At 37.8% G+C, this 128668-nt stretch overlaps 10 protein-coding genes and 1 long non-coding RNA gene across 16 annotated transcripts; 7 read left to right on the forward strand and 4 right to left on the reverse strand.

Moving 5' to 3' along the window:
• Positions 1 to 11649: 11649 nt before the first annotated feature.
• LOC116267330 (proline--tRNA ligase, chloroplastic/mitochondrial) lies at positions 11650 to 18332 on the forward strand. The gene is made up of 11 exons (XM_031649016.2): positions 11650 to 12082; positions 12180 to 12236; positions 13330 to 13440; positions 13583 to 13669; positions 14738 to 14851; positions 14939 to 15145; positions 15767 to 15904; positions 16330 to 16491; positions 17029 to 17228; positions 17789 to 17872; positions 17968 to 18332. Exons 1-11 carry the CDS (start codon positions 11729 to 11731, stop codon positions 18107 to 18109), a joined length of 1656 nt encoding a protein of 551 aa, XP_031504876.1. The 5' UTR covers positions 11650 to 11728; the 3' UTR covers positions 18110 to 18332.
• Positions 18333 to 25569: 7237 nt separating this feature from the next.
• Positions 25570 to 28018, forward strand: LOC116266601 (peroxidase 43). Its single transcript, XM_031647872.2, has 4 exons — positions 25570 to 25905; positions 26119 to 26298; positions 26407 to 26572; positions 27372 to 28018. The coding sequence occupies exons 1-4, from the start codon at positions 25702 to 25704 to the stop codon at positions 27791 to 27793; spliced, it is 972 nt and encodes a 323-aa protein (XP_031503732.1). The 5' UTR covers positions 25570 to 25701; the 3' UTR covers positions 27794 to 28018.
• Positions 28019 to 46195: 18177 nt separating this feature from the next.
• Positions 46196 to 55340, forward strand: LOC116267306 (lysine--tRNA ligase). 2 transcript variants are annotated; one of them, XM_031648981.1, is made up of 17 exons: positions 46196 to 46447; positions 46553 to 46628; positions 49063 to 49131; positions 49395 to 49560; positions 49647 to 49740; positions 51258 to 51343; positions 52155 to 52270; positions 52362 to 52439; positions 52782 to 52907; positions 52994 to 53276; positions 53373 to 53469; positions 53568 to 53724; positions 54137 to 54280; positions 54361 to 54429; positions 54508 to 54651; positions 54748 to 54799; positions 54999 to 55340. In XM_031648981.1, exons 1-17 carry the CDS (start codon positions 46344 to 46346, stop codon positions 55016 to 55018), a joined length of 1881 nt encoding a protein of 626 aa, XP_031504841.1. In that variant the 5' UTR covers positions 46196 to 46343; the 3' UTR covers positions 55019 to 55340. The 2 variants fall into 2 exon arrangements, with proteins under 2 accessions (XP_031504841.1, XP_031504843.1); XM_031648983.2 differs by having other exon boundaries at positions 55057 to 55340.
• A 1432-nt stretch (positions 55341 to 56772) lies between these two features.
• On the reverse strand, positions 56773 to 65142 carry LOC116266811 (O-fucosyltransferase 38). The gene is made up of 12 exons (XM_031648201.2): positions 64799 to 65142; positions 64389 to 64467; positions 64088 to 64155; positions 62760 to 62848; positions 62492 to 62669; positions 61218 to 61346; positions 60957 to 61090; positions 60655 to 60868; positions 60344 to 60528; positions 59680 to 59775; positions 59339 to 59475; positions 56773 to 57106 (listed from the first exon to the last, which is right to left on the reverse strand). Exons 1-11 carry the CDS (start codon positions 65003 to 65005, stop codon positions 59340 to 59342), a joined length of 1515 nt encoding a protein of 504 aa, XP_031504061.1. The 5' UTR covers positions 65006 to 65142; the 3' UTR covers positions 56773 to 57106; position 59339.
• Positions 65143 to 65328: 186 nt separating this feature from the next.
• LOC116266814 (uncharacterized) lies at positions 65329 to 68940 on the forward strand. Its single transcript, XR_004175435.2, has 4 exons — positions 65329 to 65666; positions 66583 to 66659; positions 67740 to 68716; positions 68816 to 68940. It is a non-coding gene; the product is annotated as an uncharacterized LOC116266814 (long non-coding RNA).
• Positions 66656 to 70741, reverse strand: LOC116266812 (elicitor-responsive protein 1-like). Its single transcript, XM_050081211.1, has 4 exons — positions 70627 to 70741; positions 69206 to 69271; positions 68933 to 69068; positions 66656 to 68048 (listed from the first exon to the last, which is right to left on the reverse strand). Exons 1-4 carry the CDS (start codon positions 70697 to 70699, stop codon positions 67691 to 67693), a joined length of 633 nt encoding a protein of 210 aa, XP_049937168.1. The 5' UTR covers positions 70700 to 70741; the 3' UTR covers positions 66656 to 67690.
• A 2570-nt stretch (positions 70742 to 73311) lies between these two features.
• LOC116266862 (pentatricopeptide repeat-containing protein At5g14770, mitochondrial) lies at positions 73312 to 82572 on the reverse strand. Its single transcript, XM_031648300.2, has 4 exons — positions 78526 to 82572; positions 78333 to 78429; positions 78079 to 78235; positions 73312 to 73810 (listed from the first exon to the last, which is right to left on the reverse strand). Exon 1 carries the CDS (start codon positions 82188 to 82190, stop codon positions 78906 to 78908), a length of 3285 nt encoding a protein of 1094 aa, XP_031504160.1. The 5' UTR covers positions 82191 to 82572; the 3' UTR covers positions 73312 to 73810; positions 78079 to 78235; positions 78333 to 78429; positions 78526 to 78905.
• A 2417-nt stretch (positions 82573 to 84989) lies between these two features.
• LOC116267023 (G-patch domain-containing protein C1486.03) lies at positions 84990 to 87743 on the reverse strand. Its single transcript, XM_031648568.2, has 4 exons — positions 87606 to 87743; positions 86966 to 87019; positions 86031 to 86153; positions 84990 to 85515 (listed from the first exon to the last, which is right to left on the reverse strand). The coding sequence occupies exons 1-4, from the start codon at positions 87666 to 87668 to the stop codon at positions 85384 to 85386; spliced, it is 372 nt and encodes a 123-aa protein (XP_031504428.1). The 5' UTR covers positions 87669 to 87743; the 3' UTR covers positions 84990 to 85383.
• A 1931-nt stretch (positions 87744 to 89674) lies between these two features.
• Positions 89675 to 96288, forward strand: LOC116266631 (uncharacterized). 2 transcript variants are annotated; one of them, XM_031647930.2, is made up of 5 exons: positions 89675 to 89999; positions 93508 to 93650; positions 94203 to 94387; positions 95732 to 95845; positions 95931 to 96288. In XM_031647930.2, the coding sequence occupies exons 1-5, from the start codon at positions 89763 to 89765 to the stop codon at positions 96068 to 96070; spliced, it is 819 nt and encodes a 272-aa protein (XP_031503790.1). In that variant the 5' UTR covers positions 89675 to 89762; the 3' UTR covers positions 96071 to 96288. The 2 variants fall into 2 exon arrangements, with proteins under 2 accessions (XP_031503790.1, XP_031503791.1); XM_031647931.2 differs by having other exon boundaries at positions 95732 to 95850; positions 95931 to 96069.
• Positions 96289 to 100550: 4262 nt separating this feature from the next.
• LOC116267307 (endoglucanase 25-like) lies at positions 100551 to 110105 on the forward strand. The gene is made up of 6 exons (XM_031648984.2): positions 100551 to 101727; positions 103348 to 103655; positions 103838 to 104296; positions 104997 to 105132; positions 105260 to 105432; positions 109418 to 110105. Exons 1-6 carry the CDS (start codon positions 101349 to 101351, stop codon positions 109820 to 109822), a joined length of 1860 nt encoding a protein of 619 aa, XP_031504844.1. The 5' UTR covers positions 100551 to 101348; the 3' UTR covers positions 109823 to 110105.
• Positions 110106 to 111024: 919 nt separating this feature from the next.
• On the forward strand, positions 111025 to 121606 carry LOC116266956 (NAC domain-containing protein 78-like). 4 transcript variants are annotated; one of them, XR_007575178.1, is made up of 9 exons: positions 111025 to 111157; positions 114051 to 114137; positions 114395 to 114943; positions 115077 to 115351; positions 118287 to 118685; positions 118775 to 119170; positions 119288 to 119396; positions 120372 to 120726; positions 120902 to 121039. XR_007575178.1 is itself a non-coding variant. In XM_050081242.1 (8 exons), the coding sequence occupies exons 3-8, from the start codon at positions 114787 to 114789 to the stop codon at positions 121327 to 121329; spliced, it is 1764 nt and encodes a 587-aa protein (XP_049937199.1). In that variant the 5' UTR covers positions 111027 to 111157; positions 114051 to 114137; positions 114395 to 114786; the 3' UTR covers positions 121330 to 121606. The 4 variants fall into 4 exon arrangements, 3 of the variants coding, with proteins under 3 accessions (XP_049937199.1, XP_049937201.1, XP_049937200.1); XM_050081242.1 differs by lacking the exon at positions 120372 to 120726 and having other exon boundaries at positions 111027 to 111157; positions 120902 to 121606; XM_050081244.1 differs by lacking the exon at positions 120372 to 120726 and having other exon boundaries at positions 111028 to 111157; positions 114812 to 114943; positions 120902 to 121606.
• The last annotated feature ends 7062 nt before the right edge of the window (positions 121607 to 128668 follow it).

Below are 128668 nucleotides of genomic sequence, written 5' to 3' on the forward strand. Positions count from 1 at the left end.
TTTTTTCTTCCCCTTTTTCTGCTGGTTTTGTTTGTTATATGGTCAAACAAGTGGAACACAACTTTGTTTTGAACAGAAATTTTGTTAACTCGTTAAACTGTCAAGTGCATACCTTCAATCAGGTTGCTGAGAAGAGGTTCCAAAGTCCATTTTCTGCCATGATCTTGATAGTTTTTGGACACTTCACCAAGTTGTTTGGGTCATGTTTGCTTTTTCAGCTACCATTCAATCAGAATGGCACCAGGCCTGGAGCCAATTTTCTCACATAAAGATAAATTGTTCTTTGATAGCTCTAGCAACAATGACACTGCTGCAAGCTGTTCCCGTGGAATTGACGAGTCTTACTGCTAATGGGATTGCATGTGTTTGAGAAATCAATTCCTGCAACATGAAGAAAGTTTGTGAGCAAGCAAAAATGTTAGCAAGCAATACAACTTTCAACAATTGAAGATGAAAAGTTTCCAACAGAGAGAGCTTAGTAAGATCAGACCTTTTCTTTGTCTTCCTTTGCTAGTAACCGTAATGTCTCCAGTGCCTCCAGTAAAGGTTATCTGGAAGAATTTCCAAGTTCTTGAAAGATTTCCTTGGCAAGCTGGGAATGATGATGTAGTCTGACACTACCATGTCAAATTTTCAACTGTCTTTCTTTCTAAATGGGCCTGAAAGCAAACACGGTTGTTAAATATCCACAAAATCTTTAGTTTTATTCTTCCTCTTTTTGAATAAAAAAGAGAATGCGGGCTTTGTTCGTTATATGGTCAAATAAGTGGAACACAACTTTGTTTTGAACAGAAATTTTGTTACCTCGTTAAACTGTCAGTTATATAGAACAAACTTTATGGCATTATCTCTCTTCTGTCAGTTTGTTTTTGTCATATCTTGAGATTTCACATTGAGAAACAGAAGCATGGTTCAGATAATACATAACAGCACTTTGAAAAAGTAATATAATGAGAAAGTTCTTTTTGTACAACCACCTTTTCAACTTCTACTTGAGCAGGAGTGCACGAACTGATGGTGGAATCCATGTCTGCCCATTTTCTTAAACGTATAGATAGATGTATTGCTGAAATGGAGACTAGGAAGCCAAAAGTGAGATCCCAAGTTCAGTGTAAGCATTCTTTGTTACTGGAATTGACTTGAGTGACTCAAACATCTCAAAATAAGCAGGCTATTGGTATCATACTGTTTATTCCTTTGTCAGAAATGCTCTTGATTTTTTAACTTCATACAGGAAGAAACCAGAGTTGAGAATGGTCAGCTTTCCTACTGTTCTCAGGAAGAAAAAAAAATGAGATCCTTTTTGTTGTATCAAACATGAGATGCAAAATAGAAAGCAGCATTTAGATTTTAGAGATAAAAAGTAGACCCTATCAGCATTATTTCTTTTATACAGTTCTTTAATGTCAATCAGAAGTGCCAGTGTTAAGCAGATGCCATTGACTTTGATCTAACTGGATCCAGTCTAAATTCATAGTCACATGCCATCCAGATCCACACATCCTTATGTACTGCATTTCAACATATTTTCTGTTAGCTGAACATATTTTAATGAGAATTATGGCACGACTTATTTCTGACGGAAGTGACTGATGCGCCCTGCCCTTGTAGCTGCTCAAATCTCACCAAGATGCAGTCGCTTCCCAAGATCTTTTGGGGACTAACACGCCGAATGAGGTTAAAAGAATAGGGAATACAAAATTCGATCCCAAGTCGGACACAACCCCGACTGAATATATCTCTTAGGACTGACATACAAGTGGAATGTCCCTCCCAAATTTTCAACCTAGTACAATCAAGAGTGGAGATGTGAGACATTACAAGCGTTCTCGATACGATTTTGAACTCTCCCTCACTCAACAGTCATTCATCCATGCCAAGCCATTCATGCAATCCCTAGAACAAGCAATCCACACCCTTCGCCCTAGGTAAGTCCAGCAGCTTGGGAATGTGTCATCGGTTAAACGAGCTTTAGAGGATTCCCTACAACTGCAAACACGAAGGTTGGCTGGAAATAGAATGCACCCTCCCACGCAACTATAGGGGGGTTCAGATATACCTTGCTGGAGCCAGTCCAGCACTCACCGAGGAAGAAGGCCAATACAATCCTCAGTATTCAGCACTTCTCCACAGGCTCAGATCTTGCGCACAGCAAGATGGTGATCTCCAGCTGAGTCCTCCTCTCCGAATCACCTCAGCTCGCAAGGAAATACAGTAGATCACAGTCGCATGAAATCAGAAGTACAGGAAACTAGTAAGTTATGCACTTCACCATATTACAGTAGCAACCTTTGTTTTGAGTGAACTAGGGGGTAGCAGACGCTGGATAGACGCCAGCGCTCGTCCCTTCAATGATCAGCTCCACAGCAGCTCACGTCTTCCTGCTGACCAGTCTCTCATCGCTTGTTCAGTTCTGTGACAGCAGCTTACAGAAGCACAGCAATCACGGTAGGCAATGGCACAATGATAACGAGAGAACTCAAAAGGATTAGGAGCATCCCAAGGATCGATTGAACCCCTGTTAAGTGATGAATTAGGGGAAAACAGGTGCCCCGTTCAGCGCCGGCATAGCGCTCTTCAGAAATGCAGGTCCAGCTCAGGAACAAGTTGCAACGGCGGCGGCTTTCATCATTGGATCTGATGCTGCAAATGAACCAGCCAATAAAGCAGATGTATATTTTGCAATTAATCACGATTCAAGGTCATGGAGAATGCACCAGATCTCTGGTTTCAGCCAAATCTAAGATAGAAATTGAGGAAACTGGCGAGAATCCCTCTCGCAGGTGTGAAGCCAGCTTCCAGAACAGTGCTCTTTCAAAAAATCATATCTCCTCGTCCAGATCTCCTAAAATCATGAAAATTGGTCTGGAGGAAGCTGAAATATGGAGGGATAGACGCTCCAAAACCCAGATCCAAAGTCACTTCCAACAGCTAACTCGTTGAACTGAAAGTTGCACCTATTTCTGCCTGAAACAGCTTGTCTCAGATGCTCAAGCTCAGATCAGAAGTTGATCTCCTTCAAAAATTCATATCTTCACATCCAAAGCTTCTAAAATAGTGAAAATTGGTATGAATGAAGCTGAAGTACTCGAGGATTAGACGTCCCAAAAACCAGCTCCAAATTCGTTTCCAGTTGCTGACTCATTAAGCCAAAAGATGTGCCTGATTCTGCCTGAAATAGCTTGTCGCAGGGCTCAAGCAACGTCTGGAGACAGTCACCTTCAAAAATTCGCCAAAATTCAACCGTAGCTCGGATTGAGCTGAAATTTGGACCAGTGATAGCTAAGATTTTGATGAACGAATGCCAAAAAATTCAGCTTCAAAGCAGCTTCCAAAAGGTGAGTCATTGAGAATTGAAATCAGCCTAGTTTCTGATGTCGCTCAGAACTGCGCCGTCCTGATTCCGATCAGCTCGGATGAGCTATCCAAAACAGCTCGGATTCTTCTCAAACTTCATCAGAATGTTCCTCCATTAGTTATGAAGACAACTGAGCTACTCTCAAATTCAGATCTTGCTCGGATCGTCGGGAATTCACAGATTAACAGAAATTTCTGTCACTGCGCTTGTACAGAATTCATCCTCTGTTCTTCGTCTTCAATCATCCAATTCCTCAACAGATTTCACTTTGTTGCTCGTCGCAAGTAATCCACAGCAATTAGATACAGAATGCGGCAGAAGAACTGATCTCAACAAGAATTAAAGTCAATCTAAGTCGTTCGTTAGGCGATCCGCCTGAAACTGTGCTCGCCCAATCTCATCAGCACTTCATTTCTTCTTCAGATCCTTCGATCTCAGTCAGATCAGACCGATCTATTCCTCTCGTTAGATGAGTTAAACTCAAATCGATCAGAACATCAGCATCCTCTCCACTTCTGATCGGGTAATAGGAAGATCTCGCGGTAGAATCTCCACGGAGTTAGGAATTCTTACCAGCTGAAGATGTTCCTCTGGCTGTCATGAAGCAGATCTGAGAGGCTCTCGGTGATCGGAATTGGGGTAAAATTTTAGCCGTCATTTCTTTGATGGGAAACATTTTTCGTCCGTGAAGGAGGGAGAACATGCGACGAAGGCATCTACTCTTGTATTTAAAAACTTATCTACGATGTTGACATGCCACCTCTTTGAATTCTCCAAATTAATCCAACAATCCAAGACGTTCTGCTTCTTGAGCAATTCCCATGTGGTACTTCAACATAATGGGCACTCTTGTTTGAATATGCATCTTATTTCCATTCTCATCTCATTTATTCTCAAACGACCACGAAGTCAACCCTAAATAGGACCATCATGTTCAAGCCCAAAATCTATAAAGAAGTTTGGATTAAGCTTCAATCCACTCTTCTTTGTGTCCACGTCCAGCATATGTGAGCCCTCCTCCAAGATCTCTGGATAGAATTGCCGATCCCATGTGCTAAAGAGCGAGTTAGTCACCTACAATCTCTTAGCGTCCAAGCTCGACCGGATCATTTGTGGCCCACCTCTAAGTCTGTTTCCCTGAGAAAAGCAAGAAAAGGTAAGAACAACAATGACTTAAACACACACTTTTACTTCTAGAACATCAAACTGAGACTCCACCCTATCTTTAGATACTGCAACTATCTGGCTTCATGTACTCCCTCCAAAATGAGTTCAGAAAAATGGAATCACGATTGCACACAATAGTGTGTGGCATCCATGCAACTTCCCAATGTAGTCTTGGTATACCTCAGCCACCATAGGCCCATGATAATGCTTGGGCAACGGAGCAAAGCGACTATACTTGGTTAAACAATCCACGACTACAAGCATGGCTTCCTTGTATTCCGACTTAGGCAAGGCGTCTATAAAATCCATCGAGACATCTACCCAATGCCTAGTCGGTATAGCTAAGTGATTCAATAATCCGGGAGGCTTGACTGTCTCATATTTCTTCCTTTGTTCTCTCTTTGACAGACTTGGCACTGTCTTACCATCTCACGTATATCCGATTTGAAGCCTTCCCACCAGAATTATGCCTTGATGCGGCTGGAGGTCTTGGCCACACCCTCATGGCCCGCAGCTGCCGAAGTATGGAAGTGTGCAAAGTTCATGCCTCAAGGGTGATCCCTTAGGTATAACAACTCGTTTTTTGTGCTGCAATAACTCGCCCTTCAAGCTGTACTGGGGTATAGATCTTGGGTTTTGGTGCAAGGAAACTATCTATAATCTCAAACTTTCGTCCTCATTTTGTGCAGCTAAAATCTGACTCCATATATTGGAAGTGCAGCTAAAATCCGACTCCATACATCGGTCTCCAAGACTGAAAATGTCGTCAACTGCTCGTTTAGGCGTGACAGCGAATCAACTGCTGTATTTTCAGGCCCACGCTTATATTCAATGCTAAAATCATAGCCAAGTAGCTTGGCTAGCCACCTTTGCTGCGTAGGAGTTGAAACCCGTTGCTTTAGCATGTAGCATAGGCTATTGTGATTGGTTCTCATTGTGAATTTCCTACTGATCAAGTAAGGACGTCATTTCTCTAATGCCAACACTATCACCAATAACTCATATTCATATGTTGACAGAGGCTTGGCTCTGCAAGTAAGGGCCTTAGACATGAAGGCTATGGGATGGCCGGACTGACGAAGGACAGCACTAACACCTGTGTCGCTAGCGTCGGTTTCTACGACAAATTCCTTGGTGAAATCTGGAAGGGCTAATACTGGAGCTGATAGCATGGCTGTCTTCAGCTGATCAAATGCCTTTCATGACTGCTCCGTCCATGAAAACGAGTCTTTCTTCCGTCCATGAAAACGAGCCTTTCTTCAACATACGGGTCAGAGGTGAGGCAATCAGGCCATAACCTTGAATAAATTGCCTATGGTAACCCATTAGGCCTAGGAAGCCTCGAAGTCCTCTCGGGTCTTTAGGCAATGGCCATTTCTTCATCGCTTGAAGTTTTTTGGGATCAGCTTTTTCCCTCCTCATACACAATATGACCCAAATAGCCGATAGAGGTCTACCCAAAGTTGCATTTAGACCTCTTAGCATATAATGTATGGTCCCTCAAAATCTGCAAGACCTGCCTTAAGTGTGATGTGTGCTCCTCAATGCTCTTACTGTAAACAAGGATGTCGTCAAAAAACACTAAGACAAAATCCCATAGGTGCTGCCGGAAAATATCATTCATACACCGCTGAAAAGTAACTAGTGCATTCATGAGGACAAACGGCATCACTAGGAACTCATAGTGTCCATCATGAGTCCTAAACGCCGTCTTCGGTACATCCATTTCCTCCATCCTTATTTGATGATATCTGTCGTGTAATCAAGTTTGGAGAAGATGGATGACCCCATTAACTCATCTAGAAATTCGTTTATAACCGGGATGGGATGTCCGTCTTTGACAGTTGCTTCCGATAATCAATGCAAAAGAAGAAGGATGGGAGAGGAAAACGGGCCGTTACTTGACCTAATTATCCCACTCTCCAATATTTCTTTCACCAACCTTTCTATTTCCTTCTGGGCAAATCCATATCTATATGGTCTGACATTGACGGGCTTCGACCTATTTGACAAGTTGATTTGGTGATCAAGGGACCGCCTTGGAGGCAACCCTTTCGGTTCCCCAAAGATATCAGCATAGTCATTCAAAACCTGCTGAATTTTTGTGGGAATGACTTCTTCAGACTTCTCAACTGCTGGCACTTCAATGGCCATAGCGACCAGCCACCATGCTGGTTGTTGGGCAGTAAGCGCTTTTAGAGCTGCCTTGGGTTCAATGTTAGAACTAACGGCTGATAAGGTAATGCGGTCAGTGCCACCCTCCTTACCACCTTAGGAAAGCTCGTACAGAGGTTTGCAAAGTCCCACTCAATCACCCCCAAGGTCTCAAGCCATTGCACGTCGAGAACGATGTCAACACCTCCAATGGGTAGCACAAAAAGCTCCACCTTGAATTGAACGGAACCCTTTGCATCACTAACTTGATGTCCTTGCATAACCCCGTGCACATGAAAGTCTTGATCTGTCACCAACCTTACTGGAAAGGGGTTTTGGGGATTGATTGAACATCCCAATTTTTTAGCTGCTTCTAGGGTCATGAAATTGTGTGTATCTCCGAGTCAAGGAGAACCAACATTCTTTGCTTGTTCACGTACCCTACCATTCGCATAGCCTTGGGCTTAGTAGGATCGGTTAAGGAATGGCAAGACTTGTCCTCTTCCACTGGTAGGTCTAGACGGCTGTTCGTTTTCTTCATCCTCATCCTTAAACACAAACATCTTCAAGGTTTTGCATTTGTGTCCTTTCTACCATTTATCATCACAATAGAAACACATGCCTTTCTTAATTCGGTCCTCCCTTTCTTGCTGGGTGATATAGTGAGTTTGTGGGGTGAAAGGCTTGGGCGGCCGTTTAATTGCCTTTGATCATCTTCCATGTTGTCCAAATCATGTATATAGGCCTCGGGAATCTGGTTTGGTCTTTCACGTTGGTTTCGATTATTAGCCGTGGTTTGTCTTGCATCATTCCATCTCATTTCAACTTGACCTTCCAGTTGAGGTTGTGGTTGGTTCAACAATCTTCCGAGTACTTCCAAAACATTCTGATTTTCTGTGTCTACTTGCTCCTTACGTGCATCATAAGAAGTGCTCGGAGGAGTTTGAGCCACCTTTCCCCTTAGTCTCACGGGCTAGGACACTTTGGGTCGTCTTTTTACCTGTTCTACCCGACGGTTAAGTTGCTGGCTGATGCTATCTACGTTTGTCATGAGGTTTATTAGACGGTCTAACTTAGTGTCCATTCCAGCCATTTTATTTTCCAGTTGGATAATCCGATCATCATTGACACCTACAACCTGATTTTTTACCAAGACCAGGTTTTGGGTGGCATCCAAAAACCACCCAAGCGTATTACAACCTTGCAAACACGCAGATACAACTTACAAAAACACCAATAGTGTTGCATAATCAACAAATATGAATCGTTGCTCTGGTGCCTATAGTTCCAATAAGTTCTCTTACTAGCAAAATGTAGCTAGCAACTACAAGAAACATATAAATATAAGACTACCTCAGTACATCAAGACCACGAACTCTAGGTGATGCCAGTGAGATCTGCCACCATGATTTTTTTTTCTGGACTAGCACTCTATTGGTTTTCCGCAGTATTATGTTTTCCATATTCATCATCAGCAGCCAGAAGAGGAAAGCAAAGATTTATGCCAAGAAGAGAAGAAGCAGAATAGGAAAATCCCTTCACTTGCTCAATCATATCACCAGGATCTTGCAACTCTCAATGTTATTCCATCAACAGGACTAACCTATTACCCAAGAACAATAAAGTGATAAACAGTAACTGAGCACTTAGTACACACCCCAAAAAAGGCAAACAGAAAAGAAATTCTCTTCAGGCAAAGTTCAAACAAGAGATGCTTCATGATGGTTTAGAAACTAACTTTCTATAAAATTTGAAACCAAACCGATCAAAAGCACTATTAGACAATTCAACTTGGCAAAGTATAATACTCAGATCAATAAAAAATCTGAACTATCTTAAACTAAAAACCAGACTATCAAAACCAGCAACACCTTAAGAACATAAATACATACATAAGTTCAGTGAACAAGTGATGAAAAAATAATTCAGCTAACTAACTTGGTTCACGCCTTAAAAAATACAATCAATAAGCATATGCTCTAACTTCGGACAATCCTAGTGAAGACCAACAAACACATTAAATCAATACCAAGGTTTAACAACTCCAACATTCACAGTTCTTCTGAACCATACCTCGGTATAGCTAGGACATGTGCAACTTAGCTACATGGTTTTAAACAGAATCAAATGCTCAATGAAAAGGACACGACAGTTAACAATCAAATAAGAACTACTATAATTAAGATTCAAACAAGCATGGAACCACAACACTACTTTAACCCATGTCCCTACTATGCTAGAGTATACACAATAAGTACTCTGACCAACTTATGCACTTCATAAAATGGACTCAAACTAAGCATGACCATAAATAAATATTGAACATGGGTCTCAAAGTCTAAGGACTCTAAACCAGGTTGACATTCAACAATAGGACCAAACCTCAACTAAAATAGTATTGCCTCGTATACTCACCAATTAGGAATACAGCAAAAGACGTCAAGTTTTCTTTTCAAAGAATTGAACTTTGAAATGGCTTATTCTTTTCAAAAATTTTCACCATAGGCTTTTAGTGCATGTTGTGTGCAAAAGACATAACCTTCTTTTACCTAAAGTATTCGATGAAGTATTAGGATTTGGAATCGCACCGATGCTATCAAATCTCATGAAGGGATTTTTTTCCATTTTCAAGGTATGAGAATAAAGAAATTGTTCTCAGCTTCATAGGAAACCAAAGAAAAGGAGCGGATATTAACCTTGAATCATTCGCCCACAAAGGATCTACAATCAATGCTAGAGACTTCAGCCTTCATGTCCTTGATCCCTTGGAAGGCACTTTTTTTTTCTTGCTTTCTTTTGTCATTGATTTTCTTTTTTATTTTCTTGCTTTTTTTTCTTTTTTTTTTGCTTGCCTTCTAGAAAAATTTACCATGGTAAATTTACCACGTTAAATTCTTCCATGCCATCAAACTGACCCTTAACGGTCAAAAAAAAAATCTGCATTTTGTTACGCTGGAAATTTTTTAAAAATAAATATATTTCCTCAACTACAGGATTAAGAAGGATGTTCGTATTCGAATATTTCATTGATTTAATGTGTTTACAAAACCTTTATCCAATAAATTAGGATCCATATCCCATGTGAAATAAGCAGGTCCAAAGAACTGCAAGGTTTCAAAGTGACCCGGTTTTGATTAGGAAATTTCATGTGAAACCAATCACTGAGCTGAATAAACAGGTCCAATTAACCATCCGTTTTGAATCAAGAAACCAGATCTAGAACAGAAAATCTCATATAAAACCAAGCATTCAGGTTATGGTTTTTGAAGAATATGGGTTTAGTTTGATTTTTTGTTTGTGCGGGCGGATTTTCCTCTGTATTCTGGGTCTGGGCTCCTTCTATTTGGGTTTGGGACTGGTCCTTTTTAGATTCTGTCTGGATCTGGGTCTGATCCTTCTTCAGTTGTTTTTGTACATCTCTCACAAAGGACATAAGTTTAGTAATTTGTGTTTTTAATACTTCCACTTTCGCTTTGAGGTTAAGGACCTCATTCTTCAGTACCTGCAAGTTGGAGTCTTGTTAGTATAAATCTGTGTTCATAGAGAGACTTGGGTTTTGTCCCGCAACTCTATGTTTCGGCAAGTGGATGTGTATCTTTGTGTTCAGATATTATTTCTGATAGACTTGGCTTAATGCCCCAACTCCTCATAAATCCTTATATGATTTTCGGATATGATATGGATTTCTCCATTCCATTATCCTTGTATTTGTTTCTTTTATCCATCATCCAGCTGTGGGTTCCTGTACAATACATTTGCATAACTATTCTCAGCAGGTTAGTAGTTCAATGGAGAAGTCAAATAATTTAATTTCATTAACTAACCTTCTAATCTCTTTTTTGACAATGGAATTTTCTAATTTCGATTTAATCCAGTGTTTTACCTGTGTGTTATCTGTTCTCACAATGGATTTTGTGAAGACAACATATATCTCAGAATGTAGTAATGCATAATAAATTAAAATTAGCTCTTTGCGGTTTATTTCCCACTTGGTTTGATTCTCTTTGAAACTTCTTGAATGATGCCTGCTTAAATATATGTGTGTTTCGTTTTCATATGTATATTTTAATACTGATCCGTAGCTTTTGCTTATTTCATGTTTGGTCTGGGAAATCTAATTTTGGATGGTTTTTGCATATCTCTTGTATTCTAATTATATGTTTTCTATCTTTTTCATCCCAATAATATTGTGTCTTTTCTTAGTTTTTTCGTAAAGGTATACAATGTTTTGATAATTTTGGAATATATAATGTTTTCATAAATTCTCTAAGCATATAACTGAGTGGAATGTGATGGTACTGCTTTTGCTAATCCTCATTTATCACTTTATATATTAATTATTCATGTGTCATGTTTTGATGAGTTTTGACCCGAGGAGCCTCCTATTGGATTCTTATTAACATTGTATGAACAATATGAAATTTTGCATACTTTTTGGGTAAGTGGGACCCAAAACTCTTCTTCTATCTGCACGCACATGCTTCAATTTACATGTACGGTACAAGAGTCGAACTATAATACATCCCAAGTTTGCCCATTTCTTTTTTTTTTCTTTTTTATTTTAAAGGGTGAGTGGTTCATTCTACCGTCCTTAAGAGATATCACTGCCCCCCTCCCCAGGTTTTCACATAGCATGGTTCGGGCCTTTTTACGGACTATAAGTAAAACGCACTGGTGACAGTGACCACTTAAAGACTCGAACCGGAGTCCTTATAAGAGTCGGACCACTTTGCCATTACGCTACCTTGCCCCTTTAATCTATGCCCTTTGAAATTAAATTATATAAAATGTTGTTGCTGTTCGATTTAAGATGGATTAATTTCTGTATTTTCAAACCTTCAATAAGCCCAGCCCAAGGCAAGTGGGTGCACACGTGCATTTCTCGGTTAATTGAGCTCTCAAAGGCTTATTCCTAAGCCCATAAGGCCAGGATGGTCCGAGCCATAAGTCGCCAGGTCTGGTCACACCTGGAGGCGCCAGAAAGAACAATCGCTACATATCGAGCAGAGTAGCAGAAGGGGAAGGGTGGTGAAAAGGGGGTGTGTGGCCATGGTGGCTCTCCGATTCCCTCCGTTCTCTCTCCTTGTCTTCTCCCCTAAGACCGTCATCTCTTCCTCTTCTTCGTCCCTTGCTTTCTTCCGCAGAGCTCGCCGTCCTTCTCCTTCGAGATTCCAATTATGCTTCTCTTCCCTGTCCACACAGTCGGAGCAGCAGAGCCGGCAGGAAGTGGGGAAGGACGATGGCGGCACTCTCCCGAAGGAGGGGGTCATTACACCTCGTTCTCAGGATTTCAACATGTGGTACCTGGACGTCATTTACAACGCTGAGCTTGCCGACTACGGGCCGGTCCGGGGCACCATGGTCATCCGGCCGTACGGCTACGCCATGTGGGAGGCCATCCAGGTGAGAGTCTGAAGTTCTTTTGAGCCACTGGTCTTGCTTGGTTGGTGAAAGGGGCTTATTGGTAGTGCTTATTTGGTGTGGTCGGGCTGTGTCTCAGGATTACTTGAACGTGAAATTCAAGGAGACAGGGCATAGCAATATGTATTTTCCGCAGGTAACTGTTATTCGCTTCTCTTGCAAGGACTTTCTAGTTTTGTAAAGATGGGTCATTGCGTATTTTTTAGTTGCTGCCCTTATGCTTTCTTGGTTTATGCTTGACTTTTGGGAAGGTAAGTTGCTGCTTTCCTGAGTGGTCTGATTAATGCTCATAGTTCACGGGGTAATTATGATCTCATGAGGAAATTGGGCAGTTCTTTCGTGTTGCATCTATCTTTTGTGAGTCCTTGCTCGTCACAGGTCCTGTGAGTTGCGTTCTCCTTTACACTGTTAGCGCATACCTTATAAATGGTCATAAATGAACAAGAAGCAGGTCTTTGGAGGATTGCCCATTGGAAGTTTTCTCTTAGATTTTGTTTTTCAGGTTCATGTGCAGTGTGTTTAGCTATATAGATGTTGGTCTGATGTGATCGATTATCTATATGTAGATGCTGAGAATAGATGCAACCGGTACCTAGCCAACAGGATCTAGTTGTGGGATCTTTTTCCCCAGCAACTTGCATGCCCATCTCAGCATTTTGTTTTTGAGAACTGGGCTGTTTGTTGATTCAAGTGGCTTTTAATGTATTTGTGGGTTTCCCTATTTTGTTGAGTGACAGACAGTTCTTATATGAGTTTCTTGTAATCTTTGACTTTTTAGATATTTGTCTTTTTAATCATATAGATATATGCCTTAGTTCTGCTGAGAGTCATCTACCAAGATGAACTGCTGTCAAGCTCATCCCTTAATGATTTATGTTCAAAAGTGTGTTCTATAGACTAGACATTGAGATTTTGACTTTATGTTTGCCTACTTAAATGCATAAATGTATGTATGCACATGATTATTTAAATTGATGCTCATCTGTAAGAATTTTGTGGCGTAGAATATAAGTATGGTCAAGAGATCCTTGTCTTTCTGTTTCTGCACCTGTTCTGTATTGAAAATTTAAAACTTCCTGATAGGATATTTCCTTATTGAAAATTAAAATAATGACCAGACGTTTTCAGAGTTAAGCTTTTATTTATTTTTCTAAACTTAAGATGCTGTAGATCCTCTTTTCTTGCTTCGACATTTCATATCTAATACTTCATTCATAACCTCCAACCAGCTTATACCTTATTCTTTTATCGAGAAAGAGGCGGCCCATGTTGAAGGTTTTAGCCCAGAATTAGCACTGGTAACAATTGGTGGTGGAAAAGAACTTGAGGAAAAGCTCGTGGTAAGTTTTATTTATTGACTTGATTTATGAAGCCATTAGCTTTTGAATTTCAGATTGCACATATGCAATTTAGATTCTCTTCGTATGTAGCCTAAACATTTCATTTGGTTTCTTTGAAATGCACATTTGAGGTTATGGACAGGTTCGACCAACTAGTGAAACTATTGTGAACCATATGTTCACCCAGTGGATTCATAGTTATCGGGATCTTCCTCTCATGGTTAATCAAGTAAGTTCCGTCTCTGTTTAGGTATGTGTATGATGGATACACTTCCAACTATCTCATCCCCTTTGTGTGTGTGCCTATATTCTTTGCACATGCAAAAGCACAAACTTGTATACAAACAGACATTACTATGCAATCATGGTGATCCTAGAATTGCACATAAATCACACACAGATAAACACACACACAAAAGAAGAAAAAAAAAAGAATAAACAACATTCATGCTGTCTCCATTAAGTTTTTCTAGTTTGCAAAGTTTCCTGTAGATTCCTTGCATGTATATACACATGTATCAATATTTAAAAACTTGCCAAGTCAACTCATTCACTCAGCTTGACTTGACCCCTTGACAGGTCAATCCAATAAGGGGGCTTGGTTTTATCCAAAACTCAGAAAGGCTTTCTCTAAGTTTGGTGACAGATGCTATCATGACTTTAATGGTTTTGTTTGGTTGTTACTTTTCATTGATATGTTGAATCGTTGATAGGTGTGACTCAATTATGTTAAAGCATGCAACTATAGACTATAGATCAGCTTAATGGTCTGGTTTATTGTTATTAAATGAGTAAAAATATCTTAGTCATGGCCTTGATGTTAATTTCACTTATTTTTTAATTATACAAGAGATCAAATCGTTCTACAACCCTTTTTTTATGTTTAAATGACAAGTTATATCGTCTTTTTTTCAAAAAAAATATCTAAGTACACCTGGCTCAAGCCACCAAGCTGACCTATCAAGTCATGATCGGGTCCTTACTGGGATTTAAAGCATTGGTTTGTATAGCTGCGTGGAAATCGGAATACTAAATCCAAACTTCTATGAATCCTAGCCACTCAGAGCATTCAATGTGGATATTGAAAAGTCTTCCTTTTAATGTGGTTGGCAGGATCTAGTATTCCTGCACATCTTTATGTTCTTTGTCTTTATACTTTATACCTGCACTATCTTGGATTTTGCTGTTTTTTTTCTATGATTTCTGCCTCTTACGTTAATGAGGGGTTTTCTTTTTTCTTACCTTGTATACAAAAATGTCTGATTAGGCTGTTGTGTGTTGGATAATGCATTGGTAGTGGGCAAATGTCACAAGGTGGGAAATGCGCACAAGACCATTTGTGAGGACTCTTGAATTTCTCTGGCAGGAGGGGCATACAGCTCATGCAACAGAAATTGAAGCAGAGAAAGAGGTATCTATTTAGTAAACAGGATGATTCAGACCAGTGAACACATAATATATCATGTTCAAATAAGATTTTGATATTCCTCTGCTGCAGGCATTGCAAATGATTGATATTTATACAAAATTTGCTTATGAAGAAGCTGCAATGCCTGTCATTACAGGACGAAAGTCCAGACTTGAAACATTTGCAGGTGCTTCCCGAACCTACACAATTGAAGCAATGATGGGTGATCGAAAGGCTCTGCAGGCTGGAACAAGTCACAATCTTGGACAGAATTTTTCCCATGCCTTTGGCACTCAGGTGATAAGAATTTCATGAAACTTTTGCTATTCCAAGATATATGAAGGATTGGCACCAACTAATTTCTGTGATTGGCAATCCCTCCAATTTGACAGTTGACTATCATAGTTAATACCTTGATATACAATCTATGGCCATAACATGGGTGTGTCTTACGTCAAAAGGAGGAATGAAAGAGATAAACAAGGCATAGCACCTAAAGATCAATGCACATGGTTAGATCTATCTGGGAAGACATAGAACCAAAGAAGAGCATTTGGAAAAATCTTATAAACCCTTTGAAGTGCACGCATGCACCTGTATTCATCAAGCAAGATTTTCTCTAAACTTTTAGATCACAAGAATGTTGGATTAGCAAAATGCCTGTGGCAGTTCAGGAAAGGAGCATAGTTCATCAAACTGCTAACTTTGACCAAGTGTCAAATTACTATGGACGTTTGAGAGTACATGTTTACATATCAATTGCCTATACACTAACCACATCAATTACCTCTGCAAGATCAGTGACACCTTTCTTATGTTTATTTTCTGTAGAGCACATGTGCTAACTTGGTGGTTATTCTAGCTTAATTGAAACTAAAATCTGTTCCTTTTGATAAATTGAAATTTTGTTATGTGCAGTTCATGGATGAAAATGGACAAAGACAATATGTATCGCAGACATCGTGGGCAATTAGCACTCGTTTCATTGGTGGTATTATCATGACTCATGGAGATGATGCTGGCTTGATGCTGCCTCCTCGTATAGCACCAATACAGGTGATCGCAACTTCTTCTGTGCTTCATGTTCATGATTTGTCATGCCTATTGTTGGTTAAGCTTGTGCATGGATAACCTCTTCGTTTAAAATTTGTGTAGTAGCTTTCATATAGGCATGTAAATTATGGAACATGAGCTGCTATGGCACTTAATTTTGCTTGACACGCCCGGGTAAATTATGCACTTGACCTGATTTTGATTTAACCTATTGTGACCAAAAGTACTGTTTGAAGGCTCATTCCAAACTTAATCAACGACATTGGGTGGAGCAGAATGTTTCTCATTTTGATCAGATAAAGGGGACAAAGTTGCGAAAATTTTCTTTTTCAAATTTTGTCCCATTCTATATGTATTTTACTTGCAAGGATTATCCTTAGATGATGCTTATGTCTTTCTCCTGGACTAATGCAAATTCTGATTGTTAGGTGATAATTGTTCCCATTTGGAAAAAAAGTGATGAAAAGGCAGGTGTTCTTAGTGCTGCAACACATGTGGAGGAGGCACTTAAATCAGCTGGTGTGAAAGTTAAGGTTGACAGTTCAGAGCAGAAGACCCCTGGATGGAAATTCAACTTCTGGGAGATGAAAGTATGTACACAATTTTTCTTCTTTGTTCCAGAAAACTCTATCCTTAAGAAGATACAAATTGTGCCGCTTAACATGATTTCATTATATTAACTTGTGTAATGTAGGTCCTGAAAGAACAAGCTTTTTTATTTATGTATCTATGTATACAGAGCAGAAGCAAATTCTCCATCGCTAGGGAACAGACAGCTAGAGATATTAACAATTATTTTCTCGTACTTCTATCGGAAAAAATAGAAATATGCTAAGGTAAAAGTAAAACAATTACTATGCTGCTATCATGCGATGCCATGATTTGATGGCTTATGTCTTTTCATCGCACATGAAAATCACAAGAACTCAAATATCTGTTGTTCCTGGTGCAAACCTACGGTTGGTAAAAGTTGTTGCACTGAAGTTGCATAAGTTTCCTTATTGAATATCAAATACTTTTTGAGGTTTTTGATGGCTGAAAAGTAGATTGGCCAAGGCTTTTGATAGTTTTTGTGTCAATATCTGTGTACTGCTTATAATGCTCAGTGAATACATGTTACTAACCAGGGAGTACCATTAAGGATTGAGATTGGGCCTCGTGATGTTTCAAATGGAAGTGTAGTCGTCTCTAGAAGAGACATCCCAGGAAAACAAGGAAAAGTTTTTGGAATATCAATGGAACCTTCAACTTTGGTCCCATATATCAGGGACAGGCTGCAAGATGTTCAAGCATCTCTTCTTGAAAGGGCTATTACATTCCGTGACAGGTGTGTGATCTATATTTGCTTTGTTTAAATATTAAATTCTTGTTATCCTGCATCATCATGACATTAAGATCTGTCAGAATGGTAGCCTTCATGCGTACGATGCCTTTGCTGGCAGCCTAAACAAAGATTAACAGTGAAGCTAAAATTGTTGCTTTCACTTGTAAGAACTATGGCTGGGTCTCCTTTCAGAAGGAGAATATATATTATACTATTAAATTGTTGTGTTTATTGGTACATTTGGTCGAAAAGTAAGCTGTAAGAACCATGGCTAAATCCATTTCCTCATTTACAAGTGCCCAGTCTGTCCCTCGACCCATAAATCCTCCTCAGGGCTCATTCATTTATTTCCTTCTTTTCTTTTCTTTTCACAACTAAACTGTGGCTTAATTCATCAGTGGATTCAAGCAGAAGACACCTTCTATAAAATAGCATGGCCTTACTGGCGTATGTGTTAGTATTTGAAGTTGATTTAACTGCAGCCTCGTTTCCAGTTTTTGTGTTTCACTTTCAAGTGATCTTGGTGTTGTTTACTTAATTTGAACTTCTGAATTTATATGCAGCAATATTGTTGACGTGAGTTCCTATGATGAGCTTAAGGCAGCGATTGCTGAGGGCAGATGGGCAAGGGGTCCTTGGTCGGCCAGGTTAAAATTTTTCTCCGTATGCTTTTCTTTTCCATGTTATATTTGTAGTTTTATGATTATTCACCATAAGTTACTTTCTTCTTTGTTGAAAACAGCGATGCTGAAGAATTACGGATAAAGGAAGAAACAGGTGCAACTATCAGGTGCTTTCCTTTTGAGCAGCCAGAAGGGCTGAAAACGTGTTTCATGACGGGAAACCCTGCAAATGAGGTGGCTATATTTGCAAAATCATATTAGAGAGCCCTTGTGCCATGCTATTGTATTGTTCCTATGATGCCATTGCATCTGCATTTTTGTTATTTATGTTAAATGCCTCCAATAATTTGTAAGATAATTTTTCCTTCTGCTCTTTCAAGAATTGTAAACTTGTGGGCTTGACGTCTAAAGAATTTGTTTTACTGCTATACCCAGTTGAGTCCTTGGTCATAATGCTGATGTAGTGCTTACAATTCAACAGCAACTTGTGAAATCTTCAGCTGTGTCAGCGTGGTTTGTGTGAGATGAAGACAAGATATTTATGTTCAATAGTATCCAATAAAACTTAAAGGTCATGTAAGGATTATGAAATTCCAAGTTCATGATGGCAGTTCACAACAGGTGGTGGATTGTGCGGCTCATCTAACATCTCTCGTCTTCGTGCACCGTGAGGGAGAGAGAGACAGAGAGAAGATATTTAACCTGCGACAGCAACTGTGAGCGTGTGTGAGGGTTACTTTGGCAACGTGAGGAGAGAAATGGAGAATGTCTGCAAGAAGGAGATTATAGGGAGAGATTCCATGAGAGTTTGCAATGAGCGAGATGAATGCGGAGGAGCAGGAAGGAGAAATCTCCCATTTACACCATCCGATTTTGTTGATTCGCCGGTGCTATCGGATGGTCATGGTGAGGGGATGGACAGTTTTGTGTGGGAGAAACGAAAATTTGTACAACATTACCTCTTAGCCAAAAAAAAAATCTGGCTCCATCACTTTGGAGAAGGAGGGAGGGGGGGAATCACCCATTCTGGGGAGGAATCACCCATTCTTCCATCGTGCATTGCATTATAAACGAATAAAAAATAAAAAATAGGATGACCTTGTTAGGCATTTCCTTGATACTAAAGTATGTTAGAGTCACGGTTTATATATGTAAGGAGCTGAAATCCTTTGGTCATCTGTCATCCTTGATACATTACATCAGGACTGTGTGTGAGAAGCTGGTGATATCTATATTGTGTGTATGGTTGTGTGTAGCATAATTTTTTTTTTCTGTTAAACGTTGTTTTACATTTCAAATTTTGTTTTGGTTTTTTTAGTGCTTCAAAAAAACAAGGTTTTGTTTTGAAAAGAGAGAAAAAGACTTGCCATTCATGACGCCTTTACCGAAGGTAACTAATTCAAAGGCTATATTTTTCTTATTGCATTTCATTTTTACTTAAACATCTTTTTTACCTTAAATGTGGTGTAGTGGTTATAAATAATCTTGAAGATTGATATTTCAAAGACTTTTTAGATAAGAAAATTTTGAAAGATCATTTAAGAGATTAAGCCATTTCGATTTGAGTCTTTTGAATCAAGAATTTTTGCAAGTATCATTTGGAGATCTTTGAAAACAAAAGTAGGTATTTGAAGATTTCTTTTGGAAAAAATTTAGTGTTTCCTTACGAACTTAAATATGCTTAAGATTTTGTTCTAATTCGGTTATTGCCTAGCAAGAGCTTCATCTTATTTTACTTAAGTTCTCTTAGAGAAGTATTTGTGATCATTCGTAAATTACACAAGTGAATATGAATGCATAAATGTATTAATTCTATATGCTTGAAAAATAATTATTCATTCCTACCATAACATTCATCTAAAAACATTTATACAATTACATACATCTAGATTTCTTATGATTGTTTGCATTTGGTCATAAATATTCTTGCAAAAAAAGAAAATTTTTTGAAAGTGAAACGAAGTTGTAGACCATTAAGCATTATTTCTACATTGGGTTATTACTTGAGTTTTCCTCTTAATGAAGTCGATAAATAAAAATTAAAATGTTAAGAAAATAGATATTTGGATGAATAAAAGAAAGAAAAAGAAAGTGAATACAAAAATGATTTTAGAGAAAATGATATATGTATATGTGCATATACATAAATGCACTTGCATATATGATCATTCATAAAGACGATTTTAAGCCAAGAGAGAGAGAGAGAGAGAGAGAAAAAAAGAAAAAGAAAGAGATTTTCAAAAGAAGAAGAAGAAAAAGATATTTGAACTTTCAAATTTTCAAATGAAAAACTCTAGAAATTCTTCAAGGGTTAGTAGATACTTAAGAGAGAATATTTAAGGGGTATTTATAGAGAATTTTGAGGTCAAAACTCAAAATTGATTTTTTTTTTAATTTAATAAGACTTTCATGCCAACTTTAATTTTTTTGAATTATTTTTAATTTTTTAATAGGCATTGACCAAAGAAGATTGACACTTAGCCTTGCCAATACCCCTTTGGAGATGTTGGCAAGGCTAGTGCCCACCCAACATGCCAAAACCACCCTTTGGGGGTAGGTGTTTACATGTGCACGGCCCTAGTGTTATCGTGCGCTCGGCCAAGGCATGCTGATGGGGGCAAAATGCCTCTTTATTGGCAGAGAATAGGTGGCTTTTGCCTTCAGGTCTCCCAAGTTGGGTCCCAACTAAAATTAAGTTAATATATTAAAAAATATATTTTGAAAGGTAAAATGGTCTCTTCGTAAAAAATGGATGTAACTTCGTTTTGGATTGTTCCGGGCTCGTTTTGGGTGATTTTGGGCTTCTTTGATTGCGAAAGCATTCCGATCGACGCCCAAGGCTCGGATCAAGGGTTAGATAGATGTTTTGAGTTTAAAACATATCCTTTAAAGTCTCAATGCAAGATTGAGATGCAAAACAAATGGAAGGTTTGTGCGCGCATGGGTGACGCTAAATAGGATTGGACATTGTTATTTTGATTTCAACTGGGGATTTTCAGTTGATATTCTTGATTTGAATCCAAACTTTGATTTTGGATCTAATTTGTATTCGAGAGCGGCTTTATGGATCCATTTTCCAAATTTGAACTCGATTTCATCTATTGGGCTCGATTATGGGCTTTGGCTTCGTATATTGGATCAATGTTTGAATTTTGCATCTAGGACTTGGATTTGGGTCCAAATCTTGATCTAAAGTTAGATTTTGGATCTACACCTTGAATTTGGACCGAGATATGGATCTAAATGTTTGTTTTGGATCGACAGCTGAAATTTGAATTTAGACATGTATCTAAAGGTCTGTTTTGGATCTAGGATCAAGGATTGGATTTGGATATCGATCTAGAAGTCTGTCTTGGGTCTAGGGTCGAGATTTGAATTTAGATATAGTTCTAGAAGTCTGTCTTGGGTCTAGGATCTCGATTTGAATTTGGATATGGATCCAGAAGTCTGTTTTGGGGTGAGCTTGAGCCCAAGTTTTGAAATTAGATCCAATCGCTGTAAAAATTGTTGAAATAACTGAATGAAATCTTGTTCGAATAAATGGAATACATTCTTTTAGAAAAATTTATGGTGATAATAAACGTTTTTTTCATTAAGATGATATTTTCATTAAAAAAAGGAAAATAACCTAGTAGAAAATCCCAATAAATTTGATGCGTTTTCATTTATGGTCCTCCATTCAAGTTCAGCTTTCATTCATTCAAGAATCAACTTGTCACCAAACCAACCCTGCATATCAAATCTCTATCATCACATTTCCATGAAATATGAGCTATCAAAACATAAAGAAGAAAATCAAATAGGTCGCAGGAATAAATGACAGCAGCACCTATGTATGTTTGTGTAAATGCCTAAGTATGCGTGCATTTATTTCTTTTATCTTCTGTGGCGGAAAATCAATGAGCTTCGTGGACGTTTCAGGATTGTCCGCTTAAGACGCCATTGGTGAACATGTCCACCATGTTATCTATGCCGCCAACTGTGGTGAATCTTGATTTTTGTTTTGCATTCGAAACTGAAACAGGGATGGCAATATATCCAATTTAAATATGATATCAAAAAAATGAGATATAAAAAAATTAATATCTGATTAGTAATTTAGGATCGGATTGAAATTTAAAGAATGACATATGCAGATATAAATAAATATCTGATTAGATTTGAATTCAGATTTAAATCGAATTTAGTTTTAAATAAATATCTTATATCTAATACTCTTACATTTCAAAAATGATTTCGAATGAATCGAATTCAATCCAAAATTCGGATTCATGTATGAATGTAAAATTCTTGATTGTGAAATTGGATTTCGAATCCGGATATGACTTTTCTTCATTTGTATTTAAATCCAAGTTCAAACATAAGTATATGAATATCGAAAAAGTGAATACAGTTAAGAGTGTATCTGATTCAAATTCGTTCTATTGATATCCCTATCCACACCAACATTAGCAACTTTGCGAGTGAGTGGAGCTGCATAAAGTTTTTTATTTTATTTTATTTTTTTATTTTGAGGATGAGTGGTTCATTCAACCGCCTCCTAAAAGAAGCCACTCCCCCTTTCCTTGGTTATGGTATAGAGGTAGAGCGCACTGGGACGTGACAGTGACCACTCCAAGATTGTGTTTCATGTCTCTAAGGTCTTGCGCTGCGTCGAAGCCCGGGTGATGAACCATTCAGCCTGACTGACCGCCCTCATCTTTGGCCAACCAATGAAGTAGTCATGCTGCCCTTAATTCAAAAGAAAAAAAGAAAGGTACCTCCCTCTTACTAACTAAGAAAAGTCTCCTCGTTTTCTTGGCCTTGTCACAAGGAATTAAGGATGAAAATATAAGTGGAGCACACAAGGTCACTGATCTTGTTTCTTGTTTCGGATCTGTTTAGTTGGATCTGGTAAAAACTTGAACCTGATTAATAAAGTTTAGATCATTCAACATGCAATTTCATAAGTAAATCCAAATCTGAACGTGACGTTTGACTGGATCGGATAGAGATTTAAGCTGATTAATTACAAATAAAAGTTATATCTTATGCTAGTCACATCCAAATTTAATTTTAAAAGTGGGGTTCAAATTGAGTCTGAATCTAAAATCAATCGCATAGGATCCATTTAAACAGAATTTGGTAAAAGGTGGATCCGTCTTGATTGCCAAGCCTAAAAGGCACCAAAAAGAAAAAAAAAAATACATTTAATAAGATTAAGCAGAAGCTATGTGCAATACTGTCTACACCCGTTCACTTGTGATAATTGCTTCAAATCAGTGTTGTTAATAGGGCTGCGGAATCAACTCAGGTTTGACTCGAGCTCACTCGAAAAAACTTCCCTTATGCTCAACTCGTTTATAAATTGACTTCGAGCTTACAAATATACTCGAAACAATAAATGAGTCAAGTTCGAGTTTCAGGAACTCAACTCGTTTATACTCTATTCGACTTGCAAACCAGTCCTTTATATAATATTGCCAAAACTAATTTCACAAGTTATATATTTTAACCATTACACGAGTTAATGCCTAAACTAGTTAAATGAGTTAAATGAGTCGAGTTCGATATTGATTTTGTGTAGTCAAGTTGAGCTCGAGCTTGCTATAAGGAGCTCGAGTCGAGTTCGAGCCGATCTCAGCTCAAGCTCGACTTGGCTCGTGTGTAGCACTAGTTGTTAATACTGTGACCCATCTCGGCCGATACGGTTTTTTTTTTCATTTCACAAATCACTTTAAATTATTTTAAATGAATTCTTAATTAGAAAAACAAAAAATAGGGCACCATATACTGACAACAACAACAAGTATCGTATCAGCCGATACACCATACCGATTATCAAACCGATACGTTTCCGATACGGGTATTCATAAAATTGCTTCAAATAGTAGTAATAAGGAGCCTACCATCACACATTGCCACACAGGGACACTTTTAATTGTATGACCTAACGTGTGGTGTACCTGTGATGGAGTCCTTGACATGGTGGCAATGGCGGCCTCCAAGAAATCACCACAAATGCTCTTGAGTTTGATGACAGAGAACAGCAGACAGAGATCAAGTTCTTCGCATACCATGGTGCCATTTGCATCAACGAGAGCGTTAATAGGGCAGTAGAACGGAAAAAGGTGAACGAAATGGTGATCATTGCTGAGAAATTCTCAGGTGGCAGAGAAAGACAGTCGGGGCTTGACTTAAGATTTACAGTCTCGTGAAATTGGTTTATTTTTCATCTTTCTGGTAAAATGGCTGTGCTTGTGCGTGCCAACTCCCATCATAAAAGCAAATGAAGCACAGTTGGTAAAGAAAGGTCAATATGTCTGCTTTCTTCACATGTTGCATTTGATTGACATGACATCCCATTAATGCCACAGCCATTTGCTGCCACAAACATTTTGCAGACAGATCAGATCCAGCTGAGAACAAGTTCATGATTAAGTTACAGTTCTCACACCAAATGCTCTTCCACAGCTATGCTGGTCCTAATTCCAAATCTTATATATATATATATATATATTTGTATGAAACCACTCCCAATAATTAGAGAAAAAACTTATTTTTTAACAAGTTTCCTGTAGCAATTGCAAGATTTGGGAGTAGGGTATGTTTTCCTTTAGGTCGACACAGGTCAGAATCTTATCAGGCCTAAATGGTCTCATCCACAACTATTTTTTATCAAAATGTGGGTCCGTATCTAACTAGCAGGGACTTAGACTTCTTAAAATAATATAACAAAGAAAAAGGGAGGATCAAAAGCAGATTTGGATCAATTAATGCTATCAATATTCTTTAGATAACAATATGATTGTTTAAGCCAACACTCAGCAATACCTTTTCATTTTCAAACAAGCTCAAGTAAATAATGAAGCCCACAGAATGGCAGCTCAGTAGGTGCATGAATGGGCGCAGTAAATTAGATTTATTCTAACTAGGTAAATTTCGGCAGAGTCAGATAATGAGTGAACCATTGACTTCTGTACTCTAGCATCTGTGTGAACCGTGCAGGATTCTTCAGTAGAAGTTAATGTTGTTTAAGGAAAATTACTGCTCTTTAAGAAGCAGACAACTAGAATGCAGGACTCACCGGTGCCCGATCAGATGAATTTCTGCAGTACTCAGAAGTTAGAAGTGCAGCTGAAATAAAGTAGAATTAGCTTACGCCATTAAATTGACAAATTTAGCAGCTTAAGCTTTCCTTTTTCCAAAACTTCACATGGCCACGTCCTCCATTATCTTTAATATCATCAGATTCACAACTTAACCAGCAGCACAGCAGCGCTTGCCATGGGAAATACGCCAACAGCATGATCAATGACAACCACCATTTCACTGTCAGGCTAAAAATAACAAAACATTTAATGCTGGAAATCATGGCTAACATAGCCCATTACTTGATTACCCTTTACAATAAGGTTGTGTGATGCAGATTTTACTGTCCGTGAAGTGTAAAACTATCATAATTGATGAAAATATGGCATTCCAATGTCACAAAGATATCATTGGCAGAATTGGGCGTTAGCGTTTATGACATGGAACTTTATAAATCAGGCTGAGGGATTGGAGACTAGCATTTATCTCCTCTTAGATGATCAAATTTACAGTTATTCTTCGACAAAGGACCAGTAATGCCATCTTGCTGTTGGCAATCAATGAGGGGAAAAAAGAAAAAAGGCTAAATCCTTGGTGTCCTTATCAAAATAATACAACAAATAAATTGGTGACAACAAAACCAAACCATTATTCAAATTTTCACGAAGGCAACTAGAATAATATTTCTCTCAAAAAGATAATATCTCTGCACTACCTATTAAGATCTTTATAAGAGCTGCACCCAGTTGATCTACTTGGGCACCTCTCTAAACCTCTCTTTAATGGCTGCAGAGGCTATAATTCTCTTCTTCTCTCTCAGTTTACTGCTATGTGATTCATGGGGTGCACTTCAGGTTGGCTTCTATGCCTCAACCTGCCCTTCTGCAGAGTCCATTGTGGCTTCCACCGTTCAGTCTTCTGTCAATGCCGACAAGACCATAGCCGCTTCCCTTCTCCGCCTACACTTCCATGACTGCTTCGTTCAGGTAACAGCACAATTCCCCTGTCATCTTGTGGATCTTCTCTTCCAAGTCCTAACGCTCTGCCTGAGAGGCACCAGTATGTTGCCAATCTGTTCCTATCTAGTGAAATTGTAGGGAGAAAAACCAAAATTTCATGAGGCTGTTCCTTTGTCAAGCGCATTGTCTGCTACGTTCTGCAATTTGATCAACTGGAAACGCTTTGCGCTTCTTTGACAGGGATGTGATGGCTCAATTCTCATTGATGGGCCGACTGCAGAGAAAAGGAGCGGCCCGCATGCCGGTGTAAGAGGGTATGAATTAATTGAGGGTGTGAAATCTCAGCTGGAGCAGATGTGCCCTGGTGTTGTCTCCTGCTCAGACATAGTGGCAATGGCAGCAAGGGACGCAATTGCATTGGTAAAAATCTCAATTTTTAAGTTGGTATTTCATGTCCTAGCAGACTATTTTATCTGAAGCCATAAAAGAGAAAGACTGGGGAAACTGAAGTCAAATTCTTTGCTGCAGAGTGGAGGACCACGTTACGACGTTGAGACAGGAAGAAGAGATGGCCGCGTTTCTGCGATTTCTGATGCAAGCATCATGCCGGACGTCGATGATTCGATTGATGTACTTAAATCAAAGTTCGCATCGAAGGGACTCTCTGCAGCAGACTTGGTTCTTCTGAGTGGAGGTAAAAAGAAGCTCTACCTTCATTGACTTTGATAGTCCTGAGTCGCAGTGCTGTGGCAATGACGCTGAAACTGCAATTCAGTGTTTGACTCTTTATTTTTTCAGTGTGAATGGTTAAATCATGTTCCTTTAACTGCATTGAAAGGTATTTTAGCGTCTTAGATGCCGCCAGGTTTTTCTTTTAATCTGCAATCTCAACAACTGCTGACTTTAGTACAAAGAAAACTGCTCTGCCAACATGAAAATGTTGAATATTTTCTTCAGATTGGATGAATTTTGGGAATTGAATGAATTTTTAAACTTACCAATCACCACCGAAAAAGAACTTCAATCATCAGACAGAAACAGAAGTTAAAGAAGGCCCTGTTCTCCCTTTACAGGGGCCTCTGCAGGAAATGCAGTTTGTGAATTCAGAGTAAGTATTTCTGATCCTATCACTGTACAAAGCAATAGGCCCCAGCAGTTAGGATCAACTCCAGACACTCAGTGAATATGAACCTGACCACCCAAAAAGGAAACTTCAATCATCAGACAGAACAGAACTCAAAAGAAGACCCCTTTACAGCAACTGCTGGACCTGTAATTTGTGAATCCAGAGAAGTCTGCAGCATCTACCACAGTAAAAAGCAATCTGCCTCCAGCATTAAAAGTGAAAAAAATTGCAGAAACCCATCCTTAATTGTCTCAAAATTGTAAGACAGACAGGGTTTCCTTGTTTTTGGTCCTCCCCACAAAGAACTTCCTTTCAAAGATACTTCATTCAAGTCTCTAATTTTTGTTCTATGTTTGCAAATTGGCAGGAGGACATACCATAGGCACGACTGCATGTTTCTTCATGACTAAGCGCCTCTACTCATTCACGCCGGACGGGGGCCCCGACCCGTCGATCGAACCGTCTTTCCTGCCGGAACTCCAAGCGACGTGCCCGCAAAACGGCGACGTCAACGTCCGGCTGGCCATAGACCGCGGAAGCCAGACCGCATTCGACGAGAGCATTCTTAACAACATAAGGTCGGGATTCGCGGTTCTCGCATCGGATGCACAACTATATCAAGATCAGACCACACAAAGCGTTGTCGATTCATATGTAGATTCGTTCGGCAGCGGCTTCGGACCGTCGTTCAATCAAGACTTCGCCGACGCAATGGTCAGGCTCGGCCGGCTCGGCGTGAAAACCGGGGGTGAGGGCGAAATCAGGAGAGTCTGTGCCCAGTTCAATTGATGCCTGCTACTGCACGTACAGTTTGCTCATTGTTTCGGATACTTGTAATGTTGCGAGGGGTGTCCCCGATAAATGACATTCTTCGAGCACCGTTATGTCATTAGTCGTATGTAAAGGGGGTCACGAATAAGTGCTGTTCACATTAATTGGGAGAAGTCATCCCGTGTACATGCATCCTATTGTTTGTGTGACTGTGTAACGTGAATATTCTACATTTCTTTCTAAGGTCGCCACCACTTATATATATATATATATGTTGAAATCCTCCAACCGTTTGCATGTGCATGTGAGAGGCCCAAGCATGAAATCTAGCTTTTTAGAATCACTCATTTCTCTAATCAAAACAATCATATCATCAGACCCATGATGATGAATGGTTAATAAAAAAATAAGAAAAAAAAAGATATGCATTTCCATAATCTATTAGTTCATACCTTGTTAAGGTTATAATCTATTAGTGTTTTTTAAACTTAACTCATATTTTGTACCAAAATGTATGAGATAATCACAAAGTGTTGCTATTACCAAACACCTCTTAAAAGTATTTCCGGCTGCACATGTTTTGGGTTTTAACAATGAGCCTCCCAATATTTTCTCTAACAACACCTGAGCGAGGGCTTCAGACTAGTCGAATCATTTTCAAGCATGTGAAAAACTTTACAAAATATGCGTTATAGTTTTGAGCTGAAAGGTGCATTGTTCGAAGAGAAAGTGCTACTTTCATTTTATTCAGTTCCTCATAGTGCTTTTCGCGGTGAGCTGCCAGACTGTTAAAAGTAAGCCCTTATTTGGCAAATGTCGCAGAAATGAGCTTCATATTGACAAACATAAAAACTAGGATGCCCCTTTTTAAGGTCATGATCAAATGGTTGCTACCAAAGTAGAAATTTCACTACTACATACATGTAACCACAGTTTTGGTGGGAAATCAAAAAGAATCCAACAAAATGATTCCTCTCTCCTCATCAATACCAATTTATATTTAATGAGGTTTACAGGTAATAGACAGAGTCACACAGGTACATGAGAATAACGAATGGATGAGCTCTTGCACTCTCTGCATTTCTTTTGACGTGTGAAAGAAAAACAAAGGCTTCAATGCAAGTCCTCATCGTCGCCAAGACCATCTTTATGGCCTGTATGATACACATGGGTCCCTATAGTTTTATTTATATTGAATAGCATATGTTGAGCTCCCCCCATGTGACCTTCATATAAGAATCATAAAGGATGATGATAGCAAAAGGGGAAAATATGAAGTGTCCGGCCAAACGTCGTTCATTTGTATTTCCATTAACTTATTTTTCAATGAGAACTTAGACAAGTCCTTACCCCTTTGGAAGTAACTTGGGTGTGTTAAATTCTTCAAGCAACAGTAGTACATAGAGGACAACCTATCATTTTCTAAAGATTGGACGCAAAACAGATCAAATAAATATTGGCACATGGCTAGCAAACTCTAGATATATGAGAAAGAGAGAGAGAAACGGTTGGGTATGAAATACTTATACGTTAGATCTATTGGAAATGATTTGACCACTATTTTTTTTTCTACATTATATATACATATATATATATATATATATATATATATTGAATGATGATTCTAGTCACGAAGCCATGTAACTAGAAGTGAACACAAGGAGCTCGAGAATAGTTTGACAGAAGCAGTTCGAGCTCGACTCGGCAGTTACGTGTTGAGCTCAAGCTCGACTCGATTAAAGCTCTACAAACTCGTATGAATAAAATTGATATTCATTGTTACTTGTTGAGTTCGAACTCGACTAGATTAAGGTTCGACAAACTCGTTTGAATAGAATTGATATTCATCGTTACGTGTTGAGCTCGAGCTCGACTCGATTAAGGCTCGACAAACTCGTAAACTCGTTTGAATATATCAACTTGGTTTAAGGCTCGACAAACTCGATTAAGGCTCGAGCTCGACTCGGCAGTTACGTGTTGAACTCGAACTCAACTCAATTGTTTCAACGAGTCGACTCATGAACTCGATTTCGACTCGTTAAGCAAATGACTCGGCTCAAACTCGTTCCAAGCCGATCTTTAACGAGTCGAGCTCGAAGCTCAACTTGTTATTCACCCCTACATGTAACCAAGGGCACATCCATCTAAAGCAGATGGATTATTGAAAGGAAAACAAAGAGAAAATGATGTACATTAATATTAGTTGACAATTTGTTGTATTGTTTTTTGCTTAACAGTCTATCATGATGAATCGGACCCTGATTAGATGCAGTCGCTATTCAAGTCATATTTTACTATGCAAGTGTGTCTAATGGCTGACTTTAGGAGTCATTTGGAGATACTAACAATATGTCATTTGTTGGGATTGATGTAAATGGAAATGACTAACAATTTTGATTTCGAATTCTTTGGCTACATCAAAGGAATCTGGATTCTTATCAAATTTGACATGAAGTTTCAATCGAATCCAAGTACGAGTCTAATGCCAATTGGGATTTGATATAGATCTGACACGATTAAATGTAAATCTCAAATCTTATGCTAGACAGGTCCAAATTCGATTCTGAAAAGTATGATCCCAGTCTTAAACTGAATATGTTTGCAAGGCCCTGATTAAGCCGAATTTGGAAATTATTGGATCCAACCCGAACTTTACTTGTCTAACCATATAGGTGCCAGCTCGAGCTTTCATATAGAGTTTGTCTTATAAGGCTCTATGTTTAGGTTAAACATGAGATGTTCTCAAGGGAAAGGTTTCTTCATTATCTAAAGAAAAAGATATTGTCAAATATATTAATCTTGCTTTACTATTAAAGGTGATTAGGCTCTAAAATCATTTTCCTTCATTCTGTTGAATCCGAAGTTTCCAAATTCCGCTTAATCGCGGCCAGTGTAAGACAGATTCATTCTCCAAACAGCATAAATGCAAACAGTGGCAGGACCAGAACTTTTTAGCTGTTGAGCATCAACTTAAAAAGTTTTGGACCCTTCAAATCATAGTCATAAAAACTTTCTCAAGTTTTAAACAACAAGGTTTTTCTTATGTATAACACACAAAACTTTGAAAAATGGAAAAAATAGTAAATTTTTAAAAATTTTAAAAAATAAAATGAGGAGAAAATTAAAATAAGTGAGAAACAAATAACACAAACGTAAAAAAAAAGTAGATTTGGAACAAATAAAAGTTAGAAAAAAAAAAAACTGTTTGGCATTAAAAAAAACATAAAAATTCACCGGTGGTTCATGAAGCACCTGGCTGACCAGTAATCTCATGTTGAGAAACCAGCAAGAGCTTCCATGGCTCTGGAAGCAAATCCAATTGCGAGTTATACATCATGAGCACTGAAAAGCGAGTGCACTTGCACTCACTTTGCTTTGGCTTTTGCACAGATCTTCTAATCTTTTCATAAGACCAACAGTTTTTCCATCATTCAATTCACAACAAATTGAATGAAACCTAAAAATGAATAAATTGGAAAAAACGAATTTTTTTTTTTCGCCTTTTTGTGTTTTCTAGGTTTAACATCTTTTTTAAAAAATGTGTTTTTTTAAGTTTTAAATGTCAATTTTATTTATCACATTTTTTCTCATTTTGTTTTAAACAAAACACGTTCTTGGGGGCTATGCTTCAAATACATAGCAAAGTGATGAAAGGACATCAATATATAAATAAACAAATGATTTGGGGACAACCAATATTATTCCGTTCTGCTCGAGCCAAAGCAGTCCTTTGGAAGCTTTGCAAAGCGAGAAATTTCTCGCCAAGGGACACTCTAAATTTAAACCTCAAATTTTAATTGGCATTCCTATGTAAAAAACAAACTGAAAAATAATAAAGTTTTTATATGTAAATAAAGTAAATTTTGTGTGCTGACCACTACAACTACAGGATATCAAACTTCCAGTAAAGTGCATGATTAGAAGCTCATGGTGCGGACAAATCCATCGGCTTAAAGATTAAATAATTCAGTATTGTAGTGGAACAGTTATATGCAGTAATTAGAAGTCCAACATCAACCATCATGTTGAATTCTAATTAAGAATTGAACTTATAATATGGGAAACAAACTAGGGTGCATTGATTTTTGCCGTTTCACGTTGTTATCATCATTATTAGAGTGAACCTATAAGCTTTTAAAATAAAAGCTAGGATAAAATAAGGGCTTGTCATTATCCATAATTTGAAATAGGGACCTTTTCTTTTCTGATTTTCGTGATACGCCCCAGTTTTACGTGGTTGACAACTTTTAAAAGGCGGATAGATCATTTTGATATCAAAACATAGGAAAGATTTTGGGTTTCAATATTTATTCTTAAAATAGAAGCATGTTTTTCATTTTTTTACCTAATAAAAGACAATGTTGTTTCTTTTTTCTTTATTGCTAGCAACCGTTATTTTTTTCATAGTAATAAATATCCCGTTAGTTTCTAATATTTCGTCGAGGTCACCAAATTTAATGGACCTCCTGTTTGATTATTGTTTTTTTTTTAATTTTAAGGATGAATGGTTCATTCTATTGCCCCTAAAAGAGGCCACTTCCCTCATTGTGTCCGTTATTCTTGGTTTTCAAGGAGCATGTTTCGGGATCTTTTACTGTCTAAAGGTAAAACGCACCGAGACATGACAGTGACCACTCCAAGATTCGAACTTCAGCCTTTAGAAGAAGTAGACCACCTTGCTGCCGAGTATACTGCCGCCCCTCTCTAGAACATCTAAATACCGAAATGTTCTACCATGTGATATCTTGGGGCATGCATCACAGCCCCAAGGGGCTTGGCTGGGCCACTAGATTGCAGGTGATAGATCATTGGTTCGAAACTTTGAGTGGTGCACTAGAAAATTAAAATATTTTTTGGACCTGAGACAAGGGCGGAGATTTCGTGGAGTTTCCACATTTCACTGATCTCACTACAAAACCTTATTATAAGAACTAGTCACTGCTCAAGACCAATTGAAAATTTGTTAACTATATCTTTAATGTCACATGAAAAAACAGCCATATTTGCAGGAGACATACGCTTTAAAGGCCCAGGGATTGTGGAAATATTTGGCACTAGAAAATGCCCATGTAGAAGATAAATTTAAATTTTTGTGAAAAGGCGCATGTGCACACGGTTAATTTGTTTCTCACCAAATTATTTTTAAAATCATATCTATAAGATTAAATTGTAAAAAAATAATAATTAATTTTAATGGGTTTGGTCTTTTTATCCAAGTAGTATGTTTTTTTACCAACTTCCTCTCTCTCTCTCTCTCTCTCTATATATATATATATATATATATAGTTAGAACAATTAATTATTTTTTTAACATAAAAAGTGTTTGGACAAGTGCTACTGCATTTTTCCTATCTTTAACAAAATTTCAAAATTAAAATGTATGATATGATAGAATTTTCGAAGAATACAACTAAGGTTGATTGAGACTGTGACAGAAAAATTGTACTTTATTTTGGTTTACCTATGTTTTGGGGCCATGGCTACGAAAGAACTTGCAGGAGAGAAATTATGCATTAATATACAGCCTTTGTTGCTTCTCAATCGATGTGAATGACAGAGAGGCGAGCAACTGCATGACCTTCCTCATTCATCTTCATTCGCTCATTCATCTTCATTCGCTATTAGGTGAGGAGAAGCGAATTGAAGTCTTTCTTCATTTCTTTTTCCTCTCAATTGAAGTTTGAGAAGAACCCACCAGCTACTTCTTGCCGTCTTCTTTATACCGTCTTTGAATGAAAAAGTTATTTGTAAATGCTTGTGCTTTTCACCTCTTACCATCTGTACTTTGCACTTTTATTGTTTGCCAACTCTTTTATTTCTTGATATTGAGTTCCTGCACCGTGTGCACACTGTAAAAGCAAGAGACATTTTGGTAATTTTTTAAAAAGAAATGTCTATCCTAGTCTTTTTACTTTCTCCATTTCCATTTTGACCTTCACAAAAAGTTTTTTTTTTTCTATGTGAACTGGGGTATCTTCATCTTAATCATATTGGCGCACGAAAATTTAAATTTAGATCAGTATGATACATATAACTCGGTTTGCTATTTCTTTTTCAAACTTCCAGTCTTTAGTGATCAGCCGCTTATCAGTCATTATGTCGAGCCAATGCATCAACGCTTCTCTTTTATATATATATATATATATATATATATATATATATATATATATATATATATATATATATATATATATATATATATATATATATATGTGTGTGTGTGTGTGTGTGTGTGGTGAACTCAGGAAATTTTTTTTACATTGAAAAAATCAAATTTTTTTAGTTTGGCCTGACCGGTCGCTAACTCGGTTTGCTATTTCTTTTTCAAACTTCCAGTCTTTAGTGATCAGCCGCTTATCAGTCATTATGTCGAGCCAATGCATCAACGCTTCTCTTTTATATATATATATATATATATATATATATATATATATATATATATATATATATATATATATATATATATATATGTGTGTGTGTGTGTGTGTGTGTGTGTGTGTGTGTGGTGAACTCAGGAAATTTTATTTTTTTTTACATTGAAAAAATCAAATTTTTTTAGTTTGGCCTGACCGGTCGCTCCTCTTGGCCTGACCTTGACGCAGCCCGCAAATCGTCTTGGCCCGACCCTAAAAAAAATCCTGACTCCGCCCCTGTGTATACTAGAGCCCCTGTGTATACTAGAAGATAATTGAAATAGTAGAGGACAAGGTGGTTTTTTTTGTCATTGTGGGGGATGTGAATAGGTCGGACATATTTGATTAGCATTACAATTTTGAATCTGTTCAGTTGGATTTGGAACGAATCTGGATTCAGTGACTATCTAGATACTGCTATCTAATAAACATCTGACCCGGTTACAACTTACATCTAAGTAGGGATCCTATACTAATCGGATTTTGAATTCAGTTTTTTCCTTCCTTTTTCTTTTTGAAATTAAAAGGCCAGAATCTGATTACTTGGGATCTAAAAAGTTGAATCCAGCAGTAAACTTTGGACCCAACCCAAATCTGAACCGTTTACATATCTTATACACGAAGCCATATGCAAAGTACTGCTCGACATTACAACGCAATCGAACACCGTAGCTTGAATTGTTTAAAATGATTCGGCCACTGGAACACAATCGGATAGCTTTATCGAACTCAAATTCAGATTCGTATTTGCATGTAAAAATATAAAACTGGATTGGATGTTTTACGTGTAACTGGATCAGATACTCAATAATTTCAATTCTTGTTCAACATATTTAGTAACAAAATTTTTATACCAAAATGAAGTTAAATTACACTAGGCTTCAATTCCCTCGAGAGTTGTGCAACTGGATTCAGATACTCTCTAATTTCGATTGTTATTTAACAGATTTGGTAACAAAAAAATTTGTACCAAAATCAAGTTAAATTAGTACCAGGCTTCAATTTCTTGGAGGTGTGTAGCCTAACTGGTTGGCCTGAGTTGCACATAGTCGATTCGTTCTCAGTTCAATTTCCATGGGTGGTATTTATCTGGATTGCAAATGGTGGCATGTGTGACATTTGAATTGAAGATATACGACAAGACCATCTAAGTCCCAAAGCAGTTTTCGGCCCTAGGGACAGGGGAAATGAGGGGGGCTTCAGTCTCTCACCCGGGTGGTGGATTCCCTCTTGCTAACTCGATATTACTAGGCTTCAATTTTCTTAATGTAGTGTAAGCATTGAATTCGACCCCCATTCTCTTTTTGAATGCTTGCTTCCTAGGTCCAAGGCTGTATTTTGAGCCTCGGCACAGAAATGTGTACCAACAACTTGATACTATGATCTATCTCATAAAACGCAAGTGCATAGCAACTACAGGAATCCAAATGAAAAAACGAGATCTATCATTGCACGCTCTACTTGACCATATACTGTTTGCTCCTCAAGGCAATCATGTTCAAATTCCAATCAGATGTATACCAACTTCATAAACAACTGATTCCAGCCCATCCCCGACACATAATCTGCTGGAACTAGCTAATCCTTAAACTGGTACAAGATCTACCAATGATTGAATAGATTTCATATTTTCTTGATACTCTCTGACAAGAAAAGTTAAAATTCTTAGTGTGCATCAGTGATCCAAGTCTAGTTCCATACTCTAATTGGACTTCAGATTTCATAAACTACTTGCATGCACCTACTGGTGATCCGGACGAGATTTTGATTGGAGCTCGCTTTTTATTTATACATAACTTCATAATATTTGACTCATAAATGTTTTATTTATACATATTTAACTAAAGGAAAGAAACATATATAGTTTAATATAATGAAGTGTGCCTGGACCTCAAGCACAACACCGTTGGCATTGCTGGTGCCTGTGATGGTGTTGAGCCCAGGCCCAGTCTACTTGGCCCCTTCAAACACTAGTAACTGGATTGAGGTGACATCAAAGAGTGTTATATCTATTTTCCCCAACAAACCATATATCAAATAACTATGCAGCTAACGACAACCTTCAGCATCAACATAGCAGTCCAAACAAACTCATTTTATGAGAATGCACCTAAACTGCTAAGAATCAAAATCACTAGCTGCTAGCAAAATGTTGAGTTGTCAACACCAATATTGCAGTAGCACCAATATTGCAGTAATATGTCAAAACTATATGCCAGATAATGCAAAAAACATGAGACACCCATATAGGTAGGAAAACACCCAATAATTGGGTAAAAAATCACGAACAAGAGCAAAAGAGATATATATATATTTCAAAGAGGCAATACAATAACATTAATATGTGTTGTTCTTCTTGCAAAGAATAGCATAAATCATTCTAAAAGAATGAATCCATAAGAAGAAAACTAAAAGAAAAGATATTACCATGTGTTCTTTTTTTCTTTTTGTTTTCTTCATTTCCTTTCTTTTCTTGTGTACCCACACAACAGCACAAACCCCAGTTGTGTTCTTCTTCCTCTTTCTTTTCTCTCTTCCTTCACTGTTAACACGCACTCATGCTGCCCCTCCTGTTGGTTTCATGAGAGTTCAAGAAGGGAACTCTCGTTTCCTCTTTCTTTCTTTTCAAAAACAGTAAAGTAGAGCACCATTAGGTGCCCTTCCTCTTTCTCTGTAGGTCCCCCTTTGAGGCTAGACCCAACCCAACAAACTCTTCCTCAAAAGTCATATTCAATAATAAGCATGTCATCTACATATAACAATAAGATAATCACGTAACTTGATGAGAACTCTTTGATGTAGACACAATGATCTACGACTGACCTGCAATACTTTTGCTTTATCATAAATACATCAAATTTCTTGTACCACTGCCTATGTGTTTGTTTAAGTCTATACAAGTCCTTCTTTAACTTGCAAACCATGTGCTTCTTCTTGACAACTACAAAACCATTTGGTTGTGCCATGTAGATTTTTTTTCTTCTGAGTTTTCATGAAGAAATGTAGTTTTACATTTAATTGTTATAACTCCAAGTCTAAATATACTACCAAACCAAGTATTACTCTGATATATGACATTTTAACCACATAAGAAAAAAATTCATTAAAATCAATACCTCATTCCTGCTTAAAAACTTTCACTACTAACCAGGCTTTGTAACTCAACTTGCCTTGCTCTTTATTTTTAAGGATGTAGATCTACTTGTTTTGTAATACTTTTTTACCTTCTGGTTGCTCTACCAAATGAAAAGTGTGATTTTTATGTAGAGAAATCATCTTTTCTTGCATAGCATGAATCAATTCGTATCTATGTACATCATCTAACACATATACATAGGATTCTTGTTCTCCACTATTTGTAAACATAATATATTCATTAACAAAATATCTAGTAGATGAAATACGTGTTCTTTTACCTCTCTCAAATTGCTCTTCAATTGGTTTTGCATGAAAAGGAAAGATTCCCTCCAACTCATGCTTATAATAATTCTATATACTCATTTGAAAGTTCTTCAGTACATAGGTTGGCTCATAAACACCACTAACATTCACATCTGCTAGTTTGCTAGTTTGTCTCTCATGATTTGTCTCTCATGATATCTTCAATCGTCCGATATTCTCTAAAAACAACATCATGATTCCTATAGATTTTATCATTATTTATCTCACAACCTGTAACTAAATTCATTACTTAACCAAGAAATATTAAAGGAATAACTTTATCATTTAGTTTGGTTCGATGTTTTTTAGGTATGTGCATGAAAGTCTTGCACCAAAAGACTCTTAGGTATACTTTATCTCTTTGTTTGACCAAACTCTCTGTGGAATATCTTTACCTACAAACACTAAAGGAGAGATTTATTTATCATATAAATTGCAATGTGCATTGCCTCTCCCTAAAAATACGTAAACAACTTCGAACTAAATAGCAACCTTTTAATTCTTTCAACTATAGTTTTGTTTATCCTTTCTGCAACTGAATTCTACTGTGAAATATAGAGAACTATCTTTTCATGTCTAATGTCATCCTTAAAAATATATTATCATAGAGAATAAATTATATACTGCACCAGCATTATCTATATGCAGTTTTTTCATATTCTTACATATCTCAGCTTAACCGTTGTATAAAGAGTTGTGAAGATATTACTTACTTCACTTTTATTTTTCATTGTAAAGGCCATTACCTTCATAAATGCATCATCAATAAATGTGACAAAATAAGATGTTATACCTTTAGATATCACATTTATTGGTTCATATACATCTGAATAAACTAAACATAATATAACTTTAGCTTTTGCATGACAATTTTTTTTTTTAAAAAAAAGAATTATATGCAACTTACCAAGTAAGCAATGACCACAATGAGACAATTGTGCATGAACTGACTGATAAAAAATTCTTCTTAGCAAGCAAATCGATTCATTTTTAACTCATGTGGCCTACCTTCTTGTGTCATAAATCTAACCCAGTACTATTAGTAATTGCATTTGCCTCAATGCTTCTGATTCGAGACTTCATAACATACAAACAACCAAATCTCTTACCTCTAGCTAACACTAAAAACTCACTTGTCAATTTCTAACCAACTTGACTAAAAGAAGTACAAAATTCATCTTCACTTAGTTTTTGTTTAGAAATTAGATTCATTCTAAGATTTAAAACATGCCACACATCTCCCAAAATCAATGTGCATTTTGTACTTGTCTTAATCCAAACATCTCCTGTCCCAATAATTTTCGAAGTGGCAAGATTATATGTTCTGTAGAATGAAAACAAATCTTTGCATAGTGTGGCCTAATAAGATACCATTGTATTAAATATCTATATAGAATCACCGTTCTCAACTATAAGACAATCATTTTTTTCAGATAAGAATAATATGATCTCATCATCTGAATCAACTGAAGTGTATTTTTTTGTTTCTCATTTTCTTGACTCTTATTTTTTCACTTTTTTTTTTCATTTTCTGCAATCAATCTTTTTTATGACCTAAAATACCACAATAAAAATGTTTACCTGTCATCTTGTCATCTTGAGCTTTAATTTGCACTAAATTTTGATATGTCATGTCATTTATTACGGTTCTTCTGACTACCTCCATTTCTCATCACTAGCACTCATGTGTTAGTGGTACCAATAGACTTTCTTCTTGTTTCTTCATTTAAAATACTGCTAGTTACATGTTTCGTTGTTAGCATACCATTTGGAGTGGAGTTGCTCAAGAAAAAAACTGAGTCTCCGAACTATTTGGAAAAGAACTGAGCAATAAGAGTATTTGCAACTCATCATCTAATATCATTTCCATGACTAACAACTTATTAATTATGTTCTGCACTTTTCAGATGTTCCTACACAAGGCTCTCCACTCTAAATTTGAGATTTATTGATATCATGATCATTTAGTTGTTTTTCTCTCGTAAAGATCATGCAACTTCTACCACAATGACTTTGTGTTCGCCTCTATAGATACCAAATGAAAAACAATGTCATCTAACCATTGTCTGATGGTGTCGATGGTTTTCATGTTTAATAGCTTTCATTTATTGTAACGCTCGGCTCGGGTCAGGGCCTAGACCCGGACCCGAACTCCTCGTGCGACGGGAGCCCAACACCGCCCTCTTCTCCCTCGTTTCTCATTCTCCCTCGCCTTTCCCCTCTTTTCACTCGTCTTTCCCCTAGAGGTCTCTCGTGCCAGCGCAGAGAAGAAGAAGGAGACGGAGGTGGTGCAGCGGCGACGAGGACGGCGGCAGCTCGTGGGTAAGCTCTTTCTCTCGCCTTCTCTGTTTGCCTCTTCCCTCCCTGTCCCTCCTGCGCAGCCTCCTCTCCTCTCCGCCAGTGCCCTCCCTCTGCTCATACGATTCCTCTTTCCTTTCCTTCTCTGCTCGAGCTCCTTCCCCGTCCCTTCTGTCTCCTCCTCGCCATCTCCCCCATTTCCCCCTCTCTTGCTTTCCCTCTTGGCACCCTCTCGCCTCCCTTGTGCTCTCTCTTCTCTGCACGTTTCCTTCTGTCAGCACCTGCCCTCTCTCTCCTCTCATGCGCTCTCACCCTCACTGCTTTCTTTTTCCTTTTTTTTGTATGGCAGACCCCTCCCTTGAGGCCCCTTTTCACTGATTTTGATTATATTGTGGGTTTGATCAATTTGCAGCTAGGGGAAACGTATTCTTCCCCTCATAGCAGCGACTAGGTGGTGTTGGTGGTGGAGTCTTGGCACGATTTTTGCCGTTTGAGGATCGATTGAGCGCTTGGGGTGGCTGTCGAAGACGTTGCAGCAGTTTGGACTTTTGATTTGGGGTGAGCTAGACCTAATCAAACTCAAACTATTGAATGTTATCTTTAAAAGCATATATAATTATTGTTTGAGCATGATAGAGCTTAGAATTGATTATTTGGAACACATGTTAGTGATTTCGTTTTTGGGGAAAAGCTTAAGATTATGTTGGAAAGCGAAAATTCATATATTAGATGATCAATTAAGCATAATGGATTAATTTTGAAGCATTAGGGGAAGCATGGTAGAGATTGTGAGGTTGTGGGGAAGATTTAGAACCGTCTTAGAGTGCACGTAGCGCATGCTTTTGTGTACGGGTGTGTCGTGAAGTTAATTGGGGAAATTTATGTATTTGGATGTGACTTTGGGGTTGATGTCTTAATTAAAGAACGTTATTGAGGAAGGTGTTTGTGATGGATTGATTGATGGTTGTGGGTTTTGATATTTTGTGGCAATGTCAAGATGTAAGGAGGAGGCCTAATGGAGAGCTTGTTGGACGAAACTACTCGTCGACACCCTCTTGGGCGATGACACGTGCCTCAATGATTCTGTTTGTATTTGTTTGAATTGTTTAGGTATCTAGTAGGAATCTTACCTTTGGTTTATGTCTACAGGTGTACCGGGCACGTCCCATCGGCCTTGAGCTACCGGATTGGAAGCTCAAGGCAGTTTGAAGAGTCTTGTGGACACACCACAGGTATGGCGACATTCCAGGCAAATCCCTGCCTGGGCAAGTGAATGAATGTGTGTTTATTGGATCATGGGATCCTAGGATTTGTGATGTGAAGTGATTGAGTGTTCCGTGAATGAATGTGTGTATGCATGTGCATGAATTGATATATGATATGAATTGTTTTGAAAGGCTTATAGTAATTGTTTTGATAATGTTATGACATGTGCATGCTAGAATTGATAACTGTTTAGGACAGAAGAGGCAGGGTATCGAGTCGAGTGTCTCCTCGACCCCAATTGTGCATTAAAAAGCATCCTAAAATGATAACTGCATATGACAACTACAAGCCCACCACAGATTGAGACTACTCTCTGTGGTTTGGCTAAGTTTTCAAAGATGTGATTGCTATAATGATGAATGTGAATGTTGTGTTTATTGAATACACATTGCCACGGGCAATGATGCAAATGATTGCACAGATGGTAGTTGTACCCACATTGTTATGACGGCTAGCCAAAACTGTTGTTGTTATGTGTAACCCTCGTGTTGAGGCAATTGGAGGTGTGGGTTCACTCGTGAAGTGAACCAACCCCATGAGTTAGCCAGTTAATTGTATTTGTGCAAGTATAAGTATAAGAATGAAAGAATAAGAGATGAGAGGCCAGTGGGATGTGACCATGTGTTTGGGAGTTGTCCCGCTTTCGCTACTGGTCTCGTCTGTTCGGAGCGCATGTGGTGCAAGGCTCCAGGGTACTATTGTGTGATGTGCTTGGAGCGTGGGCTCCCGCCTTCCCAACCTGGGTGTCCTAGGGAAGGCTGAGTATCTCTCCTTGGAATTCACACATCCATGGATGAGTGCTCTACCGCTGCAGCGGATAGATGGATCCATACTGTTCTGGGCCACCACGGGGGTTGTCTCTCGGCTGTAGGCCACCCACGGTGTGCACGTGCCTGTGTTTGCACCCACAGGAACTGTAAATTCACTGATAGTATTGAAACTGAAATGTATATGATGGAAATGTACAGAATTGATGTGCATGTGACTGTTGTGCTTATGAATGCAAGTGACATGTTTGAGGATGTTTGCATGTGATTGAAATTATGTTATTGTAGCCATTAAGGGGCCTCTACATGTCGTGTCCTGACACGACATAATGATAGATTGTTCTGATGTTTGATTGTATAATTGAGCCCTACCTAAGAGGGTTTGGACTTTTTCTGGCTTGTTGTCATACCGCAAAGGCTAAACCTTCAGTTGTTTCTTTTTTTAGGTTTTGGCAGGCCCGGGGCAGCAGGCTGGCAGATGGCTACACTCACATCCTACTGGGAAGGTTTTGGGTTTGGTTTTTGTAGTGTCGGCGCGTCGGGTTTTGGTTTTACTGATGCCTTGTTTTTTTTATTAGGCATCGATGTTGTAATTTTGGGATATTTTTTGTCAAATGTACCGTTGAACTGAAATGCTATATAATGGAAAGTTTGCCCCATTGTTTTGAATTGTTTGGCTCATTTCTTTTCGAACTATTGTGTAGTCACACCTCGATGTTGGATGTTAGAAAAAAAAATGTTTTGAGTGTCAAAAGGTCGGGGTGTGACATTTATCATTTCTCATATTTGTTGGTATCTTGTTCTTAATGGGTGCATACAAATCTTTACAATGGAGCAAATCCTCTATTTTTGCTTTCTATATAGTCCAATTGTTTCCATTTAAAGAGATCATCATAGTGAGGGTCGACTCTATCTTTCAATAATAATGAACACTACAAACCTAGCTCTCTGATACAAATTTGTGGTTTTTGTTTTACCCAACAAACCATATATCAAACAATTACGCAGCTTACGACAACATTTAGCATTAACATAGCAGTCCAAACACAAGCTGGTTTTATAAAAGATATTGTACTAAACGACTCAAAATCAAAATCACTAGCTGCTAGCAAAAGGTTGACTTTCCAACACCAATATTGTAATAATATATCAAAAATATATGACGGAAAATGTAAAAAACCGGAGACACAATATACGTGGAAAAAAACCCAATAATGATACGTGGAAAAAACTCCAATAATAAAGTAAAAAACCACATGCAAGATTTATATATATATATATATAATATAATATAATAGCATTAATATGTATTGTTCTTCTTCCAAAAAATAGCACAAATCATCTGAAATGAATGAAACCATAAGAGAAAACTTCAAAAAAAGAAATCACCGTGCGTTCTTCTCTTCTTCTTCTTCTTTTGTTCACTTTTTTTCTCTGCACATGTACCTACAGCACAAGCCCACAACTCGGTTCTTCTTTTTCTTTCTTTCTCTCTTCCTTCATCATTGGCATACACTCACATTGTCCCTCCTGCTGGTTTCATGAGAGTTCAAGAAGGGAACTCTAGTTCCTTCTTTCTTTCTCAAAAGCAGTGGAGTATGGCACTGTCTGGTGCCCTTCCTCTTTTCTTTGCCCGCTCATTCAAATGATCTGCCCACTCACTCATGTGAGAGTTGTCAGATCCTGTTTTGAGGCTGAATCGACCCAACAAAGAGAACATTCATGAGGTCAATGGAATCGTCTCACGCAGCAACCTTATTGAAACCAATGTAGACCTGATGAGGCCCATACAAGAGGTTGATGGACTAGACCCCGGTGACACATGGATATGGAGGCTGATGCCAAACATAAGTTTTTGTCATTCTTGCATTGCCATGAGAATAAAAGGTGACTCATAAATCATATGGTGACTGTCATATTAAGTGTTGGTAGGGTTTATTAAATATGTGAATTTAGTAAATATAAAATGCACTAGCATATATAAATGCATGAAGTAATTTTACACATTTTATGAATCATCCATATATATATATATGACGGAAAACATGAGAATTGATTTAAGACAAAAAATAATGACAAGGCATAACCAAACAACAATAAAAAAATAAGTGCAAATAACATAAAAAAACAGAAATATGATATGAACAAAAAACAAGAGGAGGAGGAGGGAGAGAAAAAGTGAGCTAGTGCAGAAGACATCCTATGGGCAATGCGAAGGACGAGGTGGACATCTACCTTCATGACACATCCAATTGAAGGGACACTCGGTGATGTGTCCTCAGGAGGGGCAGAGTCAGAAATTTTTCATGAGAGGGGTCAAATTAAAGTTTATAAATTTTGACAAGAGACAAAATATTATTTTTCAAAATTTTTATATAGGACAAGTAAAATTTTCTAAAATTTATATGCAATTTAAAAAAAAAATGAAGTGGGGGGAGGGTCCATGCACCTCCTGGAGATTGTTACACTTTTCTAAAACCACCACCAAAAGCAATGAACGAAGACCACCATGTAAAATGCCAACGGCTACTAACCGAAGGTAAAGGTGAAAAGAGAAGAAGCTACCTCGGTCAAAAGGGAGGGTATGGGGGGAAGGAAGGCGCTACCTCGGTCAAAAGGGAGACAAAAGAAATGGCAGTCAACAAATAGGTGGTGCGAGAAAAAAAAAAAAAGAGAATGGAGGGAAGGAAAATAAGTAGTTAGATTTTAAGGAGATCGAATGTTAGGGATTAAGTTGAAAAAAAAAACAAACAAACTGTATTTTTAAGAAACAGAAATGGTCCTTAAAGGAAAAACCAATCAGTCACTTAATCAAGACCTCTTGCTTGAAGGGTGCTTTTGTCTCTTGAATCAAAAGTTTTTTTTTTCCAATTTAATCTCTACCATAGATTTTCCTATATATATATATATATATATATATATATATATATATATATATATATATATATATATATATATATATATATATATATATATATATATATGTATGAAATGACTAGTAACTACCTGTTTTTGTGTATACATATCTCCAGAACATAACAAATACATAAAGGCACTAAGGTTTTCTGCATTGATGTTTTTGTGAGCTAGGAAATTGTGAACTCCAGGTGCAAAGAGTTTGGATTCTAGTTCAATATCAGACCTTGTCTGAATTCAATCTATTGGATTTAATGAATATCCAATCGGATCTTGTCTGAATCCAATCTATTGGATTTATTGAATATCCAGTCTATTAGATTTAGTTCATACATAAGATTGATCTGGACAATGGCATAACTAAAAAAAATTGGTTGGAGAGGCAATCATTTATAAATACTCATCTGGAGGGGCACCTATATATGTATAAAAGTGAATATTAAATTTGCCAATGTACAAATAATGAAAATTTAAGAAGCTAGTGTGGGCAACTGCCCAGACCAGCCCACATGTGGGTCCGCCACTAGATCTGGACCCCAAGACTGTTAAACTTCGAGTTAATTAGATCTGGATTTGCTTTCAGTTTGTCTATCAAAGTCCGAACAGGTATTAATCCAAATATGTGAAACCGAGTTAGGTCCGTTGACATAGAAATTGATGGGCTTCGGGCTTCATGGAAGCCTGATCTCTTATAGTCGGCCTTTTATTAGGGGGCGTTTGAATTGCGTGGATGGAACCAGATAATAAAATCAATATTGCAAGTTAATTTTTTCTATGTTAAATATCTATACATTTTGAAAATCAGTTCTTACCATATCATAATGCATTTCAGAATTGGGTTTGAATTTCAAAATCAGATTTGTTTAAAGCAAATTTATATTGACAATTTAAAATTTCATATTCAGATTGCATTTGAACTGTGAATTTAAAATTTCTGTTCAAATATGGTATGAACTTTTCTCATTTACTGTCGAATCCCGATATGTTATCCGATAAACCGGATATAGTAAAATTATAAATCCGGTACCAATCGGATCCATTGACATACCAGTCCCCCTCTCAAACGCCTACAAGACAAGATTGGACCAAATTGGACCCGGGAACATCTTGAGGACTGGATCACGACCCGGATCGAGACCCCGCACTCCCTCAGTGGAGTAGAGATTGCTTAGGACGTGAAGATGGTCGACGTCCCCCGAAGACCAGTTAAGGAGCGAACATCACCCGTCCATCAAGCTCTTAGTCGATCGACGACCGTCGGATTCTAAGCCCCTCAGAAACCCTCAACTGACAAACAGCGTACTTATTCAGTTCAGTGGCGCGCCAACCCTAACGCCTTCAGATTCCCGCTCTCTCTCTCTCTCTCTCTCTCTCTCTCTCTCTCTCTCTAGCAGCAGGGGGAAGAAGGGAAGCGAAGAGAAAGAAGGAGCCCTAGAATCTTCGATCGAGCTTAGCCTGCGATCACCGATGGCGGACGAGGTGGAGGCGACGGCGGCAACGGTGGCCGAGCTGTCGATGAATTCTGCTCCGTCATCGGAATGCCCGTCCGCAGCGGACTCTAAGAGCAAAAAGTACGCTCGATGGCCACGGGATTATGGTTTTCTTTATTTGCATTGTTTGTTTCTTTCCGCCTCTTCTCTTACCCTGATTTTCCATTTTTCTTGAATTTCGTGTAGTGCTCTGAAGCGAGAAGCTAAGATGAAGCAGAAGGAGGAAGAGAAGAGGCTCAAAGAAGAAGAGAAAAAGAAGAAGGCAAGTTCCTGTGGTTCTCTGTGACGTCTTTCCTTGTCATTTTTCCTTGCTGATAGTGAAAGTAGAGTTCCTCTGGGGATCAATTTCGTTTCCTTGTCCATTCGTCTATCTGTTCTTCGTATGAGAATTATGAATGATTTTCTATTTTGTGGGATAACCAAGACCCGGACCGATAGGATAAGACCAGAAATGGTACATTTGTCGATAAAGCGTAAATTAAGAAAAGGAGGTAGATATATCCATTTGATATTCCCATCCATAAAGTCGCGCGGTTTCTCGGTTGTTGTCAATGAAGCTGTACTAGTAATGGCACCAAAACACCTCCACGCTGTTAAAACACAACAATCTGTGGCCATGGCTTAGCAAATAACTGGTTTTCCGAGGTCACCCTGACATTCTCTGCCATCATGGGCTTAGAATTTTCCTGCCACCAAATTATTGGATAGTGGAACGCCTGCAACCACCATCTCCCTGCATTTCCATTGTGGTCTTGCCACCGGCAACGGCACCACAGTAGTTTCTCTATGTAACCATTTCTTCATTCCAGATGAAGTTTGTCAAACATTAATACCTTGATACCTTTCATGGAAAGTCGTGAACATCTGTAGACAGCCGCTTTTGGATGGATCTGTCTTGAATCTTGAAGAATGGGGATCACCTTCTTCAGAATCTGTTTGTCACTTTTGGTGCTGGCTGAGAACTTGATGTGTTCTCCTAAGTTCCCATATTCATCTAGTTACTGGTTGCTTGATGAAGATCGTTGTGGTTTGTCTGCTATTTCAGTCTCATCCTTTTCACTGGTGTGGTTTTTATAACCACCGCATCATTACCTTTTTCCTACCAAATTGCTTGGTAACATTACTATATACGGCTCTAGCAAGCTTACATTCCATGAGGATACGATTACCTGGTCCATGCTCCCTCTTACAAAGGAAAATTTAAACTCTTGTTTTTCTTTCTTAGCGGAGTGATCAAGTCATCATCAACTGAAAACCTTAATGTATCTGCAGCTATAAGACTTTGGGGTTCGCTAGAATAATTTTGTCACTCCACATACATCTCATTCGTATTTCACTTTCTCCAATGCTGACCCCCTTGGTGGACATTAACTGGCAGTCATATCCTTCTTTGTTATCATTGCTTATGATAAGATCCAAACCCCTTTTTTTTTGTGCAATAACATGTTATTGTTAGTTACACTAGTACCCGAGGGCTCATGAAGACCATTACCAACTTTGACTGGTTTAAGTCAACCATTCACCTCTCCTTATATATAAAGGCTAGTCCACCCATCCAAGCATCCAACAGTCAATCTACTTTATGAATGAAGACATTTTCTGGACCGCAGAGTAGTGAGCACCAAACATGATGTAGTAAAGCTTTTGGATAGATATTGGTCTCTAATAAGGTTCGAGTCATCTGACCAAGAATCAGTATAGGAGGTAGACATCATCCTTTTTCTCTCTCTTTTTTTTTTCGTGGTGTGGGTTGTGGGGTGGGGGGGCTTGGTGAGGAGGATGATGGAGTTTCAAAATTTTGAAAAAAGGGCGGAAGGGCCTTTTTAAGGAAATTTTATATGGTACCTCTGGCAGTTGGACTTCACTTGTGCGAAGGATTAGATGACTCAGTAACCATATTCTCAACTAATTTGGCTGAAAGATTCAAGTTAAGATCTCTCAGTTTCCTTCATGAGGATTGAGGTCTAAAATAATATCACTTTGGAAGATGCATGACTGTCCCAAACATTAATTATTTATTTCATGCTTTTCAGCTAATTTTGTGAAATTTTTCTGTTGACGTTTTTAATTTCAAAGAAGGGAAAATAAAAAATTAGAGAAAAAATAAAGTTTGAAAATATAATTTTAAAAGTTTTAAAATGCAGCAGTGCAGCAGTGCCCCAGTCGTACCCGTGTCGCCGTACCCACATACCGACATGGGTACCTGGGCAAAACTGGCTTACACGTGTCACATAGATGAAAAGTTCTTTTTTCTTAGGAAAATATTGGAAGTTCAAAAATTACAAAATAATGAAATAAATTCTGAAGTTATTTTCCCATTATTTTGTTACAAAAAAAACATTGCTAACGACTCAAAGTCATTTCTAAAAATGTCAAAAGTAACAGAAAATGGAGAATAAAGATCTCAAACACATTTAAAATGTGTTGTGCTGGTACTGCTAACACAGATTGACAAGTCCGTGAATAGTACTTAAGTTGTTTCATATGTTTCTGATATTTTAAAGGTGTATAGTGCTTAGTGTTACTTTTTTTTCTCTGTTACTGACATTCCTTTTGCATTTTGTGTTACTATTCCAACATGGTTCAAATGTATGAAAGGTTTATGAGCAATATGTTTGCCATGGAAAAATGTCTCCCACATCCAACACTATGTTATGTTTACACTTCTTAGTTGCATCTGTTATATTCTTATGCAGGCTGCCGCTGCAGCAAGTTCACAGGCTCAAAAACCGCATGCTACAGATGATGATGACCTGGATCCAACGGTCTATTCCCAACTTTCTCTACTGTCATTGTTGTATCTGAAATTCATTAAGTCTCTCTTATTCATCTTCCTTATGCATAACTTTGATAGTCATTTGATGGGTCCTAAAAATAACAGGATTAGTCTCTGTATGTGTGTGTGTGTGTCCATACACACATATCTAAATCCATAGTAGATAGTAAATACAATGCATATGTATGTCTATGAGCATGTTTTCTTATATCAGCATAGTCAATATCTTTTCTTTTCTATTTGTTGTTGCAGCAATACTATGAAAACAGGTTGAAAGCCCTAGAAGCTTTAAAGACATCTGGAGTCAATCCGTATCCTCATAAGTTCCATGTATCTCTGTCCATAAATGCATATGTTAAGAAGTATGAAGGGTTAAACAATGGCGAGCACCAGGAAGACATTACTGAATCTCTATCTGGTACCTGAGTTTGATTTTCTGGCTAGTTACTCCTTATATGTGCTATGCGACTTTTATTTTTGTAACGTTTAAGTTTCATCTATTAGGGAGAATTTTAAACAAGCGAACTTCTTCATCAAAATTGTATTTCTATGATCTGCATGGTGGAGGGGTCAAAGTACAAGTCATGGCCGATGCCAGGTACTTGAGTCATATTTCGCTTTCACTATCAAACGTCTGTCATATGTCATGCTTCAGTTGCTTGTTGTCTGTGTTTTTGATTGGTCATTGCCAAGTTAGTAACTCAGGAGCATACTAATTTTCATCATTTGCTTTTGCCATATTTTCTTCCCTTTTATGAAGACAATTCTTTTGTGCCAAATAAAGAAAGAGGGGATAACTAAAGTTATACTTACATCTTCTACTCGAAGGGATAAATGGATCTCCAAAATGTTGATGTGATGCAATTGTGCCCAGTGGAGGACCAAGGAAATTAAAGATAAGACTTGTAAGCACTCCATCTATGACCAAATATATTCAGAGTCTCAGACCACTATAGCACCAAGTTTCAGTGACTAGTCACCTTTGTCAATCACAGATCAATTGATCATCAGTGTGTATCGAGTTCTTTTGAGAGAGGATCTTCACTTTCAGTTTCAGCATGATACTTTTGAGATAAAGGATTGTTGATAGGTTAACACTGCTTCAGGTCCTGGCCTTTTCTGCCCTGGGAATAGAAGTGCTATAGATTATCAAGTAATGATGAGAAATCTTCAAAGGGAAATTGTATGCACATGCACAAACAAGAAACAAAATCATATGCAATTATGCATAGTCTGAGAATTTTCAAGTTATCATGGTTGGGAAGCTTGCATCTGTCATAATTCCAAGTTGCTTGAGAAAGTTGTGGAAGAAGGTAACATGAACCACCAGCTAGTTGCTGGAGCATTTTCCATTGCTTGAGATGCATCAGCTGGAGGGATTTCATTTTCTCTCCCTGTCTAGTTCTATTAGGGATAAATGCTAACCTGGGTGAAGCTGGTTTAAGTATCTGACTTGACCTAAATTAGAAGTCAAAAGGGCCATCATTGATCTAAATTAACACTTTTCTTTAGGTTAACGTTCTATACTTGTGGTTCTTGTTTGCATATGGGCCATTTAAGTATTTTATTCTGTCTTTTTTGTTTCAGTAGTTTACCTCATTGGCCATCATGTTATCATCACCCATACACTCTAGGTTTCTTTCTACTAAGTTGTTGGTATTGGTTGGAAGAATAACCTAATTCCAAAAACTTTGTGTTGTTTGGTAGCCATTTATAGCTGGTGTGTGTGGCCTCTTAAGTCTTTGTTTACTTCATCTAAATAGATTTTTTTTGTCACAGGAAATTGACAATAGCAAAAACATTAATATGCTGGGTTTGGCGCCTAGTTGTTCTTATGGTTTTCTTGGTAACCAGTAGAGTCAACTTATGGAAGTGAGAAGATAAAATTAAAGAAAAAATAAACTTGGAAGGCACGTCTTTCCTCATTACTCTTCTATACTGAAAATTCTGAATTCTTTTTGTATCGTCATAATGTTATTGACAGACTTATCAAGTCAAAGTCATTTTAAGCATTTGGTTGTCCAGTTATAGCAGAAACCAACTACTTTTATGCTTGGCTGTCTATCATTTAGTCCAATTGAAATAAATTCTGATTCAGCTTAATAATTTTGACAGGCACTCAGAGCTGGAAGAATCTGAGTTTTCTAAATATCATGCTTCCGTAAAGCGTGGAGACATTGTCGGGATAACTGGTTTTCCAGGTTGGTGATATTCCTTTCAAGTTTCAATTAAGATTTCCAGTTAATGGGTATAAGATTTTCTCTGTAATCGACTGCAGATTTTGCTTTTAAAGCCAGCTGCTTGTTTTCCACTCTTCTAGGCACTGACTAAGGTGGTACCATAGTTTTGCTCTTATAATGTGGTTCCAAAAGAGGAAAAAAATGGTGCAGGAATCCTTTTCAGTGATAGGATTTAGGGTTTAGACTCTCTCTGCTTTTTTTCCCCCTTCTTCTAGGTGCTTTTACCTGCAAAAGAGGTAAATAAAACATTGTAAAGTTTTTCCTTTCCTTTTTTTAGTAATTCTTAAGAAACTTAAAAAAATAAACTTGACATTGTTTAATAAAAAAGTAAGCTTATATTTTTCCGCTCGTTTAGTTCTTACTCTGTTTTGGCTGGTATTGTTCAGGCAAGTGAATGCTGAACACGGAGATATGAATGCTGGAGTGTGGAGGGTTCTACTGCCTTCTTGTTATCTTCTAATGTCAATATGATTTGCTCACTACTAGCAGTTGCTAAATTATGAAATACTATGCAACTGAGTTTGAGAATTTCTCTTAAATGCTTCTATGCATGCTTATAATTTGTTTAGAAGTAAGGCTAAAACATAGCCTGGCACATTTCTGGTCTATGTACATTTGTTGGTCATTTTAAGAGATTTGCTTGCAGTAACGAGCAAACTTTGTAACTGTTTGGAGATGCATAGCTATGTAGTTTCTTGTGAATAGACTCCCATGCCTTTTAATTTTTTATTTACTAGGTTAAGATGTTTCACACATTTACTGGTATCTACAGGCAAAAGTCAACGTGGTGAGCTCAGTATTTTTCCTAAGAAATTCACTGTCCTCTCTCCCAGCCTCTGCATGATGCCAAGAAATAAAGCTGCTCCCGGAAAGGATCATCAGTCCAAAGTAATTATATGGACAACTGCTAAGTGATGTGTGCTAAATGGCTTCTTGCTTATTTCCTTATTGAAACCATTCTTTCTGCCCCTTTTTTCAGAAGAGTGATGGGCAGGCAACTGATGCATGGACCCCTGGAAATCCTAGGAATCCTGAAGCATATGTTGTAAAGGATCAGGTACTCTATTGCTGATCCCACAAGAATAAAAAATAAACCTTGCTTATGTGTCATAGTCTTAAGGTGGTACTCTATGGTACCCTTGATGGTGTTGATTTACTGGTTTTGTTTTTTCAATTTGAGAGTTTGTCAATTGTAAGAAAGGAACAAGGAATTTCAATATATTTTGTCTACCTGGTTTGGAGAAAATTTTAGATATAGTGATTAGGATTCATCTGGACTTTCTTATGATTTATTGTGCAAACTTTTAGATGATATTCATTCCTCTATCTTCTCTCACATAAGAAACTGAAAAGAAAGAGAGATCAATTGTTTTTGACAATTTGTTGTACTGAATGACAGGAAACACGATATCGTCAGAGGTACCTTGATCTAATGTTGAATAAGGAGGTTAGGCAGATATTCCAGACTAGAAGTCATATCATCTCTTACATCAGAAAATATCTTGATGACCTTGAATTTTTGGAGGTATGTTGGAATTCTTACTGCACATATGCATCTTCATTTCCTTTTCATCTCTCTTTATGATTAAGATGTATATGCTAAAATGTCAGGTTGAAACACCTATGATGAACATGATTGCTGGTGGAGCTGCTGCTAAGCCGTTTGTTACTCACCACAATGAATTGAATATGAAGCTGTTTATGCGTATTGCCCCAGAGCTTTATCTTAAACAGTTAATTGTTGGAGGACTTGATCGTGTCTATGAAATTGGAAAGCAATTCAGAAATGAAGGAATAGATTTGACTCATAATCCAGAATTTACCACGTGTGAGTTTTACATGGCGTATGCAGACTATCAAGATCTGATGGAGTTAACTGAGCAAATGCTGTCTGGTAACTCCTATTCTGGGAATGTCTGATCGCACTGATTTTTATAACGTATTGTATTTTATATTTGCTGTTTTCATTCGTTGGGTTTATCTATCACAGGAATGATCAAGAAAATAACAGGGGGTTACAAAATCAAATACCATTCAAATGGTTACGACAATGAACCTATAGAGATAGATTTTTCTCCCCCTTTCAGGTAAGCTTTGTAGATTCTTGAATTTGCAGAATTTGATTACCTGCAAGCACTTGTTAGTTTTGGGGATACTCATTTCTTTTTGTCTCTGTAAACTTCAGAAGGATTGATATGATTGAAGGACTGGAAGCAGAGGCCAACCTTAACATTCCGAAGGACCTCACCAGTGAAGCAGCTAATAGATATCTAGTTGATGCTTGTGAAAAGTTTGGTGTGAAATGTCCGCCTCCACAAACAACAGCTAGACTATTGGACAAGGTATTTTTCCATTTTGGCTGATGCTTGTATGTACTAAAAAAAACTGAATTGAGCTCCTTGCAAAAGTTCATGAGAATCATACAGCTTGTTATGGCTATTTGTCATAGCATATTTTTATATTCAGGGTTATGCTTCACCAACCTGGTGGTTCTTTTTATGAGTGAGGAGCAGGAGAATTTATCCTAGGAAGCAGAAAACTATTAAACATTCACGAAATATTAACAGGAGATCATGTACAAGGAATATATCCATATTTATATATCCTTTATGTTTCTATATATATATATATATATATATATATAGAGAGAGAGAGAGAGAGAGATACACATACACATACACAGAGAATGGAGAGAGACACTGTTTAGATATTTCACCATACTGAACTTTTTATCTATATGGTTTCTCTAATCAGCTTGTTGGCCATTTCTTGGAAGAACAATGTGTGAATCCTACGTTCATAATCAACCATCCAGAGATAATGAGTCCTTTGGCAAAGTGGCACCGGTCAAAACCGGGCTTGACTGAACGTTTCGAACTTTTTGTCAACAAGCATGAGGTATGTGCATATTGTTCTATCTTTACGGGTTTCACTTTCCTATTTTCCACCAGTGTTGATGTTAATCTTCACTATGTTAGGTGTGCAATGCATACACCGAGTTGAATGATCCTGTTGTGCAGCGTGATCGCTTTGCCCAACAGCTCAAGGTATTGGGTTTGATTTTATGGGTTTCTGATAACAATTTTTTTTTCTGGAAGATTCTCATAATTTTCCTGTGGCTCTAGGATCGGCAATCCGGTGATGATGAGGCAATGGCTTTTGATGAGGCATTTTGCACTGCTTTGGATCATGGGCTGCCACCAACTGCTGGGTGGGGATTAGGGATTGACCGGGTTGCTATGCTTTTAACAGATTCTCTAAACATCAAGGTCCATCTTCAACCTATCTGGTGGATTAGACATGTAGGTACCTGAATGGTTTCTGGTTCACATCTGACTCCATTAGTATTATTTGTTTTTTCACAGGAGGTCATCTTTTTCCCAGCCATGAGGCCGCAGGATGAGTCAGATGCAAAATGTAATTCTCAAATCCTTTTTCTCCTTCTATATGCATAATATCTCTCCTTGTGTGCAGTACAATTTTCAAATATTATCATTTTTTTTCTGATACATTCTTCAAAGTATGAACTTCCCCTTCTAACGTATGTATTACTCCCTATGTGCTTGTTCATTATGGGCAACATCTTTGTGTGTTGTGTTCTCGCATGATATACCAGTATTTCAAGGACAAGGTTAAAAGTTGTAGGTCGTGAACGTGTTACTTGGTCGCTGCAGGATTGGGTGCAACAGTTGGTCTCTTGCGATTTCACTACAGTTGAATGCCTGTGATCGGCCAACAAATTCTTCTTCAGCTCTAATTGGAGAAGGTGATAGGAAAATTTTGTATCAAGCATGTTAAGAAAATTAGACTTGATTCTTCAAACTGAAAATGGTGCACACTTTATTCATTAAACTGATGTATTGATTGTCTGCGCATTTGGGGGGTAGTTTGGCAACTTTGTCAGGACTGGTGCTTCTTATATGATGTGTAATATTCGGTCTTGTTTTGTTTGGTAAAAGTTGATGCCCAGATGTCTCTCCACCGAAAGATGTTCGTATATGATGATATTTTGCAATTGTAGACAGCGAAATGGCGTGCAACAACTAAAAGAAAACGGAGGTTGGACATGTTTCTCGATATGCATTCACCAGCTCGCTTGTTGTTCCATCTCTTTTTCTTTAATGAAGAGAGGAGCCGAAAGTATTTTAGATCAGTCCCATTATGACCTACAAGGTAGATTTTTTCGGTTAAACTGTTCTGATTATCCTCAAGTTTCGTCCTAAGCTGCCTGCTTGCGTAATCATTTTTGAAGACATTTATGAGCTGAGCATTCCAATAATTTAAAATCACCAAGCATTACAGTGATTTAATAGTTACTGGTATTTACTTTATTCAAGCTACTGAAAGATAAATTGGTCTGAACAATGGTCTCAGGGTGGTGTGCGTCACACTTTAGTGGACTTTTAGCCTTAAACAAAGTTGAAAATTAAGTTGATTTGGTTCGGATGTTTGCGCAATATAATGGATAATTAAAACCAAATGGTTCAGATGGTTTCATAACAATTATGTTCATGTAAATATACAATGTAATATGAGAGTAATCCCATATGGTGCTGTATAAAAGGTGTATAGAAGAGGGAGAAGAGCCAACTACATATAGAAAAAGATGTAAATTTCTTTGATATCTCCAAACCGGCTAGTCCAATTGATAGTCTTCTTAAATCCTCCGTACTGTTTGATGCATGGTGTGTTTAATCACATCTAATCAATGTAATGCATCGGGCAGTTATGATTTGGATGAAACTCAAGATGGCTAGACAATTTTAGCAAATATTATATATGAAAAATTGATAAAAAAACAACCAATAGGTCAAAGACAAAAACCAATTTTTTTTTGTAAAAAATTATTTTAAAGAAAATATAAACGTCCTAATATATGAATAAAAACTATTTTGATATCAAATATGTTTTAAAACAAGTTTTTATGAGATGTTGATTTTTCTATTATCAAAATGTTGGTGCAATGAGAGCCATTCATTTTTTATTATGAAAACCTAAAAAAATCAACTTAATATATATTTTGCATCAACTTATTTGGTAAGTTATATTAAAAAAACACTTTAAATATCATATTTAAAAGGTTTGGATGTTGTCCCTGACCTTTTGGTTTGGTTTATATACTATAATTGGTAGGTGCTACATGCTTAGATGTAGAATGAATAACATACAATCTCAGCCCGTAATTTTTTTTCAAAGTGATGGCATAAAAAGGTCATGAGACATTTTGGTCGTCTAATATTAGTTTAAGTCTTTTTTACCTCTAAAAAGTCCATGACTGAAATTGTTTTTTTATCTACATTACGTCTAAGTATATAGCACCTACGAATCTTTCTCTTCCCCTCTCCCTCTCCCTCTCCTTTTCTATATAAATAAATAATGGTAAAACCTAATTGAAAACATGCTACTTACTATATAAGCTGCTTCAGTAAGCAAGTGCAACAATGTTATCTGAAAATGTACAACAAAAACGGCTTCCTCTGAACTTCACATTTCTGTAACTTGATGCAGTTAGTTAATGAATAGTTATAAGACTATTCACATATTTTGACTTCCAAGTAATGAATACAAAACTTCCAAGAATAACTTGCTAGATCCCCATAAAAGACAGGTTTTCAATTACAATCGACGTGCATATTTCTCTTCTCAGGCATCAAGAATCAAAAAACCCACTTATAGACCACGATATGCTGTGATTCGGAACTAATCCTACTGCATTCACCAATTCTGCATCCAAAATATTTACCATGTAAAAGTAAGTTCAGGAGAACTAGGAAGACAACATCTCATTTGAAGATCCTACTCAAGACCAAGCACCAAGAGAAGCCAAATGTTTAGGCAAAAAGAGGCATGACAAAGAAAAGCAAACCTAATAACCAGGAGCCATAAAACTGATAAGCTATTATATCTTGGAAAAACGACAGTAGCTACAGAAAGAAACCTCAATAAATGTGATGAAAAACTATTTAAATATGTAAAAAAAATTAGACTAACAAATCTGCACAAAAGGCAAAAAATTTACAAGACAAACGAAGAAGCAAATGAAGCACATAAAATTCTTTGAGCTCTATCAGATTACTGGAGTTTTCGCCCGTAACTACCTTCTTGCAAGGTCTACTAACTTGTAAATAAGTCTTTTCAGCTCCAGATCATTAGGATTGCCTCCCCTTTGCCATGGTTTATTCACCATGACTGTTGGCATTTCGGATTGGTAGTTGGCTTCAAATAAAAACTCCAAAACTTTTCTGTAGTTTTTGTGTAGTTCTTCAAATTCTTGTCTAACTTCCACTTGTACTAGTTGACATCATTTTCTATTTTATGTATTCCATTTGCTGAATTTCTTTTCCAGTGTTAGTAATCAGATTATCTAGTTCTTCAATATCTAACATAAATAGTGGTCCACTATTTGAATTTTTGGGACATTTTAGTGTGTGGTACCTTTTCTTTTTCAGTAATTAATTTCCGCTTCTCCTAAGGTTTCTATCAATTCCTTTTTGTTTATCCTCTTCAGGTTTTTTTTCTGACAGTTTCCTGTGCGCACCCTATGTTTGTAAATCCATGTATGTTCTTTGGATGATCATATCATTTGCTCTATTTGGCAGTAATAACTAAAATAGTGGCTTGTGGTGATTGAGTATGTTTAGACCACCTATATGAAGAGGAGACAAAAACATATATGGAAGAAGAAAAGGGTAGATAGACCACCTATATGAAGAGGAGACAAAAACAAATATGGAAGAAGAAAAGGGTAGACAAAATATGAAGAGTGGCAAACTTATGGAAAGTGAAGATGAAAATCATTTAAATGAACTGCATAAGGGAGTCGTGATATTATTCATAAAATGGAAGGCTAATAGTGAAAAGAAATACCATAACATTCCAAGGCAGGGCATATACTATAGTTTACAACCAAAAATACTACATATACATGTGAAACAATATGTCTGAAATATCAATATAGTCAAAACAAGACAAATTTGAAAAGCAAATATCTCTCAATACATCTCCCAATAAGATCTAAAACTTTTAATTCCAGCTTTATGAAGGGTCAAGTGAAGACCTTTGATTTACACGAACTCAAGCACAACTGAAGTCCATCATTCCTCCAGAAGAGAAGCAAATAGTCGACAATCAAGTTTGCTTAAGCCCCAGGTCTCTTCAAAAGGTCTCACCTTACATTATTGAGTTACCTTTGTATCACGCATAAATGATGTACTTTGTTTCATATCTTGTCCTCATGTCATTTTCCTATGTGAAGAGAAAAATAGTCAACTTTTATGTTCTCATATTTTTATTTTCTCTTCCAAGCATGCCAAAGGTCTTGCTATAAATCCAGTCACCTTTGTAATAGTTTATGCTTCATTATAAATGGAATGCAGGAAAGGCTACTTTCTACAAATTGAAAAAATAAAACGGATTGCAAAGGAAATAACGAATCTTAATTACCCCACTTGAGTTTAACTGGTTTCTAGATCTTTTACCGATAAACCTTCTGTAAGTACATGAGTTTAAGTATAAATCGCCAACCTCTGGAGAGACACCGAATCATACTAAAAAAAAACAGGATAAAATAACTTGCACGAACAGGTGCAGTTATTTGAGCTTTTTGTTGAACTATACCGTACCAGATCCAACGGTTTCGCAGCTAATAAAAGTTGAAGCTATGTCATTCATTTTAATTACATATAATAAACAATAAGTGAACGTATCTTCACAATTTGGTTTCCTTTCCAGCCAGATTCCACTAGTTTACATGAACCAGCATGATAATTGCTCATCAGATACTGGATAAGAACAGAGGCTTTAGCAAAAAGACATATTTAAGCAGACCTTGGAAGGAAAAAGGATCAATTATCATCAGTTGGCATGAACCTAGATACATGCAACCCAAGGAGAACCTTAAGCATAAGCCGATTCAAAGTTCAAACACCCAGTATGGGATTAAAGTTTTGTGTTCACCTTAAGCCATGTGTGTGTGACCCGTCTTACAGATGCATTCAGGAAAAGGATTCTCATAAAATGATTCCTCAGTGCGAAGCCGTGCTCGACCTTTAACTCCAGGCAAGGGGCCTTTTCTTTCTCTGGGTGTACCAAGTCTGTGGACAACATATGAATTCATTTGATCATTGACTTAAATCACTTCAAAAAGGAAAAATCTCATGGAACTCCAGACGACATAGAAAAGCCTCTTTGGCAAATGCATCATAAAATGTCCGAAATTGCAGAAATTGCTCTAAATTAGAAAAAAAAAAGGCTCACATTGACCTTCCTTCACATAGGGAACTGCAGAACTGCATTACCTAGATTTATGCATCTGACTCACAAGTGATGAAAAGAAGGGTCCTTCTTTGAGCTCTCCAGCTTCTGTCTTATCAAAAAGCTCTACCAGTCCTTTCCTGCAGGCATAGAGAAAAGTAATGGAATAGTTCAGCATTTTCTCATGTCATGCAAATAAAAGAGCAGATGAATGTTGTGGACACTTTTTTCTGCACATGTCAGGATCAATCCGCCAGGAAAAAACATTTAGTCACGAAAATTAGGTAAGATATCACAACATGTCTATTCTTGTGTTACAAGTGCTCATGACAAAAAGTTGACATGCCACATCTCAAAATGGATAAAGCGGTCTTTACTCAAGAACATCCGTCACATAACCTTTGAACAAGATGCATGCTCCACTTTCTAACAAGAGAGAGAGAGGTTGGGGATGGTTGATGGTTTTCATTTCCGTACACCACTTGCCCATAAAAAAGACAAGTAGAGCAAGCATAAGGCCAAAAGAGAATCAAGCATTACCATTATGATAAAAAGATTGGATTATGAAGCATGATTCTCTATGCAGGACCCAGGGAGCATCAGTTGTTAAATTTGAAACCTAACCACATCAATATATTACTTAGATTGGGACAACCACATAAATGTTATGGACGGCAGTTTCTCAGCAAGATATATAAGGAAATGTACCTGTCAGGACTAATTGTCATGCGATGGCCTAAAAACCTGCGATGACCCTCAACTGCTCTTGCCATGTTTCCTGAATATGAAGGTACAAACACATCGCTTTCAACAGATACAATGTAATCTATAGCTGCAGTCTGAGATGCATGACTTGCAAATACTTCCAGTTCTTCAGGCATTGCCACTGTTTCCTGTCAAATTTATTCTTCGAAGTCACCCACTCAACATTCAGCATACATATGGCATGAAATATCATAAACATAAAATATTACCATATCCTTTAGTCATGAATTCAATCACAACATTATGGAACCAACCTTGAAATATAGGTTTGGGAAGTAAGATTTTAACTCCGCAAGGTGTCTATCTCCACCATATATCTCACCAGCAGCAATGTATATCAAAGTAGATGAAGGATACCCCAGAGCTCGCAGGAAAATCCCAACCTCCTTGGGGGTAAGTGGACAGTTGCCTCCAATTCTCTGCTCTGTTGAGTTTATCTGCTTCGTTTTCCAATGGTTAGTATTCTGCCTACAAAAAAAACAGAGCCACACTCTTAGAATTTAACTATGAGTCCAAACCAATAATCAAGTAAGCATGACTGTGTGTCATTTCTCACCTCATTATTGACAGTTCTTTAGCTTCATTATCAGTTAAGCCATAAGTACAACCAGTAAAAGACAGCATGTCCTTTTCATATCGCAGGTGAAGGGCAATATATTTCCCATGCGACCTCAAGCGTTCCACCAGCTTCTGTTCTGTCATTGTCATGCATTCAGAGCATAATTAATAAGCTGAGACCTCTTAGATAAAGCCTGGCAAAAAAATTGTTTTTGCCCAAGGATCACAATAGGAAATACAAAGCACAGAGTAACCAGACCATTCCTATTTCCTCAATGGGACGAGAGAAGCGGAGGGCATAATACATTGCACGGCAGCGCAACCTTTGAATATCAAGTGGCACGTCATTGTTTGAAAGCCGTGAATCAGATTTTGGGACATGAATGACCTGTAATTTTAACAGCATTAATGGAACTTGTGTAGAAACCAAGAAAATCATGATTACAGTTTTCACAGGAAAAAAAAAAAAAAAAAAAAAGAAAACAAGGATATCTGAGCTCATATGGAAACTGGAAGTATTAACTAAAATATATGCCACTAGTGATTACTCATCAAGTATGCTTCATCAGTATCTGTTTTATTTCCAGGAATCAGAATAACTATAGCTTGACAAGTGACAACGGCATCATGTTAAAGCTTACACATAGACAGAGGATATTCCATGAACACCAAACTACCAATTGTAGAATATGAAAAGAAAATGAAATGCCAAAGCAAAGATATAAGTATTTGGAGTTGTGGACATTTTCTGTGAATGGATGCATTTTCTTTGAGATAATGACAAGACACGGAAGAAGACGAAGAGTCAAAGACAACATGCAGTAGCCATCAGCATTGATGACTTGGAAGCCGTCTACAGTCATACCTCTCAACATTAACAATTGTAATTGTCTCCAGAACTATGTAGGAACATGTACACAAACACACAAATGAGGCATCTGGTGTATAAGTTCTTCTTTCATAGCTTTACAGAAATCAAAATTTTCCTATATGATTTGATAAAAGTAAATCTTAGAACTTCAGATAGATCTTAATCTCTTTATAAAGAAAAGAGAGAGAGGTTAGTTGTCTCCAAGGGACATATTACAAACAGCCTCCAGGATTCACTAGATTTCATCCGAGTATTTTGCTTGAGGTGAAAATGGAAAGAATGATATTTATTTGGCCATACCATAAATTTTTTTTTCTCTAATAAGTTATGCCATGTGCTGCACATGAAGCTACTGTATTATCAACACGTCATTGCCTACATTTCTGCCAAACAAGTGACACACCATGTCCTGCATTTCTGTTAAACATGTGATACATGACCATCCAACAGCTAAGTACATTAAGCGAGCATCTCATAGCATGTACCACAGTGTAGAAAAATACAACAAAAATCCAAGCTGCTACAAAACTATGACTCCTTTTAATCTTTCCAGTGTCCCGATAAATGGCAACAACCCATCCTCCAACCTGAAGTCATTTGGCCAGGTAAGTATATCAATTAACCACCACAAGCATGTAAATCAACAGTTAGGACCATCATACCTTGTACGTTTTCCATAGCTGTGCTATGTCCTCATAATAGCTTTTAGAAGACCAAGAGGTGAAGTGCTTCCTGGCCTTGGGAACAGATTCCAACTCTTTTGGTAGCTCTTTGACAATTCTAACATCTCCTTTCAGGGTTGCAATGAAATGTTCTTCATCAAAAATGTCTGAGAAAGAACTGATTTAAAGGGGAAAAGTTACAGAGACAACCATGCATGTACTGTAGAAGATGAATGGTTTATTCCTGAATACAACTAATACTACATACCTTGAATCTTGCCAGAAGGACTTTCTGTCCAGCTGAGGAATTACGAGTGTAGCATTCAACATCCGGGCCACAGCAACCATGTCACATATCTTCAGAGAACAGATGGTGATGAGATCCATCAAAATCATAAAGAGTATGAACTTATCAGTTGAAACACACATGCAAATAAAACAATGGTGCTCCTATTCACAGATAAATCACAATCAGATGGGTATTGTTAAGTGTACAAGGAATAAAGAGTCAATCATTTAAATGTTTCATAAGAAGTCATACAAGGATACATAGTACCTAAAATACCACAAATTTAATTATGTAAAGTTCATCACACATTTCTGGAACCATTCTCCACGTAGCTATGAAAAAAAATGTTAAAACATGATATTCAATAGATTCCATGCAAAATGTTCTCTAGGTAAGTGACAAAATTTTCATTTTGGTACAGGACTCGTTATCATTTAAATCAATTTATTGTCTTCATCAATAAACCAGGTTGGTTTAGCAAATACTGCCAGTGAGTATGTCTCTAAAGATATCAAAACTCTGAAAGCTTTCAGAAGATAAAGTACTTTATCTGTAGGAGAAGGTCGTTATTTTATTTTCAGAAGTACTTTTATCTTTCTTTGAAAATTAAGAGTCCTAGATTACACTTCATAAACAAACTACTCTATTGTATTCTAGAATTTAGATTCATGCTTAAACATTGGCCATGTCAAGGTCAGCCAGAAAAGGTTCTATGTCGTTTACTTGACCAGTATATGTTGCATCATATTCATGGAAGAAAGACCTGCTGGCTGCTGGCTGCAAGTGGTTTGCACACCTAGATGGATAAAACCTCCTTTATGTAGTGTTTGATAGCCTCGGATCTCGGATCCAAGGCTGAATTAGAAGTGCGCACTGTAATATCCAATCTTAATAGTGTGGATCTTAAAATCCATATTACATGTAACAACAATGGATTTAAGGTAGGATGGGGGTTGTCCTATCTTAAACCCACGGATCTCAGATCCGTAGTGAAACAAATACAGGTAAGCATTCAAACTGCACGATGTGAAGAATTTGATAGCAGGCCATGCATCCCTTGCCGCAGGTCGAAACATTGAAGAGACCCCCCTCCCAGACGGGGAGGGGCCCCTCAGGATTTCCCATCAATATGGACTTGTATATCAGAGTACGTAATGCAACCCGACCCCTTGTGTAGATGTCTTTTTTTTCTTATGGAAAAGAAGCCAATAGTCAAACTTGAAAAAAAAAGACCATTTTCTGCATTTCCAGATAAAGGCAGAAAACAAGCTGCAGCAAGATACCTCCAAAGTCCTTAGAAAACTTACCCCGGTGCGCATTTGATTTAATCCCCCATTGCTTCTCACGGTTATGTATCTATCCCAATCTTCAGGAGCTGATCAGCAAAGAGTATGAAGATTAGATAAGAAACATCAAAAGCCCAAGAATTTAGATAATCTAAGTTAATGAAGATGAAAAAAGCACAATAGAGAGTTCAAACATTTCGTGATGAGGCCATAAATTTCGCTTGTCACATTTCACTTGGCATAACGAGTTAATATAATTGCAAAGTGAGAACCAATTGTGAAAGCCAACAGAACTAAAAGAGAGATAATCAAATAAGTAAACCTGTATAACTCCGTGTAGGTTTGGTACATGGACGGAGCTTCCGACTGAGGGGAACCCTCCATAACCACTCTTCCCCGTCCTGCAAACAAACCAACAGTTTTCACAGATTTGACATACGATCAAAAAAAAAATCCTAAGAAAAGAAAACCCGGTCTCAGATCTAGAAAGATGAGCAACAGAGTCAAATCATGTTCATGAAGACAATGAACAATAAAAATGGGGTCTTTACGCTCCCGAACTGCACGCAGTTACAATATTCAGGTGGGGAGACTGAGCATGCCCCAAATCATTAGCAATATAACAATAATTGCAGTTGTCCATTCTCTAACAACGGCAGCCCAAATCAACAGCTGTTCAGAGCTCAGTAGTACATTCCATCCATTGTATCCACACAGACACACACAGCGAACCTCGTGGAAGACATTCTGTCCCTGGTTGGAGCGGGCATCCCGGAGATCAGGAACATTCTGCTTCTGCAACACGGAGACCACGAGGAGGAAGGCGACAGAGGAGGAAATGACAATAAACAGCAGAAAGAAGGCCGGCGCCTTCTTCAGCGCAAGGGCCACCCTGGAAGAGGAAGACCTGAAAGCGGTCCTCCCCCTGCCGCTTACCATCACTGAAGATCGCCGCCGCCACCATGCATTGATTTAGAGGTTCAAGACAATCCTCTCCTCCTCCCTTGCTCGGTCCAAGACTCCGACCCCAAGTTTCTACTTTCTAGCTCATCGGACGAAATCTCTCTCTTCTCTCTCTCTCTCTCTCTCTCTCACAAACACACACATATGTATATATATATTCAGCCGAACAAACCCGTCTGTCGATCTCAATCGTCTATCTGAGACGAATCTCTCTCTCTCTCTCTCTCTCTCTATATATATATATATATATATATATATATATATATATATATATATTCAGCCGAACAAACCCGTCTGTCGATCTCAATCGTCTATCTGAGACGAATCGCTTTCCCCGACTCCCGCAGCCCCTCATCATCCGCCTCCCTCGACGCGATTGAGCTCTCCCCGGAGTCCCGTTCCTCCACCCTCTCATCTCTCCCTCTGCTGCCCATGTCCCCTCTACCGCCGGCCGTCCCTTTCCCCTCCTTCTTCTGACCATCTCTCCTTCTCTGTTACCCTCCCCCACCTAGCACGGGTGCCCTACCACCTTCCCCTCCCTCTGCTACCCATCTCCGCTTCCCTCTTCCCATCCCCCTCCTCGCACGGGTGCTCTTCCACCGTCAACGTAGCGCACGACCGGCGTCTCTTTCACTTGGTAAATGCTGTAATTTTTGTTTCCTCCCCTTCCACCAAGGATTGCGCGCACATTCTTTTTTTTTTTTCACTCTTCACCGTTCTTCACAGCTGTTCTTTTTTTTCTTTGACATTGTTGCTGATAATTCATGATTTTTTCACCTTCGTCCCACATAGTTTTTGTCCTTCACTGCCTGTGGCTAAAAGGTCGTTCTTTTCTGCTAGGGCAGTTTTCTGTCTATCTATATTCTCTAAAGAATCATGTGAATTGCTTACTAGTAGTAGTAAAACTGGCAAATATTGCTGTATCTGACAAGTGTAGATCTTACCATGCTCGCTGAGTCACCAACACCTTCAAATCTTTCATTAAGCTAAAACATCAAGTGGCATGAGAAATGACTTGAAGGAACTGAATGTTCTTTTGTGCCTTTGACATCAGTTACATGCTTGAGTTGGTTGAATGTTGTTGCTTGATCTTAACTTGCTAAATCCTTTATGTTCTTTAGACAAGTGTGGATAGACCCTCCCAAATTTTGCAAGTCCAGAAGGAGCGCTCTTTCAGAAAGATATTAGAATGTCTACTGTTAATTGAGGAGGAGGATGATTAATAACATGTTGTATAAGAAGAAATATGACTGTTGCCAGCCTATGTAATGTTGAAAGATCAAAAAAGGCTTCAGGGGCATACTATTTAACAAGGCTCTTGGCATATATTTGTCCCGCTTTTTGCTGAATATATAGGGATATGAATCACAATCTGATTGGTAAATGTTCTTTATGGAAAACCTCTCATGGTTCCTATACTTCGAAATTCTAGAGAGCAGCTTTTAAGTTTTTGCGTGAAATCCATTGACTGTTATCTACACCCTAAGCATCAAGTTGGTATGCAAGTTGAATTTCCATACTTATGGACAATTTCTCTTGTTTTTCTGTTGTAGGCAACCTGCTTAAGGCTATTACTTGAACTGATAGACTGTACGCTTTTTCTGTCTGAAGTTCAAAAACAGCTGAACAGGTATGGTTTGGAAATAAACCTCAACATTCAGGCAAGTTTTGAACATTATTTTCCTCCGTTCAGAAAAACTATCTGACTCCCTTAACGTTGATTTGTATCATGAAGCTCTTCGTGTAACTAGACCTTCCATGATTTGTTTATTTGATTGACTGGATCAAGTTAATCTTAGTACCTGCTGGCTGACTTGGCCATTTGTAAATAACACTCACTTTTATTTGGAACCTTCTAAGTTCTATACTTTATCTGGGACTGTGTATACGTATTCAAATTTGATGTTTTTTCTGTCTGCATTTTAGAAGTCATCCTGCATTCTTTGTAACATTCCATGCATGATGGATGGAATTTTTTTTTATACCACTCCAGATGGATTGGCATCTTTAATGTCAATCCTTCTCAATCTGTATGTAGCCAACATCGTGACCAATTAGTCAATGATTCCATATGACATACTTTCATCTGTTTAAAGTGGCCATGTTTATTATCATATAGTAGCATCATACAAGATTCCACTCCCTTGAAAGCAATATAGTAGCATTAGCATAATGGAAAATATGTTTGCCATTGTTCTCCAAGCATACTATTATGTTCTACTGGAGTCCGATGTCTTAAATCTTCAAGTGTTTATTTCTATTACCAGCACTATTTTGTTGCGGGTGCACAAGTTTATGCATGGGTGTTATGCAAGTCATGGATTAGTTATCGAGTTCTTTCTAATCAACAGCTTCCCTTCTTGATGCGCCTGATGCACCTGTCAGCATGTAGGAACTTCTTTCCTTGTAAAACTTTCTCCAAGTTATATCCCAGAAGTCCAGAAGCGTTTTGATACTAAATCTTGGCTGTCTTTCAAGCATCCTGAAACTCTTTTCATCTGCTTTAGCACTGTTTACCTGGAAATTTGAAAGAAACAAAAAAGATTCCTTGGTGAAAAAGCCATGATTAAGCTAACTTGTTTTGGGTGGACTCTTTCCCTCTCTGGGGCACACTCACACACAGGCGCACTTGTTTGATGCACATGAGCACACTCCATATATTTAGCTTTGAAACCTCAGTTTATGAACGATTAATTTTTTGATGTGATAGCTAGCAAAAGTGCACAACCTTGTTTGAGGCGTCCAAGGTTTGAATGTCATTGGAGTCAAAATTCCAACTTGCCTGTCACGGAGAAAGGAAAAATCATTAACTAGAAGAGCCATGAGCAAAAAAGGAAGTAAAGTTAAAGAACAAGGTGGATCAAGCTCATGGAAGTTGTCTACATTAGCAGTGAATTTTAGACCAACTCTGATCACCCCATGGTAGCTGAGATCTTTCAGTACAACATTGTACGGAGCTGCTTTCACTTCCATGCTTCCTTTCTCATTGCCTTCTGTGATGATCCCTCCTAAATGTATCCTGTAATCCATTATGTTGACAGTTGCAATATAAAATTATAATATAACCTTTCATCCAACTTCCTGATGACAGACAAGGTAATAAAACTGATAGTTCTCTGTCTACGAATTCTGTATCTCTTGTACGTATGACTTTTTGCTAGAGCATGTGAAGTATTGCCTTCTTCAATCCCTTGGCAGCTTCAAGTTGACTGATAAGATTAACAGCCTTAAGAGTCTGTATCCAAGAACTTGCTGGACACTATTCTAGCAATGTTAAGAATAAGATGTGGGCTTTCAGTAGGAAATTCCTTCAGTCTTTGCGGAAGGAAATTGCTTGTCTTTTAAGAATGGACTATAAGTTTATCCATCTGTATCGTACTGTTCCTGGGAATGTCTTCATTTGGTGCAGGAGGGCTTATATTCTTATGTGCAGATGAGCCACTCTGCGAACCTAACACCTCTGTGGACATAGGAGCCCTGATGGAACAATAATTGATATGGCGATCCATTCCTGTAAGAAATGGTCAAAGAGGAGAGGGAAACAACTAGGAAAGTGGATCACAACCTTTTCTCAATGGAGAAAATTGCATTTTCTGGAGAATATATTTGGTTAAAGAGAAAAACAACTAGGAAAAGGGGATCGCAGCCCTCTCAACAGAGAGAAGAGCATCTTCTTGAGAATGTCTGGTAAGCTGTTTTGGGGCAGATTCATATAATACTAACACGCTGTTTCTAATGCCAAACGTCCCTTTAGATGATCATGCCTTTTTGTTTTGAAAATTTCAGGCCCTTTGAAACATGGATTTTAGTTTCTTGCGAGTTCTCCCTCACCGGGATATTGATGTCAACGTGGAATCATTTAACCAACCAAAAGCTAAATTAATAGGAAGAGAGGACAATTACAATGTTTCTCCAACGCAGGTCTTTGCGAAATTGTCAGCATCCATAATTCTCAAGGCAAGCTTGTGTGCATGCCCTTCATCCAAGCCTGTAATTTTGATCTTGAATTTCTCATTCCACCTTGCGGCCTTGCTTTTCACTGCGTGTAGAGTTGACAAAAGGCTGTGTTTGTAACAAAGAAGATATGCGAGTAACATTAACTGCAAACAATCACTTAAATCTTTAATCAGCACAACTCCTTGTGCTTGATTCAGCAAGGTACTTGAGAACGCTTACATTGAACAACTTTGCTTTTCCATGCCTGGTCACCATATTGGATCACAACATAAAGATCGCATGTCCCTATTAATTAAAGCCCAAAAAAGAGAGAATTAACTTTAATAAAGATAAGAACATAAAGTTATCATAAACAAATACACTCGCACTAAACCGACATTCAGAGTTAAAGGAATCATGAACACGGACAAGAGAGCAGTTGAGTGGAACTAGTGGTAGTGAATGAACTGGTAGGTGATCCATCAGAGTATATATATATATATATATGTACATTTCCTAAAAGGATCCTCATCGAGAACCTGAAGAAGAAAATGAATTTTCTGCTCGTCGATTATTTCAAATCATTTACGCACTAATAATCTTCAAGTTCACTTTCTGTATTTCAAATCATTTACGCACTAATAATCTTCAAGTTCACTTTCTGCATATTCTTATGCATCATGCATACATCTTTGTAACCTTTAAAGACGGGGAACCTGCTGATGGGCTGGGGCGCAGACGTCGATGTTGTTAAAATCGTTTTTGGATCAAACCGGCGAGCAATATGATTCAGAAAATCGGTTGAACGGAATTAGAGTCATTTGTGTGAGATCCCAGACTACGAGGACAACACGAGTCCCACAAAATTGATTGTTAAGATATTTTCTCATGGAATCTAACCGTATAGATATGATGCTCAAAATGTTTTATGGGAAATACATACTAAATTAATCATTTTTTGAGTTTAAAAATGTTTTTAAGTAAATAAAACAAAATCAATAGCTCTTAATAGCATCAAAATTTTTACTGTAGGAGAGTAAATATTTTTCATAAAGACAACATGAATTAAACATGTTCTCTATTAAATTAGTAGTTGTAATTTGTAAATATGTTACAATGTTCATATGCTGTTTAAAATGCTTTTAAACAAGAATTGAAGAGGTCTGGCTTTTGTTTTAGAATTAAGAGGCTTGGGATATACCAATTTTCATGTATGTTTGTATATAAACTTTTGGGGTTTACCAACTTTTGTGTGTGGGCGATCTTGAGCTTCAACCAATCACGACCATCTGGTTCAATGCATCAGGCGGTTGTGACGTTATGAGAGGCCCGAGGGTTTCTCTGTCCAAACTTGTTGGATGGAGAAATCCACAAATTCTATACATAGGAGGTCTGTTTTAATTTTGAGGCCGATTCTCATAGATTTTAACACCACCACATTAAACAGAGCGCCATAGGAGCTTTTGAAATATAATTTCAAACTAATTATAATAAGATCAAATTAACTGAATAGTTTCTTTTTTACTGATGAAATAATTTTGCTGGGCAATTTGAGGGCGATGCTTTGGGTTTGTAAGTCCATGAACATTGAATCAACTATACCAAAAACGATAACGCAGATCTGTGAGGGGGAGAGAGAGAGAGAGAGAGAGAGAGAGTACCCAGAAAATGTGGTTTCTTCAAGCCTTCAGCATCAACGAGAAGCACCTCTAAAACTCCACCGTGCAGTTCCATTGTAGCGGAAAGATTGAGAGGGAGAGGGAAACAGAGAGGCCCATTTATTAATACCCAGCTTCTTAATGCGCAGGGAAACGGCAATGTGAGTTACGAGCTTCATAAAAGCATGCGTTCAACAATTTCACACGGCTGTGCCAACCGCCAGCACAAGAGCGTCTCGGTCGTCCCAAGCCGAGTCAGTGACTGAGCCACTTTTCCGAGTCAGTGTGACTACTGCCGGAAGACACGGCCGCCAATGCCATTGACTGGTTGACTCAGGACACACACTGATACGGTCAATTCGACCGATCCTCCCCTCTTTTGTGTTAGAACTGCAACTACCGATACGTCTCGGAAGTGACGAGTCTGCAATGTAATTACGAAAAGTGAAGTCCGTTGGAACTCCCACCGACATGAATTTTGCGGTTTCAACTTTAACTGCCCCCTAAACGACTGTAAATTTTGCGACACTAAAAGCTGTTTTCAATGTTGCATTCCATGGCTAAAAATTATGATCAATCAAACTGCTGCCACCAAATTGCACCATTTGTGATGGTTTTTAGCGTCGCAAAATATAGAAAAACATCCGGTCATAAAGATTGGTTGGCTCATTTTAATTTCAATAAGTGGTATCAACTATCAAAGCCATGTTGAAGAGAATATACAGTGGTGTTGGCAAATAACTCTGTAGCTGATCTTTGTCAACTTCAAGTGTTAATTTTTTATGCCAAGGCTATGATTTTTTGGAGACTAAAAATAAAGACTCAGTTTGCCTCACAAGAGACCTGTGAGATCGTCCAAAGCAGTTATGAAGAAAACGCAAATGATGTGATTCTTGATGGACATCAGGGAAACTTGAAAAATATTCAAGAGTAACAAGAAAAAAGACACAATTGCACTTTTATATATCTCCATCTAGCTTGAGGTAAGTGACGCAATCTCTCCATGGGTTATAAATGCAACTTCATCCTAGAATATATTAAAAAATGAATTCTAAAACTCCAAAAAGTTCTTTGTTAAAAGTTTGCTGCAGAAGTAGAATTAAAGAGTGTTTATCAACAGTTCTTTTTTAGATCACACGAGTTATGACAATAAAATTAAAGAAAAAAAATAGTTGAAAGAATTTTCAAATGTTTGCTGCAGATGTAGATTTTCAAAAGTTTGCTGCAGATGTAGAATTATGTCTTGGCTGCTTTCATAAAAAAACTAAAAGATTTATCAACTCTATCATTACAAGAATTGACGAGGGCACTTGAAGCACATGAGAAGTGGGTTGCATGGATTGATTGAGCATGCATTCCAAGCAAGACTTGATGTTGATAAAGAAAAAAATATATCCGACAAAGAATATCAATTTCCAAAAGGAAGAAAACAAAGGCTCACAAAAGGTCGCAATAAATGGAAAAGTCATGCACAATGAAGAGAACATAAGTAATGAGAAAAATACTATCATGTATGCAAAAGATTTTGGGCGTGAGTATGAAGAATGTAGGTTCAGATGCGCGAGATGCCAAATACCAAAGTCACTATCTATCATTATAAGAATTGACATGATCTCCTGAGGCACCTGAGAAGCAGATTGCATGGATTGAGCCTCGAAAAAATTGAACATGAATTATGAGCAAGATTTGACATTGATAAACAAAAAAAATATCTGAGTATCAATTTCCAAAAGGAAGAAATCAAAGGTTTACGAAAGTTGCGATAATGGGAAAAGTTGTTCTACAATGAAAACAATATAGTAACTAAAAAAAAAACTGTGTATGCCAAAAATCTAGGTATGAGTCTTAAAAATGTAAATTAAGATCCACAAGATGTTGAATACCAAATCACTCTAAAAGTGACTACTGGTTTTAAGAAAAGTATGAAACCAATTTCTCAAAAAATGAAGAAGACAAAGATTAATTGTTTTCTCTTGCATGTATGATGAGCATAGCAAATTGATATGCGGTACGAAGAGAACAATTGTGGAAGCCCCATGACTAGAATTAAAAAAATGGCTTGTCAAACTAGCACTATTGTTAATATAATAAGCGATGAAAAATCTAAAAGTGATTTTGAATTTCATTATTTCATATCTTTTTTTGCAATTACAAATTAATGGAAATGTTAAAATATTTGTAATTAGTTTTAGAGTTAATATGCAAAATATATTATGTAGGGGCCATTGATGTGTGTGTAAATGGGAGATTAAATTGAGTAACTTCTTGAAAAAGCTTTAGGAAATTCAACGAATTGGATCCATTAATTTGAAAATATATTTTAATTGGAAAAATAAATGTGTACTTTTGTCAAACACAAATAAAGCTATAAAACAAGAACGTTGGAAAAAAAAAGTTCTAGCTAGACTGGCACAACATTTGAATTATAATTATATCCAAATAGTAGAAAAGTAACCAATAATAATTATTAAAGTAAACGTTCTCCCACTTTCAACCGGAGAGCTTCCCGTTAATATAGCTTTCCTTGAGATTCTGCAATGCTTTCAGCATCCCATCTTCATCCTGGTTTGAGTATTTCAAGCACATATAATTAAGCCTCTGCAAGAGTCGGTAAGCCAACCAAATTGGATGATATTGTATGCACTTATCTTCCATTCTCAAAGTTTCCTGTCAAATTGGCGGCTGTAGTTTGTAAATAAATTTCATAAATTAAAGTTGCATCTGAGTTCGAAATTTCTGAATACTTGTCGGAATTGAAACCAGATTCCATTTTGTGCTCTGCAACACCAAATTGCACTGGAACTGCCTATAATTCAGAATCTCGGACGAACCCTGGGATACAGAAACACCTCTAATTTACATTTCAAGTCAGGAAATACCATGCAATGGAATCCAATTCCACAAAATTCTCTTACTGAGAACTAGTCAGCTAATGTAGGAATTGGACCCAAACCAAGCTTGCTAAATCCTCCAAAAGCTGTCAAATGGATACATCAATAGTGGGATAGTACTCCTGAAGGCCTGTTGCGTATTGACCTTGTTTCCATGGAAAGGTTAATTCACATCCCACCAGACTCCAAAGGGAAAATGGAGGACTCTTTAGCCAATCTGGTGCTAAGGCGGAAATGGGAAACGATCTGATACTGATAAAACACGGTATTCTGAATATCTAAATCAGAAGCTATTCCTGGGAACAAGTAAAGAGGCAACGATCAATTGAATGGTGAGGATAAAAGAAACAAATATAAGGATAATGGAATGGAGAAATCCATATCATATCCGAAAATCATATAAGGATTTATGAGGAGTTGCGGCATTAAGCCCAGTCTATCAGAAATAATATCTGAACACAAAGATACACATCCACTTGCCGAAACATAGAGTTGCGGGACAAAACCCAAGTCTCTATGAACACAGATTTATACTAACAAGACTCCAACTTGCAGGTACTGAAGAATGAGGTCCTTAACCTCAAAGAGAAAGTGGAAGTATTAAAAACACAAATAACTAAACTTATGTCCTTTGTGAGAGATGTACAAAAACAACTGAAGAAGGATCAGACCCAGATCCAGACAGAATCTAAAAAGGACCAGTCCCAAACCCAAATAGAAGGAGCCCAGACCCAGAGGAAAATCCGCCCGCACAAACAAAAAATCAAACTAAACCCATATTCTTCAAAAACCATAACCTGAATGCTTGGTTTTATATGAGATTTTCTGTTCTAGATCTGGTTTCTTGATTCAAAACGGATGGTTAATTGGACCTGTTTATTCAGCTCAGTGATTGGTTTCACATGAAATTTCCTAATCAAAACCGGGTCACTTTGAAACCTTGCAGTTCTTTGGACCTGCTTATTTCACATGGGATACGGATCCTAATTTATTGGATAAAGGTTTTGTAAACGCATTAAATCAATGAAATATTCGAATACGAACATCCTTCTTAATCCTGTAGTTGAGGAAATATATTTATTTTTAAAAAATTTCCAGCGTAACAAAATGCAGATTTTTTTTTTGACCGTTAAGGGCCAGTTTGATGGCATGGAAGAATTTAACGTGGTAAATTTACCATGGTAAATTTTTCTAGAAGGCAAACAAAAAAAAAGAAAAAGAAGCAAGAAAAGAAAAAAGAAAATCAATGACAAAAGAAAGCAAGACAAAAAAAAGTGCCTTCCAAGGGATCAAGGACATGAAGGCTGAAGTCTCTAGCATTGATTGTAGATCCTTTGTGGGCGAATGATTCAAAGTTAATATCCGCTCCTTTTCTTTGGTTTCCTATGAAGCTGAGAACAATTTCTTTATTCTCATACCTTGAAAATGGAAAGAAATCCCTTCATGAGATTTGATAGCATCGGTGCGATTCCAAATCCTAATACTTCATCGAATACTTTAGGTAAAAGAAGGTTATGTCTTTTGCACACAACATGCACTAAAAGCCTATGGTGAAAAAATTTGAAAAGAATAAGCCATTTCAAAGTTCAATTCTTTGCAAAGAAAACTTGACGTCTTTTGCTGTATTCCTAATTGGTGAGTATACGAGGCAATACTATTTTAGTTGAGGTTTGGTCCTATTGTTGAATGTCAACCTGGTTTAGAGTCCTTAGACTTTGAGACCCATGTTCAATATTTATTTATGGTCATGCTTAGTTTGAGTCCGTTTTATGAAGTGCGTAAGTTGGTCAGAGTACTTATTGTGTATACTCTAGCATAGTAGGGACATGGGTTAAAGTAGTGTTGTGGTTCCATGCTTGTTTGAATCTTAATTATAGTAGTTCTTGTTTGATTGTTAATTGTCGTGTTCTTTTCATTGAGCATTTGATTCTGTTTAAAACCATGTAGCTAAGTTGCACATGTCCTAGCTATACCGAGGTATGGTTCAGAAGAACTGTGAATGTTGGAGTTGTTAAACCTTGGTATTGATTTAATGTGTTTGTTGGTCTTCACTAGGACTGTCCGAAGTTAGAGCATATGCTTATTGATTGTATTTTTTAAGGCCTGAACCAAGTTAGTTAGCTGAATTATTTTTTCATCACTTGTTCACTGAACTTATGTATGTATTTATGTTCTTAAGGTGTTGCTGGTTTTGATAGTCTGGTTTTTAGTTTAAGATAGTTCAGATTTTTTATTGATCTGAGTATTATACTTTGCCAAGTTGAATTGTCTAATAGTGCTTTTGATCGGTTTGGTTTCAAATTTTATAGAAAGTTAGTTTCTAAACCATCATGAAGCATCTCTTGTTTGAACTTTGCCTGAAGAGAATTTCTTTTCTGTTTGCCTTTTTTGGGGTGTGTACTAAGTGCTCAGTTACTGTTTATCACTTTATTGTTCTTGGGTAATAGGTTAGTCCTGTTGATGGAATAACATTGGGAGTTGCAAGATCCTGGTGATATGATTGAGCAAGTGAAGGGATTTTCCTATTCTGCTTCTTCTCTTCTTGGCACAAATCTTTGCTTTCCTCTTCTGGCTGCTGATGATGAATATGGAAAACATAATACTGCGGAAAACCGATAGAGTGCTAGTCCAGAAAAAAAAAATCATGGTGGCAGATCTCACTGGCATCACCTAGAGTTCGTGGTCTTGATGTACTGAGGTAGTCTTATATTTATATGTTTCTTGTAGTTGCTAGCTACATTTTGCTAGTAAGAGAACTTATTGGAACTATAGGCACCACAGCAACGATATCAGTGGCACATTTTCATGAACTGATAAAGGATCTTAAATAAATAAAAAGTTGGTTGTTGATACATGACACGTATGTTAAAGTGGTTGTCCCTAGTTCTTGGGAGTTGAAAGTGGCCAGGCTGGTTTTGTCTTGAGAATGAGGCCTAAGGTTGGCTTTAGTGGGAGTTAGTAAACTATGTCTAGTAAGGGTAAACCCCTACATTTGAATGCATAAAAGAAAACGTGGACTATGTTTTATGCAATGGTACATGCGAGTGTGAGTACGAGCTTTTGCCCAGTGGTTGGTTCCGTCCCGGGAGGTAGTGGTGTGCATAAGCTTATTGTAGTCGCACACTCCTCTGTCTGTACTGGACGGCCCATAGGGTATTGGGCGGCACAAGGGCCCGGGATTTTGTTATGCTTTTGGTTGGAGAGCGAAGCGTCTCCTAGTCCCTCAACCCAAGTGCCTAAAGGGGCCGATCTACCACTTCGGATAATGCCGGTGGTTGGACCCTACTGCTGCAGTGGCGATCTGAGATATCTCAGGAGGCTTCACTGCAGGTTACCCTCGATCTATTTGGATCGCCTAGTGAAGACATGTGTTGTATTACCTGTGAGTTGTGCCCACAGGGTTTTCTATTATTTGCTCGTCACGATGACCATGATCATTGTTAATGGACCACTGTTGTAACTTCGCAACATATGAAAGTCATGTATACATCGCTGATGGTAATACGAAATAACCATAAGGTGGATTGATGACTTATAGATGTCGACCATAAAGTCCTCATATGGATTTTGTTTGACATGATTAGATACTTATTTTGTCGGACCATGTTCCACTCATGGCTGGATGTTACCATACTCAGAGGAAATCTGACCCTTCTTTCTATCTCTACAGGTAGTTCTTGAAAGATCGTGGCTACTGGATTGACATCCTCAACCTTTGTGATGGACCAGCATTGTCAATCTGGACACTGGGCTTTGTGGATATTTTAGTTGTTTGAGTCTAAATGTCTTGGTGTGGGATCAAATAAGGGCGTCTTTTAAAACAATGTTGGTATTTGATTTGCTTATATTTTTGTCATTACTCAAGTTTGCATATAGTAGAACTCAATGTTTGCTTCTGCTATTATATAAACAAAAAAAATTGTGTCAAAAACTTGAGCCGTGACACTGTTATTCCAAGAAATGGCCAACAAGCTGATTAGAGAAACCACATAGATTAAATGTTCAGTATGGTGAAATACCTAAACAGTCTCTCTCTCTCCATTCTCTATGTGTGTGTGTGTGTGTGTCTCTCTCTCTCTCTCTCTCTATATATATATATATATATATAGATAGATAGATATATATATATATATATATGTATATGTGTGTGTAAAAACATAAAGGATATATAAATATGTATATATTCCTTGTACATAAACTAATGTTAATATTTCGTGAATGTTAATAGTTTTCTGCTTCCTAGGATAAATTCTCCTGCTCCTCACTCATAAAAAGAGAACCAGCAGGTTGGTGAAGCATAACCTGAGTATAATATGTCATGGCAAATAGCCATAACAAGCTGTATCATTCTCATAAACTTTTGCAAGGAACTCAATTCAGCTTTTTTTAGTATATACAAGCACCAGCCAGAAACTATGGGATTCACATACAATAACTATCTCCTTGGTCCATGTAGTTCAGCACAACTTTTTTATTGCAAAAGAAGTATGCTGAAAACATTGCATGATTTACTAATAACATAAAAATGTGCACCTAATATATCAAGTCCAAAATGGAAAAATACCTTGTCCAATAGTCTAGCTGTTGTTTGTGGAGGCGGACATTTCACACCAAACTTTTCACAAGCATCAACTATATATCTATTAGCTGCTTCACTGATGAGGTCCTTCGGAATGTTAAGGTTGGCCTCTGCCTCCAGTCCTTCAATCATATCAATCCTTCTGAAGTTTACAGAAACACAAAGAAATGAATATCCCAGAACTAAGAAGTGCTTGCAGGTAATTAAATTCTGCAAATTCAAGAATCTGCAAAGCTTACGTGAGAGGGGAGAAAAATCTATCTCTATAGGATCATTGTCGTTAACCATTTGAATGGTATTTGACTTTGTAACCCCCTGCTATTTTCTTGATCATTCCTGTGATATATAAACCCAAAGAATGAAAACAGCAAATATAAAATACAATACGTTATAAAAATCAGTGCAATCAGACATTCCCAGAATAGGAGTTACCAGACAGCATTTGCTCAGTTAACTCCATTAGATCTTGATAGTTTGCATATGCCATGTAAAACTCACACGTGGTAAATTCTGGATTATGAGTCAAATCTATTCCTTCATTTTTGAATTTTTTGTCAATTTCATAGACATGATCAAGTCCACCAACAATTAACTGTCAGATCAGCACGTGGAATTGCTTCAAGAAATTTTTTCCAGCTACCCAAACACCATAGTACCCTGAGAAATCATACCATGTAAATGTAAGAAACTCTAAGCTTTTGTCCGGCCAAAGCAACACATGGTCAAAACATCAACTTTCCTGTCTAGCAATCAGAGTTTGTCGTCATGGATGAGCAACTGATTCCTTGAAATTCATAGAATTAGCCACGTGGTTAAAGCACTGTTATGTTCAAATCCTTTTCTATGTCTTGCTGCTTATCTTCAGTTGTCTTCTTTCTATATAGTCGCCCTAATAACCTACGAGCTTTTCCTTTCTTTCCTGGTTTTGCAAATGCATCAGCAATGAATGAAAGGGCAATTCCATCAATAACACAGCCACCTGAATTTGCCTCTTTCAACAATTTCTCCACCTCTGCCCTGTTTTGTTGTTTGCACCATCCACAGATCAATATGCTGTATGTTGATGAATTAGGAGAGACACCTCTCCCTTGCATTTCATTGAAGAATTCCTTAGCCTGATTCATCATGCCTGCCTTAGCAAAGAGACTAACGATTATATTGTATGTACTAACTTTTGGAATGAAGCCATGGCCGACCATTTCACAGTAAAACTTAAGAGTTTTCCGTGTATTACTCATCTTTCCATGGCCTCTGATAAGAACATCATAAGTACCAGAACTCGGTTTTAAACCACTCTGGAACAGCTTATCCATTAATTTGTCTGCTTCTTTCATCAAACCTGCAGTTGAGAATCCAGACAGTAAGATGTCATATGTCATAATATTGGCGACAATTCCTGCAACTTGCATCTGTGAATATAAAGAAACCGCATTCTTTAAATGACCATTCTTGCAATATCCATGAATAAGGGAATTGTATGTAACTATATCAGCTGAAATACCCTCCTTTTTCATCTTCTTTAACAACCAGGTAGCCTTCCGTGTCATCCCATGCATGCATAAGATATTAATGAGTGTATTGTAAGCTGTTAAGTCCACTACAAATCCCAGTGCAATCAAATGCCTGTGCATTTGTAAAACTGACTCTACCCCTTCCTTTTTCAAGGAGGCATGAAGTAACACTCTGTGGATGGAGGAATTTGGATGATAACCCACCATAATCATTTCATTGAACAAATCTACTGCTCTATGGACCTCCCCACTCTCACAGAGTCCCTGTATCAGCAAAGCATAGGTTACATGACTTGGCATTGCTGTGTTGCTCTTCATTTCATCAAACAGCTCAACGGCCACTTTCCAGTTTCCTGACTTGCAGCATCCAGATATCATAGTGTTATAAGTAAACAGGTCCGGACCTAAACCCAACTTCTTCATTTCATTGAAAAATGTTTGGGCTTCCATAGGCCTCCCTAGCTTGAAGAGGCCATTGATGAATACATTATAAGCAACAACATCAGGCTTCAAGCTTCTTTGGATCATCTCTTCACCAATTTTTAGGGCAGCAGATAGTTTCCCTGCTTTGAATAGTCCATCCATCAGAGAGGTGTAGTTTACTTGATCGGGACTAATTCCTCCCTGCATCATGCTTTTAAACAATCTTTCAGCATCCTCTATTTCTCCACTCTTTCTTAGTCCATTGACAAGAATATCAAGTGTAAACTTATTTGGTTTCACACCATACTTGAACATTTCTTCATAAAAATCAAAGGCAGTTGTTTTCATTCCCAGCTTGAAACAGCCATCAATGAGTGTCGTGTAAGTTATTACATTGGGAGCAGCATCTAGTTCTTGCATTTTATTCAGAACTTCCACAGCTTGACCAAGCATGCCTTTTCTGATATAGCCATTAATAACAGAAGAGTAAACGACAACATTTGGATGTAAAGATTTCATCTCCATTTCCTCCAACAAAAACTTGGCACGACTCATGTCCCTTATCCTGCAACACCCATTAATCAAGACTGAGTAACTAACATGGTTGGGAGTCAGAGAATGTCCCATCATGGTTTGAGACATTTTTTCTGCTTCAGTCTGCATTCCCAACTTAACCAACCCATCCATCATAACCGTGTGTAATATGTGGTCGATTGCAATTCCTCTAACCACCATTTGACCCTGAAGAACAAATGGCTCTATAGTATTCCCAGACTTAAATAGTGAATCTATAATGGTGCAGTATGCTACATGATTAGGGACAGAGCCCACGCTCTCCATTTCATGGAACAGCATTTTTGCTTCAGCGACTTTACCACTTTTGCAGAGGCCATTAATTAATGAGCAGTATGTTATTATATCAGGAAGAATCCCATTCTTAACCATCTCTTCATACAATGAAAATGCTTCCTTCACTTCCCCTAGTTTACAGCAAGCGCTTATTAGTGTTGTATATGTAACAAGATTAGGTTGAAGCTCGGAGTGAGTATTCTCTCCTGCACATTCGAAAGATGGGTCCTCTGTCAACAAGTCAATATTTCGATCACTCTTAAGACCAACTGCAACTTCATCCAGTGGATTCACAGCATCCCTAAGTTCACTTACCAGTTCCTTAGCCTTTTCAAGGTCTCGAATTCTACAGAACCCGTTTATCAGAGAATTATAACTCACAATATCAGGCAATATACTTCCCTTCTTCATACTACTTTGCAGCTCGACTGCGCTGCTCATGGATCCTAGTTTGCACCGTCCATCGATCAATATGTTGTACCCAACAATATCTCTATCGATTCCACCAGTCAACATTTCTTCCATCAATATTTCTGCATCATGCAGCGACCCTTTCAAGAGAAACCCCTTGATCAAAGTATTAAAACTAACCACATCGAACTCCAAACCCTTCTTAACCATTTCAGATAACAATCCATATGATTTTTCAACCATTCCTCTCTTGCAGAGGCCCCAAATTACAGTGTTGTAACTAACAACGTCAGAGTTAGCATCTCTAAGCATTTTTATCGCCGATTCGAGATCACCCACTTTACAAAACGCATGGATCGTGATATTGTGAGCAAGAAGATGAGGCCTAATCCCAAAATTTACCATCTGCAAATACAGAATCCGAACCTGATCGACGAGGCCTAGTGTGTTGAACTTGTGGAGCAAGCCGGTGCACGTGTACGGATCAGGAATGATACCATGGCTAATCATTACGTCTAGCACTTGCGATGCTTCTGAGAACCTCCTAGAATCCAGAAGTGAATCGATCAAGGTGGAGAAGAGAACAAACGTAGGGTACCGGAGAGGATTGAAGGTGTCCAGAAGGAACCAACAGAAACCGATGACGGAATGAAGATGGGTGTTCTGGGCATCGATTCTAGACATGCTCCTTATGGCATCATGGGTCTTCTTGAACAGGTCGAGGGAGGAGTAGCTTGTAGGTGGCGAAGTATGGTGGTGGGCAGGATGAGAAGGGAGAAACCACTTGAAATTGGTGGAAGGATTTGGTTTCTCTGAAAGATGTCTCAGGTAGCAAGAGATGGAAGAATGGTAGAGAGGAAAGGCGTTTCTGGGAAGTCTTCTGCTACGTCCGAGGAAGAACATAACTCCGACGTCCGCTTACGTCCGCTTTCCCTGTTATCTCGTCTCTTCGGATGTGGCCGCTACTTCACAGGAAGTATTCCAGGCGATGCTTCCACCGGTGAAGAATGAAAACCCACTCTCTTCCGGAAAATCATTTCGGCGACCTCCCCAGTGGGATGGATATCGTGGACTGCCTCCGAGAAACCAGGGAATGCAGTTCACCAAGGAATGGAGGCTAAAAAATGGCATAATCACAAAAAAGGAAGCAAAAAATTCATGAAGGGCGAATCGCCGATACCCCATCCCACCGCCTGACGGCTGACTCTCCGGCGTCGGGCAGTTTTTTTTTTTTTTTTTTTTTAATGAAAGAACGGGCCGTTCAGATGGACGGCCCAAACCAGCCGACCAGTCCGCTCGGCTGGTATGTGGCGTGAGGAAAGACACCCTTTATATATATATATATATATGAAACTGATCTAGTCCGGATATAAAATGAGACAAAATCTGCTGCATCTGAATCCGAATAAAGATCAAGTTCGGATGAGATGCCATGGCTTTTATATTTATTTTTTGGCTGCCAGTTTGTAAAAAGAATGCCGCTTTTTTTTGTTTCCAACGGCCAGTCAAAATGGTGGTTTTGCCCCTTTTCCAATAAAACTGGTGTTTTATTTAAGTGATTACAAGATTTCAAGTCAATGACTTTTAACAAGGATTTAAAATCTTTTATTTGAAGAAAGAATTACATTAAATGTCAGACCACTGGAACTCTAGACGTGTTAAAGATTTTAATCATAAATATTATAGACCAAAAAATCTTGGGCCTATCCCATATCACGTTTGCTATTTCTTTGATCAGTTGTCCATTTCCTGATCACTCGAGAAGTTCAAAATTGGATAGCTGGGATTGCTCGCAGCAGGCCTTTTTTTGTTTTCAAAAGTACACGTAGAATGGTATTTACAAAAAAATCATCTAGCTCTTTGATATTGTTAAAAGCACAATTAATTTTTTTGCACCGATGATAAAAAGTAACAATTTCTCCATTAACTTTAGGTTAGTACTAACTTAAGTTTGTGTTGATGTAATAAAAAATCTTATCTTTCTCAATACAAATAAATTTTAAGTTCATTAGTTTGCATGTATTCAGCAAATTTACTAATTGGTTAATTATGTCGTAATGATTTTTTTAATATCTAAAATAATGATTTATATGTTTTCAGGTTAAAGTTATAAAATTATCCAAGGAAAATATAAAAGCATTAATAAAACTATATAAAATTTTCATGTTAATATTCAAAGGATAAAAAAGGAATCTTTACTAATTTTGAAGCGACGAAATACATGTACTTTTAACAAAAGTTAGAACTTAGTTGAATATTTGTTACTATCAAATCTATAAATGAGGACTTGTTTACCAAGGTGCTCACTTAATAGTCTTATCAAAATTATTGATTTGAGAACCATATTTTTTTCCTTTCTAGCTAGCACGGGATTAGAAGATTAGTCCCACCAACTGAGGGAGAGCTAAAGCTAGGGCCCATGCAGAACTTTGTCAATATCGACATTGAGATGTCCACTTGGTTCAACCTGCATGTAGTATCCATCCCACCCCATTTTACTGAATGGTGACATAGTCTCCCGTAAGTCAAGGTAAAGACAGCCACATTGCATGTTCCAATCCACCCATTTGAGCTAGCGGCGAAGTTAGAAAATTTTGACTAAGGGCAACTAATTGATTTTTCACTTAAGAGAATGAGTGATTGCAGGGCACTGAATCAAGTATAGTGTGGGCACCACATGCAGATGGACCTAGCTGAACCTACCTCCAGCTTAATCACAATATAAGATTTCAAGGACTGAGGTGGCAGCGGCCCACGCCAGTCACACAGTAGCTCTGCTCCTCAAGGCGAGAACTATAAGTTTAAATTTCCAATATGACAAATTCATAGTTATCAAATTATAAAAATAAGAAGATTTGTCTTTCAATGCAGACCTAGGGCCCTCGACCCTTTTTATTAAACATCAAACATGAAAGGATAACAAGATATTTAAATAACAAAAAGAGACTTAATATCCATAAATTTCAAATGGAAGTTTACAGATTTGTAAAGTAACAATTGTATCTTCCAACTAAAGGATTTCAATGAAACAGAGCTTGAGGATGCTATGCCTCTGGATAGACTGGATTGTTCAATGATCTAGATCAAAGTCGGTTGTTATGGATCCAATTTAAGGATTTTGTCAATTTTATTGTAATGGGTTTAATTTCAATCCGTTTAATTCACTTTGGCATCCTTAAATCGTACCCGTTTGAAAACGGTAGCAGAGCAGGACACCCTGCATTAGTTTTATACATCTAATTCTTAAGATGCTTTACGGATACGTTTTAAGGGACTTCCTTCAAATTCATTTCCAAATTATATATATATATGTATATATATATATATATATATATATATATATATATATATATATCATGCTGCCATGTTTCACAAATCTATTCACACTGACCACCGGCTTCAGGTACCATTGAGGGAAGTTAGAAAAATAACCTCCTTTTCCTTTTCACATCCAATAACCCCAAATGCCCTATAAGAATCGTGCTTTAAAAGTTTATAAACCAAAAAACTTTACGAGGTTGGAGTAAAATTCCCCAAAACCTGTCCTACATGTTCAAAAAACATGAAATGAAAACATGATTTTACATTACTTTCCCTGTGTTTTAGGACATAAAGTAACATTCATGAGGTTGGCCTCAAAAAAATAATACACCTACAGGGCCAGAAAAAGAAGCAGCTGCGCAAGCGAATATAGTAAGCAGCTGCGCAAGCGAATATAGTTTATCTTACAAAACTCTTATCTTGTTCACACGGCAAAAGGAGATGGAACATGTTCAGTTCATGAATGCTGGAGATCAAGCGCTGGCTCTAATCGCGACTTGCAGGGATTACATTTGACCAAAGGCTCTAACAACTTCTCCATAGAAGTAACTGACAATTAGAATTGAGACACAAAGGAAGCATGGGGGATTTAATCATTTGGAACTAATTTACAGAAAGAATTTAGTGTACAAATAAAGAGGTGATCGATCCTCACAAAAGATCGCTTGAAAAAGGTCTGGCCATACCAGAAAAGCTGACTTGAGATTTGTCCAGCATGAACTTTACAAGCTCACTAGAACTGGAGGGAACCATATCAAGTTGGAAGTTACGGCCTTCAAACGTTGTCTGGCCAAAACTCACGGAAAAACTCGCGGGCGAATTCCACTTCTGCTGCTCGTTTATCTTCCTCAAGCATTTTTCTCATCCGTTTGGTTAAACCCTTTCGCTTCTTCTGGCAATCCAAATGCTGCCCAAGGAAAAAAAAAAAAAAAAAAGTCTAGATCAACACGTGCTAGGTTAAGCACAGCACAGAAGATGCCTAGAAAAGTGAAGCTCTTGCTGAATCTGTTAATAAAAACCCATATTTCAGCATGATGGCAGTCTTGACAAGCCTAGATATATCAAGACTTCTGGCATTAAACTGATAAAAGGAGAAACTTTGGTTGAGCTTAGCGAAAAGGGCTGCGAAAGATAATTTAGATAAATGGATATAGAAGTTCAAAGAGAAATAATTAAAATCATAAGAGTAACAGCCAATCTCACGTCTGCTAAAACAAATGAACCTTCAACACCATATGCACCTGTTCAAACTCTTTCTCCTTCTAGAAGGATACTTAGACTACCTAATCAAATAAGAAGCCAGCACTATAAGCATGACAAACAGAAATCTATCCACTGATGACTGAACCAATGATACACCTACATTATTGAATGCATGAACAAGAAACCAACTGATCTTGTAAACGAGTTGAATAAGCTCACCTTCTCTCTTTTTTCTCCATGATCAGAGCCTTCAGAACTGCCCAATTTAGTTTGACGAGACTTCTCTGCACCTAATCCGCGTTTGTTGTTTTTCACATGTGCTTCTAGAGGCTCCAATCTACCCTGCTCACAGAAAGTAAACATAAATAGATGATATCGCAAGTATGCTGAAAAATACCCCGATAGAGAAATTGCAGGCCTTATTGTGAATATACTTAAAAAATGCCACGTAAACAAGATTCCTAACTGTGATGCAACCAAAGAAGTTCAAAAGAATATAGGTTATTACTTTGTAGGTCAATTTCCACAAGGATGCAATCCCTATCAAAACCATTCCCACTACAAAGTTGACAAAGATGCTAAGAAGTTGTTGGGGCACTCAGTTACCAAAATTCCGACCAGTGTGACTAGCGGGTTAATGACTGACCTGTGTTCCAACTTCCAAACTAGAGACTAGTTGCCAAACTAGTCTATTCGTCGGCCTAGTTGTTTGGTCAGCCAAGTGATTCCTATCCTATAAATATATAGGTGCATTCTTTCATATAAACACACGTGCTTATTTATTTATAGCCAATCGGCTTGGACCAAGTAGCTAGAATCAATGAGTCCTTTTATGGTCTTGAACGTCCGACTTCAGATTTTGACAAACACAAGAGATTACAAGGGTGGGAAGATTTCCTTTGCAATGGCACACAAATCAGCTAGGGATTCAATTCACATAAAATTCAGACTGAACACGTAATACCTAGTGGTACTTTCCTCTCTCATGCCTATCTTTCTGAACTAGGCATTGGCCATTAACTTCTTCATATGAATTTTAGCATTGGTATCATACTTGGAATGTAACATAAACATCAACAACAAAGACATAAAGGAAATAATGAAACTGAAAAAGAAGCACCTACTAAGCTCCAAAACATCTACCCCAAACATACCTGCTCTAAGGCGCCAAGACCTGTACCTTCCTTCCATCCGCACTTTTTCAACAACTGCCAACATGAAACTTAGTTAACATAGTATACATAAGAAATAATCCAAGGAAGCAAAAGTACTTCGGAGAAATTTGAAATCTTCACCAGTATCATTATGAGTTAAAAATTTTTATAACGTGGATAAAAAAAAAAAGGACCTGCTAGTGCCTTAACTAGTGCAGGCCCAAGTAATCAATAGATTCTAAGGCAAATCTTTACGAAATTACAAAACCGATAGACGTGCAGCCACAAACCCAACTCGCCTGTAACGGAGAGATAGACAGGGAGTCTCTGTATCTAAAAAACGAAAATAATGAATGACGGGAGAGCAAGAACACACGCAAAAAAAATAAAACAATAATAAAATTAAAAAGAAAATAAGATATCTGAACACAAACGAAGGAGATCAAAACAAGGTGGTACGTCAAAATAAGGATCTGGGGATTGGTTGATCCCCAAATTCTCAAAAAGAGTTGGAGCAGCGTGGATCAACAGAAAAAAACCCTAAGAGGACCAGGAACTCAACACCACGACCTAACGACGAGTATCAATAGAAAAAGGAAGAAGAAGAACAAAAAAAAGGGTTGGGCATTTGAAAGCCAACCTGAAATCCCACGTTCGAAGAGCCGATGGCTCCACTGGTCGAAGGGATGCCGTCCGTCATCATCCCTTCTTTCTCCTTGTTGCTGCGTACCTCCTCCTTTTGGAGTCAATAATCAAGATGAACTCCTTCGAACCGCCATCGATGCTAATTAGGTAAATTTTTTATTTTCAGCCCCACTATTTATCCATAATTTCAGATACCTGCTAAATTATATATTTTCTACTACAGTAAGCGGTTTAAAAATAAATAAAATCACCAAGCTTTGTCATCATTCGGAGAGACGACCCATCTGTTAAAAGGCACTCCACATGCAACTGTATAATGCTTTAATCATATGCTCTATTACATGCTGTGACTTATGTGTTAAGGCGTTCCCCTTACAATGATAAAATGTTTCAACGATTTCAGGTTTGTAAGGGTTTTGTGCCCTCAACTCAGGTACAACCAGCGCTCGAACTTGACTCAACTCGACAAAAATATTATTATTATTTTTTGAATATATTTTTTATATTTATATATATAATATAAAATATTTATTCAATTTTTATTAAAATTGAATTAGGACGGGCTGGGCGGGTTCAGGATCGGTCCATGATAGTTGTGCTTAAGTTCGAGCGATTAAGATGGAGCCCAAGCTGAGCCAACCCAGCCCCAATGCACAATTCAATCTTACAACACTCAACTAGTGTCAATCTTACAACACTCAACTAGTGTGAAGTGGTTGAACTATTATACAGTCGCAGGTGGGATGCCCTAACAAAAAAACATGTTGTCTACATAAGTTGTAAAAAAATATTTTTTTTTATGCTTTGTAATAAAAGCCAAACTTGTTTTTCCAACTCACTCATCATTGACTAGGTAGTCAGGGCAAAGGTAAATTAAAGTCGTCCTATACATTAGGGGAACATATTTATATTTGAGTGAAATACATATAAAATATTATATACATATATAGTGATTGGCATAAACCAATGGGTTATGGACAAAAACAAGACCATTTAAATATATTGTTTCTAATAAAACCTTACCAATATAATCTTAATTAAAGGTCGATGCAAAATTGTAGTGCGAAGTGGCTTTTCAATTTGCGTTACACATTAAGTTGATTAATTTGTAGGTTTTAATAGTGTACTTAAATAAGCAAAATGAATGGCTCTCATAACATCCACATTTTATTAGTAGAAAAGGTTAACATTTTTTATAAAAATAACTTTATCCATGTTTTATATCAAAATAGTTTTTCAAAAATACATTAGGATGTTTATGTTTCATTTAAAATTTAGTAAAAATCCAAAGAATCTATGATTTATCCATGACACTAAGTGTTGGTTTTTACGAACTCTCTCTCTCTTTCTCTCTCTCTCTCTATATATATATATATTGTGTGTTGAAATCCTCCAACCATATTGAGTTTTGTCTAATCACTACAATTTGAAGCGTTGCATCCAGTGGACATTAATGAGTAAGGCAGTGATTTGTAAGAGGTCAGAGTGTTTCTCCATATAAACATGGATGGATAATTGTACAAATATATATATAACAATGAGAGAAATATGTGAACTAATATTATACAACAAAAATGCTCTATTACATTTTTTTTTATATTTTTTTGTCAACTATAAAAAGTTGAAATTATTCATTGTTCATCTAACATCTAAATGTGTGTAGTACCTACTACTCTTTCTTTCATTACAACACAGTTGTGATTAAAGTATCACAAATATCGCACACGATAAACTATTGCTAATATTTATGTGGCACGATTATCGGTACTTTATAAATCAGTGCGTCTTCTTATGCATGATGCTTCCAATGTGGGATATATATATATATATATATATATATATATATATATATATATATACACACTAATGAAAATAAACAAGAAAGAACGTGAAACCGTAGAAAGGTGTAAAAATAGCTTTATCTTGATAGTTGTTAGTTGTTTTTGAAAGTTCACTTGAACGCGAACAACTAAGAAATAAGGTTCTTTTTTGAGATTGTGTTTAAGATGGAGGGCTTTAAATAGATTTTGTTTTGGTCAGGCTTCATGAAAGGGAACCGAGTTACCTTGGTACTGCACGGGGCAAGAACACGCAGGACGCCACGGTCGTCGGCGACTCTGGCAGAGCTGCTCAGTGGAGGGTCGGGATTGGAATGGCGATGGAAGCGGTCGAGGAGGAGGAGGAGGAGAGACGGCGGGTGGCGGCGATGGGTTCCTACAGGGGGACGGTGCTGGCGATGAGGGACGCGGCGGAGGAAATCCTTCTGCTATGGGCGTTCCGGCAGCCTTCTGCCAGGCCTCCCAACGCCTTCGCGCGCCAGTCGTCGCTTTCTCTCAAGATCGAAGCATGCGGCCACAACCTCATCGTCCACCAGTCCCCGTCCTCGTTGGTAAGCTCTAAAACAGTACTTGTGATTCAGTGTCAACGATGGTTTCGTTGGTTGTCAGTTATCACAAGGCACAGCTTGCAGTTGGAGTCCTTTTTCCAAAATTTTGGTGTTCACCCATGATGAATATTTTAATCCCATTGCTAAAATATGATCGTCTAATTGGTAGCTAGTTGAAACTGGTCTCCATGACAAGTGGATGTTGAAAATGTTTTTCTTATATGATGGTCTTGATAATGCTGGTTATATTGAACTTCCTACAAATTTGGTAAACCATCTTCTTATCCTTAGTATATCTGCAAACTTAAAGAACGCGCGTTATGGTCTTAAACAAGAACCGAATGCATGGTCCGTTAGATATGTTATCTCCAGCATCACATTGGGATTGAACGATGGCAACATGTTCACTAGATTCTGTTTATGATTAATTGACAACCCGTATTTAGGAAAATTCAATGGAATAACTAAGCTTTATAACAGTTATGGAAGACATATGTTTGTAGGAACCAGCATAAGTCAATGGGAACATCCACGGAGATGAATTACGGCTGAAGAAGAACGGGAGACTCTTAGAAGATTACCATGTAGAACTAGATAGCAGGGATCAATATATTTGACTATATCTCATCCCTGAGTCAACTGACTTCTTGTTGTGCCATTGGAACAGGCTTTTTCCTACTTTGCAAATGCTTTCACATATATCATGTAGGTAGGAACGTGTGTGAATCCATGAACCCATTTTTGCCACATATAGTCGCAATAAGGAGGATTACAGGGTATGTTTTGTTACTTGCAATCATGAAAGCATATGTACCTGACTACCGGTTTCTTTAGAGTTTAGAGTTGACAGTTTCAGATGTGGAAATTGCCAGTGAGTTAAAACTTGTAATCTACTCATTTTTTTGCTTCAGTTATTGTCTCAGGCATTGTCTCGTGTTGAACCCAGAAGAACGTAATCTTGCTCTGTCTTCCACTAAAGCCACCAAACACATAGCGACGATCATGAAGGCTGAGGACTTTATTTAACTTAAGGTTGTTTTTGCAGTCTTCTTGGAGATCTTGGCTGTAAGACCAATTATGCTGGATGTGATAATTCAGTGCAATTCATCTTGCAAACGAAATGTACTCGTGTTCTGTTTGCCTCCAAAATGGGGAGTCCTTTTAAGGGACAGTAAAAGTAACTCTTAAAAGTAACTCGTTTCTTTACTTACTATACTAATGTAGATAATTCTCAGCCTTAGATTCACTTCAATGCCATGTTTATCAAGCAACACACCCATTTTCACGTTAGACAAGTTATCAATAGGTTTCACTTTGGCTACCAAACTTTCCAGTCTCCTGTATATATATATATTTTTTCGATTGGAAACTTGCTCATAGCAACAAGTCAACAACCCTTGAGCTCTACAACTATTGAAGTTCTCGGGGAGTTCTCAAAGAAGTTCATTTGGAGTCTTGGTAACAGAAATAATTGGAGAATCTGATATTCTGCCGTTCAACCTCCATATGACCAGCAAAGTACACCTAAAGTCATTTACAACCATATTCGACAGATGCCAAGTTGACCACCCTTATACTGACATTCAGACGATTGAGTAGAAAAATGTAGTATTTAGTTGTTGTAAAAGGTATATCATAACGTGTATCGATCAGGCCGACCTATATGTTGTATCGTAGATCGTAATGTATCATAAATGTAGTGTAGTGTATTATTGTAAAATTAATTTTTTTAATTCAAGAAAATACAAAAATCTTAGAAAAGATAGTGAAAAAAACAAAAAAAATCAGGAAAAATGTGTTCCGCATAAAAAACACATTTCACATAAAGATGTTCATGATTCATCATTCATAAGCCAGAATATATCAACAACACATTCAGAAATGAGAAATCATCGATTCAGAATAACATAATAAGCATCAATCACAAGTTTAAAATGTTATAGATTATATCACAAGTCCACACAATATAATTCATTATTGCCAAGTACCATATATCATGATTATCGTCCAGACATCAATCAATGATAATCGTCATCATCCTCAAATTCATCCTCATTTTCTTTGTTAATTGCTTTAAATTGTAATTTTCAATGCCTTCAAATGGAATGTGTTCACCAACATATGATTGATTTTTTTAGAAAACCGGTAAAAGTTGAAACCTCCCCCTCCCACAGCTCTTATAGATGTTTAGAAAGTGGAAGGGAGGAGCTATTTGAAAAAGAAGCTAAAAAAACAAGGTTTTCCCTTTTTGTCCCCATATCATAAAATATGGGGGCATATTGGACGTATCGTACGATATGGCCCTTGTATCGCATGATACGGGCGGTATGCCTACAATACACAGGCGTGTCTTGTATCATAGGCATATCGTATAGGTTTCTCAAATCTATACGATACGTATTGCACGATATTGATAAAACTTACACCCAACCTAGATAGCATGCCAGCATGTTCTCATCTTAATTTTGTTTGTTTCAAGTTTCAACATGCATAGCAAAGAAGGAATTAGAAGAAGAATAAAGTAAGGTGAAGGCAAAGGAGAGAAGGAAAAAAGGCTCACCTTGTGTCTGCTTTCATTAATATTGTTGCTATGGTTTGAGACGGTAGCTGGATGGAGGTACACCCTTGGATACTAATCCATCAAGCAAAGAGGAGGAGGTAGAAAAGATCAGAAAAAAGAAATAAAAAGGTGGAATTGCACACTGAACCTGCTAAACAGCAAGCTTATACTTTTTGTCTCTCTACATGCTAAGTCAAACAAGTTCTGATTTCTGTATAGTGGTTTTACATAAAAAGTTTGATATAAAATGTTGTTTCAACCTTTTACACACAACTGCTGTTGGTGGAATGGGTCAGATGCCAGTTTGCACATGACGTTGCAATTTTGCTGCAAATGTTTCAATTTTTTTTTAGCTGATCATCACTTTTTTGGATTAGTTACCAACTTGGAAAAATTTTCAGCTTGTGCAAAGGCCTTCACACAAGTAGAATGAGCTAAGATGGCATGACTGAGTTGTGATTACTTTAGTTTGGTCTGCTCAAAAGTGGATCTTCATGCACCTGAAGATTGATGGTCTAAGATCTAACTGCACCAAGATCGCCACTCAATGAGATCTTAGGCTTTGTATTTGATACAAGTGGTCATTGTGATGAGGGAACCATGAATGCCACTTTCTACCTGCAAGAAAGTTCTTGGTGAGACTTTGACAGAAAGTGCTGCAACGTGGCAAGGGCTATTGTGGCTTAGTTCAAGCTTACAGTGGCCGGGTCATAGTTTTACCTATATTTCAATTAAATTGGATTACCTCAACTTTTCTTGGTTTTTTTTCTTTTCCTATTTGTTGGTTTTCTGATGAATGATATGCTGTTTTATCACTAAGGCTTATTTATGGATAGTTCTTATTGCCTTTGGGAAAGTAAAGTAACAAATAGGTCCACCTAAGATGCTGTTTCAGACGTTAAGATACCCTCAACCCCGTGTCTTTGCTCTAATAATCCTTCTCCATTTTAGGGTACACCTGGAGTAACTGGTGCTGTAATGTGGGACAGTGGTGTCGTTCTTGCAAAGTTCTTGGAGCATGCTGTCGATTCCGGTTCACTCGATCTTCAAGGAAAAAAGGCTGTAGAACTCGGCTCAGGATGTGGACTGGTAGGGTAAGATCTTGGTAGCAAGAAGTTCAAAATGGTTGATAGTAGTAGCAGATTTTTGTTCTTGCTTGATCTTTATGAAAGTATGAGCTGAGTCACCATTTTGATAATTAGATGGATAGAAATTTGGTAGCACAAGCCTGCTAATGAAAATGACCCACTGCTCATATGTGGAACAACTTTATCTGAATTGCCACTTCTTAAACAAGGAGTCAGTAGTATGCAAGTGGTTTAAAGCAAGATTATCCATACCAACCTTTGTTGAATATCTCTGACTCTGATCAGCTGATTCTCCATGATGGCCATATTCTTTTCTTCATATGTCCAAGGAGAGGCCAATTGCTCACGCAAATCGTCACTATTGCTGGATGTGTCAGTGTGAATGGTATACCATTAACTAAACCTTAATAACCTCAAAGACTATTTCAAGGTTTTAAGTAAACCCTAGACCGAGAGTTCAGGTATTTGTCATGGCCTTCATAGCAGTTAGCATTTTGAGTTTATGCCTACAGCATTTTAGCTTCTCTATCATTAAGCTGGTTTCATTGCATGTTTCAGTTGCATTGGTGCCCTACTTGGAGCTGAAGTCATTCTAACAGATTTGCCTGATCGATTGAAACTACTGAGGAAGAATGTTGAAGACAACCTGAGCCACGGTCAAATACGAGGTTCTGCCGTAGTTTCTGAGCTCACATGGGGAGATGATTTATACCTTGAGTTGATCGATCCCTTACCGGACTTTGGTGACAACCTTCTCACCTTTTCTGTTCTTTTATTTTAGATAATAGTCATCCTAAAGTTTCCAATGTTAAATTTCTAGATGTTGCCTTGCCTGCTGGTCCCATAAGGTTTTGTTGACATTGGTGCCAATTCTATCAGTTCCCAAGTTTATGAAAATGATTTTTAAAATGGTTTAACCAGCTAACATATGTCTAGTTTTAGCTCCAAGGAGAAGGATATATTCTAGAGTGACAGGGTAAGGGTATCAACTAAATAGGTTTTCTTGTTAACTTTATTGCATAATTTATGGAAGTCTAGTCCATTTCTGTAGGTTGTCTTATTTTACTTTTTAATATTTTATTCCTTAAACTCTTGCTGAAGGAGACACCACAAAACTGGTCTGTCAAAATCTTCACCATCAAATAGCTCGAATCAAGTACTTATTGCTCTAGAGTACATAACTGCGAGTGAGCAGTTAGAACAACAATGTACTTCTAACGAATCAACTGAGTCAGGTCAAGATGCTTAAACAAGTAGACATTCATGTAATTGTGGATAGGAAGTTAATTAGCTGAAGGCTGAAACTTGTCTCGTGATTTTGAATGACTGGTTCATGATTTCTGCATTAATCAGTGAAACCAATTCATTGAAGAGAAAAGAGAACTTCCATGAGTTGTAATTCACTTTACATGATTTTCGAGGTCATAGGATATGGTAAGGTCTGTTTAAGATAAATGTCAAATTATTAAAGTATGAGTATCTATTTGAAGATGCATCATTATATGCAAAATGATTTGATAGATATGTGTTTTCATTTCAAGATTATCCCACTGTGAAGCTGTCTTACCGTGAGACTGCTTCATTCAGCATGTTGACTATCGGGGGGGTTCCATGCCCCTGAACAATTTCTTCAAGTCGGCCTTCCCCTGAAGAAATTTTTCAGGAATTTCAGTTGGATCTCTACAGATACGACTGAGAATACGGAAAAGCAGTACGAAAGTCTTTTAAAACGGATAAATCATCCCTGTTGCACAAGCTGGAACACATTCATCTCGATAAATCCAAGGGTTGAAACACGTCCTGATAGATTTACATAATCTGTCTTTGGCATGTTTTTTTTCTGAAACGTTTGAGGAGAGAAAAGGTCCACATCAAACATTGTCTTATAGTTGAGCCATTTTGAGGGATTCAAGGGGACTGTACGTCAGCTTTTGACATGGGAGCAGCTGCAGCTCGTGCCAGAAAAAAATGTCACTGATTCAAGCTGAACTTAGTATTCCAGTGCTGTCTTTTTTGTTGTAATGTAGATAATTTCAGCCCTCGTGGTTTAAGAGCATACGAGGAATATTATCTTTCTTCTTTTGTAGTATTTGGATCGGATGTTGTCTATAATGAAGCTGCTGTCGATGATTTGCTTATCACCCTCAGGCAACTATCTACAAATCATACCACCATTTTCATATCAGGAGAACTGCGAAATGGTTAGGTCATTGTTTTTGCTCTGTCCCTCCCTCTCTCTCTCTCTCTCTCTAAGACAGACGTTAACCAATATGCATTTTTTTGCAGATGTTGTACTCGAATACTTTTTAGAAGCTGCCATGAAGGATTTTACAGTTGGGCAAGTGGAACAGTCCCAGTGGCATCCGGACTATCAGAACGAACGAATAGTTATTTTTGTTCTAGTCAAGAAAAAGTTTGTGGCCTAACTTGACGATGGTCTTCATTTTACTTTTTGTTCAGCCCATGTTTTTCTTTCATCTTCTCTCGCTTTGGAAGTAATCCATCAATCAGCTAGCCTTCTTCAGCTGTTTGCATTAAAACTATAAATAAGAGAAATGCTACTTGAACAAGGTATGTCATGTACAAAATACTAGTCTGCAGTTTTTCTGTTTTTGACCCCAAAAAACCATAATTTTGCCTCGAAGGTTTTTGAAGTCATGGCTGCAATGTAGAAGTTCCCACCCTCTGAATTCCATAAGCATTTTCCTTACCATGTGGAAGTTCATGCAATGTATATCTTCTGATGAGATCGAAGAGGCCATATTAGATGACTTTGAAGTCTGGAGTTCTATTTTCTCTTTTCCAGTAAGGGAATGTTTCATTTAAGAGACCATATTTTACCTCTAATCTTGAACATGTCCTTACAGTTTATGATTTTATTATATGGGTCTTCAGTTTTTCTGAAGTAAAATAAGCGCTTGCCTTTTCCTTTTTCTTTTGATTCTAATTAACATCTAACTCATGATGAAAGAAGGCAATGAATCTGATATTCCTGCTCACACAAAAGGTGAGGAAATTTCTTAACTTAAGAAGTTAAGTGTTGAAAAATATAAGTTTCATGCGTTTTAGCATATCATCATTTACTTCGACGCCCTTTTTTGGTTGTCAACAAGCAAGGCCTCTCTATCATGGGTATCAGAAACGTGTTGCCTGTGTGGTGTATAAAACTTTAGCCAGAATGACGGCCTCTAAGTGGAACTTTCTCAAAAATTCATATATTTTCCACCTGTTACTTCTTAATCACAGGAACAATGCAACGTTCACACACAGCATCATAGTCAATCTTTATTATTATTATTTTCTTTTTTAACCTAACAATATGAAGCCGGGAAACAAGCAGCATTGTTGAAAGCGCCAAAATTAAATACGAATACATTTTTATTTGCTTACTTTTGATGTATTTAATAATAAAAAATTCATTAATGAGGGCGAGGCCTTGCCAACTGTAAGAAGAGGCCCCTATTCGTGTACCAAATTTTAAAGTTCGAAGGCTCTCTTATCCAAGCTCAGAAAACGATATAAGAAAATACTCTTCCCCCATCTAGTTTAAATTTTTAATGAAACGTTTGGCTGACACAAAGACGAGGTATTTTGGGGTGTCATCAAAATTGAGTTTGAGGAAAGTTTAGTTTTTCTTTGTAAAAGTAGTGAAAAATCTCGATCCCAATAGCATAACCATGAATTTTGAGCTTATGGTACTAATTAAAAAACTCTTAAAAGTATACAAATGAGTAAATGTTTAAGGTAACAGTATGAAACTAAATAATTTAAGTGAAACTGGTGTGGGCAATGTGGCTTCTGCCGCTGCTTTATCAGCTTATTCATAAAACCCGAGTTTTAAATGTCTCACCAAAAATTTAAAAACCCATGTTTTTTAACTCATTAAAAAAAACTTTATTTTTCTGTGTTAGTCTTCTAAGTATGTACTTGGAGAGAAATATGAAAAACTCAAAAGTGGAAAAAAAGTAAATTACCATTTATGGAAAGACAAAAATGCCCTCAAGCAGTGACCTGGTGGCTTATAACTGCATTCGGCATTATACAACGGTAAAATACGTAAACTTCTTAACGGTTGTTGTAAATTTCACCATTGCAAGTGAAATTCCTCATAAAATATTCATGCAAACATAGCCACAAAATTTTAGATATCCTTTCTAGGTGATTTGGCGCGCAACAAGTAGTTTTCTGAATTTTGATTGGACCCAGGGGGCTTGACTGAAAATCTTATCAAATGCTATCCAAACAAACATGCTGTTGGGCAGACATACGTTGAACAGATGGATTAATTATCAAACAAGTACTAACATGAATCTACCTCTTATATAACACCTCCCTTAGCGACGGCTGTACGTGATACTAATCCTCTTGATTTGGGTGGAGTTTTTTTTTTCTGTGTTCAAGTTTAACAAATGATAAACATATATTGATTTACCTAATAGGGGTAGAGCCAAAAAACTTTGTTGAGGCAGACCAAAATAAAGTTTAAAATTTTGACTATGTTTGAAATATATTTTTTTAAAATTTTTATATAACAACTGAAATTTTTTAAAATTTATATGTAATTTTTTTTTTAATTTTGAGGTAGGGCCAGGCCCATACATGCCCTCGATTTATCTTAATGAACTACTTAGCACAAGCTTAGAGAGAGAAAGTGGGAGGGAGATAGAGAGATTATGAATTATAAAATATGAAAGCACTTCAAAAGTTGGGCCTTGTTTTCGTAAACAAGTCTTACTAAAATATTTATGCATTTTTTAAGGACCCTTTTTGTAAATGTCATGTGCATTAGGAACTGCAACCCACTAACTGTCGTTATAAAATATTTTAAAAGCATCATTAAAGGGAGCAAGAGACTGCCAGTCTTTTTTTTAAGGAGCCATTAAATGCAAGTATAATGGTCCACACCAAGCAATAAAAGGAACAATAACGATTTACATTGGAATATGTAACCAAATTAGTTTATGTTTCCCATCTCCCTTCCACTCTTACTAAGATGTGGATATCTTTCCCAAGCATACAAGTCATTAAATAGTCTAATTATTTCTGTTTCCTCGGGAATTAACATGCATTTTTTTAGGGGGTTAAGATGTTGAAAAGCTGATAATAATATGTAATGATATAATTAATGGTCATAATGCAAATTGTCATAATGAAAAACAAAAGGCCAATTTATATAAAATGAAAAATAAAGGTAAAAGCTGCAAATTCAAATTCCACTAAATAAATCAACTTTTACTATTTGATTCACGGTTTGAAAAAGCTTACTTTTTCCCTTTGTAAACCTATCAAAAAGCTGCCCTTACAGTGAAACCATCATATCGAAAAAGTAAGATTAGCTGTGGCTCATAATTAAGGAGGGCTGCAAAAGCCGGTTTATGAACCGAATCGGTGACGCGGCCGATTCCAATTTACCGATTCAGGTGAATCAATCGCGATTCAGTGAAAAAATATTTGAAATGTTTGTTTGAACGATAGTGAATGAAAATGTATTAACACAATGAAAAATTATAAAATATGTTAAGAAGTTAGTAAAAACTTAATAGAGGACGCTGGCCGGTTCTAATGAATGGAACCTTCAAATTGCCATTCTCCACATAATCAAATAAGTACAGTTTTATACAAAATATTAGTGAAAAAAAAAACTTTTAGGCATAATATGCTAAAAGTAAAGATTTAGGTAGCATTTAGTCTATATCTTTTTAAAAATGGCCTTTAAATCAAACTTGAGAAATTGGTTTACAAGCTTGGATAAAAGAACCAAAACATATATACATTTAACATATATTTGGTGAATAAACATTTAAGGTGGCAGTTATTCCAATTGTATCAGACACGTCATTATTCCAATTTCTAGAGACACTTTCTCTCGACTGCAAGGATGTAACTTATAGTTGACAGTTATTCCATTTCTAAACTCGGAGGGGCCCAACCTTTTTTAAAAACATGAAATATGATTTTTTAAATATTACTTAAAAGTTGCAGCTCGTATATTGAAAAACCGTATAAATAGCAAGGAGAAATGAAAAAATAGAAATTTGTTGTGTTATAAAAGGGAAATGGGAATAGAAATTGTTTTTTTCACAGTTTGCCCAAAATAGAGAAATGGGAATAGAAATTGATTTTTTCACATTTTTCCCAAAATAGGAAAATGGGAATAGAATTTGATTTTTTCACATTTTGCTCAAAATAGAGAAATGGGAATAGGAATTCATTTTTTCACATTTTGCCCAAAATAGGAAAATAGGAATAGAAATTGATTTTTTCACAGTTTGTCCAAAATAGAACAATGAGCCGCAGCGGTAAGTCTCGGAAGTTCGGAACTAAGCCAAAGCGTTGAACTGAAAAGTGAAAAACCCTCCCAAAAGGAAAACCGTAAAAAGGAAAGAAGCCAACTTTTTATTATTTCGCCTTACCTTTTGCTTATAATTTAGAAAAACTACCTCGTAACCTTTTGTTTTCAGCAACTTAGCTTTTCATAAATGCAATTAAATAACGGCATAGAATAAACTTCCGTTCGCTTGAAAACTGCAAGAGCACAGATTAGAGATACAAAATAATACTGAAAAAATACATTACAGTTAAGTTTTTATGTTAAAGGTCACCGGAGATTTATTGTAAAGGATAGTTTTCATCAAGAGCGTGCGCGTTATTGAAAAAGTAAAAGACATAACCTGTTTTTAAATTATAAGAAAAAGGTAAGTCCAAAAAAGAAAATTTTTCTGAAAGGATAAACTTTGGAGAGGGACATATCTGCCAATAAGATAAATCTGACTTGCCTTTGAAGTAAAACCCCGGCAGCAGGAATCTATATAATATTCTTCCTTTCTTTTTCCCTCCAGAGTTCGGTCAGTGCGTTCACGGGACAACGGAAACCTAAGTAATATATTATTAAACGGAAGGTAGAGACCAGAGAAGAGGGAGAGGAAGAGGGAGAGAGACAGAGAGAGTTGCTTTGCTTCTACTCTCTTCTTCTACCCTCTTCTTCTCTTCTTGAACTCTGCCTTCTCCGTTCACTGTATTCATTTCTTTGAGGTGCTCCTCCAGCCAACTACAAGTTTTCTTTTCTGGCGTTTCCCCGCTAGAAAACGAAGCTGTTTGCGGCATTGCACAAGCATGTGGCCTGTGCTTGCCAAATAGTACAGCAAAATCTGAGAGAGGGAGTGTGTGTTGCTTTGCTTGCTAACTTGAACTCTGCCCGTTCATCCATTTCCAGCCTCGTCAAGCCAACTAGTTTTCCGGCATTCCCATGCCAGTGAAAGAAGCTATTCTAGGTACTGCCTCCTGAGGAATATCTTGACTATTACTGTACCACAGTACCAGTCCGTGCTTCTCTCGCCGGAAAACAGAGACAAGTTACGAATATTTTCGGTTTTTTAACCTGTCGAGGAAACAGCGAAGAGACACCTAAAAATCCTTTCTTTCTGCTACCAGATGACCTGCTTGAACTCCATCCTCATTTTTATCAGAACCTTACTTGAAAGCTGCAGAACACCCCGTTTTTTCTTGCCGGAAAATCCTGAAAGACATCACCTTTTCCCCTTCTAATGCCCACAGAACACTCTGTTCCTTCGTCCCCACTAAGAAATCAACTTTCTTCAGCGGGAAAAATCGAGTTTTGGCTGCATTGTCATAAGGAAAGCATCGAACAAGCTTAGAAACTTGGTTCGTTTTTAGCCACATATTGCCGGAAACGTCTGGTAAACAATGAGCATGTATGGCAGAGACCCCTGGGGAGGCCCCCTGGAGATTCACGCAGACTCGGCGACGGACGACGACCGGAGCCGGAACCTGCAGGACTACGACCGAGCCGTCCTCTCGCGGCAGCTGGACGAGACTCAACAGAGCTGGCTTCTCGGACCCAGCGAGCAGAAGAAGAAGAAGAAGTACGTGGATATCGGCTGCATGCTTGTCAGCCAGAAGCTCTTCGTCTGGATGGTGGGGGCTATCGCCGTCAGCGCTCTGCTCGCCGGATTCATCACCCTCATTGTGAAGACGCTGCCGCGGCACCACCGTCCTCCGCCTGCGCCGGACAACTATACGCTGGCTCTCCACAAGGCGCTCATGTTCTTCAATGGTCAGAAATGTAAGTGTTTCTACAATTGCATGTTCTTGTTCCTCTATACTGAATCTTTTCGGAATGCAGTTTGTGATTTGGTTCTTCATTCTGTTGGATAAACACCTTTGATCTCCAAAATGTGGATATTTTCGGTGTCCGTGGTTCAAATTTTTCTTATGAGGAGTTGTTTGGTGGGCAGGGTGATTTTTACTTCAGTGAAATTTATTTTCCAAGTAGAATAACCCATCAAACACTGGTAAAATTCACTAAGTCGGCCTGTTTTGTTTCTCTTTTTTTTCTTCAATATATACCGTGCACCTGGGTCAACCCTGCACGAATGGAAGAAATTTTTCAGGGATTAAAAAGGTGGAGAATTATATTTTCTGCAGCCAAAGAAACCAAGATGTTGAAATTACATTGAACATTGTCTGCTTCCCTAACTTAAAAGAAAAACCATAAATCATTGGTCCCACATCGGTGGTTAAAATGTCCCAGGTCTTTCGTATCAAGAAAAATAAATCCAGCTTATGACGTCTTCTCATCTTCGTATTGTTTACAAGTTGGCCAAACTAAATAAGCAGAGCCGATATGAACCCCTTCACGGATTGTTAGAACGTTGTTCCTTTTCCTATTTTAATTGTGTGGGTCTTTGGTCCAAGCAGGTGTATTCTCCTATGGGAAAAGAGGCTTTTCAATGTGAAGTTGAGTGCCTTGGATTTCAAATCCAATGATCTGATTTTGATCAAAACTGTTCTTAGTTTAAATTGACAAGATCTCTGATCTAAATATGGGGGTGGGGTCTGAAGTCTAAACTTAAATATGATGAGTCTTAGATCAGGCCAGATCAGATCTGAGGTCGTCAAAAGTATATCTAAAAGCTTTGATCAACTGAAGGCCTACGAACAGAAAAGAATAGAACTTAAATATGATAAATCTCTGATCTAAATATGGGCAGGGGTCCGAAGTCTAAACTTAAATATGATGAGTCTCAGGGTCAGATCGGATCTTAGGTCATCAAAAGGATATCTAAAAGCTTTTGTCAACTGGAGGCCTACCAACATGTGCTTGATGGTGAGAATTTTCCACACACGAACAGAAAAATAAGAGAATTGTGGAGTTGATCAATGTGTCTATTGCTTTTGGAGGGAATTTTGTACATCATAAATTTGCAATCCATGCATCCTAAAATCCAGGACCCCCCCTTCCCTTCCTTTTCCTCTTTTGACCTGAATGTATGGATTTCAGGCATATTGAGGATCTTAAATCCATGGATACAAGGTCACACCTTTGGATCTGAGGTCGGGTGTAGTCAAATACCACCAAAGTTCTTGATGTTCATGAATCTTATCTAGTTTTCAGTACTTTGGGTATCAAATGTTCTTTTTTCCTCTCTTTTTGATGTATTTTCCTGGATAAAGGATGTGATAAAATTTTTTGATTCAAACTCACATAGTACTTGCTAAAAAAATGGATGAAAGTGAACCTTCTCTATACACTACAAAAGTACAAAATTGACCCTTATGTTTGGCCAAGGCCTTCTCTGTTAAAAATCACAAGATGGTTACCCCCATGTTTTGTGAAATTTTATCCACAATTTTACCCAAGCCAGCACTCACATTTCTCTATGTTTTGAACTTCAAATAATAGCTGGGAAACTTCCCAAACATAATAATGTATCATGGAGAGGGAATTCTGGAATGAGAGATGGATTATCAGATGATTCTTTTCATAAGAATCTGGTTGGAGGCTTTTATGATGCTGGAGATGCAATCAAATTCAACTTTCCACAATCATTTGCCTTGACAATGCTGAGCTGGAGTGTGATTGAGTACAGAGCAAAGTATGAAGCTGCTGGTGAACTTGATCATGTTAAGGAGTTGATCAAATGGGGAACAGATTATCTTCTCAAGACTTTTAACTCTTCTGCAGATACTATAGATGTTATTGCTGCTCAGGTGAGTTCGTGTACCATGTTGCTGGTTAATTTTACTGTAATGTAATTTCTTTGCTACTTATTCTCATTTATCAAGGTACTATTTTTTTCAAAAATTTCTGGATGTTGATAAATGTGTGGTCATATTCTTTTGTCTGTTGTTTCTTGGGATACTTATTGAGTTTGCTCATGAATCATGCCCAGGTTGGTGCTGGAGACACTTCAAAGGGTCCTAATCCTAATGACATTTACTGTTGGATGAGGCCAGAGGATATCAACTACCCACGGCCTGTATACCAGTGCCATGGGTGCTCTGACCTGGCTGCCGAGATGGCTGCAGCTCTGGCTGCTGCATCTATTGTTTTCAAAGGCAATGAGAAGTATTCCAAGAAACTTGTCCATGGTGCCCGAACATTGTTTAAATTCTCTAGAGATCAAAGAGGCCGATACAGTCAAGGAGATACTGACCCTTCACACTTTTATAATTCCACTGGTTATTATGATGAGTATGTATGGGGTGCTGCATGGATGTACTATGCAACTGGAAATGTTTCTTACCTTCAATTAGCCACCACCACAGGCATTGCTACACATGCTGGAGCATTTTCTGGTGGCCCTGATTATGGTGTTCTTAGTTGGAATAACAAACTTCCTGGTGCACAGGTAAAACTGCACATCACCCTCATCCTCATTCCATGATCATGCATGAGATCTATGTTGGAGGTCAACAATGTCATAGGCATATCAAATGATCAGCCCTGTATCATGTCAGGTTTATTATAGCTGTATATAACTTTAAGTGAAATATTGGTGTTTTGATTGCCAATAAATAGTGTAAATGAGATGCTTTACAAGTTGTATAAGGTCTGGTTATCCCAAAATTGTTATACCTTTCGCCTTCTGGGAGTGTAAGCAAAGTGGGGGAGGACAGCCATCAATGATATGTTTAAGCACAATTAGTCAAAGCATGTTGAAAAGGCCTATGAACTAGGATGCAAGGTAGTATGTAATTCTATGTATATTGAACACAATTCGTTCACAATATGATAGATACATGACATTTTAAAGTCATTTCATGTAAACTCACAAGTTGACTCTTCCTTGGGGTAGGCATGTTTTTTAATTTCATGTTATCCCCATATTGTGCGTTTGTGAAAAAAACTTCATGTAGCAATGTAAGCGTGTAAAATAGGGGCTCACAATATTTGTGATGCATTTTGTAATGGTCCTTTTATTTTACTCTTATAATCTGTTGATGAGGTCACCCGTTGATCAGTCTTTTAATATTCAAGCCTATGCTTTGCAAAAAGCAAATAGTGCAAAACTTAAGACTATGGCTTGCTTTTTCCTCCTTCCCCTGCAGGTCTTGTTAACTAGGTTAAGGCTACTCCTAAGTCCTGGCTATCCATATGAAGAGATGTTGAGGACTTACCACAACCAGACAAATATCATCATGTGTTCATATCTGCCGATGTTCAATAGCTTCAACTGGACTAAAGGCATGTATTTTATCTTCTTTTATAAATATTCATCATACAAAAACTTAGAAGGGCAATATATGCATTTTTTTTATTCCATGTGAAAGTTGGTGTATGGTCTTAAAATTGATGGGAGACATTGTTGCAGGAGGTCTGATTCAGCTGAACCATGGCAGGCCACAGCCTCTTCCCTATGTTGTTAATGCAGCCTTCCTTGCTTCAGTTTACAGTGATTACCTTGATGCAGCGGATACTCCAGGCTGGTACTGTGGTCCCAACTTCTTTTCTACAGATGTCCTACGGAAGTTTGCAAGATCACAGGTGCCATTTATTACTTTTGATATCTATCTCTGTTAGCATGACAAACATAAATCACAGGTTCATAGACATTTATGATGCCATTATTTAGTTTATTTGGTTGGTTCAGTTTATTAGATTTATCAAAATCTTAGAAGTTGCAAAAAATTTTATTAGTAAACTATTAGGTTTTCTTTATCAAATATGACATTGTATGTACATCTGAATGGGAATGCCATTCATCATGTGCCACGTGATGTCATGTCTGCTGGAACTCTGCAAAAATGGTCATATTTAACTACCAAATACACGTCTTACTATAAACTCAATCCAAAGCGAAGCGGGTTATATAAGCCCCCATGGTAAACCGGTGGGTGGAGTCGATAGACAAGAATGGCCCAAAAGGGACAGAGGGAATGATTGCGATAGCCCGTACGTTAAGGCGGCGATGAAAAAATATGCCCCTCTGAGATGTAAAATTGTTTTTTGAACAGAGCGAGTGGAGGCGGTAAACTTCATCGGTCAGCGAGCAAGCAGAGGCGGTTGAGAGCGAGTTTTGTATAACCCGCTTTGAAGGTTCACAACAAAGGGAGCGGTTTTTGCCGTCAAGGAAGATCGAGCAGAGGGTTGTCAGCTGGAGCAAGGGGAGTTGTCAAGAAAGAGGGAGATTGTTGTCGTCGTCAAGGAAGAGGGAGTGGAAAGAAGAGCAAGTGAAAGGTCGTCGATCAGAGTGATAGAGAGGCGGCAAAGGATTGTAGCTGAATGAGCAGAGTCCACCGATCGAAGAAAGTATTGACTGTGACAGATTTAGAAGGCTTCATCTAGGTTGGTCCCGCTACACCCCCATGGTGAACCGGTGGGTGAAGTCGATAGACAAGAATGGCTAGAAAGGGACAGAGGGAACAATTGCGATAGCCCGTACGTTAAGGTGGTGATGAAAAACTATGCCCCTTTGGGATTTAAGGTCGTTCTTTGAACAGAGCGAGTGGAGACAGTAAACTTCATCGGTGAGCGAGCAAGCACTGGCGATTGAGCGAGTTCTGTATGACCCGCTTCGAAGGTTCACACCAAAGGGAGTAGTTTTTGTCGTCAAGGAAGATGAAGTAGAAGATTGTTGGTCGGAGCAAGCCAGCAAGGGGAGTCGTCAAGAAAGGGGGAGCGTGTTGTCGTCAAGGAAGAGGGAGTGGAAGGACATTGGTTAGAGCAAGTGAAAGGTTGTCTGTCGGAGTGAGCAGAGGTGGCAAAGGTTCGTAGCCAAATGAGCAGAGTCCATTGACTGGAGAAAGCATCGACTGTGACAGATTTAGAAGGCTTCATCCAGGTTGGTCCCACACTTTTAGTTAGCTCAGACGTTGTAGAATGCGTTATAACTTGACCTTGACGCATTATTTGGTCCATCCCATTTTGTTATCTCATATCCCTTTGTTTATGTCATATGCTATACATGCGTTGTTATCTTATGCCTTTTCATTATCTTAAACGAGTTATTTGTTCCCTCTCGTTTTGTTATCTCATTATCACATATGTATGTGTGATACGGGCCAGCCTAGGAGCCCGCTGAGGGACGAGGCCGACGATGTTTGCAGCGCCTTAGGGACCGTCCTACCAATGTGCTTATACCTCACTTTATAAAAAGACGCTTTGCCATCTTACACCCCTTTTGTTAACTTAAACCCCCCGCTGCCTTTTTGTTATCTCAGTATCTCATATCCACTAGTTTATCTCCTACTCTATACACGAGTTATCTCATTATCTCATATTCGTTTATCTCCTACTCTATACACGCGTTGTTATCTCGTATCATTTGTTTATGTCGTATATAAACATGTTATCTTGAATCTATTTGTTTGTCTCCTACTCTATATGCACGTTGTTATCTCATATCCTTTTGTTTTTTTCATACTCTATACATGCGTTCTTATCTCATATCCCTCTGTTTATCTCTTACTCTATATACCCTTTGTTATCCTTTACCCATTTCGTTACCTTAGATGTGTTATTTGGTCTGTCCATCCCCCTTTTGTTGTCTCATACCCCATCGTTATGTCATGCACTACCTAGACATTATCTCATGTTTTTTTTGCTCTTTGTAGATCGACTATGTTTAGTTTGTCAAGCCTTGTGAAAGAATTCCACACTGATCCACTGTTGTAAGACATTTTTTAGTGTGAAGTTGAACAACACGTTGAACTAAACACAAAGAACTTGGTCTGAGATGGATCCATAGCTGTGGACGATCAGTCTGCAGCACCGATAGAGGGTAGGGCACCGTTGCAGTAGAGGGCAAGGCACTTGAAGGTGCCGTTTTGGCAGAGGTAGAGAAAGAGAATGAAGCGAAAAAAAATGAGGAGGAGGAGGTCGGGAAACGATCGAGAAGACCATTGTGGAGAAGTTGAGACTTGAGATTGTTGAGGAAAATTGATTCTTGGACGGACTAGAGATGCCGTCGTGCAGCTGGCAGTAGTTGGAAGAGAAGTTGCAAGAGAGCCCCTCCCTTTGCTGCAAATCTTCAAAGCGAGTTATATAGAACTTGCTCTCAACTTTCTCTGCTCACTCACCCACCGATGAAGTTTACCGCCTCTTGCCACTTAGAGAGGTATATTGGTCACCACTGCCATAACATACAAACTATCACAATCATTCCTGTTGTCTCTCTCAGAGCATTCTTGTCTATCGACTCCACCTACTGAGTCATTGTGGATCTAGACGTGCGCCGATTCGGCTCCCGATTCACTTCCGCAGGACACCTGGTAGATGATTAACCGACACACACAAAATTTTCGTCTGCCAGGGGGCGTACCGGTATCTGTTGCATCAACATTGTATGACACACTGTCTCTGTTGCGTCCGACATTTTCTTCTTTTTGCGCTCTGCCTTCACCTTCACATTCTCTGGAAGTGTTGTTCGACTTCTTCGAATGTCCATCCGTTTGAAAAAAAAAAAAAAACTCCTGCAAAAGCTATTGCTTTTATCATTTAACGTGACAAACAAGAAAGTATAGTGTCATTGTTATGAACTCACCGTCCTTTCCTTTTGATAACATTTTTGTCATTTCTGCTTCGAGGCCAAGCTTTCTTCACCGACAACCTCCGCTCAACTTTCTTCTTTCAATGGGAACCTCTCTCTCTCTCTCCCTCTCTTTTTTTTTTTCTCTTGCACTGTCGTCCATTGTGTGAAGTAATGTCTGGTTGTGTCCGTGCAATGTTAGGACATTGAAGTAAATATGTATATTGAGAAATTCACAAAGGTCAATATTGAAAGTTCATATATGGGTAATAGGGTTCACTCCCCGGCGTACACTCGTTATGTACACAGGGTGACACGCAAAACTCGCTCTCATCCCAAAGACAGTTGCATTTTTCTACACTCTACATGCATACGCATTTTCACTATTAGAAAGAGTAGCTGACAGAATTAGTCATGACCTGCTTCCAAGGATTGTGTGCCCTGTGTTTTGGTTATAGGTTCATGTCTCCTATATTTTTGGATGTTGATTCCATGTAGCACAAAAAGGTTCCGAGAGAATTAGATACTAGCATATGGTTGCTTTGTTACAAAGCATGTTAAAAAGTAAATAGGCCAGAGAAGTTGCACTAATGATCTTTCTCTAGTGACAAAGTTGCCAATTATCATAACCAGACTTTCTCCTGTGGAATTTTTAACTAATCCAAGGAAACAGAATTTATTTAGGCAGTTATCTGGTTGGTGGGGGACTGAATCTGCCTGAATTTGAGCTCAAAGGTTTCAACTTGCCTAAGCAGTACCAATGTGATCAATATGCCTTTCAATACACATTCAATTTTTTCCAGATGGCCTGGGTCCTTGACTGAAGACATGAATTGGGCTGGCCCTTTCATATATCCAGTTGCTTAATACTTAGGGTGGTTGGTAATCATGCTAAGATATAGTTCGACAGCTCTATTGCTTAACTGATTTGCTGACCAAGCTCAAACAACACTGTCTCCATTTGGTTGATTACTTATAAATTTTTCATCCTTGTTTCTGCAGATTGATTACATTCTTGGCAAAAACCCCAGGAAGATGAGCTATGTTGTTGGTTTTGGCAATCATTATCCCAAACATGTTCATCATCGGGGCGCATCGATACCCAAGGACAGGACCAGGTATAACTGCAAAGGTGGACGGAAGTGGCTCTACAGTCCGAAGCCCAACCCGCACACAATAGTTGGTGCCATGGTTAGTGGACCTGATAGGCATGACGCCTTCCATGATGTTCGCACCAATGCCAACTACACAGAGCCGACTCTCGCTGGCAATGCTGGGCTGGTTGCTGCACTGATCTCTCTGTCTGCACAGGAGAATGCTTATGGAATCGACAAGAACACAATATTCTCTGCAGTTCCTCCGCTGAGTGCTACTACACCGCCACCTCCTGCACCTTGGAAGCCTTGAGAGAAGCTCTGGCTCCCACTGGCTCTGCTAAGCTGTACGCTACTGTTATAATGCTTCTGTTGCTGAAAACTTTTGTTTGTAACCTTAGTTGACCCTCCAGAGAACAAATCCAACTTGGGGAAGTTCTGGGGAAGTTCACAACCTTGTGTTCTTTTGTAGCATATGTTCTGTTGTATTGATTGATTGCTTGTGTTTTTGATCTCAAGCTGACATACTGATGTATTAACCGTTTAACCACTTGTGCCCAAGGGAATTGCTTTTGGCATTGTGTTGCTGTAGTGAATATTGAAGCCTATAACTCTTGTTGGCATTGTAGAGACTCGGAATCCATTTGGTGTGTTATGAGTTTTTTCTATTTTAATTCATAAAAAAAAACGAGAAAAATTCCAAAATGATACTTCAAGATTTAGTTATATTAATAAAAAAAAGTTTAACTTTTAAATGTAATTAAGAGCACAGGTAAGTCTTGCAGCATTAGTTTGGATACGGTATATCTTATCACCTTCTGGGTTGAATATTGATTCTATTTAGTTAGATCTGGTAATGAAGTCTGGACATGATTGCTAATCAAATTTAGATTTGGTGTGAAGTTTCATAACCAAATAAGATTCGAGTCTTATATGCATTTGGGGTCCAACAAAAAATTCCAGTTCTTATCCTAGTCAGATCTGAATTTGGTTTAAAAAATAAGGTTCGAATATGAGTATGAATCTCAATCCAACTACATAAAATCCCGTGAAATTTAATACCATAAAGTCTGAAACCGTCCTTAGATCCTCCAGTCAATGATTAGAATTCCTGTTCAATGTTCAGTTTTGCGTCCAAATCTGAATCAATATCCGCTCACTTGTACCAATCTTGGATCTCCAGTTGATCAGATCTTTCTAAATCGGATCCAAAATTGAATACCGGATCTCATTCGCATCTGGATCTGAACGCAAACACGAACGAACAAGTACAGTTTCCTTCACTCGAAAGTGACGTTAAAGTGATAACAATCGAATTATAAAAAGATCACTCGGAAAAGAAAAGAGAGAGAAAGGGCGGGCAAAGTGGAGCGTGCGACGGAAGCTTCTTCCCGCCACCGCGTTAAAAATAGCGGGGAGTGGTAAATATCGCGATATTTTACCTTTTTTTTAGAAAGTATCGGCGCAGGTGCGGCACGTTTTGTTACATTTTAACCTTTAAGAAAAAAATCCGATAGGTTGGTCACCTTTTGTTTTCCCCTGCATAAAAAGGGCGATGACTTTCCGCGTTCGTCGCTCTACGTGTTCTCCTGGACTCGAGTGTGCTCTCTCTCTCTCTCTGTGGAGGCTTCTTTGGGTGCTCGTGGAGGTAATTGTGAGAAGAAATGTGTATTTGTTTATGCATGATCATATGAAAATATAGTTTGCCTTGTTCCTTTGTTTGATTTCTTCTTTTCTTTTCAGTGTAGATTACTGGTTTTTCCTTGCTGATGTTTCTCTTCCTGGATTGATTTTTGGAATTGTCGTTTTCCGGAAAAAAAAAGGCAATCTAGGGTTTCTCCCCTTTCCTCTTGAGTATCTGTGGAGGTCTTGCGATTCCTTTTAGCTGCTTTAGTTTCGTGACGTTGTTGCGTGACTCCCATTTGCATGTCAAGGTGGGTTCAAGAATTCGCAGAGATGGTATTCTTTTTATGCGTTCGGCTTTTCGGGATGCAGGGTGTTCAATTTGTGCCTCGTGATGAGCTTCTTTTTCGTGCATATGTTTCGTTCTTTATTTGTCTTTTATTTTTTTCCATTTCTGGGAGCTTGATTTTTGAGTCTCAATGTCTCTGATTTTTGTATCATAGGAGTTCGCTGTGCCGATATTGGCCTTTCTGTATCTTTCTCTCTTTGCAGCTTTTATGTTTTTCTGATGTCGTTTGTTTTGTTTGTTTCATGATTTAGTTGGTTTCTATACCTATATTTTACAATTTTCTATCTCTTTTTCGAAATTTTATTCTTTTTGTCTGCTTTATTTTTTGTCGTTGTTGTTGCTGCTGAGCTTGTTGAACTTTCAACGGTCCGAACAGTTGGACCTTTTGTTTTTTTGTTTTTCTTTTTTCCTTTGTACATTGGTTCCGCTTTAATGGGTGATTTCTTTGTGTGATTTGAAGCGGCTTGCTGTAATAGGGTTTCTGTTTGCCTTCTGGTTATGTCCTGAGATTTGGTTTGGAGCCTCACTCTATGTTTTCTCTGTTGAAGATTCATGGAGGCGTTTATGATGTTGAAATTTAGGTTCTTTATCCATCTTGTTTTGTCACTGTAGTTTTGGAAAGATAGTAGTTATTTTTTGGATTTTGGAGCGCATGTCCCTTTCTTTTGTTTAAATTTGTTGAATTTTTAGTCCGAGGTGATTCATTCATTTCTTTGGAAAATTCACTCTCTCTAATGTTGATTCAGGTGATTAGTTTTTATGAGATCTTTTTTGAGGTTTATTCTCTTCTTGTGAAAGTATTCTTCAGAAAGCTCTGTGTGGCTCTAGGTGGTGGACCTTGAAAAGACCTAGTTGGTCTGCAATGAGCACTAAATGGGAAAAAAAAGGAAAGAAGTGGACCTTGAAAAAGACCTAGTTGGTCTGCAATGAGCACTAAATGGGAAAAAAAATGAAAGAAGTGGACCTTGAAAAAGACCTAGTTGGTCTGCAATGAGCACTAAATAGGAAAAAAAGAAAAAAAAAGGAAAAAAGAAGGACAAGGAATTGGAGAACAAAGAAGCAGCAGAAGAAGAAAAACAAGGCATAACGAGGAAAAAATGGAAGAACAAAAAGAATGTGAGGTGGGGATTTGGCGAATCACTCACCATCACTGATGTATCAAAAGATAACTAAGTGTTATGGGTAAGAACTTATGTTGAAAATAGCATGCCTAGGGTTGGCTGATCATGTAGGCTAGCTGTTCCTAGGTGACTTAACACTTGAAAATTACAAAGCCATCCCCAGGCACTCAATAGCCTAAACTTTTTTCTTTTGTCTTCTCTTCCCTTCCTTCCATTTCTTTCTTCTATCTTTTGAGGTAGGTTTGGATCAGATTTCTTTTCCCATTCCTTTTGATATTCAATGTCGTGTGCGTGCGCGCACACACACACACACGCAAAAGATATATATATATATATATATATATATATATATATATATATATATATATATATAAATTGTTGTTCTTTTTTATTAAAATCATTATAGAAGACAGTTTTACGACAAGTAATGAGAAAATAGAAGTTCTAAACTTCAAATTATGTTGGGATTCTGCTTCCTTTCCCTTAATTCACTTAGTAATTCAAATCTTTAGAAGCCAGAGTTAGAAATTTAATAATTGGTAATTACTAAATTAAAAGATTTTGTATGCTCTATTACAAGAAAAACATTAATACTAAATTGTAAGCTTACTTTGTTATGTTCTATAATAGATAAATTTTAATCGTGCAACTTCATTGAATTTGATATTTCAAGCTTCTAGTTATATTTATCGTCATGTTAGGAAATATAAAGGTTTTAGTGGTTCCATGCATTTTAATTGTGTCGTTGTTATTAGTTGATAATCATAACTTTTAAATAGGGAATTGCTTCGGTTTCATGGTTAATTTTTACAGTTGATATTGCATTTGTCGACGGCTTAATTCATTTGGTCCTGCTTAGGCTGTAGGCTCAACTTATTGCCTAGAGTCCTAGACTGTTAGGGCTTTTAATAATATACGTAAAAACTCTCTCTCTCTCTCTCTCTCTATATATATATATATATATATAAAAGCTGGTTGTGGCATGCTTTTAACTACATAGTTTCTGATTCAAGTGCAAAAGCTGAAGACAGGGTTCTGAGCATTTATAGTTTATACAGTTCAACTTTGTTTCTTTTGTGCTGTTTTTGCCTGACACAAATTCCTGCTAGCATTCAGTGAAAATGTAGAAGTTTCTCTGGAGCATTTGCAGGGATAGTTTCTTTTCTTGTGTCTTGGTTGATGTTGATGTAAGAATTTATTATGGATCCAGTTTTCTCTCTCGCTATGTAGTTTATACTTTTTATGGATCCTGCTAAGTCGTAATTGTTCATCATTGGCTTGTGGCTAATTTGCTAGTTGGTTGTTTTCTCTTGGGACATTAGTTTGCTTTGGGATATGATCCTTATTTTCTTCCTGTTTTCACGTTTGGTATTATTTGTTGGCGGGCGGGGGGTTGCTTCTCTGGATTGTTTAATAATTCGAAAGTTACTTTGTTTCCTTCATGACAGACTGAAACTCCAGATATCTCTGTGGTTGCATCTAATGCGGCTTGTTGGTTATGGTGTTATTTGTTGAAGCATAGAACTGTTCCTCAGGTTAGGAGATTAGCTGTAAATTCCACAATTATTTTTTTTTCTAGTTATTTTATTCTTGCATGTGATTGGTTCCGTTACTTGCAACTTGTTACTGGATTAAGTCCCTTTTATTTCTTTTTCATTCTTGTTCAGTTGGTTTCCAAGAATGTTACCATACTGACTTTGATCGGCTTTTGTGCTGTCCCAGCTTTATTCTGATATCAATTTTTTTGTTCAAAAGCTTTGTCCTGAAATCTGTATGTGTTAATTATGAGCAGGGTCTTATCTTTGTCGATGTCTGTAAGCCTGAATAATGAGCATCAGTGGCTTCTTTTGAGATATAGCTGTTATTTGAGCTACAGAGGCTGCCGCAGGTGGTGCCAATGCTCTGCCTGTTGGCATTGGTTTGGCACTGGCATTCAGGACATTCTTATATTTGATGTAACTTTTGTGTATTAGTTTACTGAAGCCCATCAAGATGCTTGTAAGTATACGATTCAGCATTTGCCAACACAAATAGCAGTTGGCCGGTGAAAAAAGGGATATGCAACGCCAAAAACCAATCCTGCCAGGATTATATTTGTTAACCTAATTTGTGCAAAGGCAAAAAGCATTTGGTGTCAGATATCTCCCATAAGCTTGGTGATCGAAGGGCTATACTCAATTTTTTATGGCAAAATTACCATGGCTTCCAGGTTTCCGATTTCATCCAACGGACGCGGAGTTACTCTGCTTCTACTTGAAGAGGAAGGTTTGTGGGAGGTTGATTAAACCTGATGTTATTTGTGAGCTTGACATTTACAAGTTTTCTCCTTGGGATCTTCCAGGTACTGGTCTTTTTTCCTTCATGGTCAACTACAGATCCTCATTTTGTTGCTTTTTTCTATTCTATTGCCATTTTGGTGTTTGTGATTGCAAACATGAAATCGGTAGTTGATATGTTGAATGCAAATGGTGCAGGAAAATCATGCCTTCAGAGTGGAGATCTTGAATGGTATTTCTACTGCCCAAGAGATAAAAAATATGCAAATGGTCCTCGAATGAACAGGTCAACTGAAATTGGGTACTGGAAAACCACTGGGAAGGATAGACCAATTTATAATAATCATCAATTGGTAGGGATGAAAAGGACGTTGGTTTTCTACATTGGAAAACCTCCACATGGCGAGAGAACCAATTGGGTCATGCATGAATACAGGCTTCAAGATAAAAGTATAACAGAGGAAACCATTCAGGTAAAATTTTCTTGCATCTTTGTCTTGTCTAAGGCAAACTTATTAAAGGTTCTACTTTCCATACGGCTGGGTCAGCAATAGGATATCTGGATTGGCTATGGGTTCAGACCTCGATATCATTTGACTGTTTCCTTGTTCAAGCAGGGTTTGGTTTATCTAAGAAAATGGAAAAGAAGGTAAAATCAGCGTTAATTATGCTAGTACTCTGTCCTGAGATGCCTATCGAGGTTAGCCTTCAAAAATAATTACTCGACACTTTGGCAGTTGGCTTTAGCTTATTGCCAAAATCAAAAGCCAATATTTCATTTTCTATGTTCATCTACTCCAGGAATGTTGGAGTTTTCAAACCATAGTTGTAAACATACCTGTCAGGTTTTTATTGGGTTCTTTTTTTTTGAAAAATCTTGAAGCGTTCAAAAAATTTAAGGATGCATAAAAAAGTTGTGAAATTTTGAATCCCTGATTTTTCTTAAAAGAACATTAGTAGGAATTCAAAATAATTATTAAAATGTTAAAAGAAATAAAAGCCATAGTAGATTCATTTAAAAAGAAACTCACGAAGATGTTTTAGAAATTAAAATGGATGATATTTTCAACATATATTGAATTTGCATTTGTTTATTTTTTGAGCAATTTTATTGCAATATTTTGAAATTATAGCTGATATTTGTGGTAAATGCAATGTTTCAAACCCGAGACTCCTAATTGCAACTCTGATTATCTAATCATCAAGCCATAAATTCTAGGAGTGGCTAGCAAAGTTCTTCCAACTAGGAATGGCGAGCAAAGTTGTTCTTGTGGTGCCAATTTACATTATCTGCCTTTGTATTTCTATAGATGCTGTTAATGTTTCATAGCTCATAGCTGTCTTTTGTAGTAGAGAATTTTCACTTAGGTAACCACCTTTTGGCCATAATCTCAAGAGTGGCCATAATCCCAATTCCCAAGAGTGGGCAGTATGCTTCTTTTTGTTCCTGATGAGGGCGTCAGTATCTGATACCTTACCGTTGTCCTTTAACTCTATTATTTTGTTTTTTCAATAATGAGCATAAACCTGTCCACCAAGCTTTATGTTACAAACACCATGAGAAAGCTTAGCCAAACAGAATGGCAGGGTTATGGCTTTCTTCAACCTGACAGCATTCACATCCCCTCTTACTAGCTGCTCATCACCTGTGTTGGTGTCTTTTTAACTATAACTAAACTGTGATTATGGTAAAGAAATAAACAGCGTAGCCTTTTTTTTCCCCTTTACATAAAAAGTCTAGGAAGCTTGACTTGAATAGACAATGTTAGAAATGGTGAATCTTCACATCTTTCAACATATCATGATTTAATGAGGGCTGTTACGTGGGTGCTTGGTTCAAGCTCATGGCATTTACCCATGTAGTCATGGGAACTTAGGTACTTCTGTGGTATCAGCCTTTCAGATGCACCTCAATTTGGATCATGGTCAAAACTAAGATGATGTTTCTAAATCTTAAATCTCCAATGCAACTTCTTCTTCCTGTTTTCTTTCTCTCACATGTACCAGCCTTTGGCAGCCTGCTTCATACAACAGTTTTTCTTTATTTTTTTACTTAAATGTTTATTTTTAATGTTTTCCTCCATCCCTGTCTGATTTAATGAGTTTTTAGTTGTCAAGTTTTAGAGTTGGGGATTGTTTGCTCTTTTTTTTTCCTTTTTAAATCCCTATTCTTATTCTGTTTGAATAGCAATCAGAAAGATACATGTTTCCCAAGTCACTTGGGTACTTCACTAATGTCCCTGCACTAGTGCTGCTGTACTGACACAGAAAAATGGGTACCTGGACACACTGGTTATTTCTTGGATTAAAAAATGATCTGAGCTGCTTTCTTTTACTTGATTTAACTTGTTTCTAGCTCAATTTTCATTTTGTGTTTGAGAGTTATTGGCCATTAACATGTACCTTTTTTCTATTTATATTACTTGTTTATTTCAATGTTGCTTTACTTTTGAATGTTAGTGGTATTTTGCATATTTAGATAAAATACCCTGCAACACCCCTGTACCTACATTTTCTAAAGTTGCCGTGCTGTACCTGCATCTCGGTACCTGTACCTGCACCCCATGTGACTTAGGATGTTTCTCATTTCTGCTTGTGCAATGGGTTTCAGAGAGTTGTTTTTGTTGATCCTGTTGAAGGAAGATTGTGCATATACTGAAAAGTGAAAGAAAATGGTGTGCAATATTTCGTATGAATGTATTATGGAAGACATCATGCCTAATAATCTGATTTGTTAATTGAATTCACTGTTTCAGGTTGATCCGATATCTGTTGAATAAAAATGTGGGGCTATGATCGTGATGATCTTTTGACTGTGGATTATGAGCAGTTTTTATTTTAATTTATTTACCATTGTCACAACTTTTTGTTAAAAATGTGAAAAACTAGGTAAATGAAGACAAATGCAAAATGGAAAAATTTGTTATGTTTTGACAAATATTAAAATGTATTTTCCTTTTCATTCCCAGAATTTTTAAAATATTTCAATGTTCAAAACATTTTAATAATATTTTGAAGGTTGACTAGGTTTTTTGAAAATTAGTAGTAAATTCAAATTTTCATAATAAAAAAATGCTCGTTTTTTATTTTTTAAATTCCTCAGATTTTTGAGATTTACAAACTTCTCAATTAATACCCAAGAAAAGTATTTGTGGAAATGATATGAACTTATAGAATTGTTTTGTTTGGATGTATAATTGTTGTAGTGGTCCAATGGGCTCTTTAGCAGTGCCCATTAAAAATGAGGCCGTATAAGGAAAATAAAAATCAGGAAGCCCATTTTTGTATTATATCCAAGTCAGGCCCATATTTAAGAGTGACTTTCTACTGCTGGCTGCATAAAATTTCCTTGGCAACAGGAGGATACTAATATCTTGATAAATCAACTTAAATTTGTTCATGTTCCAGGATGCTTTTGTACTTTGCCGGGTAAAAGAAAAGGGTGGTGTTGGCCCAAGAAATGGTGAACAATATGGAGCCCCTTTTGAAGATGAGGAGTGGAGCAAAGACTTTGTGGAGAATTCAACTGAACTTTGCGGTTCAAAGGATCAGAAGATTCCCTTTGCCCAAGTTATTGAGCATCCTTCTTCTTCCATGAATGAGGGCAATTTCTCATCGGGAGTGCCTAAAGATTCCAATTTCTCCTTTGCTTCTGGGGATGTGCTTGCTTCTCAAGAGAATACTTCTATGAAATCTGATGGCATTGAAAAAGTACTGCACAAATTTGCTGTTGAGGGTGACAATTCGGTTGCACCTAGCTGTCATGATGGGCAGCCTTCTTCTAAAGATAATGTTGGTGGTGAGGAGGTAATATCTTATCGAGGATGCTGGAAAAATAATTTCTTTAAATTTTTTGTTCACGATTTGTAATGCTGTATAAATTTTTTTATTTGCAGAGTTTGAATGGTCCTGTTGGAAATGCTTCAGCAAATGCTTCATCTATTGTGTCAGATATTTATTCTGGCTTGGAAGACATAACCACTCTGATGGATGTTGGACGGGTTGATGCAGCAAACAATTTGGACTCCCTGAATGGTGTAGAAGGGCATAAGTTGTATCGGTGGTTTGATGCCATCAAGGAAGGATGTTTTCTTGAAGTCAATGATCTCAAGCCTCCCTTGGATGAGGGTTCTTCCATGCTTCAGACATCCACTAATCTTTCATGTGTATCCGAAGATCCACAGGGACCTCTTATTTCCTCTAATTTGAATGGTACAACTACATCTGCACAGGTTGAAAATATTTTATCTTCTATGTTGGATGCCGAATTGTCATCAGGATATATTGCAGAGGTATGATTAGCTATTTGCAGGTCATTTTGAATTGCTTATTTCTTTTAGTTCTTTCTCCTGCATGTATCTTGCAGGCGAGCTTAACTTGTAACTACTCCCATGTAAATTTTCTTCTAGGATTGTTGTACTGGGACACACAATCAGATTATAAGCCAAGCACCATCTGCATCATTGGGTCATGTGGTAGAAGAAGTGGGAGATGCTCCTGCATGGGATTTTTCACGGGGTATGATTATTTGTTTCAGTTCTGGTTCTTCAACGATGTCTTTGTCTTGTATATAAACATTATATATTATCCTTGTTAGCCCCTGTATCTCCTATTCTAAGTCACATAGATGCAAATATGGGTGCCTCTGTGTGTATGGATACAGACAGTATGATGCAGAAATTTTAGAAACTATGGGTATGCATCTATGGCTGGATATATATATATATATATATATATATATATATATATATATATATATATATATATAATCATGGACCACAAAATTCAAATAAATTTCATTAATAATTCATTGCAGTCCCCCAACAATTTTAGGTAATATAGTTTATCATTTCATGCAGTAATTCATTGCAATTAAAATGGAAAAATTGTTCATAATCCAACAATGAAAAGATCATAATGCTAGCTCCTCTATCTTTACATCCACCTCCTTGCCCTGCACAGTAGAATATGATGCTGTAGAAAGATCGGAAACCCTTTATTTTCATGGCTTGTAGACCATGATGGAGGAAAAAAAAAGTGAAATTGGATAAGAAACGTACCTCTTAGCACGTAAAAGAAAGCAGTAACGGAAAGATCATTCTGTGCAAAATGGAAAATAAAGAAATGCAAAAGCATAGAATCACAAAAAAGCATTGAAAAGAACAAGTGAAACAAAAGAAGAAAAGGGAAATGAATAATTAAAAAAAGCTGGCGGTATACCTTAAGAACACCAAACATTGTGAAAAAATAAAAGCTTTTAAACAAAAAGAACCATGTGCCTTAGAAAGGAAAATAAGAAAAAGGGTTTGAAACCCCAAAAAAGGCCAAACTATCCATATCTTGGAAGCTTTTTGAAACAACAAAAAGTATGTTAAAACCTTGCTTTGTTGGAGAAAAATCTAAAAGAAAATATTGAACCAATGAACTTGTTTGACACCTTGCTGATGGTTTCTGTCGGTTATTTTGGGAACTGCTGGACATTGTTGGGATCAGTTGCTGGCCATTGCAAGTGGTGCAGGTGTGACAGCATCATGGAGAGAAGGAAGGGGTCCAGGGAGAAGAAGAAATGAGACGTAGGGTACCATTTACAGAGGACATTAAGAAAAAAAAAGGTCGAAATTGGATCTGACCTGGATCTAGTCCAAGCTATAATCATTGGGCCCCAGGTATCTGAGTCCTGAAAATGACATACCAGAACAGGTATACATGATGTGAAGTTACATGTCCGTGTGATTTAGTTCCTATTCTTCACTTTGGACATGCTAGGTGCTCCCTGTGTTCCCGGCCCAGTTGAAAACCCCTTTTCCCTTTGAGTTGAATGACCTATCGGCCCAGCCTAGTCTAAAAGGTATGGGTGCTATTTGAGTTTTGACTACCAAGTATATCTGTTGATCTATTTAACTCACTTCTCATGTAGCCTCGATGAGACATTCCACAACGTGGAGCATGTTATTTTGGTCTGCTACACTGCTCTTGTTTTATTGTTCATTAGTTCATATATTGTCCTATCCTGTTTCATCCAGGTGAAGGTCATGGAAATGGGGATGTTACTAATGATCTTTCTGATGGTGGGCTGCTTCATTCGGTACTGGAAAGTATATTGGACTGTTTTCCTGCTCGGCCTGCCTCTGCTGCTCAGTATCCACTTCTTTCCAAAGAAGGAAAACTTAAGGGTAATGTTTCTACATGCAATTGTACGTTTCTGTCAACTGTGATGAACAAGCATACTGGAGTCGTGGAAGGAGGTTCACAGTGCTTCGATTGCTGTCGCATGATGAATCTCAAGAAGCCAACCAGGAAGGGAGGAAAGGAAACGGGAAGTGGCATGTCTTGGAGGGGTTTATTATTCGTATTTTTAGTGAGCTCCATTTCTGTGCTGTTGTGGATTTTATTGATTTTACTTGGCCTCAAATTCACGAGGCATGCGTGGAAGCTAATGTTCGCTAGATGAAGTTGGGATGGCCATGTTCCCCCGGATCCCTCAAGTTAGATGGAGGTTCAGTTCCTTGGATGGCCATACCAGCTTCCTGTTTATTGATCCCATATATATTTGACCGCTGGTGCTTTCAAAACCTTGTTAGTTGTAACATCTTAGGTCGTATCGTTGTTGTCCAATGTAAATTCCATCTGCTGTGAATTTGTGTTCCTTTTCTGCCTACGTGTACTGTACATGTACTGTATATTCAGATGTACAAGAGCATAGTGCTAATGCGGGTCTTTGCTCTGCATAGTTGCTTGCTTGTACCTGCACTTTATCTAGATATTGAAAAATCAATGTCGCAGAGAGAGAGAGAGAGAGAGAGAGAGAGAGAGAGAGAGGAGTTCTATTGGACGGTTAAGTAGCTATGAGCTTTCAAAAGGGTTGGGAGATAAAAGGGGGAGGAAGAGGAACCCATCAAAGTAAAAGTGCAGAGTGAACTTCTGAGAGGGAGAGTTCTATTGGACGGTTGAGTAGCTATATCTTTCAAAAGGAGTTGGGAGATACAGAAGAAAGGGAAAGCGCCAAAGCGGAACCAAGAGCGACATAGGTTTCAAAAGAAAAGTGTAGAGTGAACTTCCGTCGACAAGCGGAACAGAAAATTTGATTGAGTTTTTTATTCAATATGATAATCCATTAAACTGCTTTCTTATGAGACTTCACTCTTGTCCATTTCTACTATGCCGCTTGAAAAGAGAAAAAATAACTAATAGAGAAATACCAGTCGACCCGAGAAACGGAAAAAGTGGACTGATCTTTTTTTTTTTTCAATATTATCATCCATTAAATTGCATGATTACCCTTTCTGAATAAAAATATTCACTAATGGGGAATAATAAAAAAAAGGTTCTGTGTTGCCCCAATGGACACATCACAGCTCATTCGGTAGTAGTGTGCGGGAAAGCTGTATTGCCATTTCTATTCTTGTGGGTTTTATGTGCCTTGCCATTGTATTTTCTCTGTATTGTCATTTTGATTTTTGTATTGTGGCTTTCAATTCTTGTGGGTATTATGTTTTTATGATTCTTGTGAGCATTATGTTTCTATGCCTTGTCACTGCATTACTAGTTTGATTCTCATGAGAGTTATGTTTCTATCTGTTAAGAGGAAAGTCAGAAGAAAAGGATCTCTCTCTTTTACTGTCATCTCTTGCTCACTTAAGACAAAGATTTGTGTTTTTTTGATGAAAAACTCACTTTAGGATGTTTTTGACTTTTTTCTTATATATATATATATATATGTTCAGAATTATGAGGAGAAGACAGGGTCAGGAATGAATTCTTTATTGTAAAACCAGATTTACACGAATAATCTTATCCAAGATGCATGGCAGGTTTGAGGTTTTGAAAAATATAATGATCACACAGGGACGGCTTTTTTTTCCAGTTCTCCTTTTTTGGGGCAACTCAACAAGTCAATTTTGGTTTTGCCAGACCACAAAGTAGGTGCGAAAGCGGGTGCGTAGAAAGGCGGTCTGTTTGTAATAAACATGAAGGATGGATCCAACAATGTCGGTGACCGTTGCAACGGATAAGAATAGAAGACGCCTAGAAAGATACGGCCATTGTTCTCTAAATTCCGCCTAAAAGTATGTAAATTTTTGTCTCGTTGCGTGCACATTCAAAGCATCCACATCCTAACTGATGATTTTCAACTTTCAGGATAAAAAGGCTTCATCATCTATATTTTACAAATAAAATCAAGTCAATCCCAGTCTCACTTTATATACCACATTTTAAAAAACAGCAGTTGTTACTTTTTTTAATAATACAAAACAGCATTTTCTGAATTCATCAAGTATTTTAAAATATTAATTAATTAACTCTAAAATAAAAACAGGACTAGCTTCTATATCGTGTAGTGTTGTCATATCTGCTACCAAATCCAAACGGTATGAAAACCGACACTGGCAACACCGACCCAGCTGAGTGCGTGTATAGATAACTTTAAGCTTCATATGAGGCAAGCATTAAGACATTCTGGAGAAAAGTTTGCAGAGGCAGCCATTAATTGATGAGTGCTCCCTTCCAAACTCTTGCCAATGTGTACTTTGGAATGTGTGCCCCTTTTTCACTATCTTACCGACCTCTTGTTTGATCGGAACAAGTTAGGTTGAATGTTTGAACTGTGAATTGTCTGTATCTGTGTGTGTAGACGAGTTGGTTGGGTGCTGATTTCATGTGGGTTCCTTTGCATTCAATATTCCTTACCACCTGCTCTCCACCTGTGTTTTTTCGTGATCTTGCACTCTCCTTAGCCGGCCGACATGCTCTTCAGGTTTCCAGTAGATCCAGCAGAATGGCATGGCGGCACCGGGCAGGTTTTTTTAGCCCGAACCAGCGCCTGATCGGGCCAGGTACCAAGTAACCGTCGAATACCAGTCCCCTTAAATCCAAGGCTGATCATTTGACTTAATTGGATTTCATATAATCCAATTCAGGTTCAAACCTAACTAGTATGGCACGGTTTTTTAAAAGCCATTAACATACTTTTAACAAGACCAAGTTTCCGGCCAGGGGGCGGCGGGCTGCTCTGCCTTGTGCTTCGAGCCTTTTCCGGCGTCGCCTCTTCTCGATGCTCGCCCTCGACGGCCAGCAACGAAAGATCTTCTGCGGCTTCGCCGCCACCATCTTCTTCATCTGCATGTACTGTATATGCCTCCCCACTTTCCACCATGGTAGCCACTTTCACACCCACTCTCTCCCTTTCTCCGCCAGGATCCCGAGAAGAGAAGCCAAGCGCGTTTTCTCACGTTTGCAACTCACTCTGGCTCTCGCGGAAACAGAATCATTTTTCTTGGTTCACTTGATTCGGTGCTCAGATGAACGGCTCATCCTCATTGTAGAAACTAGAAAAGCGACCTAGGGAACAACCGCCATGGCCTCTGCTCCGTTCTTTCTCTCCCTCTCTTTTTTCTTTCCTGCTATAGAGCAAGTCACATGAGTTCAAGCACCACCCTCCCTTCTTTCTCTTGAATGAAGAACGGCGTCTATCTTCTGGGTTTCTCTTCATTAGGAAGAGCCAGCAAACCTGTTAGACTGAGAGCCTGTCTCTTCTAAGACAAGGTGGCGGCCGCCATGCTCGCCACCACAGTGAAAATCCCTTCTAGTCTCGTCCCAATTTCAATGTAATTAAAAAGCACAGCTAAAATTTCAGCCATTACTCGTTTGCTGAAGTTGGTAGCTCAGAGATCTGGTCGACGGACGTCCGGATGTGCCGATCTTGTCTTGATGGTGATCTGGACATAAATTATTTTCCTTTTCTATGGATTTGTTCCTGATGTTGCAACATAAACCGTCTGAAATGGCCCTTTTGTGTGCAATCGACCTTAATGGTGATGCTGATATCAAACTCCTTGGGGCTGTTGGAATAAATGAGAGAATGAAGCTCTCTTTTAATTTGCAACGATTGTTCTTAAGTTCTTCCTTTTCATCTTCATGTCTCCAGCTGGTAAAAATGAATCTATTGTGTGTGTTGAGAGAGAAAGAAAGATGTTTCTACATAGACCAAAAGAGAGGAAAAGCCTCATTTACTCCATAATAACTTTAAGAGGTGTTTAGATGACATTCTAATGTAACTATGTTTGGTGGAAACTTGCCTGTGGGAGCTGCAACAGTTTTCCGCACTGGCGTTGCATCGACATGGGTGCTAATACTTCCAGTGGTTGAAGTGTTCAACAACAAATTTTTTTCCCTTTTTTCTATGAATTTGTTCTTGTTGTTCCTGCAGTTAGGTAATATAAAATGATCAAAATGGCCTTTTTGTAAGCCATTGATCTTAATGGTGATGCTGATATTAAACACACTCCCACGGGGCGGTTGTAATAGATGAGAGAATGAAGCTCGCTTTTAATTTGCAACCGTTGATCTTAATTTCTCCCTTTCCATCTTCATGTTTTCAGCTGATAGAAATTGAAATTGAAATTAAGATGGTTGTTTTAGGGTCAATTTAACTTACGCTTGTGTATGTGGGGGGTATTGAGGGCAGAGGTTGGTCATCAATAAGGCAAGTCACGACTATACTTCAAGAGGTATATATATATATATATATATATATATATATATTCATAGGGTTTTGTAAAAAGAAGAACAAACCAGGTTTTGGATGCGTTATCCAACAAAAAAAAAAAAAGAAAGAAAGAAAAGAAAACACGGTTTTTTAAAAGTCAATAACATACTTTTAACAAAACCAAGTTTCCACGAAACATAGTTACATTAGAATGTCATCTGAACACCTCTTAAAGTTATTATGAAGTAAATGAGGCTTTTCCTCTCTTTTGGTCTATGCAGAAACATCTTTCTTTCTCTCTCAACACACACAATAGATTCATTTTTACCAGCTGGAGACATGAAGATGAAAAGGAAGAACTTAAGAACAATCGTTGCAAATTAAAAGAGAGCTTCATTCTCTCATTTATTCCAACAGCCCCGAGGAGTTTGATATCAGCATCACCATTAAGGTCGATTGCACACAAAAGGGCCATTTCAGACAGATTATGTTACAACATCAGGAACAAATCCATAGAAAAGGAAAATAATTTAAGTCCAGATCACCATCAAGACAAGATCGGCACATCCGGACGTCCGTCGACCAGATCTCTGAGCTACCAACTTCAGCAAACGAGTAATGGCGGAAACTTTAGCTGTGCTTTTTAATTACATTGAAATTGGGACGAGACTAGAAGGGATTTTCACTGTGGGGGCGAGCATGGCGGCCGCCACCATGTCTTACAAGAGACAGGCTCTCAGTCTAACAGGTTTGCTGGCTCTTCCTAATGAAGAGAAACCCAGAAGATAGACGCCGTTCTTCATTCAAGAGAAAGAAGGGAGGGTGGTGCTTGAACTCATGTGACTTGTTCTATAGCAGGAAAGAAAAAAGAGAGGGAGAGAAAGAACGGAGCAGAGGCCATGGCGGTTGTTCCCTAGGTCGCTTTTCTCGTTTCTACAATGAGGATGAGCCGTTCATCTGAGGACCGAATCAAGTGAACCAAGAAAAATGATTCTGTTTCCGCGAGAGCCAGAGTGAGAAAACGAGCTTGGCTTCTCTTCTCGGGATCCTGGCGGAGAAAGGGAGAGAGTGGGTGTGAAAGTGGCTACCATGGTGGAAAGTGGGAAGGCATATACAATACATGCAGATGAAGAAGATGGTGGCGGCGAAGCCGCAGAAGATCTTTCGTTGCTGGCCGTCGAGGGCGAGCATCGTGAAGAGGCGACGCCGGAAAAGGCTAGAAGCACAAGGCAGAGCAGCCAGCCGCCCCCTGGCCCTCGCCTTCCCTTCGGCGGCGAAGATCAGGAGGAGCAACACGTAGACCGACTCGACGGCCACGCCGGCGCCGTTGATTGGTGCTCACCAGCAGGTTGTGCGGCGACACGAATGTCAGCCCGTACCATGCCGACGGCAGATGCAGTTAAGCAGCGCCGCCGGCCCGCCACGCACGGCACGCCGGAGAAGTCCTTGGTCGACCGCCTCTTTATAATCCTCCACAACGTCATCCCGTACCAGTTTTTCCTTTTTCCTTTCACCATTGTTTTCCTTTTCAGTTCATTGGCATCCAGAATTTCCAGTTTTGTGAGATTTTTCTGTTAAATGTAAAATTAAGAGAAATGGAAATGTATTCACTTTCTTAAACCCATGCTTGGGAATCTAGAATGAAATATAGCAAAAATTTGAAATCGGAATTCTGAATTACGTTCTTTGCCTATCCGGAAAATTGAAATTAGTTGATTTTCATGTTTATTTTTATTTATACGAATTAAAAAAAGTGAGTTACAAAGGAAGAGATCTGGAAAAAGAAAGAAAGAAGATATCATTTCTTGATTTGGGGGTTCAGAAGAAGAGAAAATTTTGTTTTGGAAAAACCTGGCAAACCCTTTCTTGGTAAGGTAAAGTAAGCCTTGAACTGGACTTGTTCTCCCATAGCCAATCGAATCGCGAATCGGTAAAAAAAAGAAAAAGAAAAAAAAGATTCCAAATACAAAGATTACTTTTTCTCCTTTTTAAGGTTAGTGCCATTCCAGATTCAGCATTAAACTTAAATTAACTTATTTATTATCATTATTCTTATCATTAAAACATCATTTTTTTTGTCATTTTATCCAAAATTTTCAAATGTTGTATTATTAGTTTCTCATTAGTTTTAGTTTTTTTTAATTTGTCAAGGTTTTTCTGAAATTGTCTTGAGAAAAACAAAGTTGCTGAAAAATATCCGAGATGTTAAAACATCGTAGTGGAAACCCGAAAATGATTTTTTTTTAATGATTGTAAGTACTTTATAATTCCGCTTTTCAAATCCTGCTAGGATTATATTTGTTAACCTAATCTTTATGAATACAGAAAGTGTTTGGTGTGCCATATCTCCTGGAAGCTTGAGCGATAAGAGGGTTATATCAAGTGGCGGAGATACAAGCTGCCCACACAAAAAACATATCAAAACTATTACTAAAAAAAATTCAAACTTACTAATGACTTAAAAAGATTAAGTCCGGCTTTCACATCAGTCAAAAATTTTTTATGAGGGGGTCAAATTAAAATTTTTGAATTTTGACTAGGGCAAAAATATTATTTTTCAAAATTGTTAAAGAAAACAAGTAAAAATTTCTAAATTTACATGTAAATTTATTTATTTTTGAAGTGAGGCCAGGGCCTATGCGAGCCCTACGTTGGCTCCGCCCCTGGTGGTCGGTTCTACTGTCTAGGTGCATGAGAGTCCAATTTGCTAAAGGCTGAACTCGACCTGAATCAGAAGTGACAACTTCCGCATCCACAAATTTAATCATTCTTTCCTACCAACATCATGCAATTAAGTCATGAAGTTAATCTCTCATCTTTCATGCTTTCTAATCCAGTTTTTGCTAGCTACATTCAACGGTTTGATGAAAAAAAAGAAAAAGAAAAACATTTGTAAGGGTGGATGATTTGAATCTTTTTCTTGCCCAAAGCTGGGAGAGTTGCACATTGGTGGAGTCACATGTGAGATTGCATAAGCAGTGGCTCATACAGTCTGACTTTATTTAAGTATTGAGGGGGAGAGGTACCAAGAAGCGGAAACGTCTCATTCTTTTCTCTAGGTCCCAAAGTCTAGGGCTACTCCAGGACCTAAGTAAAAGTGATACACCTAGGGGTGAACACGAGCCGAGTCGAGCCCGAGTTTAATCAGCTCGAGCTCGGCTCAACTAATGAAACATCGAGCTCGAGAATAACTCGACGGAAGCAGCTCAAGCTCGACTAGGCAGTTATATGTTGAGCTCGAGCTCGACTCGATTAATGCTCGACAAACTCGTTTGAATAGAATTGATATTTATCGTTACATGTT

Source organism: Nymphaea colorata, chromosome 13 (assembly GCF_008831285.2).
Source record: "Nymphaea colorata isolate Beijing-Zhang1983 chromosome 13, ASM883128v2, whole genome shotgun sequence".
NCBI classification, from domain to species: domain Eukaryota; kingdom Viridiplantae; phylum Streptophyta; class Magnoliopsida; order Nymphaeales; family Nymphaeaceae; genus Nymphaea; species Nymphaea colorata.

Coding starts and splice junctions, on each gene's coding strand:
- LOC116267330 (XM_031649016.2), top strand. CDS start 11,729: ATGGTGGCTCTCCGATTCCCTCCGTTCTCTCTCCTTGTCTTCTCCCCT. Junction 12,237..13,329: donor GCAATATGTATTTTCCGCAG/GTAACTGTTATT, acceptor ACCTCCAACCAG/CTTATACCTTATTCTTTTAT. Junction 13,670..14,737: donor TTCCTCTCATGGTTAATCAA/GTAAGTTCCGTC, acceptor ATGCATTGGTAG/TGGGCAAATGTCACAAGGTG.
- LOC116267023 (XM_031648568.2), bottom strand. CDS start 87,668: ATGATGACGGACGGCATCCCTTCGACCAGTGGAGCCATCGGCTCTTCG. Junction 87,020..87,605: donor CTTCGAACGTGGGATTTCAG/GTTGGCTTTCAA, acceptor TCATGTTGGCAG/TTGTTGAAAAAGTGCGGATG. Junction 86,154..86,965: donor GTCTTGGCGCCTTAGAGCAG/GTATGTTTGGGG, acceptor TTCTGTGAGCAG/GGTAGATTGGAGCCTCTAGA.
- LOC116266631 (XM_031647930.2), top strand. CDS start 89,763: ATGGCGATGGAAGCGGTCGAGGAGGAGGAGGAGGAGAGACGGCGGGTG. Junction 90,000..93,507: donor ACCAGTCCCCGTCCTCGTTG/GTAAGCTCTAAA, acceptor TCTCCATTTTAG/GGTACACCTGGAGTAACTGG. Junction 93,651..94,202: donor TCAGGATGTGGACTGGTAGG/GTAAGATCTTGG, acceptor TGCATGTTTCAG/TTGCATTGGTGCCCTACTTG.
- LOC116266811 (XM_031648201.2), bottom strand. CDS start 65,005: ATGGTAAGCGGCAGGGGGAGGACCGCTTTCAGGTCTTCCTCTTCCAGG. Junction 62,849..64,087: donor TAAATCAAATGCGCACCGGG/GTAAGTTTTCTA, acceptor TGTTCTCTGAAG/ATATGTGACATGGTTGCTGT. Junction 59,776..60,343: donor ATGACAATTAGTCCTGACAG/GTACATTTCCTT, acceptor CTATGCCTGCAG/GAAAGGACTGGTAGAGCTTT.
- LOC116267306 (XM_031648981.1), top strand. CDS start 46,344: ATGGCGGACGAGGTGGAGGCGACGGCGGCAACGGTGGCCGAGCTGTCG. Junction 52,440..52,781: donor CATATGTTGTAAAGGATCAG/GTACTCTATTGC, acceptor ACTGAATGACAG/GAAACACGATATCGTCAGAG. Junction 53,725..54,136: donor CAGCTAGACTATTGGACAAG/GTATTTTTCCAT, acceptor TTCTCTAATCAG/CTTGTTGGCCATTTCTTGGA.
- LOC116266862 (XM_031648300.2), bottom strand. CDS start 82,190: ATGTTCTTCCTCGGACGTAGCAGAAGACTTCCCAGAAACGCCTTTCCT.
- LOC116266812 (XM_050081211.1), bottom strand. CDS start 70,699: ATGGAACTGCACGGTGGAGTTTTAGAGGTGCTTCTCGTTGATGCTGAA. Junction 69,069..69,205: donor GAAAAGCAAAGTTGTTCAAT/GTAAGCGTTCTC, acceptor CTCTACACGCAG/TGAAAAGCAAGGCCGCAAGG. Junction 68,049..68,932: donor ACCTGCGTTGGAGAAACATT/GTAATTGTCCTC, acceptor AATGGATTACAG/GATACATTTAGGAGGGATCA.
- LOC116266956 (XM_050081242.1), top strand. CDS start 114,787: ATGGCAAAATTACCATGGCTTCCAGGTTTCCGATTTCATCCAACGGAC. Junction 114,944..115,076: donor TTCTCCTTGGGATCTTCCAG/GTACTGGTCTTT, acceptor CAAATGGTGCAG/GAAAATCATGCCTTCAGAGT. Junction 119,397..120,901: donor TGCATGGGATTTTTCACGGG/GTATGATTATTT, acceptor TGTTTCATCCAG/GTGAAGGTCATGGAAATGGG.
- LOC116266601 (XM_031647872.2), top strand. CDS start 25,702: ATGGCTGCAGAGGCTATAATTCTCTTCTTCTCTCTCAGTTTACTGCTA. Junction 25,906..26,118: donor TCCATGACTGCTTCGTTCAG/GTAACAGCACAA, acceptor CTTCTTTGACAG/GGATGTGATGGCTCAATTCT. Junction 26,573..27,371: donor CTTGGTTCTTCTGAGTGGAG/GTAAAAAGAAGC, acceptor GCAAATTGGCAG/GAGGACATACCATAGGCACG.
- LOC116267307 (XM_031648984.2), top strand. CDS start 101,349: ATGAGCATGTATGGCAGAGACCCCTGGGGAGGCCCCCTGGAGATTCAC. Junction 101,728..103,347: donor GTTCTTCAATGGTCAGAAAT/GTAAGTGTTTCT, acceptor TTCAAATAATAG/CTGGGAAACTTCCCAAACAT. Junction 105,133..105,259: donor TAGCTTCAACTGGACTAAAG/GCATGTATTTTA, acceptor ACATTGTTGCAG/GAGGTCTGATTCAGCTGAAC.